This window comes from Pleurodeles waltl, chromosome 6 (assembly GCF_031143425.1).
Source record: "Pleurodeles waltl isolate 20211129_DDA chromosome 6, aPleWal1.hap1.20221129, whole genome shotgun sequence".
In the NCBI taxonomy this organism is placed as follows: Eukaryota; Metazoa; Chordata; class Amphibia; order Caudata; family Salamandridae; genus Pleurodeles; species Pleurodeles waltl.
Window position 1 is genome coordinate 674616998 of NC_090445.1, and position 144179 is coordinate 674761176.

At 47.1% G+C, this 144179-nt stretch overlaps 1 protein-coding gene across 1 annotated transcript; it reads right to left on the reverse strand.

Annotated features, from left to right (window-relative positions):
- Positions 1 to 1178: 1178 nt before the first annotated feature.
- Positions 1179 to 69631, reverse strand: LOC138300147 (zinc finger protein 37A-like). Its single transcript, XM_069239098.1, has 7 exons — positions 69443 to 69631; positions 32781 to 32907; positions 31668 to 31778; positions 11444 to 11557; positions 9929 to 10015; positions 7510 to 7605; positions 1179 to 2555 (listed from the first exon to the last, which is right to left on the reverse strand). The coding sequence occupies exons 1-7, from the start codon at positions 69464 to 69466 to the stop codon at positions 1828 to 1830; spliced, it is 1287 nt and encodes a 428-aa protein (XP_069095199.1). The 5' UTR covers positions 69467 to 69631; the 3' UTR covers positions 1179 to 1827.
- Positions 69632 to 144179: the final 74548 nt, after the last annotated feature.

Consider the following 144179-nt stretch of genomic DNA (forward strand, 5'->3'; position numbering starts at 1 on the left):
TCGTAGCGTACAGTGCTACGCATGTCGCGGTCGAAACCTTCACGGATCCTGTCCTGTACCTAGTGTGCTACCTCAGCACAAGGTAACGTGATTATTGGCCCAAGTGTATTTTTAATATGCCAATACTTCTGAAATAATTAAGACAGTTATCAGGCTTCCCATTCATAATTCAGTCGCTCGCGAGCAGCACCCCACTCTCTAAAAGCTTACCAATAACTTCTGGAACATTTTCTTCACCAGGTACACTGCCTTTTTTAACACTGGGTTGCAAACAATTTCATGTGTACATAGTACTAACAAGGAACACACAAAAAAAGAAAAGGGTAGATGTGTCTGGCCTCTGAAAAACCCTTCTCTGACAGGTCTATTCACCCTCTGTGAATGAATAAGCCTCCAGGAAAAACATATTTTTTGACATTGATGTTATGTGCAAATGACATCTGACCTTTCAACGTGGTGGATTGGAGTTTAGATAATACATGGACGATGAAATTAAGATAAGTTAGAAATACATTTTGCTTGAAACATGAGCTAAAATAGAAGCAACACCTGTTAATGTTTTTAGACCAGTGTGCATCATGGAAAACCACTGAAAAGAAAATATGGAAAGGACTGAATGAATAACAAAACAAACATTTCTAATTAACCTAATGTGGTGCTACTGTGCCCTTTGGAAAAAGTACAATTAAGGCTTGAATCAAAATTGGCTTTGCTGACATACAAGCAGCAGTAACATTACTGATGAAGTTAAATGCGCAACCATCAGGGATAATTGAATTACCAAAGGCTGTCAGGCTATTACCACGAGGTATCCTGTTTACAAATCAATAATCATAACCACTAAAATTAAGAACAATTCTGTGCTCTTCTTACAAAGGGGCACTGTCAACCTCCATCTTTCAACAGGAGGCTAACAGTAGTGGATTACCAATCATGTAATGATTGAAAGTCAATAAAATGTCCATGCAATGAGTATTTTTTTTATAGTCAGTTGCATTTTAGTATCTTGAAAGTTTGCCAGTTGCACCCAAATAATGTACAGCATTTAAGTGTTTGGAATACTCTAAAACTGCAATACAAATGATATTACCAGTTGACAGAGAAGTGTTATAAGTAGAGCAGCAATTTACTACAGCTGTATTTCTTGATTTAAAAAGATGATATTACAGAATAGCTGATGAATTTGCACACTAAATTTAATGTAGTAGACGTGCTGACATTTTATGGGATCCACAAATGGATGGAAGCATAATGAGTGGCAAGGGGAATTTGATAGAAAAAAACTTCAAAACAGAACCTACAGAGTACAGCTTCAGAGAAGAAGGCATAAAGGATAAGACAGGAACAGATTTCTGAGGGGAATACACAAAATTACAGACAATATTGGTAAGGCTGCCAGCCATCCAAGAGGTGTAGGCAAATGAAAGATGGGAGTACAGATGGGAAGGACCTAAACAAGACTTTAACATACTGTGGACAATAGGAAAAGAAGACTCAGAAGGAGAAGCATAGACCTTTTTAAAGCATTAACATTTTAAGAGTAGAAAGTGATGAATTTACAGACCGGATGAATATTGTATAGTTGATATGAACATCTGAAAAATAGAAGACACATAAAAAATATAGGTGCAGGGGTGAAGGTCACACGTGTGCCAGTCTGGTGGGAAAGTTAACCTCTTATCATTTGAACATTCATAATGTATACAGTATTGAAGGTGAAATGAGGAGAGTTCAGCAATACTTCAGTGGTTGCTCTGGCCTATTCACGTTTTCTTGTTCAAAGAAATGTTTATTGTCCAAGAGAAACTTTTAGCATGTTTATCTCTGTCAAAGATAGTGCCTACATGTTTTCTGGTGTGTATTAAGATTATGCTTCAGACTGAAGCTTTTCCCGCATCCAGTACATTGATAAGGCCTCTCTCCAGTGTGTATCCTCCGATGTGCAATCAAAGTCCGCTTCCGAATGAAACTTTTACCACAGTCAGTGCAATGATAGGGTCTTTGTCCTGTGTGAGTTCTCTGGTGCTCAATAAGAGATTCTTTATGTTTAAAGCTTTTGTCACATTCAGTACATTGATACTGTCTTTCTCCCATCTGCACATTTCTTTGTTCAACTTGAGATCCCATCCAACTAACGCTTTTGTCACCATCATTACTGTTGTAATGCTTCTCTGTGGGATGTGTGTGCTCATTTCTTAAATGGTGTTTAACTGATAAGAATTTTTCAGCTTCATGATATTCTCGAGAATGCCAACTTCTCTGTGTCTGTGTGTTTGGTTCACATGTAACAACATTTTCAGTCCTCAGATTATTCTCACATTTGTTATAATCACCAGATCTTTCATCTCGCTGCGTCTCCAAATTTGCATTGGAATACACTGGATTACTGAAACAACTTTCAGGCTGAACAGTTTTCTCTTGTTCCAGGACCGGCCATAACTGAGTTCTGGGTTGTGTTCTCTTGACTTTGGCTTTCCGAGTTAAATGTCTCAATTCTGTTTTCTCAGCACACATTGCCGGGAATTTTATTTCTCTTCTGGTACTGCTTCCATAATCTGTTGGATGAAATGGTTGGAGTCAGTACATGGTGCAGATATCAGATGTCTGGGTCGGTGCCACTAATATAATTTAAGAAACACTGAACCAGTGCACAATTTGCCACATCTTCAGACCACATGAGTGAAAGGGAAAGAGTGTATTCTTGGGCTCATTTATGGAAAAAAGGAAATGTCTTTAAGGGATGAGAATATATGTCTTTAAAATTGTTGCAGTAAATCCAGAGCAAGGAGGTACAGCCAAAAAGACTGGCCTCCACAATATAGTACTAGGAGGCAACAGGAAAGATATATGATAGAAAATTATATTTGATTTAATTCCGGAGACTGATATGGCCTGTAAAGTTTGTGTGTGGATGCCCAGAGGCAGAATTTAATTAAAATGAACTGCATCTATTACTCTATACTGACAAGATTAGTTTTCCTTATGATTCCCCAAGTTAAAATGGTAAAGGCTAAAGAGGATGTTAGGGGCTTTATTTAGAGTTTGGTGGATGGGTACTCCACAAACGTGACCGATATCTTGTCTGCCTTCTTACAACTGCCATTTGATATAATGCACTTGTAATAAGGCAGACCTGGTATCTGTCACATTTATGACATAACAACCCAACTGCCAAACTCCAAATCATGCTCGAGGTCCTGTAATGGATGTCATGGTCTGGCAGGCCTTGTGTCCCCACGGTCTCATCAGTGTCAAGCACTCATTAGATTTCTGGCGCTGGCCCTCAGCGCCCAAACAGAATTTCTGGCAAACAGGAAAAAAAATTAAAAAACAAAAAAAACAACAACTTCACTATTTTAGGCTCTTAACACAAACAGGACCGAACACATGGATACTGCCTTTTGCCCACAACTCCGCAAAGTGGAGAAAACAAACCTCTCTCTTTGGCTGTGGAAATGCAAATAAAACTGTGATTGTCCAAAGATGCATACTCCATCCTGTTACAGGCCGTCCAGTAATGGCTCGTGCCACCAACAGAGGTTCACGCATACAACTACAAATAGAATCAAATATCAAGAAAAGTATGGAAATAATATATTGTTTTCGAATTTATGGACTCTGTGTACCATGCCTATTTTTGTCTTATGTTTTATTTTAGTATTCCTTAGACACTCATGACTGGGAGCCTACTTATAAAAGTTACTCATAGCTGGAGGATTAGGGTATGGAATCAAAACCTTCCATCACCAGGGCCACCCTCTCTTCCACCAGGGTTAGAGGGCTATACAAGATTCTGATGTCTTCCTCCTACCACTCCATGAACTGCACTACTAACAATATGAGACCCAGCTGGAAGTCTATCCATTTCTTCCAACTTCGTTCGGCATCTAAGCCCCAGGACCTAGATTCATAGTGATAATTATAATTTCAGAGCATTTTGGAAGTTAACATTCAAAAGCATTTGGCACATAGGATGGAATGTACTTTGACAGAAAATGTCGACTTTGCATCATATAGGGCTAATTGGGGGAAACAACCTAATTGGGGAAACAACCTGTGTATCATTTAATGGCTGTTAAAAAAATAGTGGTATTATACAATGCCCCTTGACACAGATTCTGGCTGATTGAATAGCAGAATCAACAATGGTCCTACACTGTAAGCACGTTGCTCAGTGGATACAAAGTATGCCTTGTTTTGTGAAAATAAAACAGCGATGTCTGTTTAAAGGAGGCATACCATCCTTTTTAAACGTGCACATTCCTAATTAACCTGCATCTTAGGCTACTAAAATGGTTTAAAAAAAAAAAAGTTCAGAGCCTTAGTCAAAGGCAACAACTTTGAGCTCCCTCTTATTTAGAAACAGTGGTGAGGAGTAATAACCTTCAGTCAGTTGTAAAGTGCCTTTCCTGGTTATCAGATGTTCATCCTGCCCATTTCATAAATTGAGCCAAAGTCCTCATTCAGCATGGTATCGATCAAACACTGAAGAGGAGGTCAGCAGGGCTGCAACAACAGAGGTAAAGACACTGCACATGGAATGCCTAGAAGTCTGATAGTCTCTTCCGGAGAAAGCAAACAGACACAAGCCACACTATAGCACATGCATGATCATAGCGCGTACTTTGAGACATGGGCTTACTCCATCTAGAAAACCTAGATTAACCTGAGATAATTATCTTCTCATCCCTTCGGACTTTTGGCCCTTTAAGATTTTTAAAGCCTTTTCTTTGCGTTTCAATCCCCACTTATCAGGATTAATTCACGACACAGCTTATCTTTGGCATTTAAATTCCTAATGCAGGCATATAAAATGAAAGACTAATTCAGAAATAGCAATTCAGAAAGGAAAGACGTTTGAAACATTATAGGTCACAGCAGCTTTCGTGTCCAGATATCCTTAACTATCATTAAAAGGAATAGCTTTTTTGGGTAATTTTCTGGTGTTTTACAATATTTTCTTAGGGGGGGTGAACCTTTAACATCCCTAGATAGGGTCAAGCTTGCTTGGCACACTATTAAGTATTGTAGCACCCAGCCCCTTTAGAATCAGTGTCTTTTTGGCCATTTATGTAAAAGTGTCCATGCAGCATGTGGCCCAAGTAATTTTTTTCCTTCTTTGGAGGGCACCACGCAAACACCAATAGAAGATGTGAGGCCTACTTACTCTATGCTATTCAGGAAATGTATTTATGTACTTTCTCAGGTTTTAGGCAGACACAGTGTCAGCATCGGTTCAACATGCCATCATAACGTGCATGTACCCAGTGACAATGATCAGCCAGCAGCACTAAGATTCGGTCAAAACACCCACACCCCAAAACATTTCTGTCCCCCTACCCATTCCCTCTTTCCCATGCCTACCCAGGGATGGGGGACTGGCATTCACACGTGCATGAGTGGTATAAATCCAATCCTAGCAGTCTGATACTTAAAATCAGTAGAAACTGTAAAATTGTAGGTGTTTGTTATATTTGCTGTGGTATGGAATTTCACATCAGTGGGTTCCTGACTCAAAAAGTATGGCCACCTGTGTGAATGTCTTGAACAGGTAGATTTGTATCGAAATTCAAATATGCAGAACAGAGAAATGTAATAGTGAAATGTGGCTGTAACTTTTCAACCAGAAAAAATTAGATCAAGGGCTGCTTCTGAAAGTGCACTTCACCCGAACGTTTACACATGGACAAACTAGAAGTCAGTGAAGGTTATTGATACATTTCAACTTTCCATGTCACTAATTAATAATCAATATGCTACTAGACGTGTCTCTGTGGCCCTCCTTCCAAAATATGACAAGTAGTAGTTCCACAACAAAAAAAGGACAGTATCTTTTACGGAGGCATTATGTGCCCACAGAGGATCAGCATTCTCCTTGACCTTTCAATGATCGCACCAACTAACCATGGCTCAGCACTTGCTTTCCCATCCTGTATATGCTTCACACGGTACTTGTCTGCCTCCCAAAAGCTACACATAAGATGGTTGTTAAAGCTCTCATTACCTGCCCATTAGACTTTGGGAATGTGCTTTACATTGGCATCTCCGCTCCTTTAATGCATGGACTACAGGTGATTCAAAATTTGGCAGCCAGCCGGATCCCCTACTTTCTCTCTTCTCAGGGAACTTTGTTGGCTCCTTATACAAAAATTGTCAGTATTCAAGATTTTACGCTTTACTCATAAAATCCTTAACAATGCAGGTCCTTCTTACAAGAACAAAAACGTTTTGCTCTATCATTCTAAGCACATTTTTACCCCTAACCAACCTCGGTCTGACCTTTCCCTCTTCCATCTTTCACTCCAGACTAGGGAACCACTCCTTTTCTTGCTTGGCAGTCAATAAGAGGAGCCTACTCCCATTAATATGTGTCAAATTTCCAGGTTTTTGTTCATCAAAAACAACTCAAAAACATCATTTAGCTAGTGCCTTTTTACTCTCTTGTGTTCAACAAATATTATCTCAGCCCCAGCACACCCTTTTCAGGGTAACCGCTGTGCAAATGTTGTTAATGATAATAATAATAATATTAATAACAAAAACAATGAAGAGTCTTCAATATTGTCCCCATATTCATAAAATCACCCGTCTCTTTTTACCTATGTGTCTGCAATGTGTTGAAAATACAGTGGCCCTCAATATTTGTGAAAAAGGTCCACCATAAAATGGGCATGGTGCTAAATGGTTTTCAAAATAAGCTACCCAGTATGTGTATTCTAGTGTTTCCACATAAAAGCAGTATATTGCTGTCACACAGTGGGATGATGTTCTGCTATTTCTCCAACATCAAATAATATTTTATCTATTTTTCTGCAAGTGTCAGTACTAATTATTAGTCCTCACCACATATTCCAATTTCTTACACTCTTAACACTCTAGAAAAAAATGAGGGGTATAAAAGTAATGAACCCAGGTAAAACCCACTGGCTGTTTATTATCACCCTGAAAGAGGTGTGATTAGCACTGACTGCTGTTTGAAGAATCAGAGGTTATGGCTGTTATCTTCTTTCTCTCTGTGGATAGTTTCTCATTCAATTCATTTTAGTAGGTAGCTTTGTTTATATGTTATTGATTTGCTTTTTTTGACCTATTGTTTTGTCCTATGGGATGAACCAGCTCCTATGTTGAAAGGAAAGAATGAATGCTGTGTGGAAGTGATACATATTTCTTCCTCTTGCTAATGTGAGCCCTTCAAGGAACAACTATTTATGCAACATGGGGATGTAGAGTTATTCCTTTGAGAGATTAACTCACCACTAAGTAGCAATATGTTGCCACAGCTTGCTACAAATAATTTAAATTGTGAGCTTTACTTAAAAATATGAAGTCATTTATCACCCACAGAGGTATGGGACAGAGAATCGTACCTACAGTAAATCAACCTTTTCTGTTCAAGAGTCATAACATTCTATATAGAAAATACTATAGGGATATTTTCTAGGGGGATTAGTGTACCTTAAATATCCTCCTGCTCACCATATTTTCATATTTTAGAGGGGTACCACTCACCTGGTGCTATTTCCTGATGTGTCAGCTCCTCTTGTGGTTGGATTTCTTCTTTAGTTGAAAAGCTTATTGAAAATGCAGATTTTACAACTGGATTTCCTGGGTTATTGAAAAATAGAAATTATCATTAAAAAACTAAAGTAGAGTTGTCAGAATCTCTGTGTAACTAGTTGATTAACATGCTTGTTGTCACCTGCAAAATTTCAAGTATTCAGAGTTGGACAGATGTCCATGTTAGTATATTTCTTCAACCCATTCTCCACAAAAGGAATCCTGTCACTACCTGTTCTAGACTCATCCATATAGTAAATAAACAAGGAGTTTAGTGCCTGATGTGTTACATGATTTTGTAGTCACAAAGCCTGTGATTAGCAAAATTACAGTCTTATCAGCCACAGAATTGCTGATCACAATGTATGAACACCGTTTTGCAAGTAGCTTTTGTGATCCATTCTGGTTCACAATTAGGAGGCACTGTGAAAGGGGCATTAACCAACTACTTGGGAATCAGAATGCAATGTATCACTGTTTTGGAGTCCCAGCTGTGGCCACAAACCAATGATCAGTTACGAGAAAATAACTGTGGGTGGTAACCTTTTTGGAAAGTGGAAGCTGTCCCTTCTAGAAAATCATGGTGAACAGCCCTGCAGGGAGCAGACAGCAGCCCAGGGAACCACTGTCTGCACCCCCAATGTTATTCTCTGTTTTCATGACAGCAGCATGAATTAGGGTTTGTGTAGCCACCTTAACTGTGCAGGAAATACCTTGTGATGCGGGTCATAAATGACCCCGTCACCCTACAACAAAATCTCTCCAGAAGTATAAGTTATTAGCTTTTTGATTTTCAAAAACAAAACCTACTTTGGAATTGTGTTTGAAACCAAAAAATGCTAGAAGTTTGTTGGATGGCAATCAAAACCTACAGCATACGTTAACGAAACTTTTCCTACCTTGAAGGAGGTTCCTTTCAACATTCAGAGATGACTGTGAGTTGGTTGTCATCTCACACCTTGGTGGACTGTGGCCCATCAGGGTAGAGGAGGTGATATCCCTTTCCACTGAACGGACTGCACTCAATCCGTCAAAACCTAAATGAGGCCTTAAGTCTAAACCATAACTACAGTTGCTATTGGCTTTGAGGAGGGGAAGCCTTGAGTGGGTCATGATGCTCCTCCCCTTGTTCATCAGCAGTAATAAATACTGTATTACACTCAGCAGATATGCATGTATGTATGTACAAGTGTTTTTAAAAGTTGCCCACATCCATAGGGACATTTTTGGAACACTAATTTCTCAAAAACTGCTAATTTAATTTACACCAAACAAAAGAAAGGCACATCTTTGAGTATAGTTCTATGTTTATGCCAAGTTTGGTTTAATGTCATTCAGCCGAATTTGTATATGAAAGTTTAAAGTTTTCTATAGGTGTTCAAATGAGAAAATTCACTTTTTTGAACCCAAACTTCTCCAGAAAAAATGTACACTGATACTTCAAACAGCACCATTGAAACAATACTTTTTAATGAAAACTTTGACCCGAAGAGTCTTTTTAGATCGAAAAGATCTACAGGCGTCACAATTCTGTTCTTGATGGTCTGGAGATAGACAGAGATTACAAATGGAATGTTTATCGGTGTACGGAAATTTAGCGTGACACTGAGAACAGAATTGAAACGGAGTTCGTTCCATCAGACTTACATTGAAGTAGGCCCTTAAAGGGCATTGCCCTTGTAAGAGCAAGAAATTTGACCCCGATGGTCTAAATAGGATCGAGTATAGATGGAAACACGATCGAAAACAATACCAACGATATTATAGAAAAGGTAGGATAAGTTCAGAATTACCGAACTGAGATTCACCGGATCGAGAAGAAACACGTCTGAACACAACAGCTGAAAGAAAACAATCTAACAAAGGACTCGATACCCATGCGCACTATCACCGAGGAGGAGTCACTCGATCGCGTGACTTGAAGAGCTCCTTCGAAGCAAAACAACTTGTAACACTCCGAGCCCAACACTAGATGGCGGACTTATACACAGCATGTGTATCTACAGCTACACATGCCACTGAGAAAAAATATATATATATATATATATATATATATATATATATATATATATATATATATATATATATATATATACATACATATATTCTGTTTTTGGACCGTATTTACAGTTTGTGGACAGTATTTCCATTTCCTTGTCCCAGCCATCAGTGTCTTTCAGGGATGAGATCTTTTGGTAGAGTGCATCCAAAGACAGTTATCTGTTAGTCTGCTAGGGTGGGGATCAATAATAATGGTGACACCACTATTATAGTAAGCATTATTACACAGACATAAGGTTGCCTAATCTCTGTTCAGACAGACACCCGAGCATCAACTCAGAAAAATACATGGTATAACTTATTTACACACCTTGTTTGAAGATTTCATTTCCTTGCTCCGTGTGCTTTTTGTCTGTGACATAGTTATCGTTCTCTTCCTTTATCATGAATGAAAGAACTGGTACAATAACAACATGGCATGTTAATAAATGATGCTAATTGGGTGTTATAAACGGTTAAAGTAATTGTAAATTTGTAATGTGTGCAGACAAATACCAGGGGCCCAGCTCCTAGATGGAGCAAACAATAAAATAGGCATATTCGGATAATAAACAGACTATAATGACAGTACAGGAATAAAAAAATAAAAAAAGCAAGATTACATTTGTGCTGAACATGAAAATAAGAATATATGCATCGTTATAATAGACATCCTATCACTGGATGGAAGGTAGTGAGTAAAATCATAAAGAAAACTTTGGAATGGGGGCAGCTAAGTGAGTTCATTATGAAACCATCCTTTATGCAGACCTGTAAAACATTAATCAGTGAAAATCTCTTTGGGAAAAATAGAGAAAGTTGATCACATTATGTGCATGTCATAAAGACTCATAACATGACAGCTGAAGGAAGAATTATAGTATTGTACAGAAGAGGTGTGTATTGAATTCCAACGGATGGGCACAACCCATATATACACTTGTTGAGAAGGTTGTAAGTACAAATGCGGCAGCATACCTGGCTCCTAGGGATTTAGCTGAACATGACTCCACGTTGTTGATGGTTCTTGGCTGACTGCCTGTCATCAGAATATCCTTCATGTGAACTACTGTGCTACATAGTAAAACTTACCAGAATAGAAGGATTCTTCATTCTCAATCCTGCTGTCTCCTAAGATATTAATACATATGATATAGAAAAGGCTCGATGGTTGGATCTGTTTTCTATTAGGTCACATTTTTTGGAAACGGTCTATCTTTGGCTACAAATCCTGAATCAGTTGTATTGTTTTGGGTTTAGGAAGAAATGTAAGTCTAAGCTCATCATCTATATGTAATTCTGTTAGGTTTTAGCTTTTTGTTCTTTGCAGTTCAGTATCAGCCAACCATTCATTAGGAGTGTGGTCAATAATATGACAAATAATAAAAATGTTATATCCTGACATCTTCTATCCCACTTTGAGTGTGTCTGTGATGCAATACTATGGTCCTGTGGAATGTATGATGTTGATTAGTCTTAAATTGAGAGTGGTACACCAGATGTAGTTGATACCTGTGTTGGAGATGGATTATGCAAGGAACACACTGCTTCTGGTGTGGTGTGCTTCATTGATGCAGAAGGTGACAAATACCTGTGAGCCTAATGAATAGAACCTGTTAGTTTTCCCACTCAATAATAACATCTGTAGATATTTGCTCTAAATTCTTCAAAACACTAAGCTCGAACGGTCTATAAAGAAGACAGTTGTTTGTGCAAATGTGCCACACAGTACATCATGCTTCCATTATAAAACTTTAGCAAGACAACCTTGTTAGTACTTGTCTTCACCTTAGTGAAGATCACACACTCTTTATTCAGTAACATGAAAATAATATACATATTTCACCTGAACTGGGTCTACAGTGCTTTTCATCTGTTTCGGCACCCATGTATTCTGTCGAATTTGCAACTGACTTGTCTAACATTGTTGGAAAATTGTTCGCATTAAGAGGGGGGCGTTCTGTAAATCAAATTGAAAGATGTTATTTGAACGGTTTGGGAGAGAACCAAAAAATCAATTTAAATTTAACTTTGTTTATTTCAAATATTGTGCACTACTACTCCCATCATGGATGTGCGCTGGAACTTTGTACTATACATTTAAAAAAATATAAAACTGCATGTTTTAAAGACTAGAAAGCCAATTTTAACATCACTACAAAATAATGTATTTAAACTAGATATTTAAGCATTAAACAAATATGTATTTATTTTCTGAAGAACAAGTATAACATTCTTAAAGGGCAAATCGGTGATTTAAAAAATATAACACTTAAGGCGTCTTTATGCGTTACTGGTTATTTGGTAAGTTATTTGTGTATTTCATCATTATAATTCTTGCCAACCTTCCTGTTGTAAGATGATGCCTTCATTTGTCAACCTTCCTACACAAACATCCTTATGTTACATCTGAGGACTCCTATAACAACAAAGACATGCTCACCTTCTCTTATCTATTTAAACCCCTACATTATGTCAATGTCTCTGTTGTACCTCCTTTCCTGTCCCACTTCCATACTACAATTATAAAGGCATGGGGGATAGTATAGTATCTAACACAATAAACAAGTTAATACCTCTTAACCTGAATTAACGTTTATTTTTCTTGTTTGGTATAAGAGAGTATTTTGACACAAATTTCATTATATCATATTGCACAAAACTTCATAATACACAATTTGTCATAATGGTTCACAACATCTCAGGCTCCATGTTGTCTTTTAACAGCATAAATTCTTGTTTTTCACAGTTCATAACAAAATAGTGCATGTACAGCCAACATGTGTTTCACTGTAAAAACATTGTTAGTTTTTCATATCATCGGGGAAATCGGTCTAGTGGGTGGAGTGCACAGTCCCAAGTGTTCAGTGATCCCCAGATGTGACAAGTAACTACTTCCATACTATACAAGACTTAAGGGGTCAAAACGAGCCTGGCGGTCTCTAGACCGACCGCCATATTATGACCATAGTGGTTGTGCCGCGGTCAGTCACCCAGCCCCGCCAGGATCAGAGATTCTGGCGGTTGTCGCGGTCCTAATCTGCCAGGGCAGTGCTGCAAGCAGGGCTGTCTTGGGGATTACAACCTCGTTTTCCGTCAGCGATTTCATGGCGGCAGCACTGCCATGAAAAGGCCGGCGAAGAACGGGTGCAGGTGATTCCGGGAGCCCCTGCACTGCCCAGGCACTTGGCATGGGCAGTGAAGGGGTCCCCCTGGCCATCACCATCGCAATGTTCGCTGTCTGTCTGTTAGACAGTGAACATTGTGACGGTGCTGGTGCACCCTGCATCCTACAGCATGGCCGCCAGCTCAATTACGAGCCGGAGACAATGCTGTAGGGTGTTTCCTGCCTGGCTAGCAGGGGAAAACTCAGGTTTTCACCTGCTGACCTTGCGGGAAACTCTTAATGGGCCTGGCGGGGACGTAGCCACTATGACAGCAACCCCCCTGGTCGGAAGTTCGGCAGACAGCCTAAACTGTCTGCTGAACTCATAATGAGGCCCTTAGGCCTTTGAATTTCTCTTCAAACAATTTCCTTTGATTGTGTCTTGGCAGATCCCCTTTCTTTCTGAAATCCATTAAGTTCATTTGGAAATACTGAACTAAATCATATAAAGGGAGCACTGGATATACTGATTTATGTTAAGTCTCTGACACCATTTTGGGCAGACTGGTCTCACATAGTGGAAAAGCTGAAGCATTAGTAGTTTACTACTGTAGACAATGGCAAATAGTTGCTTGTGACTGGAATTTTGAAGCACTGTGCTGCTGTTGGCTGTCAATCTACAGATTGTTTGACATCTCTAGGGTGCCAAACACAATTCAATAACATAACAACAAAACTAAACAATAAAAGGACACAGCACAATAAATCAGCCAAATAAAACACAACTACTAAAGTACAAGACAACAACAAAACAATGCAATGATGAAGACCAAAAGACAACAGTCCAAAAATCAACACAAAACATCACAACCTCAACAAAATGCAACACATTCTTGTCACACACTATGATCTCGAGACATCTGCTTTCATATTATGGTGGTTAAAGTTCTTTGCACAAAGTACGGGCTTAGTTACCACTAAGTATATATTATAGTGCAAGTCAAATATGTTGTGTTATCTGGCTCTTGGTCTTCAGAATAAGTCAGTGATGTGAAGGCTCCATAATGATTTCTACACTGTTAACTCAATTTCCAATTTTCAGATGATAAAACCTTTCCACGTGAAACACAGCCCTTTGTCTTTTTATTGTGCCTTGTCACACTGCTTAGAAACACTGAGGACACTGGACTTCATAAACCAAGGCCCATATGACCCTCTGGCTCCCAATGCAAAGCTGCATCCACTCCACGTGTGTGTACTGAGCTTCTCTATATGCAGTAAATTTAATCTTTTGTGTGAACTCATTTACAATTCTACGTTTCACAGAGTGTGGCATCATGTCTATAGTCTTTATTTCAGATATATTTGCAGGTCTAATTATACCTGCATAAGAGGCACTTGTAAAAACTGTTTTGAATGTTTGCAGGGATTACTCCATCCTCCTCGTTATGAAGGCGTCATTACTAGCAATATGCAAAATAATGAGCTTTATGTAGAGTGGGTGGAACCGCTTTGCTTCTGACATCAGAGCCTCATTTGGCTCTGCTGTGGAATCCACTTTCCCATTGAGCAGTCACCGCAGAAGCACCAGCTCTACGATGTTGCAAGGCCTGCTGCTTTTAGATTTTTTTCCTGACTGGGACCGATATGCACCGCGTAATGGTCACAGGCATGAATAAAACACGTAATGTTAACCACACAGTTGTGAAAACTGCCAGTATGCCAGGTACATGTATTTTCTGTTGTTCTAAAATAAAGCCTCACTTCTGGGACTTTTCTTTATGTATCTATTTGATTTCTGTGCCAATCTAATACGAACTTGATAATTGCTTTAAGATATGAAATAAGTTTTCATTACACTGAGCACGTGTCTTGACCGTGTTTAAAACCAGCTTTTATGACCGTGTAGGCAGAAGATTCTTCTTGTCAAATTATGTCATCTAAATTATTATGAAACTGTGCCGTTTTTTAAAATCAACCTTGCACTTTAAACCTTGGGCTGGGCCATCTGTTTTTTATATCGATGATGGTGCTAGTTGGGAAATTTGAATCTGTAACTATCTTTTAACTATTTTGATAATTTTTAAACAATTAAATTATTCTCTCATTTTGATATAGGTGTTTTAGAAATTTTGGAATCTAAATGTTGAATTATGTATTGGGAACATCGGTGGATTACAGCAAGCTACTGCCTATGATTGTTTTTTTTATTGCTAGTATCTGAAGGTTTTAGAAAAGTTATTTTTACTCTAAATCTTAACTTAAGTCACTTTGAGAGCACAATGATAATGAATGCATTTTCTTTTTATTCTATGTGTAACTTTTATGACCTATGGTCGAAATAAAGTATGATTTGATTAGATTTTCTTTAAACAGAAAGGTAGTTGTCCCGCCATGCTGCGGCCAGCCGGTCTGTATTGAACATGGTCACCAAAAGTGTTGGCTCTTTAACAAAGATAACACTGTTCTGGCTATTCAAATAAAAAAGAAAAGTATTATAATAATGTGTGTCTTTATGTCAAATCAAAAGCAACCCCAACATACAAAGCACAGGTGAACAGACTGCAATTGTATAATAATGCTACAAAGAGTGGAACTCAACTCTTCCACTTATCTTCCTGACTTAGCGCTGTCTTTTACTGTACATTCTCATGCAAATCATTGTAATCTGTTTTGAAGTTGCTTTCGTAAAACAGTGTAGCTTCATTGGTTAGCACTATGAATCAGCAATGATGTTAGCTTTTATTTATATTTCAGAAATTGATATTTCATGGCTTTTAATTTGGTGAATACGTACAAGCTGTAGTAGTGCATCAGCGGCAATTAAAAACAAACATGGTATGATCAATACAGTGATCGCATTTCTGTGCTGGACCTGGAGGCCATAGCTATACTTCAAAGGAAATCCACCTCACACTCAACAATCACTTCTTCCCCAAGGCTTGGCTTGCTAACCACAGCTAGATCCCCAATTTATTACTACTACATGGTTCAGAGAACATTTTCTTCATGTCTTCTTTTGGTAACTTACCCATAAAGGCCTGCTGTAAGTTATGCCATTCTTTCCTTTTATGTTGTCCATGTGAACTAACTGATAAATGTTTAGATTACAGCTCCTTACTCATTCTTTAATTCTGTATCATGATTTCATCTTTCCTATCTTCACCTTCAGGATTCACATGATAAGCTCTCACAGTTCTGTCCCAGATTTCAGTTGGGTTTAGCCGTGTCCTTCTTTCAGAAACTATGTACCCAATATCCCTAAGTGGGTTTCCGCTGTGCAGGAAATAATAGGCTCACATTTGCCCTATCGAGATTAGTCTCATCTAATCTTTCCTTCTAACGCACAGGAACAATAGTATTTATAGTTGTTGCAAGGGCAGATGTAAACTCACTTGATCTAACCTATTATCTCTCTATATTCTACATTTTCTAAGTGAATTATTACCGTAGGCTCTTTCCAATAAATGTTCTAATATTTGGTGCCAAGTCTGAAGGATTTATTGAATTTTACTGCCGCAGTGTCTAGATTTAGCAACAGGTGCTTGAAAATACACATATTATGAAAACCAAATGCCATATTCAGCTTTAATTAGAATCCATCTGTCCTCACGATGTAAAACCTTCTCTGATTTGCTAGGATCTAATTTTAACTTTCAGATATGTGGTAATAATTTGCCATGGCTGGATGTAAATCTATCTGAGATCTCCTCAGAGAGGTTTGATTAGTTTATTTGTGTTTGTAGAATATTACTCTCAAATTTTCTGACCCTGGATTCAAGTTTGGGCTTTATATGTAGGTTTTCTTTTGTTTTACATGTTATCTCGTAATTTCTTTGTGGCATGAACAATATTTTGTACTTGGATGTGGAAAACACCTTCGATAGATTACCTAAAGTTGAGTCTCTACCCTCTGCTAGATCCTTTATAATGTTTTTTTGGTACTGAACTTATCCCAATGTCAAATTATGCAACTAGCTCTCTGCAGTTGATAATGCGTTGCAGGTCTGTCTTTTGGACGTTGCCTTTTTAATAAGGCGGTCTCTCCAGCTCCACAGATGTCAAGACAAAGGCCCTCATTACAACCCTGGCACTAAATCCCGCTTACCACTGTGCTGACGGCCATCAAGATACCGTTGCCGCGGCGGAAATCTGCTACAGGTATTACGACCCACATCTCGTAATCTGCCACAATACAGACACCCACACAAGTCCGCCTCACCAAAGGTCAGTGATAAACTGGCGATACCAAAACCTACACCATCACGCCAACAGAACTATGCCCACATTCTCATGGCCCATGAAACAACGCACCTGTCATTCAACCGCGGTAATCCATTGGCGGTACACACCGCCTCCTCAAAATACACACACACTTACAAAACACAACCACATTGGAGTATTCAAAATACACACACCTGACACACATACAAACACCACACCCACAACACTATATAAAACACACACCCACATTACCCACAACCCCTTACAATGACCTGTTTGGAAGAAGCCCAGAGAGAGAGAATAGCAAACATAACACCAGCATCCACAGGCACACAACGCCATCACTCATACAACATCCACGCACCTCAAATAATACACCCCAACACATCCCCGCCCACACATCACAACAGACAGCACCTCACACATCACCCTCACCACATCATGGCACCTGAAAGATACCTGAGGTTTTCTGAGGAAGAGCTCAGGGTCGTGGTGGAGGGAATCATCCGGGTAGAGCCACAGCTATTCGGATCACAGGTGCAGCAGACATCCATTGCAAGGAAGATGGAGCTATGACAGGGTCAACGCAGTGGGACAGCATCCAAGAACACAGGATGACATCAGGAAGAGGTGGAACGACCTACAGGGGAAGGTGCGTTCAGTGGTATCCAGACACCAGATAGCCGTACAGAGGACTGGTGGTGGACCCCCACCTCCTCCCCCACAACTAACAACATGGGAGGAGCAAGTCTTGGCAATCATGAATCGTGAGGGCCTGGCAGGAGTAGCAGGAGGACTGGACTCTGGTAAGGCAAATCTTTACTACTATATCCCCCCACCCTACCTGCATGTCATCACCAACCCTCACACCCATCACCCCAACACTCCACAGATACCCCATTATCACAACCCACACATCCCACTCCCAAGGCCTGCATGTCACACCAATGCATGGACACCTATCACCAAAGCATGTCCAGTACAGATACTCACCAGGAATTAACAATCACACAAGGCCAAAGACAATAAGCCAACCACAGGAGTAGAGGGTAACTCACACATTGGACAAGAGGGCACACACAGATACAATAACTATGAATTTACCCCCCAACAGGACCCCTACCCAACGTCACCGGACAGGAGGTGTCAGCCATATCCAGTCCCCCCACAGAAGAGGCCCACAGTGACGACAGCAGCTCTGCACGCCTGGATCAAGCTGACCAGACCGGCCCATCAGGGACCTCGGGACAGTCGGTTCCCCTGCTACTGTCACAAACAACCACAGAACCTCCTCCCTCAGGAAACACCCCCACAGCACCCACCCAGTGGGACCATGCCACTGTCCCCAGGACATGTCAATCAGCAGTGTGTCCACCACTACAGGGACCCCAGGCAAACCCACTAACCCAAGACAATCAGGGACCTGGGGTCAGTGGGAGTGGGCACACGGTTCAGGGGACAGAGGCACAGGATAACAGAGAAGCTGGGAAGACTGCTGTGCGACGGGGAGGACAGGCCCAGGGAACCCACTCTCCACGAGGCACTCTCCAACATCATGGGAGCAGCATACCATCATTCCCAGGAGACCATGGGTACGGTACTGGCCAAGTTTTTGGAGACCCAGCGGCTGCAGGAGGAACAATACCTGGGGATCAGGGAGGACTTGAAGTCCATTAACAAAACCATGGTCACCATTGCAGGGGTGCTGGCAGACATGGCCAACACCAAGAGGGACACAGTGGCACAACAAAGGGCCCCTGACACTAGCCTGAACGATGAACAGCCTTCCAGCTCTGCCAGAGCTAGTGGACAGGAGGTCCTGCCACAGGACCAACAGGCCACCAGCACCCCACCCCCTGCAGAAGGAGAACCACCCAGCAAACGGTCCCTGAGATCCAGGCACAAGACAGAGAACATTGCCAAGTCCCCCGCCAGGAAATAAGACTCTCCTGATAGTCACCCTTCTGTCCTACTCTTTTACCCTGTGCACCTTCAACTGCCATTACTCCACTTCCTATCCCTCCTTGGAAAATGCACCTGTGATGCCAATAGACTGGACTCCACCATGGACATTCCTCCACCATCACCCCAGCCATTGCACAGCCCCCTCCACTTATTAGCACAGAAATAAACACCCTTGACTCACAAATCAATCTGGAGTCAGCCTTCACAAATGTGTTATTGCAAACTTTCAGAAAAATTGCAATGCCAATGTTCATTTTCACATACCAATGTTAGACAGTTGTTGGGCAGCAGTAAACGTAGCGGAAGGCAGAAAGTGGTACACAGATCTGTAAAATGGAAAGCCAAAGTGAACTGTCAGGGTCCATACACATAGGCAAAAAGGCAGAATCATGCAATGTCCTACAGTAGTCTGATATGAGAGGAGCAGTGTCAGTCTCTTATCAGTGTCTCACTGGAAGTATTGCATGATGATGTTGTTTCGGTTGTCAATATCTTCTTCTTCTGCCTCCTCTTCTTCACAGTCCACAAGCTCCACAGCTGCCACAAGACCAACATCAGGCCCATCCTCCTGCAGAAAAGGCACCTGGCATCTCAAAGCCAGGTTGTGCAGCATACAGCATGCCACGATTATCTGGCACACCTTCTTCGGTGAGTAGTATAGGGAGCCACCTGTCAGATGGAGGCACCGGAACCTGGTCTTCAGGAGGCTGAAAGTACGCTCAGTTATCCTCCTAGTCCACCCATGTGCCTCATTGTAGTGTTCCTCTGCCCTTATCCTGGCATTCCTCACTGGGGTCAGTAGCCATGACAGGTTGGGGTAACCAGAGTCACCTGGAAATATAGAGGGGCAACTGTGAGACATGCACCAACATTAGGTACTCTACCATAGCCAGACACCTGGGACCTTGGGCTCACCTATTAGCCACACACAGTGCCTCTGGAGTTGACCCATCACATAATGGATGCTGCTATTCCTCAAAATGTAAGCGTCATGCACTGAGCCAGGATACTTGGCATTCACAAGGGAGATGTACTGGTCTGCCAAACACACCATCTGCACATTCATAGAATGGTAGCTTTTGCAGTTTCTGTACACCTGTTCATTTCTGCGGGGGGACAAATGCCACATGTGTACCATCAATGGCACCAATGATGTTGGGGATATGTCCCAGGGCATAGAAGTTACCTTTCACTGTGGGCAAATCCTCCACCTAGGGGAATACGATGTAGCTGCGCATGTGTTTCAGCAGGGCAGACTACACTTTGGACAACACGTTAGAGAACATTGGCTGTGACATCCCTGATGCTATGGCCACTGTTGTTTGAAAGGACCCACTGGCCAGGAAATGGAGTACTGACAGGACCTTCACTAGAGGGGGGTGTGGGGGGGGGGGGATTCCTGTGGGATGGCGGATAGCTGACATCAGGTCTGGCTCCAACTGGGCACACAGTTCATGGACTGTGGCACAATCAAGTCTGTAGGTGATGATGATGTGTCTGTCTTCCATTGTCGACAGGTCCACCAGGGGTCTGTATACCGGAGGATGATGCCATCTCACCATCTGCCCCAGTGGACTTGGCCTATGGAGGAGAAGGGTGAGCAGAGGGTCATACACCACATAGCTTGCACAAGGGTGTTTAGAACAAATGTGATGTAATCTGTGTTTAGCGCTGTATGTCTGTATTCCTGCACAAAAGTGCTGTGATGCAGTTAGTTGGCCTGCCAAGTGGCCACCTGAAATGGCGGCTGTCTGACCTGTAAGGAGAGACAAGGGGAAATGAGGTAACTGCGCTGTAGTTGTACACCGTCGCGGTAGGCGGACGAAGACCGCAGCGCAATTCGGCATTGGTTATCATTGGATCCTATGGGTTCCAGGAGCCAATGGCGATGTATGCCGGCGGTGACGGTACGCACTGCCGCGGACGTGACCGCCATTTTCTATCTGTTCACTCACTTGATACCTGACCTTCAACAGGAGAGGACCTACACTGCAAGTGCTGCTGTGACCTGAGTCTGGAAGCGATAATGGCTACAGTGTCTGTGGAAAGGGCCCCTGCCTTCACTGCGGAGGAGTTGGACAAACTGGTGGATGGGGTCCTCCCCCAGTACACGCAACTCTACGGTCCACCAGACAAACAGGTGAGTACACTGTGAGCATGATGGATGTGACATGAATGTATGGAGTGGCGTCAATGGAAGATACAGGTGGGGGGTGGGCAGAGGCAAGCATGTGAGGATGGTCATTGTTGGTGTTTGTGGGCCAGGGTGGGTGGTTGTGGCCAATGAGTAAGAATAATCGGACGGGGGAATAAAATCCATTCCTACTTTACATTTCCTCTAGGTCAGCGCCCACCAGAAGAAGGGTATTTGCCGTGCCATCGCCAAGGAAGTGCGGACCCTGGGGGTCTACCATAGATGGAGCACCCACTACCGCAAAAGATGGGAGGATCTGCGCCGCTGGACGAAGAAGACGGTGGAGGCCCAGCTGGGGATGGCCTCCCAACGTGGAAGGGGTTCCCGTCGCACCATGACCCCCCTGATGTACCAGATCCTGGTGGTGGCATATCCGGAGTTGGATGGGTGCTGGAGGGCATCACGGCAGCCACAAGGGGGTGAGTTCTGTCTCATGCAGCTGACTCTGCGCGCTTCATGAGGTTTCTGGGTGTGGGAAGAGGGCTGTGGGTTCCCCTAGGGCAGGGCAAGCGTGCCAGGGTAGATCCATTGTTAGGCAGGCTCAGTGCCAGTCCAACTCCAAAAGTGGTAGTGGCCCTCTACACCTAATCAGGCTCCTGTGGATTCCAGGTGTGCATCAAATGGGTATAGGCACAGTCCACCATGGGCATGTGATTTTCCCCTGAACTGTAAGTGCATGGCCTAGTGCATAGGGCTGCTCCCTATGTGTTGTGTCCACCAACGGTGGTGTTGTTGCAGGCACTGACCATGTCTCTCCTCTGTCTTCCCCCCTTTTTTGTTTTGTCACCCTGTCCTTGTGTGCATTAGCATCATCTGGTGGAGGAGCAGTGGCACCGGAGCAAGAGGGAGCTACAACCCACATGGCCCTGGAGGGTGAATGTACAGAGTCTGAAGGCGAGGAGACACCAGCGACAGCGGCTCCTCCTCTGGTGGGAACTCTCTTGCGGTGGCAGGCACCTCTGTGTCAACAACAGGTACAGCCGCCACCCCCCCTACCAGCACCGCCCTCCCAGCAGCCCCTCATTGAGTTTCCCGTGCCCGCTCACCCAGGAGGGTGGGCATCTCCTTCGCCCCAGGCACCTCAGGCCCTGCCCCAGTCAGCCCTGCTGCCGTCAGTGAGGAGGCTATTGACTTCCTAAGATCCCTCACTGTTGGGCAATCAACCATTTTGAATGCCATCCAGGGTTTTCGAGAGGCATTTGCAGCAAACAAATGCATACTTGGAGGGCATTCATTCTGGCGTGGCAGCCCAACAGAGAGCATTTGAGGCTCTGGCCTCAGCACTGATGCCAGTCATTGTCCCAGCCTCCCCCCTCCAACTTCCATTACCCAGACACAAACCCCTGTACCTTAGCCTATCCCAAGCACATCATCAGACCAGCATGCACACTCATCAAACACAAGAGTGGACATAGCAAACATAAGCACCACACATCCCGCAGGCACTCACCCAAGCACCATCCCCATGCACACACACCAACATCCACTGCTTCCACTGTGTACCCCTCCTCCATCTCCTCCTCTTCCCTCCCAGTCTCATCTCCACTCACACCTGCATGCACTACATCCTCAGCTACTACCTCCATCACCACACACCGCTCATGTGCAATCACCACCCCCACTACCATTCACACATCCCCTGTGTCCTCTCCCAGTGTGTCTGTGAGCCCTACTCCCAAACTACACAAACGCCGGCACACACCCACTCAACAGCCTCCAGCCCATGCACCCTCACCCAAATTCAGCAGACGTACACCTCCTACTACCATTACCTCTTCCTCCACTCCCAAACCCCCTCCATCTTCCCGTCCCAGTGTGTCTAAAAAACGTTTCCTCGCTAACTTTGATCCCAGCCCAGCATCCCAGCCACGAAATCCTCCAGCACTGTGGTCCCTGCAAGTCCTATAACATCGCGGGCCTCACCCGTCAGGGCTGCCAGTGCGCCACCTAATGAGGCAAGGATCGCCCTATTCCGCCACCTGCCAAGGTGAAGAAGGGGACAACATGCCGTAAGGACAAGCCGTAACTAAGCAAGCAGCAAGGCCTCCTCCAAGACAAAAGAGGACAGTGCCAAGGTCCCAGCAGCAACTTCCAAGGCGGAGAAGGGACACAAGGCTAAACGGAAGTCAGCTCAGGGCAGGGAGCCTCAGGGTGAGGGACTGGTGACACCCCTTCTGCAGGTCAGAACAGCAACCTGTTCTACGGTGGACACTGCCGCAACCACCGCCACCTGCACCGCCACCTGCACGCCCACCTGCATGTCTGCTGCCTCTGCTCCAGTCCCCAGCATCATCCCCAGTGGGCAGCCGTCTGAGGCTGCAGGAGACTTCCTGGTGTCTCTCTCCACAGGTGCTGACACATGCACCACTGCCTGCATGTCCGCCGCTGACACGGCCGTAACCACCATCACCTGCACCTCGACGTACTCAGACTGTGCCACCACAGCCGACATGGACATCACCCCCAGTGGGCAGTCGTCGGAGGCTGCAGGAGAAGTCCGGGACCCTGCACAGCGTACATGAGGCACCACAGCCAGCACTGGCAGTACCAGCAGTTGCCAGGCTGAGTCACCACAGGGTGGACTGTGTCTCTGCCTCCATGGAGTATCATGCTACCTGTTCCCAGGAAATCTTGTGGCTCTGACACCCAGGTGCGGGAATGTGAAGCACTCTGGGCACAAAGCCCCATCCAGAACCAGTGGAGAACAGCATCCACTACCCCAGTCCTTGGCAGGATGAAGCACTCTGGGCACTAAGCCCCCACCAGAACAAGTGGAGAACAGCATCCACTACCCAGGTCCTAGGCAGGATGAAGTACTCTGGGCACTAAGCCCCCTCCAGAACCAGTGGAGAACAGCATTCACTACCCCAGTCCTTGGCAGGATGAAGCACTCTGGGCAAAAAGCCCCCTCCAGAACAAGTGGAGAACTGCATCCACTACCCAAGTCCTTGGCAGGATGAAGCACTCTGGGCACTAAGCCCCCTCCAGAACCAGTGGAGAACAGCATCCACTACCCCAGTCCTTGGCAGGATGAAGCACTCTGGGCACTAAGCCCCCTCCAGAACCAGCGGAGAACAGCATCCACTACCTCAGTCCTTGGCAGGATGAAGCACTTTGGGTACTAAGCCCCCTCCAGAACCAGTGGAGAAAAGGATCCACTAAAGAGACTGTGGCTTTGCACTCCCCAAGACCAAACAGTGGGCACACCACCCACTTGAGAGACTTCTGAGATTGTGCTTTGCACTCCCCAGGACCAAACAGTGGAGAAACCACCCACTTGAGAGACTTGTGAGACTGTGGCTTTGCACTCCCCAGGACCAAACAGTGGGGAAACCACCCATCTGAGAGACTTGTGAGACTGTGGCTTTGCACTCCCCAGGACCAAACAATGGGCATGGAGCCCCCTCATGGAGCAGTGGCGTCGTCCCTTCATCCGTCTGAGGTGTCCCTCTCCCCTTCCCCCTGAGGTGCCTGTTTTTTTTCGACCTGATGCCCCAGTAGTGTTCTTTCCGTTTAGAGGCAGGTATCGTGTGGGCTTTGCCCATGCATTTTGGGACCACTGGTCCACGGACATTGAATGAAACACTATCCGGACTCGTGTAGTTGCTGTACATATCTGTATATACTGATCTGTTACAGACCTGTTTCCATATCTGAATTTTTGATGATTACACTTGTTACAATCATTTCCTTTTGTCTTTGCGTTCTTCCAGAGGGTTACGGGGTGTATATGTAATGATGCGGCATGTATTTGTGTGATTGGTGTTGTGGGTGAGGGTGGGGGTGTTGCGTGTGTGTGTCACTCTCTCCCCCCCCAACCCCTGTGTGCTAGGTGCAGTACTCACTGTGGTCGTTGCCGCTGTCTTTGCTGCTCCTGGTAGAAGAGGAGGTAAACCAACATTGGTAGCACCTGTAACTTGGGCTCCATTGCGTCCTGGTTCCTCGTTGGGTGTCGAGAGGTGAGTGGTTTCCGTTCAAAGTACTGTTTCCGCTGTGCTTTTAATGGCGTTGGTTCTGCCCCGGAAAGGGTGGCAGATTGGTGCCCTGTAATACAGTGGGCGGTACATTGTCTTCCGCCTGTCTGTTGGCGGTTACTGCAGCGTGTTTGTTTCAACCGCCGTGGCGGTCGGAGTGTGTAGGAGGCTGGCCTGGCTTATAGTGGGTGCCTTGTGGTACTTACACCTTCTGCCAGGTCCAGTTATCCCTTATTAGTAGATTAGAAGTGTTCTAGCAGCTTAGGCTGGCAGAGGTAGTTATAGCAGAGCAGCTTAGGCTGAACTAGGAGACATGCAAAGCTCCTACTATACCACTTATATCACTTAGCACTATATCATAAGAAAACGCAATACTCTGAGTTACTGAAAATAAAGGTACTTTATTTCAGTGACAATATGCCAAAAGTATCTCAGAGGATATACTCCCTTAGGAGGTAAGTAATGTACACAAAATATACACACAACCCAAAATCAGGTAAGTAAACAGTTAGAAAAGTAGTGCAAACAGTGTAGAACACAATAGAATGCAATAGGAGACAACAGGCCTAGGGGCAACACAAACCATATACTCCAAAAGTGGAATGTGAACCACAAATGGACCCCAGGCCTAGTGTAGTGTGTAGAGGGTTGCTGGGAGTGTAAGAAAACACTAAGGGTGTCCAAGACACCCCACCCCAAGACCCTGAAAAGTATGAGTAAAGTTACCCTACTACCCCAGACAGACAGTAAAGTCGAGATAGGGGATTCTGCAAGGACAAAAACTGACTGCAAAGCACTGAAGACGGATTCCTTGACCTGAGGACCTGTAAAGGAAGGGGACCAAGTCCAAGAGTCACGCAAGTGTCCAGTGGGGGAAGGTGCCCACTAAACCCCGGATGAAGGTGCAAAAGGGCTGCCTCCGGGTGGAGGAAGCCGAAGATTCTGCAACCACGGAAGGTGCCAGGAACTTCTCCTTTGGTCAGAAGATGTCCCACGACGTGCTGGAGGATGCAGAGTTGTTTCCACGCGGAAAGACCGCAAACAAGCCTTGCTAGCCGCAAGAGTTGCGGTTGAGGATTTTGGGTGTTGCCAGGGCCCAGGAAGGACCAGGAGGTTGCCCCTTGGAGGATGAGACAGAGGGGGTGCTCAGTGACACGGAGAGCCTGCGCAGAAGCAGGCAGCACCCGCAGAAGCACCTGAACAGGCGTTCAGAAGATCTGAGCACAACGGTCGACTCAGCACAACAAAAGAGGGTCCCACGAAGTCAGAGTCCAAATCAGCGAGTTGGGCAATGCAGGACAGAGTGCTGGGGACCTGGGCTAGGCTGTGCACGAAGGAAGTCTTGCAAAAGTGCACAGAAGCCCGAGCAGCTGCAGATCATGCAGTACACAGGATTACTGTCTGGCGTGGGGAGGCAAGGACTTACTCCACCAAATTTGGAAAGAAGGGCCACTGGACTGTCAGGGACACTTGGATCCAGCTCCTGTGTTCCAGGGACCACGCTCGTTAAGATGAGAGGGGACCCAGAGGACCAGTGATGCAGACGTTTGGTGCCTGCGTTGGCAGGGGGAAGATTCCGTCGACCCACGGGAGATTTCTTCTTGGCTTCCAGTGCAGGGTGAAGGCAGACAGCCCTCAGAGCATGCACCACCAGGAAACAGTCGAGAAAGCCGGCAGGATGAGGCGCTACAATGTTGCTGGTAGTCTTCTTGCTACTTTGTTGCAGTTTTGCAGGCGTCCTGGAGCAGTCAGCGGCCGATCCTAGGCAGAAGTCGAAGAGGGAAGTGCAGAGGAACTCTGGTGAGCTCTTACATTCGTTATCTGGTGAGATTCCCACAGGAGAGACCCTAAATAGCCCTCAGAGGAGGATTGGCTATAGAGAAAGGTAAGCACCTATCAGGAGGGGTCTCTGACGTCACCTGCTGGCACTGGCCACTCAGAGCTGTCCATTGTGCCCTCCCTCCTCTGCATCCAAGATGGCAGAGGTCTGGGACACACTGGAGGAGCTCTAGGCACATGGGAGGTGATGGTCAGGGGAGTGGCCACTCCCCTTTCCTTTGTCCAGTTTTGTGCCAGAGCAGGGGTGGGGGGTTCCCTGAACCAGTGTAGACTGGCGTAAGCAAGGAGGGCACCATCTGTGCCCTTCAAAGCATTTCCAGAGGCCAGGAGAGGCTACTCCTCCCAGGCCCTTCACACCTATTTCCAAAGGGAGAGGGTGTAACACCCTCTCTCAGAGGAAATCCTTTGTTCTGCCTTCCTGGGACTGGGCTGCCCAGGCCCCAGGGGGGCAGAAACCTGTCTGAGGGTTGGCAACAGCGGTAGCTGCAGAGAAAACCCCAGAGAGTTAGTTTGGCAGTACCCGGGCTCTATGCTGGAGTCCCGGGATGCATGGAATTGTCCCCCCAAGAACGGTATAGGGGGGACAATTCCATGATCCTAGACATGTTACATGGCCATGTTTGGAGTTACCATTGTGACGCTACATATAGGTATTGACCTATATGTAGTGCACACGTGTAATGGTGTTCCCGCACTCACAAAGTCTGGGGAATTTGCCCTGAACAATGTGGGGGCACCTTGGCTAGTGCCAGGGTGCCCACACACTAAGTAACTTTGCACCTAACCTTCACTAAGTGAAGGTTAGACATATAGGTGACTTATAAGTTACTTAGGTGCAGTGTAAAATGGCTGTGAAATACAGTGGATGTTATTTCACTCAGGCTGCAGTGGCAGTCCTGTGAAAGAAATGTCTGAGCTCCCTATGGGTGGCAAAAGAAATGCTGCAGGCCATAGGGATCTCCTGGAACCCCAATACCCTGGGTACCTAGGTACCATATACTAGGGGATTATAAGGGTGTTCCGGTGTGCCAATAAGAATTGTTAAAATTAGTCACTAGCCTGCAGTGACAATTTTAAAAGCAGAGAGAGTATAAACACTGAGGTTCTGGTTAGCAGAGCCTCAGTGATACAGTTAGGCACCACACAGGGAACACATACAGGGCATACTTTGAGCACTGGGATCCTGGCTAGCAGGATCCCAGTGACACAGGAACAAACAAACATACATTCAGTAAAAATGGGGGTTACATGTGAGGCAAGATCGTACTTTCCTACAGAGTGTTAAAGTAGCTGTATGTGTTGGCGATTTCCACCATGGTCGTGATTCTTTTTTTTTTTAACCGCCGGCCTGTTGACGGTATTACTGCCGATTTAACACCGACCGCAAGGGTTGTAATGAGGGCCAAAGTTCTTAATTTAGTGCATTAGCATCCTGGTCTCTGCCTTAATGTGCCAAAGCACCACTTACTGTGGGGTCACTCACTGTGTGTTTCTGGATACTCTATAAAGTGATTGGGACACCCACTTTCTGGACAGTGCAGCTTGGCAGTTTTAAGCTTCACTTACCTCTGGTGTCCAACAAGCTGTGGGAGCAGTTGTCATACTTCCCCAGCAGATCAGAGGTGGACTTGGGACAAACAAACTGCACTTAATTGAGGCCGGAGGTGAAGGTTGCATCTTTTTATTATCAAGGTTAATTAATGGGTGTGGTTTCCAGTAATCCCTCTTCTTCTCGGACGTGACTTTTTTCCTTCTTGTTCGTGAGGCTCAAATTCCTGGTGGAAAGCCATTTAACCCTGTATGTTTAGTCTTAATGTATTTGAGGTCAAAATTAAAGCCACTCCTTTTGGCGTCTATCAACAAACTCTAAATTGTGCATTTCACATTTTTTCCAACTTTGAAAAATACATACTGGCTTGAGGCCAACAGTTTAAAATACTTGAAGAAGGTTATGAAGGTTTTTATTGGTTTACAAAAAAACAGTGTCAATTAGGTCAAGTTGTAGTGCTTTGTTCTACAAAGAGAGCACAGGTTTTAGTCACCTTAGGGTGTGAGTTTTAGTTACTTAAAAAAACACTTAACTATACAGGGATGTGGAATTCCTATCGCCCGACGCCCGGCACATCTTGTTTGGGGTCAAGGGCAACAAGTTTTTATGTTTACTTTGTCCTTGGGACAAGTAGGCCCAACCCTCGGCAGCACAAACCCTTTGGCTTCCTGTTTACAGAGAGTGGAACTCTCTGCAGTTGAGGTAATGTGTTTCCAAAAGATAATGCTGTTCGAACTTGTATTTATGGTTCATTATTAGGGAGAGTGCTGTAAATAAATGTTTTAAGGCCACACTTCACTACTGACGTTGGTTCCAGTACAAAAAATAAAACGTGTATACACATGTTTGAAAAGTTTAGGCTTTGAGGCTAAGTATAATGCTCCCAGAATGCTCTCTGATTAGATGCAAATGAAGTGTCATTTAGTAAAATGTTTTGATGCATGATAGTATTTCCCAAAAATATTTCTAATGGAAAATCAGTGTAACCATTTTCAACACGATTATGGGAAGCATGAAAATAAACAAACACTGACAAAGCCAACTGATCTGAAATATTTTTATAAGTCTTTTAGTTTCATCAATGAGTGTCTTGTTTTGACATGGCTTTAGTAACACTTTATTTTTGTGGGAGCTACCAGGCCCTCAACATTGTAACAAACACTGGCAAAACCCCCCCCCAAAACGTTTTTGAACTCTAAAAGCACACGTTGCCACCAGTGGCATAACAAAGGCCCCGCAGCCGCCCTCCAGGGGGCCCCTTCAGCACAGCACCTGCCCTGAGTGAGTCTGGAGAGGGGGCTCCTCCATGTTCTTTGCAAAGGGGTACCCTCCAGTTTTGTTACGTCACTGATTGTCACTGTAGTTCCTGACACTGAACAAAACTACTTTGTGTGCCAATATGCTCCTTGTGGAAGAGCAGAATGTGATCACTCACAGTAAAGCCAGCCGAAAGAGAAATAGAAGTTTAATAAAAACAAAATGTCTTTGTTAACACCAGACCTAATTAGGGACCAAGACCCACAGGTAGGTAGCTTTTTGTATGTCGCAAACAGCGACTTTCGCTGTTTGCGACGTGCAAAAAGCACATTGTGATGCACAAACCCAGTTTTGCGATTCGGTAACCTGGTTAATGAATCGCAAAACGGGTTTGCGACTCGCAATTAGGAAGGGGTGTTCCCTTCCTAATTGCGACTCGCAGTGCAATGTAGGATTGTTTTGCGAATGCGGGCAATCCAATCGCAGTTTGCACCCATTTCAAATGGGTGCTAATACTTTCGCAAAAGGGAAGGGGTCCCCAGGGGACCCCTTCCCCATTGTGAATGTCACTGTAAAAACAATTTCAGAGCAGGCAGTGGTCCTGGGGACCACTGCCTGCTCTGAAAAAATGAAACAAAAACATTTAATTTTTTGTTTTTGTAATGCATCTCGTTTTCCTTTAAGGAAAACGGGCTGCATTACAAAAAAAAAAAAACTGCTTTATTGAAAAGCAATCACAGACATGGTGGTCTGCTGTCTCCAGCAGGCCACCATCCCTGTGAGGGCTGCCTTTCACAAGGGGGTCACAAATTGCGACCCACCTCATGATTATTCATGAGGTGGGCATTTGCGAAGCGCTTGCGAATCACAGACGGTGTCAGGGACACCATCCTACATTCGGATTTGCGGGTCGCAAATCTGAACCTACCTACATGTGGCCCCAAATTCTTAAAGAAAGTCACAAAAGTGCACCCATGGTATATGTCGTACCCCTATAAAATATTTGTGAACTGTATTTTAGCATGGGTAAATACGCATGTGTAGATTTGCTCATGTGAAAATCTATTGAGCATTTGCAAGTTCATTTTCCCTCCAGCCACTTTCTTCTCAACCCTGGAAGAAGTTCTAATTCTGCCATTGTCAGGAGTAAATGTCCAACCTTTCTTATTATGGGAAAATATTAGAGAGAAGCTGGTGAAAATCTTTAAAACATGCAGGTTAGTAGGTTAGCAGACTCAAAGGCATTTCAGCACTGGAACTATTGCTTACTGCTTCCTCCAGCCCCATTATGCAGATCTGCAGAAAGGTGGCAAAATAAGGAAATTGCTACAGTAGGGATTGAAACTGCAAGTATTCAAGCCCTACAGTGGTAGTAGTCCTGGCATAATCAGAAAGGCTATTATCAGAGCTCTTACATAATGAGATTGCTGCCATAATTTGGCGCCACACTACATGGCACCAAAGGGACAAGTAGATCTTTTTACAGGACAAGTAGATTTGAGAAGCAACCTGTCCCCTGGACAAGTAGATATTTTAATAAATTCCACACCCCTGAGACTATAACTGCTCAATTTTATGGGTTTACGAGTAAATTCAGTAACAACTATAACATCCCTGTAACCTTTGTTTTTTTCAGGAAATATAAATAGATCATACTTATTTTAAGGCCCTGTTTCAATTGTTTTCTGTGGGGTCGAGGATGTTGCAGTAACAGTGGATGGCTATCTGCAGTGCTGAACGTATTACAAAGGTGTGAGTTACTATAAAAGTGTAAGTTACAACAAAAGTGCAGTTTGCAAATACCAAGTAGTAGTAACTGCACTACTCAAAAAAGTAAACTTACTCAAAAGAGCAGTTTGTGAATCAGCCCCTTAGTGAGCAAAGGCATGAGTTGTGCATGCAGACTTTCTCTTTTTATTATAGTCTGAGCCCCATTTTAGTTAATTTGTATTTCTCACTCACGTGGAGAACAGCCAGAAGCAGATTTTCCATGAGAGAGCTGTTCATCCACAGGGTAAACATCTTCCTTTTCTTTTGCTCTCAGTGAAAAAACAGCTGTAGCAATAGCAGGCCCTGTCGGAAAAATGTAAGTTGAAACCATAATAAATCCTCAACATTTTAGGTAATAGACAGAATTAGCACTGGTTTTATCTTTCAGTTGCACCCAACTCGTTTTCACAGGATCGGCAATAGCAGCTTTAGTATATAACAAACAAACATGGCTCTCAACATTTGATGTCTGATTAACAAAAGGACCACAGTGTGCATGCACATGAAGCTGAACTGTGTGTGGCTGGCTCAGGACATAACTATGAATCTTATTAACAACTAATACCGTTCTAAGGAGAGGCAGTAAATGGAAGAAACTAGGGTATGTGCAAAACACATTTCAGCAGAGGAGCACAGAGCACTGGTTAACTATCACTGTATATACAGGTGACCACAAAAGGTTATACAAGGGGTTGTGCAATAAAAGTCAGGGAGCAAGATACACCTAGGAAAGTAGTCCCTGCCTTATTAGAAGTATATCTGAAAAGCATCCAGTAGCTTACTTCAAAAAGGGGTCCAGGGCCTCCCGTGAGGCATAGCTGTCTGTAACTGCACTTCATTGTCAAGATCCTCAGAGGGCCCAGTGACCCTCTTTGGCTGCACTATAAAGGGCAGGCAGGAGTGAGCCAAATACTTACTGCATCTTCAAAAGTCTTTTATGTGCATGCACATAGACCAGGGCAAAATAATTCCCTCCTTTGAATTAGGCTATGCGCCTATGCAAATGAGGCTTTGCTCATTTGCCATTGCAAGGGCAGCACCGCACACAATCTCTGTTACTGCTGGGCTCCTACAGACTTTCTTGACCTCCTACTTGAAACAAGATTGCTTCAAGAGTAGAATGGCAAAACAGATAGCCTTCTAGTGCCCAGGAAAGAAAAGCTTGATAAGACCCTTTGGATTTCACCACAACTCTCACCATGATTACAATTAACTCCCCTAATTAATTATTAAACCAAACTCAAATGAAGAATCTATATTCTACCATATAAACACAATGTAGACAGGATCTCAAACTCCTCTTACCTAGTGAGAACAAGGCTTGGTGTATTTCTTTCATCACCTTCTTGTAAAGTTCCTCCTGCCATAAGTGCAGAAGCTTCCACTCATCTTCCGAGAAATACGCAGCAACATCACAGAATGAGACCGGTGCCTGGAATAATATAATTCACAGCCCACAGTTAATAGCTGTATAGTAACACAGAATGGCTTGAGAAGGGTTCACAAGAGTCTGACTTTAACAACATGGAGCTACAGCCATGGATGAAACCATGGTTATCAAAAATAAGAAAATTTGCTGCAGAGTATGTTTTATTACCGTAATAACTGAAAATGGCATGGTGGCACTGTAATTTAAATCAATATAGTGAGGAAATTGGTAACTGCGCTATCAGGAACTCCCCTGTGTGGTACGTTACTTGACAGCTATGAGCTGCTTTCCATGCTATCGAAGTAAATACATTCTCCTTATTCTGTCTTTTTTGAGCTATTGCCTTTGATGTCCACTCTATAAAATGCGTCTGATTCACAACCCACTATCCACTCAAATATTAATTTTTGATATCCAAAAATAAGTACTTGTACACACAATTTCCCAACTCAAAGAATCAAACTTTGCGTGTCAAAGTGCATTTACAAATGCTGACATTAACCACATATGGTAGAATGTCTGTATTTCCAGTTATGGGACAGTGTGTTGTCATTTCTGGGCAGAGTTACTGACAAAAGAGAACACCTGCAGAACTGTATGTGGTGTGCCTTCCCAATTCTCTAACAATGAGTAAGTTCACTTTCAGAGAGGAAATGTGAATAAAACACCATCATATTTGTTTGTGTTGCAAGGGAAGTGGGTTCGCCAGTGGAGACACATTTCCCAAGGAAAACTAGGAGTACAGTTAGCTATCTTATTGAGTACCCTCCTGCAGTAGCAATGGTCTCCATCTTCGTGTTGTACATTTGCTGTGCAATTCTTAATTGATGTCTTTGAAGAAAATTGGTCAACCCTTTATGTTGTTGCATTGTCGATCTTCCAAGTCTGATCTCTAAATTATTCAAGGTTCAGAGCTGGGGAAACCACTGGAAGAGTATAGAGAACTTGTCGGACTGAACTGGTCACAACCAAATACAATAACATGTTTTTTTAATTGAAACCACACCTCCTCAAATGGTGTAGCTTTTGACTAGTTTGAACTGCACCTCTTGCCACTCACTACCCAAACTTCTCCTGGTTAGCCAATCGGAAGCTTTTTTATTTTTTAGTAAAGCTGCAATTAGTTCTCCATTGGTTACCCCCGTGGGACATAGACTGCAGACAGATTTGTATCATCAGTTTCTAACTTTCAGACTTACTTTTGTGACTTCTGCACACAGTGATGTAGGCAGCTGTCTTAACAAAAGCCAAACCCTTACTAGGCCCAAGATCCAGTGAAGAAGTAACAGCAGCAGGATTTGTGTTGCAAGGGAAGTGGGTTCTCCAGTGGAGACACATTTCCCAAGGAAACATAGGAGTACAGTTAGCTATCTTCTTGAGTACCCTCCAGGTGTAGCAATGGTCTCCATCTTCGTGTTGTACATTGTTTGTGGGCACTGCTGTCCATTGTCCTATTATGCAATTCGTAATTGATGTCTTTGAAGAAAATTGGTCAACCTTTATATGTGGTTGCATTGCTGATTTTCCAAGTCTTATCTCCATAACTATTCAAGGTTCAGAGCTGGCGAAACCACTTGAAGAGTACAGAGAACTTGCTGAACTGAACTGGCAACAGCCAAATACAATATCATGTTTTTTTACTTGACCCCCCCCCCAAATGGTGTAGCTTTTGATCAGTTTGAACTGCACCTCTTACCACTTCCAAAACTTCTTCTGGTTAGCCAATCAGAAGCTTTTTTATTAAAGCTGCAATTAGTTCTCCATTGGTTACTTGTGGGACATAGACTGCAGATAGATTTGTATCACCGGTTTCTAACTTTCAGACTTTCTTTTTTGACTTCTGCACACAGTGATGCAGGCAACTGTCTAACAAAAGCCAAAACCTTACTAGGGCCAAGATCCAGTGAAGAAGTAACTGCAGCAGGATTTAGCATTTTATTTATTTTTATTTAGAAAGTTTTCTATAGCGCTGGCAAGATCCCAGCACTTTACAACAGTATAGATAATAAACACATGAAAAACGCACGAAAAACATAAGGATCCCATTGCAGACCGGTTATACAGTGGGGTACTCAAGGACAAGAAGAAAGCGATCCGGCAGTGGTGGGGTGGGGGTGAGAGATTCTTTTTGGGGTGTAGGTTGGTTGAGGAGGTATTCTTTAAGTAGCTTCTTGAAGATCAGATGGGAAGGGTTGGATCTGATGTGAATAGGTATGGAGTTCCATATTCTTGGTGCGTTGTTTGAAAAGGAGCATGTCCGAGTTTTTTGCTTCTTGGTTTTTGGCAGGAGGAGGAGGAAGGTCTTTGAGCTTCTTAGTGATCTTGTTTGATCTGCTTTCAAGAGTTTTTTGGCAAGGTATTCTGGTTTCCCGGTGTGAAGGGCTTTGTGTGTTAGGCAGGCAGTACGGAACGAGCAATGGGCTTCAATTGGGAGCCATTTAAGACTCTTCAGGGCCGGGGAGATGTGGTCATAGTTTTTAATTCCCGTCACCAGTCTGGCAGCTGCGTGAAGAGTGGACCTCATAGGGGCAAGTTGGGATTTGGCTGTGCCGGTAAGGATGGAGATCCCATAGTCCAGTCTCGAAAGTACCAGTGCTTGTGTCGCCTGTTTGAGATCATCATGGGGAATTAAGGATTTGATTTTGATTTTGTTCAGAAGTTTGAGGCTGTGGAAAGTGTTGTTAGCGTTTTTCTTGATGGGGTCCTGCATAGTCAGGTTGGAGTCCAGGGTGATTCCCAGAGACTTGACCGTGCTCGAAGGTGTGAGAATAAATTTGAGAGCATCGATGGACTTTAGCCATTCTTGCAACTGAGGAAGCTGGTTCAATTTCGAAAGGAGGAGTATTTCCGTCTTATCGAGGTTTAGTTTGAGATGGTTATGGGATAGCCAACAGTGGACTTCTTTGAGGGTTTTGTTCAGGTGGTGGATATCTTCTAAAGAGGATATTTCAATATAAAGTTGCATGTCGTCAGCATAGAGATGGAAGAGGATGTTAGCTCAAGCAAGAATGGTGGAAAGAGGTTCCATGTAGATGTTAAAGAGTGTGGGAGAGAGGACAGATCCTTGGGGGACTCCTCTGGTGATAAATGAGGTAGGCGAGGTCGAGTTGAGTATTTTTACTTGTTGCATTCGGTTTTGTAGGAAAGAGGAAAACCAGCGGAGGGCTGTACCTTCAATGCCGAGTCTCTTCTGGAGAGAGTCCAGAAGGAGCTTATGGTCGACAGTGTCGAAGGCTGCTGTTAGGTCTAGAAGAATCAGAAGACAGCATCGGTCGGAGTCAAGGGAGTTGCGGAGGTCATCTACTATGTTGAGGATGGCTGATTCTGTGCCACAACCTTTTCGGAAACTGATTGTAGAGGGTTGTGGAGGTTGTTGTTGTCAATGTGATGGGTTAGCTGTCGGAGAACAAATTTCTCTAGAGTTTTGGCAAGGAAGGGAAGGTTGGAGACTGGTCTGTAGTTATGGAGGACGTTAGGGTCAGCTCCTGGTTTCTTTAGAATCAGAGTGATTTGACCTAGTTTGAGGCAGTCAGGGATCACGCCGGTTTGAAGGGAGCTGTTGATGATCTTGGTCCATGTGGTGGAGTTTTTTTGCCAGGGAGGAAAGGAGAGGGTCAGCTAGGTGGGAGGATGTTTTGGAGGTGGACATAAGTCGATGTCCGATGTCAGGAGAGGGTGGAAGGCTATCCAGCTGTGGGGGACGATAGCTGAATCTGGTTGGGGAGATAGAATTCAGTTTTGAGGGAAGGGTTGTCAGAGAGGGTTGGGACAGGGATACGATTGTTGGTGGGGGTGGCTCTGTGATAGGAGGGGTATCCAGTACTAGGGAAAGCTCAATCTCTGTGATTTTATCATTGAAGAAATTAGCCAAATTGACACAGCTGTCTATGGTTGCAGGTAGGAGGTTGAGGGGAGAGTTGGTAGTTTGTTGTTTGATGATGTTGAAGAGCTCCTTAGGTCGGTTTTTGTCTATGTCTAGAGCATTGCGGAAGAAGGAGTTTTTTTTGTTGGATATGCGTTTTTTGTAGCTCCTCTGTACTCTTCTGAGTTGCTCAAGGTGGGTGGTAGAGGGGTCGGATCTCCAGAGTCTTTCGGCTGCTCTCAGTTCTCTCCTTTCTAAATTGAGATCATTGTTGAACCACGCTCTGGATGGTGTGTTTCTCACTCTTATCAGTTTCAAAAGGGCTAATTGATCAAGTATGGTAGTTATAGTCGAGTTGTAATGGGTGGTTAACTCCGTGGTTGAGAGGTTGGTCCCAGGGGGCAGAAGTAGGGAGGAGATTTTTTTTTCAAGATTAGATGAAGGGATTTAGCTAATGTTCCTTTTCCATTTAAATGTCTTTTAGGATTGGGTAGTTTGTTGGGGAGTATAGTTAAGATGGAATAGGATGATGTGATGGTCTGACCAGTCGACAGGAAGGATATCATCAATCGTGAGTGAGTCTTTATGCGCCATTATCGCGTCTAGTGTAGCTCCTCTGATGTGGGTTTGGCATTGCAATGTTGGGAAAGGTCGCTGCTGTGAAGAAGGTCATTTAGGGTTTGGATGAGAGCATTGTTCTCGTCATTCCACAGGAGGTTGAGGTCATCCAAGATGATGGAATTAGGGCAGGAGAGGGAGCAATGCGTTATTAGGTCAACTAGGTGGTCAGCGAAAGGTAAGGTGTTGCCAGGGGGGTGGTAGAGAAGGTGGAAGGTCACCTTGGAATTGTCGTTTGTCTTTATGGAGGCATTAAGGTGTTCACAGGAGTTGTAGTTGAATGAGTCTTTTAACTGAATGATGGCAATGCCTCCCCTGGACAGTCTTTTCTATCTTTGCTGGAGTAGCCGGGAGGGACAAGGATGTCCATGATCGGCTGTGAGAGTTCAGTCAGCCAGGTTTCTGTGATGAAGGTAATGTCAATGTTATGATTTAGGATAGCATCAGCAAGATCTGTAGCGTGTTTGACTGCTGATCTGTAGTTAATGAGCATGCAGTTTGTATGCTGATAGAATTTGGGGTCAGGCATGAGGGGGATCAAGGGGATGTTGACGAGGTGAGCTGGGGGTCTGGGTGAAGAAGGCTGTATGTGATGTCGACCTAGGCCAGTGATGACCTGGATTTTGGAAGGGGGATTCAGGATGGGTAAGAGCGAGTTGTACGATTGAGCAAGTTTAATTGCTTCATTGTGAGACAAAGGGGAGTTTGTTCTTCTTGGTCTAGAGGAGGTTCGGTGGAAAGGCCTGGAGGGCCAGATGGGACTCTGTGGGGTAGTCATGTTCAGTGAAGGCGTGTGTGTCTGGGTCGGGAGAGGTGGATCAGCGGGTTGAGGCTTCTTGCTATCATGCTGATGCCCTGTATGATGAGTTTAAGTTTGTATTCAAGATTGGAGAGCCGTTCATTGTTTTTTGAGTTGGAGGAGGGTTTGGAGGGGGCGGGGTAGGAGACGAGGTTCTTATTAGCCGGGGTCTGAAGCGACTGATTCTGATGGGTTTTAAGATCCCTGGGTAGTATGTGATTGGAGGCAGTGGTGGAGTGTTTGGGACTGGTCTCGGGGGTGGGTTGGAGGTGATAGGGGAGGAGGGCTGAACATGAGTGCCCCAACGATTTGTCAAGTCACGCCTGTTAGTGGGAGGGAGGGGAAGTGGGTTGGGAGGGGGGGCAGTGTTGGGGGAGTCTTGGAGGGGTTCAGAGAGTGAAGAGGTATTGCGTGAGGGGGTAGTGAAGGTGTGGGTTGGGGAGCCTATACAGATGTTGTGATAGAGGGATGTATGGTTAGGGGAGTACGGGGCTTCGTCAAGGGGAGAAGGGTTGAAGGGGATGGGTGGGTCAACCAGGTTATTGCTGGAGACTTTGGGAGCAGAGGTGGAACTGGGGGAGGTGTTGTGGGGGGGTGGATATGGGGGTAGAGTGAAGTTCTGAGGGGCCTGAGGGGGGTTGATGGTGAGGGAGGGCTGACTTTAAAGAAGGGAATATGGATTCAAAAGCTCGGAGGTTAGTGTCGCTAGCTTGAGTCATGATGGTTCCATTTCTCAAAATGGAGATGGTGACATTACCTTGGAACAAGGGAGAGCTGGAGATAGAGAGTTTGCAGCCGTATGGGATGTTGGTAGTTTTGGAGGGGAGGAGGTGGCTAGTGAGGAGGGTGTTCCATCTAACTGGGCGTTTGGTGAAGAAGATAAGGTCTGTTTTTTTAGGGCCTTTATGGGCAGTGGAATAGGTGTTGGCGATAAGTAGCTCTGGGAGTTGCCTGATAAGTTTGCGCTTAAAGTTTTTCAGCGCAGTGGAGGGGAGGTTGTTGGGGGGAGATATGGAGAAAGAGTTGGGCCTGTGGGGTTTGAGGAAGGGGGAAATGGGTGGGATTGCAGGTTCTGAGGGGCTCGACATCATGTGCTAGTGAGGTTAGGGGTAGGGGTAGAAGGTGTGGCAGGGATTGGGGGCTGGGGCTGGAGGAAAGTCAAACAGTCTCAGACAAAGAGAAGGGCAGGAGTTACTCTAGTAAACGTTTGCCTGGATGTGGATCACCGTGAATTAATTTCACCGAAAACAGTGAAGTTCAAAAGGGGGCCAAACAGGGAGCAGGGCAGAGTCAGCACAAATTATCCTGTCAGAAAAAGGGATAAAACTCACCCGGAGGCTCCAGATCCAGGAGTCCGGTTCTTGGTTTCTGCGTCAAGAAGGGCGAGGATTCCAGAGGACTGCAGGCGAGGACTCCTCTATGGAAAAAGAGTCCTCCAGCCCAGAAGGAAACGGGGCATTCGGCACGATTAGTATGGAGGCCGGCACCATGAGTCCGAACCTGTGGCTGGAGTCGGACGTCCAGAACTTGGCGAGGAACAGGGCAAATCCTCTTAGTAGGAGCCAGCCGAAAACGAGGCGGGCTCCTGATCCGGGCGAGATAAGTGAGGCCCTGTGGGGACCGGCGCGGCGGCCCAGAGATTGATGCGTGGCTCAGGCAGGAGTCCCAACTTCAAGAGACAGCCTGCATCCTGCATCAAGAAACGGGGGAGTAACCCCAAGTTAGACTGGCGCAGCAGGCTAGGGCCCGAGGCGAGGCCCGGGCTGTCCTGTCACCTGTAGTCTGCTCGGTTCCGGCTCCGTGAGTCGGAAATGCAGGCAGGCTCAGCGGCGGGCAGGCGACCCGAGCCAGAAGCGGGGCTCCGGTAAAATGGAGGACCAGAGTCTGTGGAGGTCTCGAGCGGGCGAAGAGGCAACCTACGGCGAGACCAAGGAAGCGGCTGATCCCCGGCGGTCACCTCGACGTGGGCTGGGTCGGAGCAGCGACTGTCGGAGGGAGCGGAGGGAAAAAGACCAGGATTTTCACAAAGTGTGATCCCGTCCCTCTGGAGCTCCGAGAGGTGCGTCCGTCTTGGCAGCCATCTTGGCGATATTTCTTTAGGTATTCCAGTCTGCCTAAAATCAGGGCTTCAATGTATTAGGGGATGCTCTCAGATGCTAGTTATGCTCCGAACTGGACATAAGGAATCCCAATGTTCCCCAAACTTTAAGTTGTGTCGGGCCATGATTCCTTGTGGTGCTAGACAGACTGTAGCCCGCTGTCAAAAAGACCCAGGAGCTCCCAGCTGCAAAGTCTCCCCCTTGCGCAACAAAGGGAACCCCAGCTGCCAGAAGGTGTTGTCCCGCTGCAGCCAGAAGTGTCCTGCCGCAGAGTAAGGAGGGTCCTGCTGCGCCCTCGAAGAACCCGGGTGCCCGCAAGGAGGGTCTCTGCCACACAGAACACATCCAGTTTGCCTCAGAGGATGGATGGCCTGTTGGGGAGCGGAGGGTGGCTCATGTCTCCTCACCCCCGGTCGGTGGCCTCCATTGTCGCCGCCCGACCTGCCTCTTGAGTTAGGAATCTAGCATCTTTTCTAGCACCCGGATTAAACAGACAAAGGTGTAGGTCAAATGAATGATTTAAGTATTTACATAAGAGTGGTATAATACTGAACCACATGACTGAGAATAGTGACACCTCATTTTTATAAATTTGAGGAAAAATACGTACTGTAAAAATTATTATGCTCTAAAACTATTTTAATGTGTACAATTTAGGTTTTACGAAAATCTAACCCTTTTTTATGGGCGAGCACAAAGTGCTCCGTCCATTCATTAATCTCTCTTTGGGCTTCAAACCACGCCCATGCCACGTCAGTCACTTACATTGGTTCATGGGCTTGCCTTTTAAAATCCGCTTGCTTTCATTTGTGAAAAGGCATGCATAAGTTTAGTCCACCTACACAGCACCGGTAATGTACCAAAAACATACGAGGCTCGATGTTTTCAGCCCGGAGTCCGGACTACTTTATCTGTTTATTTTCCACACAGTGCGATTGCGCTGCATTTCACATAGCGCAATTGCGCTGCTTTTTTTTGCTTTACAATGCTAATAGCTCTAACTTGAACAAATGCGAGACCAGTTGCATTGAAAATGCTTGTTTAATAAACTTCTGTAGCATTTAGGTCTGTGCTGTCTGATTTGCTAAAGACACCTGGGGGACATTCTGAAAGCTGACTTAAGAATCCATTCCACCCACTCCCTACCACTGGATTTTTGTGGTTTCTAATACATATGTGCTTGATTTTTACTTGCTGGCTTTATTTTAGGCTGTCCAGCATTTCTTTGTCCCTGCGGTGGAGCCTAGTCTGCTTACTGTATCCTTGTCTTGTCACATTTGTTGTGCATTCAGAGACAGAGATAGAATATTAGACTCGGTCTTCCGAGGAAGCTCAGTGTTCACTTTTATTTCCCTGGCTTCAAAGTCAGAGACTTTATCCGACAATCTGGATGTGTGAAATGAAAGGCTTTTTTCTAACACACAACACAATTTAAATGTCTAAAAATTAGCTGTGCAAATATTTCAGAATATATCAGAATTAGGAAAGCACAATTGAAGCACATGTTTTGTAATTATTAAGTGTGCTAGAAACATATATTTTAATACAATGAAATCAATACACTAGGTGATGCCATTTCCACACATTACCATTTGTGCTCTGTATAATTTTATCAATAAACAGTATGGGGGTCATTCTGACCTCGGCGGTAAAAGGCGCCTACCGCCGGTCAGAAATCCTCCATAATCCCGCCGCGGTCGCGGAAACCCGCCACGGTCATTCTGACCCGCAGAAGGCAAACCTCCGAAAATCCGACAGCCACAACAGACCGCCAGACCAGCGGTCGGCGGAAAGGTGGAGGTGACCAAACCTCCACCGCCACGCCAACAGAAATACGCCCATCCCATTACGACCCACGAATCCACGCGGCGGTCATTCAAACGCGGTATTCCATTGGCGGGACACACCGGCGCGGTCAGAATACCCACCAACGAACAAAACTCACCCACATTGGACGATTTGAATCCCACACACCTGATACACATACACACACCACTCCCACACACACAATACAATATAAAACACCCACCCACATCACCCACAAACCCCTACGCTTACAAAATCGTAAAGAAGGCAAGAGAGAGACACCAGCATCCAAAACATAACAGCCACAGCCACTCAACACCATCACCCACACACTATCCACACACAAAACAACACACACCACCACACTCAACTCACTTAAATACACATACTCCACCCCACACATCATACACACCACCCCATGGCACCCCAAAGACAACCCCGCTTCACAGACGAAGAACTCAGGGTTATGGTGGAGGAAATCGTTCGTGTAGAGCCCCAGCTGTTCGGCACACAGGTCCAATACACCAGCATTGCCCGGAGGACGGAGCTATGGCAGAGGATTGTCGACAGGGTGAACGCAGTGGGACAGCACCCCAGAAATCGGGAAGACATCAGGAAGCGATGGAACGACCTACGGGGGAAGGTGCGTTCCATGGTATCCAGGCACAACATCGCCGTGCAGAAGACTGGCGGAGGATCCCCACCTCAACCCCCACAATTCACATCATGGGAGGAGGAAGTCTTGAACATCCTGCATCCTGACGGCCTCGCAGGAGTCGGCGGAGGAATGGATACTGGTAAGTTGAAGCTTCAATACTGCTTCCCCCCCACCTGCATGCCAAATCAGACCCCAACCCTCACCCCCATCCTCGAACCCCACCCTCACCCCCACCCCCATCCTCACCCCCACCCTCACCCCCACCACCATCCTCACCCCCACCCTCACCCCCACCACCATCCTCACCCCCACCACCATCCTCACCCCCACCCCCAGCACACCTATTCCCCGCCAATGTCTCACCATCACAACCCACACATCCCAAAACCTAGGCCTGCATGCGTCCACTAAGCATGGACACCCATCACCAAAGCATGCCCAATGCATATACACATCCCCCCCACAAGCCACCCTCACCAAAGCCCCCACACACGAATGCCAGCACTTGGGGACACGGGAACCCACAGATACACCCATATGCCACACATTGAAACTATAACCATACCTCTATACCCCTGCAGGACCCGACCGTCAACACACCGCGGCGGAGGGGCCAGAATTATCCACACCCCCCACCCAAGAGGCCGTCAGCGATGACAGCAGCTCTGTCGATCTGGACACCGATGACCAGCCCGGACCATCGGGGACCTCTGGACAGTCGGTTCCCCTCACACAGGCACAGGCCACTATAGACCCTAACCCCTCTGGGAACACCAGCACAGCTCCCACCCAGCGGGCCCATGCCTCTGTCTCCAGGGCGCGTCAATCTGCGGTGTGTCTACCACTACAGGGCACCCAGGATAACCCACCACCCCAACAACAACAGGGACCTGGGGGCAGTGGTAGTGGGCACACCGGCCAGGGGGCAGAGGCCCAGGGAAACAGGGCAACTCGGCGGGCAGCTGTGCGACAGGGGGGGGGAGGAGAGGCCCAGGGAACCCACTCTCCACGAGGTCCTCACCACCATCATGGGAGCATACAACCGCTCCCAGGAGACGATGGCGACGGTACTGGCCCGGTTCCAGGAGATCCAGGTGCTGCAGGAGGAACACTATCGGGGGTACAGGGAGGACATCAGAGCCATCAACACCACCCTGGTTACCATGGTAGGGCTGCTGCAGGACCTCGTAAACAGCAGGGCGGACACTGAACAACACCCAAGGGCCCCTGCCACTAGCCGGGACCAAGAACAGCCATCCACCTCCGCCGGCGCTAGTGGACAGGAGGCCCCCGCACAGCAGCAGCCCACCAGACCCCCACCTCCTGCAGGAGAAGAACCACCCCGCAAGAGGGCCCTGAGATCTCGCAAGACAGAGTAGGATGTCAAGACCCCCGCCAGCAATGGATACCACCTGATGTCATCCCACTGTCCCACATTGTCACCCTGTCCATCCTCGAACTGCCCATGCTCCATCTCTCCACAGGCCTCTGGACAATGCACCTGTGTGACTGTTACTCTGGACTCTGCCATGGACATTCCTTCACCATAGCCCCCACCCACTTGAAACCACCCATCCCATTTTGAGCACTTCAATAAACACCTATTTTGCACCAAAATATCAGGAGTCTGGCTGTGATTTCAATAGATTGTAATTGACATGACAGTGCAAATATGTCCTTGTACATGGTGAAGTCAACAAACAGCTGCCACAAAGCTGTAGTCCATGGGGAAACGAAGCACAGGACTCGTAGTGGGGACCCCAGATCTGAAATAGGGAGGGAAAAGCCAAAACTCAGTCATCATACACTGGGGCAAATAGACAGGCAGCAGAGATGCTGCAGAGTAGTTAACTTTTACTAAATTATCTTTGAAATGTTACCTGTGTCCTATTGGAAGTACTGTTCAATGATTCTGTCCCTGTTGTCTGTTTCAGCCCCGTCGTCTTCCTCCTCGTCACTCTCCTCAGGTTCCACCGCTGCCACAACACCACCGTCTCGACCATCCTCCTGCAGGAAAGGCACCTGGCGGCGCAAAGCCAGGTTGTGAAGCATGCAGCAGGCCACGATGATGTGACACACCTTCTTAGGTGAGTACATTAGGGATCCCCCGGTCATATGCAGGCAGCGAAACCTGGCCTTTAGGAGGCCAAAGGTGCGTTCGATCACCCTCCTAGTACGCCCATGGGCCTCATTGTACCGTTCCTCTGCCCTGGTCCGGGGATTCCTTACTGGGGTCAGTAGCCACGACAGGTTGGGGTACCCAGAGTCCCCCACTAGCCATACACGGTGTCTCTGTAGCTGTTCCATCACGTAAGGGATGCTGCTATTCCGCATGATGTAGGCGTCATGCACTGACCCTGGGAATTTGGCATTTACATGCGAGATGTACTGGTCAGCCAAACACACCACCTGGATGTTCATTGAATGGTAACTTTTTCTGTTCCTGTACACCTGCTCCCTGTCTCTTGGGGGAACCAAAGCCACATGGGTCCCATCAATGGCACCAATTACGTTGGGAATATGTCCAAGGGCGTAGAAATCACCCTTCACTGTAGCCAGTTCGCCCACCTCAGGGAAAATGATGTAGTTCCTCACGGATTTCATCAGGGCAGACAACACTCTGGATAACACCTTTGAAAACATGGGCTGAGACATCCCAGAAGCAATTCCCACTGTTGTCTGAAATGACCCACTTGCCAAGAAATGGAGTACTGACATGACCTGCACCAGAGGGGGAATCCCTGTGGGTTGGCGGATGGGGGACATCAGGTCGGGCTCCAGCCGGGCACACAGTTCATGGATAGTGGCACGGTTAAGACGGTAGGTCAGGATAATGTGGCGTTCTTCCATTGTCGACAGGTCCACCAGCGGTCGGTACACGGGAGGATTCATCCGTCTCCTCGCCCAACCCAGCGGACGGTGCCTAGGAAGGACAACATGGAGCACACAGTCAGGCAACCCACAGGTACGTACTCACAGCTAGCACAGTATACGATTCTCTATGCAGTGAATGGCGTGTATGAGTGGCTATGCAAGGCCTAGGCCTGTGTGACGCAGTTGAAATTGAGCCATGTGGGCCCTGGAAATGGCGGCTGCCTGACCTGTGAAGTGTGACAATGGGATGTGAGGTCAATGCGCTGGCGTGGCACACCGCGGCGGGCGGCGGGCCAAGACCGCGGCGCGAAGCCGCATTGGTTAACATTGAAGCCTATGGGTTTCAGGAGCCAATGGCGAAGGGCGCCGGCGGTGGCGGGACGCACCGCCGCGGAACGCACCGCCGCGGACGTGACCGCCATTTTCTATCTACTTATCCACTTGCGACTTGAACTTTCACAGGAGAGGACCTATACTGCAAGTGTTGCTGTGACCTCGGTCTGGAAGGGACAATGGCTGCTGCGACTGGGGAAAGGGCCCCTGCCTTCACTGGAGAGGAGTTGGAGAAACTTGTGGATGGGGTCCTCCCCCAGTATGCGCAACTCTACGGTCCTCCAGACCAACAAGTGAGTTTAATTCTATCTGGATTTGGGGCCACTGGCTGGCTTGGGGGCCTGGCGGGGATGGGGTGCATGTTGGGGCTGGCGGGGGGCCTGGCGGGGGGCCTGGCGGGGATGGGGGGCATGTTGGGCATGGCGGGGGGCCTGGCGGGGGGCCTGGCGGGGATGGGGGGCATGTTGGGCATGGCGGGGGGCCTGGCGGGGATGGGGGGCATGTTGGGGCTGGCGGGGGGCCTGGCGGGGATGGGGTGCATGTTGGGCATGGCGGGGGGCCTGGCGGGGGCCTGGCGGGGATGGGGGGCATGTTGGGCATGGCGGGGGGCCTGGCGGGGGGCCTGGCGGGGATGGGGTGCATGTTGGGCATGGCGGGGGGCCTGGCGGGGATGGGGGGCATGTTGGGGCTGGCGGGGGGCCTGGCGGGGATGGGGTGCATGTTGGGGCTGGCGGGGGGCCTGGCGGGGATGGGGTGCATGTTGGGGCTGGAGGGGGGCCTGGCGGGGATGGGGGGCATGTTGGGGCTGGCGGGGGGCCTGGCGGGGATGGGGTGCATGTTGGGGCTGGCGGGGGGCCTGGCGGGGGCCTGGCGGGGATGGGGGGCATGTTGGGCATGGCGGGGGGCCTGGCGGGGGGCCTGGCGGGGATGGGGGGCATGTTGGGCATGGCGGGGGGCCTGGCGGGGGGCCTGGCGGGGATGGGGGGCATGGCGGGGGGCCTGGCGGGGGGCCTGGCGGGGATGGGGTGCATGTTGGGCATGGCGGGGGGCCTGGCGGGGGCCTGGCGGGGATGGGGGGCATGTTGGGGCTGGCGGGGGGCCTGGCGGGGATGGGGGGCATGTTGGGCATGGCGGGGGGCCTGGCGGGGGGCCTGGCGGGGATGGGGGGCGTTGGGCCACTGGAAAGGAAAATGCTGAGTAACTTGAACGTGGTATTTCTCCCTCCCTGTACGTGTCACATAGGTCCGCGCCCATGAGAAGATTGGGATTTGGCGTGCCATCGCCAAGGAAGTCCGGGGCCTGGGGGTCCACCATCGACGGGGCACCCACTGCCGCAAGAGGTGGGAGGACATCCGCCGCGGGACCAAGAAGACCGCCGAGTCTCTGCTGGGGATGGCCTCCCAACGTAGGCGGGGTGCCTGCCGTCAACTGAGCCCCCTGATGTTCCGGATCCTGGCGGTGGCCTACCCTGATTTGGATGGGCGCGTGAGGGCAGCACAGCAGACACAAGGGGGTGAGTCCAAGCATTATCTACTCTGTTGTCGCGCAGTGGAGGTGTCTGGGTGGGGGAGGAGGGCTGTGGGTCCCCCTAGGCCAGGGCGATATCTGTAGGCTGGGCACCCCCGTAAGCCCCTGTGTCCCCAGCCACCACCCTCAGTAGTGTGTCAGTACAGCCATCCCTGGGCCGTGTCATCCATGGGTGCAGTTGACAACTCTAGGCGTGTAGGGCATGTTCCACGGAATGCGTAGCGGACCCCAAGTGCGCAACTTAGTGCAGGGGGCATCTGTGTCTGTCATGTCCGCTAACTGTACCGGAGATCCATGTACTCAATATCCCTTTATTTCTCTCTCCCCCCCCCTTTTTGTTTGTCTTTCTGTGCTTGTGTGCATCAGCATCATCAGGCGGAGGAGAAGTGGCATCGGGGCAGGAGGGAGCTGCATCTCACATGGCCCAGGAGGGCCATGCCACAGAGTCAGACTGGACCAGTGAGACGGAGGGCGAGGGGAGCTCCACGACGGGGACGACTGGAGCCTGCAGCGACACGGACACGTCCTCGGAAGGGGGCTCCCTTGCGGGGGTGGCACCATCCGTGCCCCCCGCCATTACAGGTACAGCCGCCACCCAGCGCACCATCTCCGCCCTCCCAGCAGCCCCTCCGCGTTCGCCCCGTGCCCGCTCTGCCAGGAAGCCGGGCATCTCCTTCGCCCCAGGCACCTCAGGCCCTGCCCCTGTTACCCCCGCTGCCCTCAGTGAGGAGGTCATTGACCTCCTCCGAACGCTCATTGTTGGGCAGACTACCCTTTTGAATGCCATCCAGGGGGTGGAGAGGGAGGTTCATCGCAGCAATGCGTACCTGGAGGGCATTCATTCGGGTCAGGCTGCCCATCAGCGATCGTTCCAGGCTCTGGCCTCAGCACTGACGGCAGCCATTGTCCCTGTCTCCTGCCTGCCTCTACTAACTCCCTCCTCCCAGTCTCCTGTTCCTCTGCCTGTCCCACCCACACCATCAGACCAGCCTGCACACACCTCAACACCCAAGAGAAGCTCATCCAAACATAAGCACCACAGATCACCCAGACATTCACACACGCAACATTCCGATGCAGACATGCCAACAGTCACTACCACCTCTGTGACCCCCACCTCCTCGTCTCCCTCCTCCCTCCCTGTGACGTCTACACTCACACCTCCATTCACCTCACCATCAGCCAGTGTTTCCATCACCAGCACACCCTCCACTCCAGTCCGCACACGTGCAGTCACCACCCCCACTGCCATTTACACGTCCCCTGTGTCCTCTCCCACTGTGTCTGTCACCCCCTCTTCCACACCACACAAACGCAGCCACCCACCCACCCAACAGCCATCCACCTCACGACAGCCTATCCCTCCTGCACCTGCACCCAAAGACAGCAAACGTGACTCACCTACAACCACATCCTCTCCCTCCACTCCCATTCCCACTGTACCTACCACTCTCCATTGTCCCAAGAAGCTCTTCCTCGCCACTACTAACTTCTTTCCTGACCCTGAGCCCCCCCCTCCTTCTCGTCGGGGTAAGAAGAGCACCTCAGCCACCACCAGCCCTGCAGCCCCCTTGACAAGGGTGCAGGGGTTTTGGAGCCCGCCAGCCCGCATGTCTGGATCTTCACCCAGCAGCAAGGGGACAGCCAGCCCACCCCCTGGGAAGAGGAGCAGAAGGCGGAAGGGGCGCCGCAGGAGCCCGCCTTCTACATCCCCCCCGGACACCACCCAGAGACAGTCACCAGCCACAGCTCCAAAGGGAGGCAAGGGCCACAGGCCGACGACTAAGGAGGGCAAGGGCAGCAAGTTGGAGAGGTCAGGCAGCAGGCCTGCTGCCCAGGAGGAGCCCACAACCCCCATAGCCGCTGCCCCGGGAGAGCCCACCACCCCCATAGCCGCTGCCCAGGGAGGACCCAGCCCAGCTGGCCAGGAGGGCCCCACCACCCACAGCCCAGGTGGGCAGTGAAGGAGCACCATCCCCGCTGCCCAGGAGGGCACCACCATGCAATTAGCAGTTGGCCATAGACCGTCCGCCGTCTCAAGAACCGCTGAACTGGGCCCCGCCGTCTCAAGAACCGCTGAACTGGGCCCCGCCGTCTCAAGAACCGCTGAACTGGGCCCTTCAAGGCAAGAACCGCTGAACTGGGCCCCGCCGTCTCAAGAACCGCTGGACTGGGCCCTTCAAGGCAAGAACCGCTGAACTGGGCCCCGCCGTCTCAAGAACCGCTGAACTGGGCCCCGCCGTCTCAAGAACCGCTGAACTGGGCCCCGCCGTCTCAAGAACCGCTGAACTGGGCCCTTCAAGGCAAGAACCGCTGAACTGGGCCCCGCCGTCTCAAGAACCGCTGGACTGGGCCCTTCAAGGCAAGAACCGCTGAACTGGGCCCCGCCGTCTCAAGAACCGCTGAACTGGGCCCCGCCGTCTCAAGAACCGCTGACCTGGGCCCTTCAAGGCAAGAACCGCTGAACTGGGCCCCGCCGTCTCAAGAACCGCTGAACTGGGCCCCGCCGTCTCAAGAACCGCTGAACTGGGCCCCGCCGTCTCAAGAACCGCTGAACTGGGCCCTTCAAGGCAAGAACCGCTGAACTGGGCCCCGCCGTCTCAAGAACCGCTGGACTGGGCCCTTCAAGGCAAGAACCGCTGAACTGGGCCCCGCCGTCTCAAGAACCGCTGGACTGGGCCCTTCAAGGCAAGAACCGCTGAACTGGGCCCCGCCGTCTCAAGAACCGCTGAACTGGGCCCCGCCGTCTCAAGAACCGCTGAACTGGGCCCCGCCGTCTCAAGAACCGCTGAACTGGGCCCTTCAAGGCAAGAACCGCTGAACTGGGCCCCGCCGTCTCAAGAACCGCTGGACTGGGCCCTTCAAGGCAAGAACCGCTGAACTGGGCCCCGCCGTCTCAAGAACCGCTGGACTGGGCCCTTCAAGGCAAGAACCGCTGAACTGGGCCCCGCCGTCTCAAGAACCGCTGAACTGGGCCCCGCCGTCTCAAGAAGCGCTGAACTGGGCCCCGCCGTCTCAAGAACCGCTGACCTGGGCCCTTCAAGGCAAGAACCGCTGAACTGGGCCCCGCCGTCTCAAGAACCGCTGAACTGGGCCCCGCCGTCTCAAGAACCGCTGAACTGGGCCCCGCCGTCTCAAGAACCGCTGAACTGGGCCCTTCAAGGCAAGAACCGCTGAACTGGGCCCCGCCGTCTCAAGAACCGCTGGACTGGGCCCTTCAAGGCAAGAACCGCTGAACTGGGCCCCGCCGTCTCAAGAACCGCTGAACTGGGCCCCGCCGTCTCAAGAACCGCTGGACTGGGCCCTTCAAGGCAAGAACCGCTGGCCCTTTGGCAGACGTGGCAGGGCAGGATCTATCTCGCGCAGGGCTGCAGGATGTCCTCTGGCCAACTTGCCTCCTCCAGTGGCAGTGGGGTCTGTTATGGACTGTTTGGACTGTGGCTTTGCTCTCCCCAGGATGGCCCAGTGGGCAGGCCACCCACTGTATGGACTGTATGGACTGTGGCTTTGCTCTCCCCAGGATGGCCCAGTGGGCAGGCCACCCACTGTATGGACTGTTTGGACTGTGGCTTTGCTCTCCCCAGGATGGCCCAGTGGGCAGGCCACCCACTGTATGGACTGTATGGACTGTGGCTTTGCTCTCCCCAGGATGGCCCAGTGGGCAGGCCACCCACTGTATGGACTGTATGGACTGTGGCTTTGCTCTCCCCAGGATGGCCCAGTGGGCAGGCCACCCACTGTATGGACTGTATGGACTGTGGCTTTGCTCTCCCCAGGATGGCCCAGTGGGCAGGCCACCCACTGTATGGACTGTATGGACTGTGGCTTTGCTCTCCCCAGGATGGCCCAGTGGGCAGGCCACCCACTGTATGGACTGTATGGACTGTGGCTTTGCTCTCCCCAGGATGGCCCAGTGGTCATGGAGTCCCCTCGTGGATCTGGCGTCGTGTACTCAAGTGGCTGAGGTGCCCCCCCTTCCCTTCCCCCTGAGGTGCCTGTCCTATTTTCTTTCTGATGCCCCTGCAGTGTTCTCTCCGTGGAGTTCTTGTCGTGGGACTGGGCCTTGCCCCTTTGCACAGGACCCCTGTGATCCACGGACAGTGGTTGGACTACATTTAGTAGCTGTATATATTTTGTACATAGTTTATTTCAATATATCTGGCCGTTTATGATCTCTTCTTTTGATCTTTGCATTATTTCGGAGGGGGGTGGTTTGTGGGTTGTGACAGTGATCTGTGGGAATGCATTGATGTGTGTGTTGTAGTGGGTGTGGGTGGGTGGGTGTGTGCCGGTAATCTTTTCCCTCCCCTGTGTCGTAGGTGCAGTACTCACCGATGTCTTCCGCGCCGCCGGGCGTGCTCCTGGTAGATGAGCAGGAATAGGAGTGCGGGGATGACCTGCAACTCTGGCTCCATACTGCCGGAATCTCCCGTGGAGTGCGTAGAGGTGAGCGTTTTCCCGTTCGTAGTCTGTTTCCGCCGTGTTCTTATCGGCGGTGCTCCCGCCCCGGAAAAGGTGGCAGATTGGTGGGTCGTAATAGGGTGGGCGGTACTTTGTCTGCCGCCGGGCTGTTGGCGGGAACCGCCGCGCTGTTTGTTTGTACCGCTGTGGCGGTCGGAGTGTTAAGTTGGCGGGCTGTGTTGGCGGTTCCCGCCAGGGTCAGAATGCCATTTTTAATACCGCCGGTCTGTTCGCGGTCCGACCGCCGCCTCTCCGCCGACCGCCAGGGTCAGAATGAGGGCCTATGTCTGTGCAAATGCAATGGCCATTTCAAGTGAAAATATGTTGTCTGTAATGGCAGTGTACTACCCCACCATGCATACTATACTCAATGCCACTCCACTCTATGACATCCTACTCCACGCCACTCTGTGCCCCTCCACTGCGTGCTACTCTACTGCACTCTATGCCACTCCATTCTGTGCTTAGCCACTCCAATCTACTCCATGGGTCTCCACTCTGACACTCTACAACACTCTCTGCTACTTCCCTCTACGACACTGTACTCCACTAAACGTTACTCCACTCTATGTCACTCTACTCCACTTTGACACTCCATGTCACTCTATGTCACTGTACTCTTTGACACTCTACACCACTTGAATCATCTCTACGACACTCCACTCTGCAACACTTTATGCCACTCAATGACATTCTATGCCACTACACTTTAGTACACTGCACTCTACAACACTCCACTCCACTGACTACTCGACTCCACTGTATGATACTTTACTCCACTATACAATGCCACTCTATGCCGCTCCAGTCCACACCCCTCCACTCTACGTCACTCCACTCTGACACTCTAATCCAGTCCACTGTACGCCACTTATCTCTAGGACACTCTATTCCATGCCACTCCAGTTTAGGACTCTATTCCAGTCTATTTAACTTTATGCCACTCTACTCTATGACACTTCACTCCATGCTCCACTATGCCACTCCACAACACTCAACTCCACTACACTCTGACACCACTTTTCTCCACTCCATGCCCCTCCACTTTACTCCCATCCATCCAATCACATTATACAATACTATGTGGCACTATATTCCGCTCAACACTGCTCTACTACACTCTACTCTACTCTATGCCACACTACTCATTTTCCACTCTAAGCCAACCCACTCTGCTACACACCACAGCACTCCATTCTATCCCACTCCACTCTACATCACTCCATCACACTCCACAACACTCAGTGATACTCCACTCACCGACCCTCTATTCCACTCTACCCTATACCCCTCCACTCTACAACATGCTATGACACTCTATGGTAATCCACAATACTGCATGCCACTTCACAACACCCTACACCACTCTACTTCACTCTTCTCTACTCCAGTCTATGACACGTTACTCCACTGTATGACACTTTAATACACTCTACAGAACTCCACTCAATGCCACTTCACCACAGTCTACTCCATGACACTCCAGTCTATGACACTATATGCCACCCTAATCTACTCCACTGTACGCAACTCTACTTCACTCTTCTCAACTCCTCTATGCCATTCCACTCCATGGCACTCTATGAACCAACCCTCTATGACATTATACAACACTCTATGCCACTCCAAAACATTGTACTCCACTGTACTCTAATCCAGTCTACAACACTTTACTCCACTGTACAACTTTACTCCAATCTACTCAATGTCACTCCAATCTATGCTACTCTGACACTCCATTTGTTGCTACTCCACTCTGACACTATACTCCACTCAAATCCACAACACTCTACTCCACTCTATGACACTTCTATATGCAAAACTGTACTCCGCTGTATGTCATCATACTCTACTCCACTGTATGCAACTCTACGCTACTCTATGTAACTCCACTCTATGCCACTCAACTCCACTCCACCCCATGACATTCTATGACCCTCCACTATATGACCCTCCCCTCCTCTCCACTCCACAACACTCCAGGCAAATCCACTCAGCTCTGAGACGTCCACTCTTCACCATGCCACTCTTCATCCCTCCACTCTGACATTCTGCTCCACTCTATGCCACTCAACAACCCTCCACTCCAAGCAACTCCACACTCCACTCTATAACACTCTACTCCACTCCGCAACACTCCATTTCACACCACTCTCCTCTATGCCACTAACTTTTAGCTATGCTGAATAGCAGCCACGCTGATGTACAACATAGCTAACACACATTGGCAAAGCCAATAGCTCTTGCACATGTAAGTGCTTATGTGGTGAAATTAAATTGAACTAACCACCAAGGGTCAGAACTGCAGCCAAACAGTGAGAGTGGACCTAGATTCTAAACTCCTATGATGTTTCATAAAGCATTTGTCATGAAAGAATCTAACTCTCAGCTGAAGAAAGTACTGGCACAATGCTGGGACTTTATCACACAGCACAACATTTAAGGAACCCAATACCTGGGAATGTGGTGCTTTCCTTGGGTAAACAATTTGAAAAACGGAGAACAATAGCATCATTCAAATGCATAATCTGAACATTGAAGGAATAGGTACTGAATGTGAAACCGCAACATTCAATTGACCTTGATGTTTCATGATAGGCAAATTCCATTAAAAACAGTTTTTTATGTCAAGCGCTCTGGCCTGTTGTAATGTATCTGTAGGGTTTTAACCACAGCCACCGCACGCCCATCACTATCACTCGTTCATGGGCTTGCCTTTCAAAAATCCTATGTTATCATTGGTAAATGCTGTACATTTGTCCCTCCTTGAGGCACTTTTGTTACCGCCTTCGTCATCGACCGTGTTACATGGATAACTGCACACCTGTCCATACGTTTGACTGCAAGCGAACTTCTTTTTCCTTTTGTGTCTCTCCTGTGGCTCTTGGCGGCTGTGGCGCTTTGGATCGATTTGCTTATGTCAACTGTTTTACTAATCATTTTCAATTTAGGTGGCAAGAAAAGTCGAGTTAGGAATTTACAATGATATAATAGCTCTAACTCAAGCAAGCATGACACCCACTGCCTTGAAAATGCTTGTCTTTAATTGTAGCTGGACAGTTGCAGGTGGTCATATATGTGAAAACTCAGATCCCTTAATAACCGAATAAGGCAGATTATCTACATGTTGAAGCATATGGAAGAAAGATAAAGTCCTAAAGGGACTATCAAAATAAATGATGTCAATTACCACGTGCAAATTTAACTTTACCCATTCTAGAAAAATAGGTGGAACATTCCAGCTTTGTGTTAAAGTCTACTGTTGAGGTCTGTAGTCTACAGTAAGGCGTAAAACAGTGCTGAAGGTATCACAAATGTCAATAAAAATTAGCACAGTTTGGAATTTGAGTTACTTGTGACCAGCATGTCGCAATACTGGAACCAGAGTGCTTTCAGTACCATGTCTGGGTCAGTACCTAAACTAGCACTGGCTTTTATGTTGTGGTTTTGAGGGAACATTAGTATGTTTTAAATTGCCTGATCAATGGGGGCGTGGCCTGGCCGTCGGGCAAGATGGCCGTCAGTTCGTGAGGCTCTGCCGGGCCGCAGGCCGTTTATCCGTTAATTACCTCTGACGGGCGATGCGGACTGGAGTGCGGGCCCATGAGACCCTTGGCGCCGCATTGGCTGCAGCGGCGGTCTGTTGTGAGGGCTGGTTATCGGTGTTCCCCGGTCGGGGGAGGAGGCCTGGCCTCGCAGCGCGGCATAGGAGGACGCACGCGCTCTGGCAGTTGGAACTTCCTGCGGTGCGGTGCTCCCGGCTGCTTGTTAGTGCCGGGAGCGGGTGGATTCTGCGGGGGGGGTCTCGCCTCCCCTGGTGGACGGGGCCTCGGCGGCCGGATCGGGCCACGGCCCTGGTGACGCGGGTGAGTGCTGGTGGAGGCGGCGTTGAGCCTGTTGGCCGGGGCGCCTGTGGCAGCTGTCTCCGTGATGGGGCCGGGCCTACCCTTGGTGGGCCGGGAGACTTTGGCTGGGCGCTGGTGCCCGCCATTGGCGCGCCGCTGGCGGAGAAGGAGACTGGAGGAATGGCGCTGGAGTGCACCTCGAGGAGCGAGGTGCTGGTGGATTACTTGGCTTGCCTGGGAGATCTGCTGACGTGTGGGGGGCCGTCCGAGTGAGGCTGGGCATTGTCACAGCGGCGGGACACCAGAGAGAAGGAGGAGGAGGCCTGCCACAAAAGGGGACAAGGCGGGGCCGGCATTGGCGACTGATGGTGGTGGCTGGCGCTGAATGGACTGCCATAGGGGGTGTTAAGATGCCCGACTGGGGCCCCGTGCCTTGTTTGGCTGGCTGGCGAGGTGAGACCTGAGTGGTTGCGGAGGGGCTCCTTGTTAGTGGGAGACTCTTGGATTGGACTTCGCCTCGCTTCATCCCTACGACGCAGGAGTTGGTTGCGGACTGAGCTAAGATCATGGGTAAGACTGATCCGCATCAGGCTAAGCTCACCTTTGATGGTGGGAAAAAGAGAAGTGGGGCTCCTGTCTTGACATCTAGTTGCGACGGAGCTGAGGAAGGAAGCTCGGAGGCGTCAGTGAGGTCCATGTTTTTTAGAGCTCAAGAACAGTCTGGCTGGTATTGACGCGAAGCTGGACCATGTGACTGAACAGCTGGACCGTATTAAAGCCCGGGTTGACGATCACGATTCCAGATTTGAGGTCCTGGAGACGCGGACATCAGAGATGGAGGACGCCCGCCGGGGGGATAGGTACCAGATGCGCAAATGGAGCGTATTCTGGAGGTGATCCGAAATAAAAACGAGAACTTAGAGGCGCGGTCGCGACGTAACAATATTCACATCGTTGGGCTGCCGGAGGCCACTGATATGGGCCGCATGGAGGATTTTGTGGAGAGCATGCTGTCTGACCTGTTTGCGGGTGAGCTCTCCTGAATGGTGGTGGTCGAAAGGGCCCACAGGTCTCTGGGACCTCGCCCGCCGCTGGGTACTCCTCCGCGACCAATCATAGCGCGCCTGTTGAACTATCGAGATCGAGACCGTTCTCCGCTTGGCAAGGGAGAGGAAGAAGGTGATGTATAAAAACTCTGAACTCAGCTTCTTTCCCGATTATACCCCAGGCATGCAGGCGTCACGACGTGCCTTCTTGCCGATCAAGCGCTTGTTGAACCAGGCGGGCGTCAGATTCGCCCTGCTGTACCCTGCTAAGCTGAGGGTGCGCATGAAGGAAAGGTACTGTACTTTACGGACCCAAAAAAAGCTGCCAAGTTTGCTAGACGTCTGCCTAAGCGGCCGGAGGTTGCGGGCCCAGGCGGCTCTGGATCTGAGAGAGCTGCCTTGAGTGACAACGCGCTGCCGAGCTGAAGGTGCTCGCTGAAGCTGTCGGAATATGATGGTCCGCTTCTGTCCTTAGGATCGCTCTGTTGTTTAACCTGCTGTTAGGCCCCTGTGCCCCTCTCCCCTAGTTCTCGCTGGGTGGAGAGCTGATAGGCCCATTATCGCCCCTAGGATGAGTCCTGATTATTGTGTTTATGCTCTAATGGGGTGGTTTTGGGGCTTCGGAGGGTGGGTTTCTGCTATGACCCAATTGGGGGGTCTGCGTGGGAGGGGGTGGGGTGGGCTCAGTTGTGTTGCATATTCTCTGTCCTCTACTGTCTTCTTTCAAGCGTCTGGCAGGCGGGGCTGTGCTCTACGGTGGTGTACAGTATGTATGTGGCGGGAGAGATGGGAATGAAAAGTGTGACAACGGTTCGATGTTTGACGTGGACTGTGCGCGGGCTAAATGATAAACAGATGGCGCGTCTGGTGGCAGCGTATATTAAACAACATGAAATAGATATTTGTATGTTGCAGGAGACCCACCTGGTGGCGTCAACGCTGTGCAGGTTGAAGGCCGGATGGGTTGGTGAGTCTCACTGTTCGACCTATTCGAGTTATGCACGCGGATTGGCGATTTTGCTGCGCAAGGGTTTACAGTGGCGCACCTGCAGGGTGGTTGTGGACCCGAAGGGCAGATATGTTTTGTTATGTGGCACGCTGTCGGACAGAGCCTGCTGGCTTGTCGCTGTTTACAGTCCCAATGTGGACGACCCGAGTTTTTCCGAGAGTTGTGGCACTCGGTGGAGTCGCTGGGAGCTGGAAAAGTGATCTCGGGTGGCGATTTTAACGTTGTCCTGGATTTGAGGATGGACTGCGTGAGTGTGGCTAGGGTGCAGCATTTCGCAGCAGCGAAGGCATTGGCAGCAGTGATGCAGGGGGGTGCTTTAGTGGATCTGTGGAGGCAGAGGCATGGTGATGTTAGAGAGGGCACGTGTGTTAATTACGCCCACTGCAGCTGGTCCCGTGTTGACCGTTGGTTGGGCACTAGAGACGTGGAGGTTTGGATGAGTTCTGTGGATCATCTGCCTCGCACATTGTCTGACCACTCGCCGGTTAGGTTAGTGCTGCAGATACCCTGCGAGCTGGAACATTCGTTCATGTGGAGGTTACCTTGCAGGGCGCTTCGGGATGCGGCCTTTCGTGCAGAGGTGCGCAAGGCTATTGTGCTCTTCTTTGCTGAAAATGGTGGCTCTGTGGGGGCAGCGGGCACATTGTGGGAGGCATTCAAGGTGGTCATTCGGGGGATATGCCTCTCGAAACAGCATGGAATGTTGAGGACCCTGCGGCGGGAACTGGCTGATCTGGAGGGGAGGATTGCAGAGCTGGAGCGGCATCTGGTGGTGAGCTGGCGGCGCTCCGAAGAGAGGTGTCTTCATATGAGGAGGCCTCCCTTAGAGAAGTCTGCTTTATGGGGAGGCACGCCCGAGCCCGTCGCTATGGTGGTGGGGAGCTGGCTGGGCGCACGCTTGCTGATATGCTGCGTAGGCCGTGGGCAAGCAACTACGTCACTGAGATTGTGGGTGCTGAGGATGAGTGTATGTCTGGGACAAGTGGCGTCATGCAAGTTTTTACAGAATATTTTGCACAGCTATATGCTGATCCGGTGGGACTGGACGTGGCGGTGGCGCAGGCTTACTTCTCTGATATTGCGCTGGTGTGGTTTGACGAGGCTCACCGGTCGTATTTGGATGTTCCATTCTCTGTGGAGGAGGAATATGACTGCGGTGATTCGCGGCTTGCCTGGCGACAAATCTCCTGGTACTGACTGTCTGACCCCCGCGTATTATAAAGAATATGCGGATGTTCTTGCCCCACACCTCTTGGAGGTATACGCGGAGTCGTTGGAGGCTGGGATCCTCCCTGCCTCGCTCCGGGAAGCACCAATAGTCACGATCCTTAAACCCGGGAAGGATCCGGCTTGCTGTGACTCGTATCGCCCACTCTCTATGATCAATACTGACAACAAAATCCTGGACAAAATGATTGCGGCGCGTCTGCAGCCGCTGCTTCCTCGACTGGTGCTGCCAGACCAGTCGGGTTTTGTACCTGGGAGATCCACTTGTCACAACTTACGTAGGTTTTTTGGGGTTGCTGGTTCGATGAGGCAGACAACAGCGCTGCGGCGGTGATTCTAGATGCCACCACAGCTTTCGATTCTTTAGCATGGGAGTATATGTTTGCCCTCCTTGCCCGGGTGGGCCTCAGTACGCGCTTTGTGAAGCTGATTAGGTTACTGTATACTCAGCCCACTGCCCGGCTGCGGTTAAATGGGAGTGTGTCGCCCCATATTCTGTTGCTCACGCAAGGGATGCCCATTGTCCCCGCTACTTTTCGCGGGGGCGATGGAGCCTCTTGTGGCAGGGTTACGGCAGAGACATAACGACAGAGGTTTGCAGTTCCGGCAGAGACCCGTTTTGGTATCTATGTATGCAGATGACATTGCGCTATATGTGCTGAACCCTTGGCGGAATTTAGATATTTTGTTGGATGAGATTGTACACTTGGGTACTTTTTCGGGTATTGCGATCAACTGGTCCAATTCGTGGTCCTGCCTTTATCTCCGGGGGTGGCGACGTTCTCCTCCTGGTATCCTATAGCATGGGCAGAGGGCCCGGCTCGCTATATGGGGATCCAGTTGAGTTGCGATGTTGACACTCTTTGGCTGGCCAATTACGGTGCAGCAATGTCGTGGTTGGAGGAGAAGATTGAGGCTTGGCGTACCTTCCCGCTCTCGCTTATTGGGTGTATTGCTATTGTGAAGGGCCCGATGGGAGAGGGACGTGGGTGAACCTATTACGGAGGAAACGTGGCGGAGTTGATGTGTGCATATGAGAGCGCTGTCCCCGAATTATAGGCTGCGGCTGCTGCATTTTAAGTTTCTACATCGCGTATATCACACGCCTAGTGGGCTTTATTCCATGGGTCTGCGTGCGGATGCGTGCTGCAAGCTCTGTCGTGCTCCGGACGCTGGTTTTCTGCATCTTGAATGGGAATGCGCTGAGGTCTATGCCTTCTGGGTGGAGGTTTTGCATATAATTGCTGAGGTAACTGGATCAGAGATACCCATTTCCCCCAAGGTTGCGCTGTTTGGGTGCATGAATGAGATCAGTGGGCCTCATAGAAGGTTGGTAGGCCTGCTTCTGTTGCTAGCTAAGCACAGAGATGCTATGTGCTGGGGTAGGAGGCGAGCGCCACGTGGGTCTGAATGGTTGCGGGCCGCCGCCTTCTGCCAGGATCAGCTGATGATTTTTTGGGAGCTTATGCCCGAAGGCTCTCGACTGAAGGATATCTGGGCTCCTCTGCGTGAATACCTGGCGACCTTGAACGGGCAGGTAGAATGATGTGCGTTTGCTTGCGTTTTGATGCCCTTCTTCATTCCCCGATTGTGCCATGGTCTGTGCATAGCTGAAGCTGGTTGGTGCACTTCTGTTTGCGCGCTTTGCCTGCCTTTTGCTATTTTCTTTGTTATTCTCTTTCTGTTGTTACTCTTGGTCTCGATATTTGGTTATGACATCCCTCCTGGACTTTACATGGGGACTGTACTGATCTTGACGGCTGATGATCTGGGCCAGTGCTGATAATACAGAACTTGACGTACATTGCGGCTGAACTTTGGGCCCTGTTGAACAGGATAGAATTTGAGGCAGAGGAGGGCTGTCCTCTGCTATAATTTGTTTCTATAAACAAGGGGCCATTTGTGTTGTTCTTTGTTCTGTACTTATGCAATAATCAATAAATAAAACATTTAAAAAAAATTGCCTGATCAATGATTTTTAATCTTTTTGTATGTTTTTCTGTACATATGCAAAAAAATAAATTTCAGAGTATTTTTACCAACCGAAGCATTATATTGACCTTCACAGTCTGTGTGAGAGTAATTAGTTGCATGGTCATTCACTTTCTTTAAGAAATTGGGTTATTTGTTTAAAACTACAATCTTTGTTAGGGTGAACCACAACAGTCACTAAATTAACCTATGCTTAACCCTCTGGTAGCTTGGAAGAAAGCAGTCCGGCTTAACTTAGAGGCACTGTGTAAAGTATTTATGCAGAACACAAACAGTGATAAAATAAAAACTCAACCCACGAAACTTACCAAACCAATTTTAAAAAATAAGAGTAAATTTTAATAAATGAAATGACACCAAAATGAATTCAACCCAATCAGAGTTGTGCAATTTCAAAGATTTAAGTAAAAATATCTGGTTGCATTGGACCGAAACAAAGTCACAAATGCTGTCCATGATGGGACACTGGCTGTGTACAGGACTGAGTTTATTCCACTGAAGACAGTACCTTGTGGTCTTGGGTGTCCAGAAGCAAGGTCCACATCGGCCTGTACCATGCTGTGTCGATGTCTTTTAGAGCTGTTGAACAGGAGCTGCAATGCGAGGGTGAGCATTGAGGTGTATTGTGTTGGGGCAGGGCTAAAGTACACCCCCTCAGCCCCCCCAATTAGGTGCTGCAATGCAGGATTTGGTGCCCTGATGCATTGAGCAGTGCTTGGACGATAAGCCACAGGTCAGTGCAGTGAGGCATTGACTTGTGTCGAGATGCAGTGGGCTGCGTTGGTGCTCAAGTAGCCACTGCTCAGAAGCTGCAATGTGGAGTCCCGCAGTGAGCTGCATTGGTTCCAAAGAACCTTCAGTTGGACCATGAGGAGTACTCAGTGATATCAGCCAAGTGTCCAAGACCCGGGCAGGCACCTCTTAGGGAGCAGATACTCACTCCAGCAGGCGCCAGCAGAGCTCAGGCAGTTCCAGATAAGCTAGGCAGTTGCAGGGAGGCCTCTGGAGCTTGTTGCATCCCTGTAGCTCTGACAGGTCAGCGACTGATCCTTGATTCACTTAGGTAGCCTGGGATGAAGGAAGCAGTTCCAGTCTTCCTTGTCGGACAGCAAAGCAGGCCTCAAGTAGAAGGACAGTCCTCTGGGGAACAAGTCAGGCTTCAAGCATTAGGACAGTTCTCTGGTAGCAGCAGAAGGGTCCTCTGGAGAACAAGCAGGCCTCAGGAAGCAGGGCATTCCTCTGGGGATCAAGGTAGTCCTCCTTCTGCAATGTCCACAGGTCCAGGGGCGTACTCTAGAGTTGTTCTGAGGGTCCAGTATTTATTCCTGGTGCCAGACTTGGTGTGGCGGGAAACACTCTGGCTTACCCCCCATCTGGTTCTTGAAAGTTTTCCCTTTCCCCTGTCAAGGCTCCAAGAAGTCCGTGATGTCGAAAGACTGGTGTCAGGGTCCTTTGTGTGTGCTGGGAGCAAGCCTCTGAAGTGCAAACCTTCCTGGCAGAATGGCCCATGCAGCCCACACTTATTCCCTTTTATCACACCGTCTGGGACGAATACACAAAACCCAACAGCAGAGCCATTCATAGTCATGTTACCCAGGACCCTGACAACAGGTACCAAACAGTAAGGGCAAGAAAATGACAGCCTTCTAAAAATCAAATTTTACCATTAAAGAAGAATTAATTTAAAATGTTAGTCCAAACATGACATTTCTACTGGCTTCCAATCAAAGAGCACTTACTAAATATGATAATGCAGCCCAATGTTAGACAGTGGGAGAGCTAGGCCTTACAGTAGTGAAGAAAACATTTAGGAGTGTTTCTCAACCAGGACATGCAACACGTAAACCCACATGTCCTATTTTTTTTTTTTAATTATGCCCCCCTACCTTACAAATATTAACAAGCATTTGCACTGCAATGGGTCTCGGGTTTGCTTGAGTAGGAGCTATTAAGTTTGTAAATGCCTAACTGGACTTTTCTTGCCACATACATTGAAACTGAAAAGTAAACCAGTTGACATAAGTGAGCAGATTCAAAGTGCCACCGCCACCATCAGCATGAGCACGAAGGAGAGACACAAAAGGAAAAAGAAGTTCACTTGCAGTCAAATGTACAGGCAAATATGCAATTATCTATGTAACAGGGTCGGTGGCAAAGGCAGTAACAAAACTGCCTCAAGGAGGAACAAACATAAAGCGTTTAGCAATGATAACAAACGATTTTTGAAAGGCAAACCAATGTATGAATGATAGCGATGGGCATGTGATGGGTGAGGTTAAAAGCCGACAAATAAATTTCACAGGCCAGAGCGCTTGCACGCTCAACCTAAAAAGGGAGGTTTAGGCCTAGCAAAAGGTTTATTTTACCAGGTCAAAATGTCAATTCAAAAGTGCACTACCGGCTACAATGGCAGGTCTAAGACATATTTAAAAGTGCCACTTTAGTAGGTGGCACAATAAGGCCCATTAGTAGCATTTAATTTACAGGCCATGGGTACATGTGTTACCATACACTAGGATGTACAAGTACATTAAATGTGCCAGTGAGGTGTAGGCTAATTTTAACATGTTTTAGTAAGACAGTACAAGCACTATAGCACTGGTTGACAGTGGTAAAGTGCACAGAGTCCGAAAGGACAACAAAACGGGTTCAGCAAATAAAGGGAGTGCAAGCTAAAAGACTAAGGTGACCCTACAGAGAAGCCAAGCCCAACTCATTCATTTTGTGCAGAGAACAAGGTATTTCCCCACTTCAGCCCTGTTTCCCCAAAGCACATCTCTCACTCAGTCGTAGGGCAGTAGGTGAGCTGTAGTTGCACAGTCCTGTGGGGTTTCGAGGCGTTCCTTTTTAGAGGGGAGGATGGAGTGAGAATATGTTTTTTGGATGATGTGTGCTAGAATTGAGGGTGTTCGCTCCTCTTTTTTCTGTGCAAGAACACTAAAACATTAGATATGAAGGTTATATTAACAAATACGCAAAGGATTTGTTACAGATAATTCACTATCACTCAAAAACAAAAACTACTCTATCTTAAAAATGGCTGTTATCCACAGGACTCATCACTTTCTTCCACAATGTTTGAACCATAACAAAAAGTATAATGTAATACTTATATGTGACACTAATGATGTTGCCTCAATTCACAAAGCCCTGACTTTAATGTTGTAAATATGCAGGTGTTAGGTTACTTATAAATGTGTAGCAAATTTGCAACTGTTTTGTGTTTCACAAAGGATTCCATGAGTATGTAAGCAAATCAACAACAGTTACAGATTTCATTCAATGTTGAAATGTGTAAATCTTGTACTTGTAGGTTTACTATCTTGTAAAATATTCTGCAAGTGTAATTGTGATGCAAAATGTGTATTTGCATACTTACTGTTTTTTGTTTTTTTTAGGAAATGCTTTCCTCATGAAGAATCTACCTTCTCAGCAGCACAATTAAATATGAGGGGTCCCATCCCCATCTTCACATCCACAAGTCAGACTACATGTTGCAGACAGCAATGTTAATCATGCTCAAAAAGACAATATATTGCTAAGGGCAGATCCTCTGGGCCAGAAAATTAACCTACAAATACAACTAAACAGGCCACACAAAAAATAGACAGTACTATCCCAGAGGAAACCTAAGCTTATAAAGGAAGGTAGATAATAATCATGAATCAGTACACGTGATCAGATGTGACTTCATTAAAGCATGCCTAGAAAGCTTATCAGACCCTGTTGGCTACTCAAGCCTTAGCATGACAGAATCATAAACCATGGCTAAAGACATTCAGAAGGCTCATTCAAGTCAGTAGCAGAATTAATGTCCAGATGGAGATAATTGGGTGTCGCTTAAACAGTGAATATCAGCATTTGAAATTATTTTAAAATATGTCACAGTTTCTTATTTATGCTCTTACCCACATACTGAAAGGTTAAGTGCTTGCTACAATCTAATACCTCCAGATAAAAATCAAAGAAATACAAAAGCGTGCCTTTGGAGACTGGAGAATTAGGGCCTCATTAAGAGTCTGGCAGGATGATCAGACTGCTACATTACAACCCTTACAGTGGGTCAGCCAGGGGACTGCTGGGAACATGGTTCCTGACAAGCTGACGGCAGGCGGACTTGTGGTCAGCCAAAGAGCCACTGTGCTGATCAGGACTCCTGTTTTTGTCTGCCTTTTCCTGGCAGGGACCACGCCATTAAAAAGCTGGCGGAAACACAGTGCTAGAGGTCTCAGGGGGCAGTGCAGCTCCCCAACTCAGTACCCTCAGAATACGCACTGTCTACAACAGCAGACACTGTGTATACCGAGGGTCACTGTGCGACGGCTGCTGCGCGGTTTCCACTGGGCTGAGCATGGGAAACCTCAGTTTTCTGAGATTTCCAACAGTCAGCCCAGTGGAAATCTCATAATGGGCCAGGGGGTTAGGGGGGCCGCCAGCTCCACAGCAGTCTCCTCTCCATGGGACTGGCGAGCCAATGGTCGGCCTGCAAGCCTCATAATGAGGCCATTTACTCTAACAGCCTACAGTTTGTATGCGACTACAGCTTTCAATATTCCAACCTAAAATGCCACTGGCATAAGCACACCAATCAATTACAATTCTGTAACAAATGGCAATTAGGGTCATAAAAAACTAAATCAGCAATTTGATTGCAGGGTAAGTCTGGAAACAAAACTGCTGATTAGGGTCCTGATGTACTGTACAAGGCTGGCTCTCTCTAAAGTGTACGAAAGACGGGCACAGCACAGAGAGGCCAAGCAACAGCCACCTTGGTATCCATAGGTAAAAAGCAGACCACCTAATGCTCTGTTTTTGTGGTAGTGTAGGCAAGCAGTTAGGCTTGTCTTCGAGATGTGCTAAGCATTTGTTGTACTCACAGTATCAATAACTGTGGACACACAGTTAAAAGAATAACTTGAGACCAATTTACAAAAATACTTTAGGTTTTTATAAAATTTTTAAGACCAAGCTCATCAAAATCGGATAAGTGCTTTTTATGTTATGATATTTCAAAGTTCAACAAAAATAGTCTTTTTGTGCATAATTACGCACCATAGGAAGCAAATGGAGAAATCTTTAAAAAAGTCAGGCAATGCTTTCACAAGTGTCACCTTCTATTTTTAAGTTGAGGTTGTCGAGATGTCCTGTGGGTTAGCCGGAGAAGTTTGGGTAGTTCCCGGTTCAAGCGGGAGCAGCAGCTGAAAGTCTTGGAGCTGGTGCAGAATGGAGAAAGGGACCAATTGGAAACGCACTGCACAGGTGGACTTATAAGTAAGTCTGGTGGGTCCCCTTAGAGTCAAGAGGTCTAAGAGGTTAGGGTTAGAGCACAGCTGGTTTTGTGATGCACGGGCCAGGGAGGTCAAGTGCAGTGCAGATAGGCCAGCCAAGGGTCGTGCGTCAAGGAGTCATTGGAGCCAGGTGCAGGTCACTTTGATGGTGGTCTGCAGGTCAGCAGGGCCACTCTGGGGAGTGGTTCTTGGGGGTCCTCAAGTATATTGACTGGTGCTTGCTTCTGGTTCTCGGAGAGTCAGAAGTGGACTTTTCTTCTGGGTGTCCGACTTTGGGGGTCCAGCACCCCGGGCTATGGCACATCTCAGGTACCAGTGGTCACATTGTTACCAAACTTGGCACACTGGCAGGGTTTGTCCTCCGGGTCGGTCGGGTGGAATTTGGTCAGGCTGCATCCGGTTTGTTGGTCAGCGGCCGGTCAATGAACTAGTCTTCCCTGGTTTCTTGCCTACAGGGCGCAGGGGGGATGCCTTCACTCAGAGGAAGGTTCTTGGTGATTTTCAGAAGCCTGGAGGTCCTCTGGGGTTTCTTAGAGTCCGTCTGAAGTCTAGTCAACCCCACAGTGGCGATTGTCTAGTCCTGTCTAGTCCTGGGTGCAGCAGGTAGGGTTTGGCGTCTTTTCCTTCTTGCAGCAGGACTTCTGTTCTCAGGCCTTGTGCATTCTTTGTCGCTGGTCTACTTGTGTCTGTCGAATTTGATCTGCAGGTCTAGGGATGCCCACTAAATACTGCATTTAGGGGGCGTTAAGGGAAGTACCTGGTAGGGGCCAATGGGCCACCTTCTTTAGGGTGGCTACACCCACTATGTGACCACTTCCTGTGGGAGGAGGTCGCATCCTTAACCCTGGTTGGCTATTTTCTTCCCATCCAAGATGGAGATGGAGGAAAATGAAATAGAGTGGTGCCCTCGCCTGCCACACCTGGGTGTGGTACAGGCTGAGGGGTCCACTCCAGACTACTCTAAGTTTACCACTAGTTTTTCCGCCCAAAGTGGTGGTGGTAGGGGGGGAACATTGTTAGAGGTCAGATTTCAAAGGCGGTAAAGCCTTTGAAGCTGACCGCTGGGCCTGGGCACCTGCCTGGGGAAGCTGGTGTAATACCTCCACCCAGGAAAGGTTTTGTGTTCTGGCTCCTGAGAGCAGAGGTGCTTACCCCAGGAGTCCATATTTGTGCCTGGTGGAAACAAGCTTGTAAAAACAGCCCGCAACCATGCCAGGGCTGTTAGGTTTTGCAGGGGGCACCTCCGAGGTGTCCTCTGTGTACTGTTATAATAAATCCAACACTGGCTTTAGTGTGGGTTTATTATTCTGAGTTGTCTGATGCCAAACAAGCCAGTGTTCAGAGACGTCATCGTGTAGCTGGGGAACTCATAATGACCAGTGTCCATCACATGTGTTTGCTATGGCTTACACTTACTATTTCTTAAGGTTTTGTAAAGACACAGTAGGGGCATATTTGCTCCTGCACACATATGCCCTCACATGCATTATAGTGCACCCTGCCTTAGGGCTATGAGGCCTGCCAGAGGGTGGACTAACCTTTAGTGCATGCAGTGTTAGTGGACAGAGCACTCTTGGTGAGTGCCATGTTGAGTTTGCAACTTTACACACACCTTGTCATGCACTTGCAATGGCATTCTGCATGAGGGTGGTGTGTGGGCCTCTCAGAGTGGCACAACTGGTGCTGCAGCTCTGGTGGGCCCTCCAGTACCCATGCCCTGGGTACCAGGGGCACCATTTACTAGAGACTTAGAAGGGTGGCTTAAGGACCAATACATAGTACAGTTTTTGAGAACAGATATGGCCCTGGCAACCTGTTTAGCAGGGGCCCAGGACACTTACAGTTCGAAACCACATCATTTTCCAGGCAAAAAGTGGGGCATTACTATGTCAAAGGAGGCCCTTTCTCACATGTACTACTTCCTTTCCATACCAATCTTAATTTACAAAGTAGCTTACATGCTGTCAACACTAGAAAATAACTGTGATTCTCTGTACGTCATCTCCTTACTTCTTTGAAATTAGAAAGTCTTAGGAGTTAGCTAAGTGTTTGTAGTACAAGCTATTTGAAACAGACATTGTTGCCTAGACTTGAACGTTCACCTCTGATATTAACACAGGTGCTTCTGCTTCTTTAAGTCTAAGGAATTAGAGAAGATACCCGGATAGGTCAGTGTCAAGAATTTGAATAGAATGTCCCCTTCATCTGTGTGCTTCCCTTCATTGAATTTGGTAAAAGGGAACATAGATTTACGGCCACTTCGTTTATGTGTTTTTTGGCCCCATAGTGGATTAACAGGTAGCAGAATATTTAGGCAATTGAGAAATGCTTTCATTTTGGGCAAAGAGGCTTTTGGCTCTTGAGAAAGTTACGACTCGAGAGTGAAGACTGAAGAAATTAGGGAAAAGTGGAACGAGATGCACGGGTCCAGCCTGGTAAACTTAAAGTACAATCTCACACAGAAGTATTTTTCATTGTAATGCTGTTCCCAAGTGTGGTATTCTTCCTGCCCATCCTTACAAAACGACATTTTTTTTTAAACAACATATAATGATGCATCAGGTATCAAATGTGAAGGCCAAGGGAAGTTGTGATTGTAGTTTAGGATGTATGGGGTTGCCAAAGAAGCCGCAGTAAGATTTTGCTCAAGAGACTCATAGAATTTGTTGCGTAACACGATTTGACTACCCTAAGCAACAATCTCACATGGATAATCAATATAGCATCCTATAGACCCTTCCTTACGGCATCATATCCCGCCTGCTTTGTAGAGATCAGGCAGAAAAGACTTAAGCAGATCTGGAGACTCTCGACAGTATTCACATAACTAAACGAATGGTTTATGTGCTCTTAAACCTGTTAAGCAGACGACAGTTTGGCATCTAAATGAAAATTCTAGACAAGCATCTCTCAAGATGTAAGGCTGAAAATGTGCAGAATTCCTTCAATATGAAAAGGAAAAAGTCGGTTATTAGGGTCACTATTAGAGAAAAAAGATGAAGGAAAGCAAATTAAGAGCGGTACCGTTACACGGCATAACGGCAAAAACAATCAGTGGACAACATTTCGGAACTAGCCCAAAGGTGTGACTCACCTTATGTAAATAGCAATGGGCCATCTTCTGGTGTATGTTGCAGTTAAAAAGTCCGGCGTCCCACCTCTGCTCAATAGTTGGGCTGACGTAATGAATGTACGCAAAGGGTTCTTTTCCAAAATAAAATACGAAATTACAGACCACCCTCCGATTGCACACGTACGTAACATGAGACACTAATCCCCATGCTCTCTCTTTTACACGCTTAAATGACGAGAGACACTAATCTCGATGTTTTCTTCAAATACGCATGTACTGGCGAGAGACACAGGTCTCGAAGTCTCTGTTTTATTACGCGTGTTTACCAGTAGATACTAATCCACAGCTTCCTGCTATTATAAACGTGTGGAAAATGAGACACTAATCTCGCTGCGAGCGACACAACCTGTCCAAGTCACAGATGCCGATCAATAGCACGCCACGCAGTGGCAAAAAAGGAGATTTTGGTGAATTTTGAAACGCGTCATCTTATATTACTTTATTATTTTACTAGTACATAAAGTTTACATTTAAATCGTTTAGATGGTCCGGTCAACTCTCATGGCTCTAGCGGGCCCGAACAAATTCAATCAGTCAGTGCTTGTAAAGCGCAGCTACTCACTCGTTAGGGTCTCAAGGCGCTTGGGTGGGAGAGTGCCGCGTATACCAGTGAGGTGGTTTAAAAAAGCCATGTCTTGAGTTCCTTCGTGAAGCTGGTGAGGGAGGTGGTTTGTGTGATGTGGATGGGTAGGGCGTTCCAGGCAGTGGCTGCAAGGTAGGAGAAGGAGCGTCTTCCTGTTCTGGTTTTCCTAATGCAGGATACTTCTGCGAGAAAGAGCTGGGCTGAGCGTAGGGCCCTGTGGGGTACGTGGAACTTTAGTTGCTGGTTCAGGTAGGCTGGTCCTATGTTGTGGAGGGCTTTGTGTGCGTGGGTGAGGATCTTGAAAGTGATTCTTACCTCTATGGGGAGCCAATGCAGTGTACATAGGAGTTGCGAGATGTGACAGTGTTGAGGTAGGTCGAGGACCAGCCTGGCGGCGGCGTTCTCAATGTTTTGCAATTTGCCGGTGAGTTTTTTGTTGATTCCGGCATAGAATGCGTTGCCCTAGTCCAGTCTGCTGGTGATGAGGGCATTTGTGACGGTCTTTCTATGTTCGAGCGGGATCCATTTGAAGGGCTTGTTTAGGAGGCGGAGGGTGAGGAAGCAGGTGGAGATGACTGAGTTGATTTGATGGTTCATGCTGAGGTCGGGGTCCAGGATTATTCCGAGGTTGCAGGCTTGGCTGGCAGGGGTGGGCGGGTTTCCGAGGGTGGGTGGCCACCAGGAGTCGCTCCATGCGTTGGATTGAAGGCCCATGATGAGTATTTCTGTCTTGTTTGTGTTGAGTTGAAGGCAACTGTTTCTCATCCAGTTTGCAAATTATTTCATGCCTTCGTGGAAGTTGTGTCTGGCCTTGTCGGGTTCGTTGGAGAGGGAGAGGATGAGTTGGGTGCCGTCGACATAGGAGATGATGTGTATTCTGTAGCTTCTGACAAGGGTGGCTAGCGGGGCCATATAGGAGTTGGACAGTGTGGGGCTGAGGGAGGATCCCTGGGGAACTCCGCAGGTGGTGGGTGTGGGATCTGTGAGGAAGGGGGTGAGTCTCACTTGTTGCGTCCTGCCAGAGAGGAAGTCGGAGGCCTTGTCTCTGATGCCAGCTTCGTGGAGTCTTCTTATCAGGGTGTGATGGGAGACTGTGGCGAAAGCCGCAGAAAGTTCTAGTAAGATGAGTGCCGTTGTCTCTCCCTTGGTGCTGTCGAGGAGGTCCCAGATTTCGGTGGCATGTTTATGGAGGGAGGGTATGTTGATGAGCATGCACTTCATGGGTTTCGGGGAGTTGTTGAGGGTGGGTTGAGCTTGGTCTAGGGTCTTTGTGGTGGTGCAGGTTGGCAGCAGCGGAGGCATCTGAGGGGACCGTGTGTGTTGTCTGGAGATGCTTGCTTGCAGTTGTTGTTGCGTCCTGGGTTAAGTGCAATGGGTTTTGCTGATGTGTAGAGGTGGCGGGTGGCAAGGGCCAGGGTTCCTGGTGCTGGTCGCGTTCGGGTTGCGGACGGGCGCAGACGGGCTTGCTTTAGGCGCGCCTTCGGGATCACTTGAACTGGAAGTGTCCATCTGGGGTAGAAAATGCTGACCTCTCCTTGGCCTTCTTAGTTAGGGCAATCTGCCAATACCCAGACGTCAGATCAAATGTGCTGAGGTATTTGGCAGCTCCCAACTGAACAATGAGCTCATCAGCTTGGGGGATGGGGTGCGCGTCAGTTTTAGTGACCACCTCCTCCCAAGGGGAATCCTCCAGGTCATTGCCAAGCAAACAATCCACAGGCATGGTTGGACTCACAGCTACCCTCAGGGCTCCTGAGACTCCCATTCAAAGAGGAACCTGCGCCACTCTGCACAGGCACTCTGAGCTGTCCAATGCAACTACTTGGTGAAGTACACAGGGATCTATCTGCTCTTCAGACACCAGGTGACTCCTCACTGTAGTCACACTGGCTCTTGTGTCTCTCAGAGCCTTTACCCTCTGTCCATTAATGGTCACCCACTGCCTGTACTTTTTAGTGTTCTCAGGCACTAGGGTCATCTGGACCATCTCACTGTCCCCTAGTGCTAATGAGAAAAGGATCATCTCAGCTGGCTCCCACCCACCTGGAACCAACTCCTCCCAAAGCGCTACACTAGCCAAACCCTGGGACTGAGCACCAGTGGGTGCCGGTGTACTCTTGGGGCATTTGGGGTCCCCTCTCACATGACCTACCTGGTCACATGTGATAGAGCGGTCCGTAGTAATAATTTTACCTGTTTTCGGACGCTCTTTAGGCCGATGAATCTTTTGACTAAGTGGGACTCTTTGTACTCTTAATCGATCGATTGCATCAAATCAATAATCAATAACGAACATAAGCAATACCTTGATCGACATAACACTTAACAATTAATCCAGAATACATTTCGGCGAACCCTGACCTTTCAGTCAGGAATAACCACACCAGTTTATTCAAAGTTAGTGAATTTTATTTCCCTATATTAGCAAAGCTAGCACAATGTAGATGTGTCTCAACACTAAATGATAAACATATATGAACATTAATAGCTGTCCATAACGGCGAAACAAGTGCAATCTATGTAGCATTTGAATCACAAGGCATTCGATAATAGCAATGCAAATCACTAATACGATAATCTGTAATGAACTAATTACATACATTTAGTCAGCATAACAAGATCTCAAATTGCATCGTGCGACATATGGAATCCTCGTCTAACCTCAAATTAGCATCGGCATGTGGGACTTCATGCAAAAACAATTTAACAACATTAATTTAGAAAAACTCCTAACTAGGGTTCTTATCAAAAATCAGCAGTTGGTTACCTAAAGGAAACACAATGCAATTTTACAATTTCCTTTCATATTTACCAATTACGATCAGCAATCAAGGAAGTCTTCGTCTCACAGGTACCGCTCTTCGGTCAGCATGGGTACCGTTTCGATCAGCATGGGACGGGGCAAAGGGGCAGGGGTGGACGGGGCAGTTGCCTCACGGCGGCAAGGTAAAACTACTACTTCATGCAAGGGATCAAATCAAATGTTAAAGTCTCTAGGGCCAGAATCATCTAAGTCTCTTTCTCTCGATTAGAGAAAGCATCAAAGTCTCTTTCAAAATGGCGTCGCAGCAAAGTGGGCCATAATAGCTACGAAGTCTGCAAAATGGCGGGTATCGAGCTGGTAATGGCTACTTTCTTCTCGTGCACCTGTGTTTTATAGACAACAGTTCAAATCCAGTAGGGTCTTCCATTGGAGGGTTCATAGGTTAGCTTCAAATTGTCCAATCAAAAACGACAGTTCTCAAGCTTTTACTTAAGCATACATTATCCTTGGAGATGGGTACGCAAGTTGCAACATTGTATACCAATTAGCTCACTTTCAGAGCCTCCATTGTCCGCACCTGCAGATCGACCTTGAAGTAAAGAGAAAATATGCCAGGCTGGCACGAAACCTTAAGATAAGCCTGTGAACGGTTTCTGTGGAAAAGTACAGCTTCAAGCAAAAATACACGTTTATTAGCACAGTGGAAAAATACGAGCATCTAAACCGTGAGACCAGGCAGCTAGGCCAAAGCCTCCGCTAAAGTAATGCTAAGCTAAAACATTTCAACGAGCAAATCATAGCACACGTTTACGATTATGTCGGATTAGTGCAATTCTAATACACCACGTTATATAAAGCACGCTTATAAATGATGGCAAACTACTCTGAGGGCACATTTTGTCCCCGTACAATCTTTATTAGTTCGGTTAAAGTCACACATGATTATTTCACACTATGTTTACGCGTTAATAAATGTAAAACCTTCATTTTCCGCTTCATCAATCCCTCCTCTGATGACTATTAGTCATCACACCAAACCATGCCCACAAATTTTATTCCATTAAAATTCTGTCAGTTCCCTTTTCCTTTTAATTCCCCTAGTTTGCGCCTTGTATTCTTCTGCCATTCTTTTCATAATTTTCTCTTCTTTTCTTCTTTTAATTCTTTCCATAATCATTATTATTCCCCTTTTTATTCCCCAAATTCCAAATATACAAATTATAACTATTAATATTCCTTCTAATATTTTCAGTAATATTCCATTCCAAATTCCCCCAATCCAATGTCCCACTGAGGCAAGTCCTTTTCCAACCTTCTCCCACACTCCTGGTTCTTTCAATTCCTTCAAATCTGCACTTTCTTTTGTTAGATTAGCAAGCATAGTTTTAATTTTCACACTATTGTCAGGAATATAAGTACAACAGTGTCGTGCACCAAGCATTTTGCAAACGCCACCATCCTTTGCTAAAAGAATGTCTAAAGCAAGCCTATTTTGAAGAGTCATAGCTCTTTCCGCTGCAAGTTCAGCATCTATCAGGATTATAGCACCTGAAAACTTTGTCAACATGTTATCCACTATAGTAGACAACTTTCTTATTTTGATGGAATTCAGCACAACTCCCAACGAAGGAATCATGGCTCCAAATATATCTCCTACCACAGCAGCTGCGGTCTCTCTTTTCTGGATACGATGGGATCCAGATGTCTTTTGAATCATCGATAGGTCATCCAGTTGATAAACCTTTGGGAACACTATACCCAAATAACATCTCCCCCACCATCCCTTTGGAAGACGATAATAGGCATTATACCCACAAATGTAATATACACCTGGAATGACAGGGTCAAGTCCGTTCATCATGAATGTCCATTTGGCCTTAAAGATAAACGTATGTTTACACTCACTCGCTCCTACAAAAATGTTATCATAATAGGATTCACCTCGATATATACAAAATTTCCCTACATGCCAAGCATCTAAAGCTATTTTCCCTTGTGTCTTTATTGCAGCAAAATCATAATTATCTACTGAAGTCCTCTTATGTAGCTCCTTTTCTAATTTCGCCTTCATTTGTGCCCTTCTATCATCTGTGCGATCTAAAAAGCTTATTTCTACTGCAGAGAGTGAGCAGGTAAGGTTTTCCCTATGAGTGTGAGCCGTTTCAAAAGGTTGCATTGGCTCGAAAAATTCCCTCATTATTTTAGCATCCCAATCTTTGGCAATCTGACTTAGCTGCGCTATTATAGGAACATATGCAAAGGTAACATCATAATTCGAATAAAAATACTGTATGTTAGTTTGACCATAAAACCTAGACATTACTATACTACACGTAATCCCGTATGTAAGTGGCATGTGGTGATAAGTCACCCCTTCCTTTACTGATGTCGGTATCTGTGTACACACATAACAATCTTTCGCATCCATAGTCTCAACATACTCTGTTAGCAAGCAATAGAAAACGTTATACGAAAGCTCTTTCTTATCGTGCAAGAGCCTCTCATCCAATGCTAGTCTTTTCAATGCGGTTAGTTCAGTGACAGTAACAGGAGCAAAAGTAGAAGCCTCAATATTCTCATTCTCACCCTTTCCATGCATTCCAAGCACAATTGCCATTATTATTAGTACACATGTAATTACCAAGCCTATACACACATATTTACAATATTTCTTTCTATTGTTTTGCGTCATGATCTATATAGAATCAGAGAGCTGGAAGCACCTATAAAATAAAACTATTTAGCAATTCAGTTACAAAGCTGAACGAGTGCAATGTTCACACAGTCTTCTTCAAGAGGCCAGTCACTTATCGGTTAGCAGCATTTGTCTCAATTCGTCAATAACTCAGTCTTTATCAGTTCAGCAAATGTCTTATCCGGTTTAGCAATATCTCAGCTGGTTTTATCACTTTAGATTGTAGCAGGCAATATCATTTATCACCCTTTCAATCGACAGAGTCCATGAAACTTTTCTTTTCTATTGGTATCTCTTCTTCTTCTTCTTCGTTCTCGATGCTTAGAGATACAAACTCGTCAGTCCAATCGTCATTGACTGCATATGCCCATTCAGGACCGGAATATCTCCTGTTTGGTATCCTTTTCCTTTTCAATTTTGCTTCTCTTTTCGATTCTGCTTCGCTGGTACTTTCCTCTTTTGTCAAGTCTTTTTCTTCACTTGAGGTTGGTACCACGACAGACACTTCCTTTCTTTTCTCTTTCACTTTTGGCCTTTCTCCGTCGTTCAAACTTTCTTCAGTCCTTTGTTTTATTGGTGATATGCTTAGTCTCCTCTTTGCACCGTGTCCATTTGATGGACCTGCGATCTTTTCTGAGGAGTCTTGAACCTTTTCGTTCAGTTCTGACTTGTCCCCTCCTTCTGGGGAATCAATCACGTTCTCTTTTTCTTTTTCTGTATCGTCTGCTTCTGGGAAAGCCCTCCTCTGATCAGGCTCTCCTGCTTTTTCACCTTTTTTTCGAGCCCTTCGTCACCGTTACTTTCGTCAGGCTCTTTATCACTTTCAGCTGCTTCAGGTTCCTTGTCACCCTCAGCTGCTTCAGGTTTTCTGTCACCTTCAACTGCTTCGTCGCTGTCTGAACTTTCTCCTTGGTCTCCCCCAAGCAAGTTGGTCTCTTCGTCCTCAGAGAATATCTCTCTCTCTCCCGTTTCTGCCTGTTCGCTTTCAGTTCGGTTTTGCTCTGTCTCAGCACTCAGCACTGTTTTGTCAGACATTGGCAGTTTCAGCGCTTCAACTTCCTCCTCTGTGGGACACAACACTTTCTTTGTGTGACTGGCGTGAATCCAGTTGGGAACCCCCGCACACTTCACAGCGGTAGTTGTCGTCAGGATCACTTGGAAAGGGCCTTTCCAACGGGGTTCCAGACACGACTTTCTCACGTGCTTCTTTACCACGACCCAGTCACCTGCTTTCAGTGCGTGTCCTGGACCTTGGATCGGTGGTAAGGTGGTTGCTTCCACCTGGTGAGAGAAAGAGCGAACCACGTCAGCCAGTCCTTTGCAGTAGTCTAACACCATATCATCTGTAATATTCAAAAGCGCGTTTGCGGGAACTGCAGGAAGTCTCATAGCCCTGCCCATGAGGATTTCGTGCGGAGACAATCCAGTCTTTCTATCAGGGGTGTTTCTCATTGACATTAGCACTAAGGGCAATGCGTCAGGCCATTTCAAATTTGTCGATGCACATATTTTCGCCATTCTTGATTTCAGTGTAGCATTCATCTGCTCCACCAGTCCTGAGGCTTCAGGGCGATAGCTACAGTGCAGCTTTTGCTCAATGTTCAGCGCTTCGCAAAGTAACTTTATCACCTCGTTATTGAAGTGACTTCCCCTATCTGATTCTAAAGAGATCGGGAATCCGAAACGTGGTATTAACTCTCTCAACAATAGCTTTGCAACTGTAAGGCTGTCATTTCTACGTGTGGGGTATGCCTCAATCCAGTGACTAAAAATGCACACAATCACCAACACATACTTTAGACCTCCATGCACAGGCATCTCAATGAAGTCCATCTGCATTCGACTAAAAGGCCCGCTTGCCCTACCAATGTGGCTCGCGTTCACAACTGTTCCCTTTCCTGGGTTCATCTGCTGGCAAGTGACACATCGATGGCAAACTGCTTCTGCAGCTTGACGAAATCTGGGGTTAAACCAATCAGTTTTGAACAATCTTATCATGGCATCTCTCCCTAGGTGAGCTTGCCCATGATAGAACCGCGCAAGCTGTGATAAGAGACTGTTTGGCAAAACAAATTTTCCCTCATTTGAAACCCATAACTCATCTGGTCTTTTTATACATTGTGATTTAATCCAGGAATCTCTTTCATCCTCTCTGACGCTATTCTGTAATGTTTTTAATTCATCTATTGTATCTACGACCTTCAAGGCAAATGCTTCAGCTGGTTCTAGTTCTGGCTCACTTATCGAATTCCATTCATCTCTGAGTAATATACAATTCAAGGCACAAAATCTTGCGACTTGATCCGCATATGCATTTCCCAGAGAAACATAGTCCTGTCCTTTTGTATGAGCACTGCACTTTACCACTGCAACTTCGGCTGGCACTTGAATGGCGTGTAACAATTCCCTTATCCTCTCCCCGTTCTTCACTGGGGATCCTGAAGAAGTCAGGAACCCTCTCTGTGACCATAGTTGTCCAAAGTCATGCACAATCCCAAACCCTTACTGACTATCAGTGTAAATGGTGACTTTCATCAAGGCAGACAGTTGACATGCTCTGGTAAGGGCTACGAGTTCTGCTACTTGTGCTGAATAGACTCCTTGAAGCCATCCCGCTTCCAAGACACCTGTTACAGTACATAGAGCGTATCCTGCTTTTAAAATCCCCATCCCGTCTCTTAGACATGAACCATCAACAAAAAGAATTTGATCATTTTCATCAAGCTTAGTATCCTTAATGTCCGGTCGGGGTTTTGTGCAAAATTCAGTCACCTGAAGGCAGTCGTGCTCGACGTCTTCAGCGTTCTCAATTTCAGCATTTTCTCCAGGGAGCAAGGTTGCTGGATTTAACGTAGTGCACCTTTTCAGCTGCACATTCGGTGAGCCCAAAATTATCGTTTCATACCTTGTGAGTCTTGCTCCAGTCATGTGCTGCGTTCGGGAGCGGGTCAAAAGTATCTCAACTGAGTGAGGGACCATGACTGTTACTGGGTGTCCCATCACTATTCCTTCACTCTGGGTGAGGCTGATACCAACTGCTGCTACGGCGCGCAAACACCCTGGGAGTGCTGCTGCGACCGGATCCAAAGTAGCTGAAAAATACGCTACTGGTCTGTTTACGCCACCATGGGCTTGAGTCAAGACAGACAAAGAACATGCATCACGTTCATGGCAAAACAATGTGAAAGGCTTTGTGTAATCAGGCATACCTAAAGCTGGAGCCCTGCACATGCATTCTTTCAGTTCAACAAAAGCATCCATCTCATCTCCTTTCAACTCAATTTGATCCAAAGCATCCTTCTGGGTCAGTTTCAGTAGAGGCTTTGCTAGAGTCGAGAAGTTGGGAATCCACTGGCGACAGTAGCCCACCATTCCCAAAAACTTCCTCACCTCCCTCCTTGTCTTTGGTGGACTCATTTGAAGTACGCTTGTTATTCTTTCCTTCATTATTTTCCGTGACCCTTTCTCTATCTGGTGACCCAAGTATTTCACTTTCTTCTGACAGAACTGCAATTTGGAAGGAGACACCTTATGTCCATTCCTTCCCAAATGATTCAACAGAGCAATGGTATCGGCTGTGCAGCCACTTTCTGTCTTTGATGCAACCAGTAAGTCATCAATGTACTGTACTAGGGTTGACTCGAATGGCAATTCTAATGCTTCCAAGTCTTTCTTTAGAATCTGATTGAAGATTGACGGTGACTCAGAAAACCCTTGAGGAATTCGACACCAACTGTATACTCTGTCTAGGAATTTGAAACAAAAAAGGAATTGGCTGTCCTCATGAAGAGGCACAGAAAAGAATGCTTGTGACAAATCGATGACTGAGAACCATTCGGCATCGCAAGGGATCTGGAACATTATCACAGCTGGATTTGGTACGACAGGGCAACATTTGACTATGATGTCATTTATTTTCCTCAAGTCCTGCACGAGTCGGACCTTTCCACTTGGCTTTATTAGTCCCATTATTGGTGAATTACATGGGCTGCTTAACACTTCTTTCAGTACTCCCTGTTTTACAAATTCGTCAATAAGTTGGGCAACTTTCATGAGGGTGTCTTGTGGCATGTGGTATTGTGGGGTCTGGGGAAAGATTGCATTGGGCTTTACAGTCACTTTCACTGGTTCCACTCCTTTCATCAATCCCACCTCTTTCCCTGTCATATCCCACACTTCCTTTCCGACTGTTTCCCGTAATTCGGCTGGAATATCTTCTTCAGTTATCATCGGGAAAAGACAAATCAGAGGATATTCTTCATCTACAGTTTCCATCTCGTCCCCCTCTACACTGTCCTCTTCTTCCCCATCACTGCTCGTCTGTATTGTTATTCCTTCGTTCGAACACATGATCGAACAACCCAATTTGCACAATAGGTCTCTTCCTAACAGTGCTATCGGGCTTGAGTCACATACCACAAACTGATGTACCCCTTGATAGTTACCGATGCTGACTGGTACCGGATCTGTTATTGGGTTCGTCAGGTGCCTGTTTGCTACTCCCACCACTTGAACTGTCCTCCCTGAGAGTGGCAAATTTGGTACTTCACTGCTCTTAACAGTTGAACGTGTGGCTCCCGTGTCAACCAAGAATGAGACACGATGACCCATTACTCTTCCCTCTACGTACGGACCCCTTTGATCAACTTCCAAGGATGCTGCAAGCACACAATCTCCTTCTTCTTCTGAACTTTCACTCTCCCATACATTGTTTATTCCACTCTCACTGTGTAGTGGGAACTGTTGTACGGTGCCATTTGTACTCATTACCTGACCCGAGACCTGTGGAGGAACCATCACTTGCTGCTGACTCATTGGTGCCAAGGGTATTTGCATTTGCTGATTAGGTACCATAGGTAACTGCTGTTGCATTGGCTGCATTTGCGTCATCTGCATACGGGGCATCTGCATCTGCTGCGGCTGCATAGGTTGTAATCCCTGCAATTGATTTACGGTCTGGAAATTTGGGTTTGGACCTCTCATTTTCGGTCCCTTCATTGTCTGAAATGCATTGACATCATTGTTTTGCTGACCAACACCTACACCTGCACCTTCCTGCACCACCATCGGGCACTCGCGTTTCCAATGACCGACAATTCCGCACACGTGACACGGCATCACCTTCTTCATTGCCTGCACACCCGTCACAACAGTGTTCAAATCCGGACCATTATTCACAAAACCTCCTCTGCCTCTGCCTCTGGCCTGTGGCTGAAACGCCATGTTTCCCTGCAACTGCGGCTGCGGTTGCGGTACCTGCTGTTGGAACCCTTGCATCCCTTGCAACCCTTGCAGACCTGTCTGAGCTGCCTTAAGCTGCATCATATTCACCTTCTCTTTCAACCTTTTCTGTTTCACTTCAATTTCGTCGCTACAGTATTTCGCATAATTCAACACCTCATCAATCGGTTTCGACTGCCAGCAAATCAAATGCGACTTTATCATTTGACTTATCTCCGGTCTCAGCCCTTCCACGAATCGAAACACGAAATGAAGCATGTCCTTCGCCTCTATTGTTTCCGTGCCACTGTAGTTCTTAAACGCCTTCAACAACCTCTCATAGTAACTATGAATCGACTCTTTAGCCTCTTGGGCAGTTCGATCGATCTTCTGCCAATCCACATTTTTCGCGGGTACCTTCGTCTTCAAATGCTCAATCACCTTATAGTACAAGCTCATCACCATAGGTGATGGTGCACCCGTCTCCCTGTCTCTCTCTTGTTCACTTGTCGGCCAACCTACCGCTCTTTTGCAATCTTCCCACAAATCTGCCGGAACCACAATCTCAAAGAGAGTATTCAGGTCTTCCCAGAGACATTTTGCAAGCTTCACAAACCTATCAGTCTGTTGATACCATTCAATCGGCTTCTCTCTCAGTTTGGGAAAATCGTCCGTAAAAGACTGAATGTCACTCCTGTGCCATGGTACATGTATTAATTTTCCCCCTGCTGTCTCCCTCATTGGTAACATGGTTACTGTCTCGCTGCTTTGTGGTCTTTTCTCATTGTGCTCTGTAGCACTGTCCCTCCTCTTTTCCTTTCTCTTTACCCACCTGCTTTCCCACTTGTCTAAGCACCTCCACACTTGTGCACTCTGCAACAATTCTCTAAGGTGCGCCTTCATGCCTGCTGACCTCATGTGTTCAAAATCTGTGGCCCCAAAATCCAGCCTGTAGCTCCTGCTCAGATGTTTTGTCTTGTTTATGTCAACCCCATTTTTGTCAGCTATTTCCTGCAAGCTTTTATGTACCTTGTTCACTTCCTTCGTAATCTTTGGACATAGATACCTCAGCTCCTCTTCCGAGTAGGACTCTAATCTATTCACACCCATAGTCCCTTCCACCAATTCTTGTGCTTCCATGTTCAGCCTCATCCTGTTCATATAATCTTCACCCTTCCCACTGGCTGAGCTTTGTGTGGAATTCAGACTGTTGAACCACTGCGTCAGCTGTTGCGCATTCAACCCCATAAGTGTCGCATTCACATCGACTGCCATTGATGGTTGCGGCAACTTTTCAGTGTTCGATGTTAGAGGTATTATCAGTGGGGGGCTTGACCTCACCAGCGTTGACTGAGCACACATGGGACTAAACTCCATCAAGGATCCAGATCCATTTGACTGAGCCACTATCGGAGTTATCCCTGGAGTGTTTTCTATGCACCTCCTTTCTGTCCCGTTCTGCAGCATTGATCCCTGACCGCTCATACCTAAGTTAGGCTGACTATACAAAGGTACCGGTGGACCTACAGTAATGGGTAGTGATATCGCATCTGGGTTTTGTCCATTTCCCATGTTCTGTGGCATATTCATGCCCACACCATGGGTCATCATTGCCGGCATGCCCATCTGGCTCCCCGTCATCTGAGCATGTGCGTTTCCCCCCTGCATCTGCTTCTGGGGCATCAAAAACTGAGTTGATTCAGCTTGTCCCATTGTTGGGTTGTAACCATTCTGTCCTCCCATTGCGGCTGGGTCTAAAATCATTCCCGTACTATTGTCGCTGCTGTAATACCTTGGGACCTGCGACTGATAATTTTCTGCTGGTTTCAACATGGGCACATCTGGATATATTCTCCTAACCTGCGGTATCTGCGGGGTCAACAATAAACTCGGGTCCTTAGATCCCGATGACGCTCCTGAACTCTGGGTTTCACTGTTCTGTACCGGTGCCGGAGGGGCAGAACTGGTACTTGGACCTTGTCCATTCTCCGCATAAGGTGGTGGACGGTCGTTCAGCAATTGCATTATTAACTCCTCATCCTCTAACTCCTCTTCTCTTCTCAACTTTTCCTCTTCCTCTCTATCCTTGGAACACTTCCTGTCTGTCTTACAGGTGGCTTTCTTACCTGTCTCCTCTTCTTCCTTAGTAATTGCGGGGAACAATTTTATCCCCTGCAATACATCTGACCTCCACACCTTCTGTGCATTATCCCACCTAGCATCCGCTAGTGTCTTTTCTACCTTTCTCATCCTGGTCTCAAACTTCTTCTGCTGTTGCTGTCTGGCCATTAGTTCCCAAATCGCTAGAGCCTCAAACTGGGCTGGCCTTGGAGGCACCTTCATGTCGTACATCGTGAATCTCAAATTCTCTAGAATCCTTATATTGAATGTCCCATGTATCGGGAACGCTACACTCCCATGTTTCTCTGTCAGTTTGTGCCATTGCTTTAGCCAAAGACACGGAGCTACCCCCTTCTCTTCCATTACAATGTAAGCTGGTGTACCCTCAGGTGGCGTCTCCTCTCCTACGCTCGCTTTAATGTAAGACTCCCCCTTCATCGCGCTCCTGAATGCTTTAAAGAATTTCATTTTCTCGTCTTTTATTTCACAAAGTTTGTAATCAATAGGTGACTTTAATTCCCGGAATACTCTTCGCTTGCCTTTCCCCTTCCAATCGAGCCCCACGGACTGCGTCCAATCCGTGCGCGACCCTTCTCTGCAACCAACCTATCCCAGCGCGGCTCCTAGGGACGTCACACTCACATACACTGCGGCTGACAAAGCCTCGCGGCTAGTCTTCCTTCACTCACCTCCTCTCGTAACAACTTCTTGCGTGTATCGCGAGCTACCAAAAAAAATAAAACAGATCTGTCGGTTTACTACAGGAAGGGTAACACAATCGCTTCAGGACCTTAGGGACTTTTCACTAGCCTCGGCCGCTATTCCGTCTTTCTCGGTCCCCACGTTCGCAAGCAAATCTGACCCGCAGACCTACTCTCAACTTGTCAGTGATCTATTCTAGTGCACTTAGAATCTTGTCAAAGCCCGAAGTCGAAGTTTCTTTCACTCCCTAACACACGTACCGACTCGTTGACCACGCCCGATCAACCTACTAAACCGCCCAGACCACAACATGGATCAACATACTCCGGAGTCTCTTGACCTCGCAGGGCCCGTCTCAACAACAACAACCACGTGGACCTTTTTATGCACAAAGCGCCACACGCACATGAAGTTCGACGACTTCCCTACTCTCACACTCGGAGCCGCACCTCCGCTATTTCTATGAAGTTCGACGACTTCACTATTTCTACACTCGGAGTCGCACCTCCGATATCCTCTAAAAAGAAAAAAATCCTCACAACCTTCTCACACAATCTGCGGCAATAAGCTGTGCAAGCGCAAAACCCTAATTTCTCTCATACCATCACTAGTACCGCCAACGCTGTTTCCACACCTCCGTTCTCTCCATTCGCAAGCTCCGAGATCCCGGGAAAGTCGCGGTGGACCTAGCCCATCATCATTCTGTCAATCTATTTTACCCAAGAAAAATCTAATTCAACTTCTCGAGTGGGGTCTCAAAATGCGTAACCGTTAATTCAACACCATGTACTCTATGAGTACAGGGTCCCAAAAGACGTAACCGTCCTCTGCTACCATCTACTGATAGAGCGGTCCGTAGTAATAATTTTACCTGTTTTCGGACGCTCTTTAGGCCGATGAATCTTTTGACTAAGTGGGACTCTTTGTACTCTTAATCGATCGATTGCATCAAATCAATAATCAATAACGAACATAAGCAATACCTTGATCGACATAACACTTAACAATTAATCCAGAATACATTTCGGCGAACCCTGACCTTTGAGTCAGGAATAACCACACCAGTTTATTCAAAGTTAGTGAATTTTATTTCCCTATATTAGCAAAGCTAGCACAATGTAGATGTGTCTCAACACTAAATGATAAACATATATGAACATTAATAGCTGTCCATAACGGCGAAACAAGTGCAATCTATGTAGCATTTGAATCACAAGGCATTCGATAATAGCAATGCAAATCACTAATACGATAATCTGTAATGAACTAATTACATACATTTAGTCAGCATAACAAGATCTCAAATTGCATCGTGCGACATATGGAATCCTCGTCTAACCTCAAATTAGCATCGGCATGTGGGACTTCATGCAAAAACAATTTAACAACATTAATTTAGAAAAACTCCTAACTAGGGCTCTTATCAAAAATCAGCAGTTGGTTACCTAAAGGAAACACAATGCAATTTTACAATTTCCTTTCATATTTACCAATTACGATCAGCAATCAAGGAAGTCTTCGTCTCACAGGTACCGCTCTTCGGTCAGCATGGGTACCGTTTCGATCAGCATGGGACGGGGCAAAGGGGCAGGGGTGGACGGGGCAGTTGCCTCACGGCGGCAAGGTAAAACTACTACTTCATGCAAGGGATCAAATCAAATGTTAAAGTCTCTAGGGCCAGAATCATCTAAGTCTCTTTCTCTCGATTAGAGAAAGCATCAAAGTCTCTTTCAAAATGGCGTCGCAGCAAAGTGGGCCATAATAGCTACGAAGTCTGCAAAATGGCGGGTATCGAGCTGGTAATGGCTACTTTCTTCTCGTGCACCTGGGTTTTATAGACAACAGTTCAAATCCAGTAGGGTCTTCCATTGGAGGGTTCATAGGTTAGCTTCAAATTGTCCAATCAAAAACGACAGTTCTCAAGCTTTTACTTGAGCATACATTATCCTTGGAGATGGGTACGCAAGTTGCAACATTGTATACCAATTAGCTCACTTTCAGAGCCTCCATTGTCCGCACCTGCAGATCGACCTTGAAGTAAAGAGAAAATATGCCAGGCTGGCACGAAACCTTAAGATAAGCCTGTGAACGGTTTCTGTGGAAAAGTACAGCTTCAAGCAAAAATACACGTTTATTAGCACAGTGGAAAAATACGAGCATCTAAACCGTGAGACCAGGCAGCTAGGCCAAAGCCTCCGCTAAAGTAATGCTAAGCTAAAACATTTCAACGAGCAAATCATAGCACACGTTTACGATTATGTCGGATTAGTGCAATTCTAATACACCACGTTATATAAAGCACGCTTATAAATGATGGCAAACTACTCTGAGGGCACATTTTGTCCCCGTACAATCTTTATTAGTTCGGTTAAAGTCACACATGATTATTTCACACTACGTTTACGCGTTAATAAATGTAAAACCTTCATTTTTCGTTTAGATGGTCCGGTCAACTCTCATGGCTCTAGCGGGCCCGAACAAATTCAATCAATCAGTCAGTGCTTGTAAAGCGCAGCTACTCACTCGTTAGGGTCTCAAGGCGCTTGGGTGGGAGAGTGCCGCGTATACCAGTGAGGTGGTTTAAAAAAGCCAAGTCTTCAGTTCCTTCGTGAAGCTGGTGAGGGAGGTGGTTTGTGTGATGTGGATGGGTAGGGCGTTCCAGGCAGTGGCTGCAAGGTAGGAGAAGGAGCGTCTTCCTGTTCTGGTTTTCCTAATGCGGGATACTTCTGCGAGAAAGAGCTGGGCTGAGCGTAGGGCCTTGTGGGGTACGTGGAACTTTAGTTGCTGGTTCAGGTAGGCTGGTCCTATGTTGTGGAGGGCTTTGTGTGCGTGGGTGAGGATCTTGAAAGTGATTCTTACCTCTATGGGGAGCCAATGCAGTGCACATAGGAGTTGCGAGATGTGACAGTGTTGAGGTAGGTCGAGGACCAGCCTGGCGGCGGCGTTCTCAATGTTTTGCAATTTGCCGGTGAGTTTTTTGTTGATTCCGGCATAGAATGCGTTGCCCTAGTCCAGTCTGCTGGTGATGAGGGCATTTGTGACGGTCTTTCTATGTTCGAGCGGGATCCATTTGAAGGGCTTGTTTAGGAGGCGGAGGGTGAGGAAGCAGGTGGAGATGACTGAGTTGATTTGATGGTTCATGCTGAGGTCGGGGTCCAGGATTATTCCGAGGTTGCAGGCTTGGCTGGCAGGGGTGGGCGGGTTTCCGAGGGTGGGTGGCCACCAGGAGTCGCTCCATGCGTTGGATTGAAGGCCCATGATGAGTATTTCTGTCTTGTTTGTGTTGAGTTGAAGGCAACTGTTTCTCATCCAGTTTGCAAATTATTTCATGCCTTCGTGGAAGTTGTGTCTGGCCTTGTCGGGTTCGTTGGAGAGGGAGAGGATGAGTTGGGTGCCGTCGACATAGGAGATGATGTGTATTCTGTAGCTTCTGACAAGGGTGGCTAGCGGGGCCATATAGGAGTTGGACAGTGTGGGGCTGAGGGAGGATCCCTGGGGAACTCCGCAGGTGGTGGGTGTGGGATCTGTGAGGAAGGGGGTGAGTCTCACTTGTTGCGTCCTGCCAGAGAGGAAGTCGGAGGCCTTGTCTCTGATGCCAGCTTCGTGGAGTCTTCTTATCAGGGTGTGATGGGAGACTGTGGCGAAAGCCGCAGAAAGTTCTAGTAAGATGAGTGCCGTTGTCTCTCCCTTGGTGCTGTCAAGGAGGTCCCAGATTTCGGTGGCATGTTTATGGAGGGAGGGTATGTTGATGAGCATGCACTTCATGGGTTTCGGGGAGTTGTTGAGGGTGGGTTGAGCTTGGTCTAGGGTCTTTGTGGTGGTGCAGGTTGGCAGCAGCGGAGGCTTCTGAGGGGACCGTGTGTGTTGTCTGGAGATGCTTGCTTGCAGTTGTTGTTGCGTCCTGGGTTAAGTGCAATGGGTTTTGCTGATGTGTAGAGGTGGCGGGTGGCAAGGGCCAGGGTTCCTGGTGCTGGTCGCGTTCGGGTTGCGGACGGGCGCAGACAGGCTTGCTTTAGGCGCGCCTTCGGGATCACTTGAACTGGAAGTGTCCATCTGGGGTAGAAAATGCTGACCTCTCCTTGGCCTTCTTAGTTAGGGCAATCTGCCAATACCCAGACGTCAGATCAAATGTGCTGAGGTATTTGGCAGCTCCCAACTGAACAATGAGCTCATCAGCTTGGGGGATGGGGTGCGCGTCAGTTTTAGTGACCACCTCCTCCCAAGGGGAATCCTCCAGGTCATTGCCAAGCAAACAATCCACAGGCATGGTTGGACTCACAGCTACCCTCAGGGCTCCTGAGACTCCCATTCAAAGAGGAACCTGTGCCACTCTGCACAGGCACTCTGAGCTGTCCAATGTAACTACTTGGTGAAGTACACAGGGATCTATCTGCTCTTCAGACACCAGGTGACTCCTCACTGTAGTCACACTGGCTCTTGTGTCTCTCAGAGCCTTTACCCTCTGTCCATTAATGGTCACCCACTGCCTGTACTTTTTAGTGTTCTCAGGCACTAGGGTCATCTGGACCATCTCACTGTCCCCTAGTGCTAATGAGAAAAGGATCATCTCAGCTGGCTCCCACCCACCTGGAACCAACTCCTCCCAAAGCGCTACACTAGCCAAACCCTGGGACTGAGCACCAGTGGGTGCCGGTGTACTCTTGGGGCACTTGGGGTCCCCTCTCACATGACCTACCTGGTCACATGCATAACACTTACGGGGGCAACCCCCTCTCCAGGTTTCCCTTTGGAGAACCATGGTTTTTTATCACTGGGGGGCTGGGAATCTCTACCCTGGGAACTAGGTTGGGGCCCTTTTGAGAACTCCCCTTGTTTACCCTTATCCCCCCTTTCTTCTGAGAGGGACCCTGCCGACTCTTAGCGTGGTCTCCCCTATTCCTCTTCTGGACCCTGGTGCTCTCCCAGGGGTCCGATTCCTGGGATCAGTCAGCTTGCTGTCAATTAGGTGATGGCGCAGCTCCGGAAAACATAAACTATGCAAGTGCTCCCAAGCACTTAAATTGTAAGCCCCCTCATGCATTGTCACCTTACTGCCCTTCAATCAACCGTCCTGCAAAAAGAATCAACACATTCCAACCGTGTTTGGGATTCCTTCTTCTTATAGGACCTAAACTTGTCCTTATACTGCTCATGGGTGTGACCATACCTTGTGATTAGAGCGTCCTTTATGATAGAGTAAGTGAGCCCCTGAGGATACCATAAGGATGTCAGAGTATCCCTCTCCTCTACCTCAAAGTACTTCCACAGACCTGCCCCCAATGAGCTTCAGGGACCAGACTCATACGGAGAGCAGACTCATACCCCTTGGACCACATAAATATGCCATCCTCCTTTTTGTAATCCTTCACAAGGTCCTTAGGAATGTGCACCCTCCTCTCAGGCTGCACTGTGATATTGCTGCCACCGCCCCTACTGGTCTGGATCCTCTGATCCAGCTCCCTGAAGCTGAGCTCATGAGCCAGCAGTATCTTATTTTCATCTATGGCGATCCTCCTTTCTTCCATCTCTCTTTGCATCCTAAACATTTCCACCTCCAGCAGGTGAGCCCCCTCTGCCTGTCTGTCCTGTAACTCTTCAGGAGTCAGACCCTTGGACGACACACTGCTACCTGCCCTGGAGACTCTCTTCCTGAACATAACAGGTCCACCCACTATACCATTATGTATGGATTGGCCCTCGTCACCCTCCTCTTCCTCTGTGTAACCCTCAGCTTCCTTGGTTGTCACCTAGGCCCTCATTATCTTCTGAAGCTCCTCCTTCCTGGTGGAGCCCTTAATGGAACAGGCAAACATTTTGCAGAACTGCCTCAACTGAGCAACTATGTAGCTCTCCAGTTTCCCTAAGTCAAAAGCAGCTCCAACTGATGCATCTTCAGATTGAGACATGATGAGGAATTAACAAAAGTGCAAAATTCCAAGGCAAAAAAAGAGTTCCTACTGAAATTCAAAAGTTAGTAAAAGATCAGCAAAAATATGGAAGAAGGGAAAAAACAAGCTGTATGTGGTCACGTAATGGTCTGCACTGAAAACAGTAGTGTACGCTTAATCACTGTGGGGGTCATTCCGACCCTGGTGGTCCATGACCGCCAGGGCCGGGGACCACGGAAGCACCGCCAACAGGCTGGCGGTGCTTCCAGGGCCATTCTGACCGCGGCGGTAAAGCCGCGGTCAGAAAAGGGGAACCGGCGGTTTCCTGCCGGTTTACCCCTGGCCCAGGGAATCCTCCATGGCGGTGCTGCTTGCAGCGCCGCCATGGGGATTCCGACCCCCTTCCCGCCATCCTGTTCCTGGCGGTTTTTACCGCCAGGAACAGGATGGCGGGAACGGGTGTCGTGGGGCTCCTGGGGGCCCCATAAAGATTTTCAGTGTCTGCTTTGCAGACACTGAAAATCGCGACGGGTGCCACTGCACCCGTCGCACCCCTGCAACTCCACCGGCTCCATTCGGAGCCAGCTTCCTCGTTGCAGGGTCTTTCCCGCTGGGCTGGCGGGCGGCCTTTTGGCAGTCGCCCGCCGGCCCAGCGGGAAAGCCAGAATGGCCGCCGCGGTCTTTTGACCGCGGTGCGGTCATTCGGCGGTGACCGCATGGCGGGCGGCGACCGCCGCTCGCCGCGGTCAGAATGACCGCCTGTATGTCAAGTACAAATACAAGTCCAATCCTTACCGCTGACACCAATGTTAGAAATGGGGTCTTTGGTTGGCAGTCAGGTTACCCCCTGTCCAAGCAAGGACTCTCACTCTAGTCAGGGTAAAGGAGAATCACCCTCAGTTAACCCCCACTTACCTCTGTGGTATCTTGGCAAGAGTAGGCAGGCTTAACTTCAGAAGCAATGTGTAAAGCATTTGTACCAACACAGAGTAATACAGTGAAACAACTACAAAATGGACACCACACTGGTTTAGAAAAATAGGTAATATTTATCTAAACAAAACAAGACCAAAATGACAAAAATCCAACATACACAAGTCAAGATATGAATTTTCAAAAGAATAAGAGTCTTAGGGGGTCACTATGACCCTGGTGGTCGGTGGTAAAGCGGTGGTAAGACCGCAAACAGGCCGGCGGAAAAAATATAATTATGGCCACTTCACCATTCTGACCGCTATGGCGGTGAAGACCGCTGGGCTGGAGATTGCGGTCTCCAGCCCAGCGGTGGTCACTAGACCGCCGACGGTATCAGGACCTTGCATACCGCCATGGATCTCGGGTGGTTGGGAACCGCCATGAGATCCATAGCGGTAGGCACTATCAGTGCCAGGGAATTCCTTCCCTGGCACTGATAGGGGTCTCCCCCACCCCGCTACCCCCCACGAATCCACCCCCCCACACCCCCTGCCCCACTGCTGCCCCCCAAAGGTGGCACAACCCCCCTCCCCACCCGACCCCGAACATGCATATATACACACCCCTACACACACACCCCCAACATGCACATATACACACCCCTACACGCACACACCCCCAACATGCACATACACACACCCCTACACGCACACAACCCCAACATGCACATATACACACTCCTACACGCACACATACACCCCGACAACACATACCCGCACACATACAGACATGCACACCGTCCGACCCGCACACATTTCCCATACACACAACACCCCCGCACGCATACACTCACTCACTCACCCCCTCTACACTCTCACACGCACACCCCCATGCATGCACAAAACACACAACACCACCCCACCCCCTCCCCTAACGGCCGATCAACTTACCTTGTCCGTTGATCCTCCGGGAGGGGACGGGATCCATGGAGGCAGCTCCGCCACCCGAACACCACCACACCGAATCATGGGACGTGATTCAGTGGGCGGCGTTCTGTTGACATGGCGGCGGAGGTTGAGCAACCTCCACTTTCCTGCCGTCCGCCAGTATGGCTGCTGGCGGCTTTCTGTACGAAAATGGACAGCGGGCTGCCAGCGGTCATAATACGCGGTGCGGAAGACCGCCATCACTGGCGGTCTTCAGCACGGCGGTTCCTCGGCGGTCTTGCGAAAAGACCGCCGATGTCATAATGACCCACTTAATCCTTAGAAAACAGTGAGAATGCAGGTGTTACACAAAGTACTTGGTTTGCGTTGTTGTGTAGCCATTTTAGTTATAGCTCCATGCACGTTATTTTAACACACTAGACTGCTGTGCACTTTAACCTAGATATATTTTATTCAGCTTCATCTTATTATTGTTACATTAACCATTTTTACGGTCTTGTTTTATTCCCGTCTATCTAACTGTTTTTGCCTAGGCCAGCACTCTGTTCTCAAACAAGACATTCTTCATCACTCTGTGCTTTTTTCAAGGCTACAGCACGGTACATTGCCGGTGAACGTGTTAGAAGTTTAGGGCCAGATGTAGCAAACGTTTGCGACTCGCAAACGGGCAGAATCGCAATTTGCGACAGTGCAAAATCGGAAATGGGATGCAAAAAGCCCATTTCCGACTCGCAAAAAACGATGGGACCCGTTTGCGAGTCGCATCTGTTGCGACCCCATTGTGCGACCCGCAAATTGCGAGTCGCAATTTGCGAGTCGCAACCCATATGCAATTGCAACTCGCAAATTGCGACTAGTCGCAAAAAGCCCAGTTTGCATGTCCCATTTACCACTAACTCAGAGCAGGTGGTAACCATTACCAAAGTATAAAAGGAGACCCAGAAGCCATCTGTTTTACTCAAGATGGCGGAGATATACCTGATAGCCGTGAGGAGGAGAGTCTACGCAGCCCAGCAGAGGAGGAGGAGGGGCCACAGACAGGAGAAGATATATAGAACAAGGCAGACCCTTTTCCAGCAAACTGAAGAGGAGATCTATGATAAATACCGCCTTAGCAGCGCAGCCATTCTAGAATTAATAGATTTACTAAAACCACAGCTAGAACACAAGACTCTGCGTGGCTGCGCCATCCCTACGCATGTGCAAGTACTATGCGCACTGCACCTCTTGGCCTCAGGGAGCTATCAGGGGGTCATTGCCGTGGCAGGTGGGGTATCCCAAAGTGCAGTGTCAAGGTTCCTCAGGGCATTCCTAGATGCCTTAGTCACGCACAGGTCTCACTTCATATACTTACCAAGGAATGAGGCAGAAATTAACAGCACCAAGCTGGACTTTTACTGCATTGCCCACTTTCCCCATGTCATTGGATGTGTAGATGGGACACACATTCAAATATGCCCCCCTGCTAATCTGGAACACATTTTCCGCAACAGAAAGTGTACCCACTCACTCAACATACAGGTTGTTTGTGATGCCCATTACGTCATCACGGATATCGTAGCTAAGTTTCCAGGCAGTACCCATGACTCATACATTTTTAGGCATAGTGGGATACATCAACGCCTGGAACGTGGGGAATTTGGAGACGGATACCTCCTAGGTAGAGCCACAGACACTTTCAGACATACACACAGGTCACTGTGCATGACTATCTGGACTTCCTAACAGTGTACTTTTGTGCCCAACAGGTGACAGTGCATATGCTCTAAGGCCTTGGATCATGACTCCGTTTTTAACACCAAGAAATGAATCTGAGAGGCAATACAAAAGTGCGCATAAGAGGACCAGGAACCTGATCGAGCGCACCTTCGGACTCCTGAAGGCAAGATTCAGATGCCTCCACCGCAGTGGAGGCGCCCTCCAATACACCCCCATTACCGCATTCAAAATTGTGGTCGCATGTGCCATCCTCCACAACATAGCCACCCGACGTGGGCTACCTCTCACCCCTGCAGACCCAGATCCTGATGATGAAGAGCAAGAACAACCACATCGCCATCATGGGGATAGGAGTCTAGCTAATCAAGGCAGACTGAGACGGGACCACATTGCAACGCAATATTTTGGACGGTACGTGTAAACTCCCACCATACTCACCCATTAACCAAACACTCCTTTTGTTAAGTGGAAGAAAAATAACTGTTTTAATAATCTAAGGAATGTACTATATACAAGATGAAATTGTCCATGGGCAGGGAAATGCCAACCAGTCATGTGGCACATTAACGCCATGTGCCACATTTATTTCTCCTGGCTGTTCTCTAAGATCTCCTGCCCCTCCTGCCAGCCTGGCTGGTCCCTGCTGCGTCCATGGTGCTCTGCCTACCACTCCTTAGCACCCTACTGTCAGTGGCAGATACACTGCTCACTGTGGAGCCCTCCTCACTGTCTTGGGGTGTTTCCCCGGTGGCCCTCGACATCTCCCGTGTCTCCATTAGTTCTATTATGTGTGTGAGACGTCCCAGGCCCCTGGCAACATCCCCAGCAAAATGGCCCATCTCTATTTGCAGGCCAACTGTCCTCCTCGACAGGCCTGTTGTGTTGATGGCTAGCCTGCCGATCGATGTGGCCATCCTGTCCAGTCTTAGCATTATCTGGCGATCTCTGCGCTGCCCAGCCTCTGCCTGGCCCAGCAGTCCGCCCGCCAGTTCCCTGATGGCAAAGGCAATGTCCCCAGTGTTCTGGCACATCAGGTCCATGCGTCTGTTGAGGTGCTGCATGCTTGTTTCTTACAAAGCGGTGCAGCACCCCACTAATCCTGCCCAATATTCTGTTCTGCAGGCGCTGACCCCGCAGCAGATGTGCCTCACTGCTGGTTGGAGGAAGTATCCGGGATCCAGATGCTCTTGCCCTGCGACGCCTGCGCAGTGGTGGCTGCCCTGTGCTCCCACCTGTATCCTCCCTGGCTGTTGCTGGGGCAGCTCCTGGCGTTGTTGTTGCAGCACGCGTTACCACTGCAGGAATGCTGCTGACTGTGCAGGTGGGGGTGCTGGAGGGTCCTGGGGTGTCCTCCTGGGCCTGGGTGCTTGGGGTGTCTTGCTGGAGACCTGTGGGACATGGGGAACACACTGTCAGTGTCTAGTATCTATTGTACAATTCATAATAAACATTTGCCTATGAACTGCCTATTTGACTACATTTCCCATAATGCATCATTCTGGCTTTTTCTACCCTGAAATGGAGCTAATTTGGTTGTGCATGCACCTGTGTACATGGTGGGTGGGGTATGACATTGATAGGGGTACAGGCTTATCACATGGTACTCACCGGTTGATGTGCTGGGCTCTGAGGTGTCCAGGTCCCCAAATCCACACACTGCCTCCGGCTCAAATGTTTCCTCAATCCTTTCTTCAAGGGGTGTGGGTGGTGGCACAGATGATGGTCCCCCTCCAGTGCCTCTCATCTCCCGGAGCCTTTCTGCCACCCTCTCTTTGGTCCGGGAGCGGAGGTCATACCACCTCTTCCTTATGTCCTCAATTGTCCTGTGGCTCACACCCAGGGAATTATTTTTTTCTTGCATTTCCTGCCAGATTTTCTTTTTGGTGGCCTCAGGAACAGTGAGGGCTGCTCTCCCAAAGAGCTCATCATGGTGCTGACAACATTCCTCGGTCAGCACCTCAAGCTCCCTCTCAGAAAATTTGATTTTCCTTTTTCGTGGGGTTCCCTCCATGGCTCCTGCTGCTTGTTCAGTGTGAAGACTGGCAGTTATAAAAGGGTGTGGTCCAGCCTCCTCCCAGGTGTATTTGTTAACTTCCTGGCTGTGATGTCATCATCATGTGCCAGGAAGTGTTTCCAGAGTGTTCTGGTGTGCTTTCTGGAGTGTTCTGCTGCACCTGCAAGCAATTTTGAAGGTACTCGCAATTTGCGACACCCACTCGCTAATTGCGAGTTCGTTTTTTGCACACTCGCAAACAGCGACCTCGCAATCTGCGGACTCGCACACAGCGTTGCGAGTCCGGCTGCGAGTCGCTAAATCAGATCGGTTTATTTCCTGGCATACCAAATTGCGACTCGCATTTTGCGAGTCGCATCGACTCGCAAAATGCGAGTCGCAATTTTTATTTTTGCTACATCTGGCCCTTAGTCTCCAAAATTCATAGAAAATACACATCTTTACATAGGGACACTTTCTCAGAATATCAGCTGTGTTATTATAAAAACACTTCCTTGTCCCTTACATGTTGAGAGGGAGATTCCAGCCAGGGAACCACGACTGTATGCTGATTGCTGAATGCTTCGCTACAGATGCTAACGCAGGCCGCAGGCCTTTGCTTAGGTATGGGGTTTGATGTCTTCCCAGAAGAACCTGAAGGGCAGACTTAGAGCTTAACATGCTGTGCTCTATCCTAGCCTAGGTAGGGATTGGTCCATTGACAATAGTGACAATATGATAGCGTTGTTTTTATGCTTCTCTTTTCTCGCCACAATTTTAATACTGTCATGTTGTGTCGTCCTGGTTATTGTAGCTCACTCCTTGCTATTTAAGATGCACTTGTTTTATTAAACTCATTATTGAAACATATACTGCTTCTGTTTGTCATTTATATATAAGACTGAATTGTAAAAAAGAGAACCAGATGAGACCTGAGTGACCAGGACTTCCCTGAGAAGCCAAATATATCATGCGCGCGGCTGCCCAGTCATCCCTATCCTTGGGTAGAGATGAGGCACTGCTAGTTAGCCGGAGCAAAACCCGGATTGGAGCGACAGGTGTCACCAGCGGTGGGTTAGACTAAGTCTCCCACACCGCAGGCGATTTTGCCGCTCAAAATCCAGTAGTCTCATTAGAATAATGAGAGCCTACGCGACAGCATCAAAAATAAAGCTGCACAGGTGAGCATGTGTCAGAAAAGTCAGCGATGCGACGATTCCTTACTCGCAAGTGAGGCTGTGTGTCATTTCCTTCTCCGATCGGCAATGCGTTGTTTTTCTCCCTCGCAAGAGAGCGATGCGTTGATTTCTGGACGGGGCACCTCAGATCCGCCCAGAGTCGGGTTGACTTGGGCGCCCAAGGACGATGCGTGGAAAAGCCGGTTGCACAGTCTTAGACAACCGAGCTGTATGGGGTTTGAGTCGTTATCAGCTTCCATAAGCGGGTGTTGAGCGTCGTTTCTCCAGCCGCATTGCGTCGATCTCCCAGCCATGGAGCAGGTGAAGCGTTGATTTCAGCCGCAAAGCCGGCAGCACGTCATTTATCAGCTGCATCATGGAAGGTGCGTCATAAATTTCCCCGCACAGCATTCTGTGCGTGGATTTTCAATTCTTGTCTACCAGCTTCACCTTTCAAGGGCCAATTAATGCGATAGGGCACCACCTGGCAGGGCAGGAGTCTCAGCAGAGAGTCCAGGTGCTGGCATGAGAATCCTTTGATGGCCCTGAGATTTCAACAACAGTGGGCAAGCTCAGTTCAAGACCTTGGAGATTCTTCTCAAGCAGGAATGCACAACAAAGTCCAGTCATTGTTCCCTTTCACAGACACAATCAGCAACTGCAGGATAGCCCAACAAAGCAAAGTCACAGGCAGTGGCAGCACTTCGCTCCAACTCTTCAGCTCTTCTCCTTGGTAGAGGTTCCTCTCGATTCCAGAAGTGATCTAATTTTCTGGGGTTTTAGGTCCACTACTTATACTCCTTTCTGCCTTTGAAGTAGGCAAACTTGAAAGGAAAGTTTCTCTTGTTAGTAAGATCCTGCCTTGCCCAGGGCAGGCCCAGACACACACCAAGGGGTTGGAGACTGCATTGTGTGAGGGCAGGCACAGCGCTTTCAGGTGTGAGTGACCTCTCCTCTCCTCCCTCCCAGCACAGATGGCTCATCAGGATATGCAGGCTACACCCTAGCTCCCTTTGTGTCACTGTCTAGAGGGGAGGTGCAAACAGCCCAACTGTCAAACTGACCCAGACAGGGAATCCACAAACAGGCAGAGTCACAGAATGGTTTAAGCAAGAAAATGCATACTTTCTAAAAGTGGTATTTTCAAACATACAATCTAAAAACAAACTTTACTAAAAGATGTATTTTTAAATTGTGAGTTCAGAGACCCTAAACTCCACATTTCAATCTGCTCCCAAAGGGAATCTCCACTTTAATATTATTTAAAGGCAACCCCCATGTTAACCTGTGAGAGAGAGGGGCATTGCACAGTGAAAACCAATTTTGCCAGTATTTCACTGCCATGACATATAAAACACATTAGTATATGTCCTACCATAAACATACATTGCACCCTGCCCATGGGGCTACCCAGGCCATACCTTATGGGTATCTTACATGTAAGAAAAAGGAATGTTTAGGCCTGGCAAGTGGATACACGTGCCAAGTCGAATTGTCAGTTTAAAAACTGCACACACAGACACTGAAGTGGCAGGTCTGAGCCATGTTTACAGGCTTCTAATGTGGGTGGTACAACCAGTGCTGCAGGCCCACTAGTAGAATTTGGTTTACAGGCCCTGGGCACCTCTAGTACACTGTACTTGGGACATACTAATAAATCAAAAATGCCAATCATAGAAGCCAAATACACATATATTTTACATATGAGCACTTGCACTTTAATACTGGATAGCAGTGGTAAAGTGTCCAGAGTAACAAAAACAGCAAAAACAGAGTCCAGCACACATCAACAACCTGGGAAACAGAGGCAAAAAGTTAGGGGAGACCACACCAAGGATGCCAAGTCTAACAGGCTTCAAACCTCCCTGTGCCTCTCTCCTTTAGCTCTATGTTGACTAGATCTACTATTTCTCCTGCCCTGCACTACCTTACTAGGGAGTGTGCACATCTATTTCCTTTCCTCCCACCCAAACCTCACCTTATAGCCATTTTCCCACTGTCTGATTTTGTTTGCTGAATTTGTTTTGTTGGCTCTCCACACTTTATCACTGCTAACCAGTATTAAAGTGTTATCTCCCTAAAACATGATGAAGTTGGCCTAGACCTGATTGGCACATTTAATTTACTTGTAAGTGTGGCATTGTATAGTTAGCCATGTTTTGTGTTTTTATTATTGTTGTAAATACTTAGGAATCAACTTAGCTGGACTTTGGACTTTTCCATCTTTACCTTCTACGATATTTCATTTGGCGATGAGGAATTCTTATCTACGCTGTGCTACTTGTGCTACACGAAGGGGAACTCAAACACATGTACCAACTAATGGACTTCCATTTACTTCAAAGGTACTTTTCTTTTTTTTTTCTTTTTCTTTTTCCTTTCCTTTCATCCCAATATCTGTTTTTTTCCCCGAACTGAACGATTTCCAGGTGAGCGTTACTCTGTTGCCTCGCGCTTTCGCTCGCTCCGACTGTCACGTTGTTGCATTGCTTAGCAACATGCTCTCGTGACTTCAGCTCCATTTTGAAGTCTCTGTGTTTTTTTTGGCTGCCAGCCACGTGTATGCGTTACCTGGATACAGTGACGGCAACCGCATTATCACTTCCTTGTTCTTTTCTTGCATAGTTACAGGCACACGCTACTGCGGCTGCATCGCTATCTCATTTAATTCCAAGCACAAGCTGCAGTGGCTCGATAACTCCATCATCGCATTGCCTGGTTACAGGCACATGCTACCTCGACTGTATTGCTGTATTACTTACTTTCAGACACACGTGTCACAGGCCTTAACCCGGCTGCTTCTGCTTCAACACTGTATACTCCATTTTTAGCACATTCCCTGGAGGTTCTTCACTGGCTTATTGGAGCTTCTTTTGTTTATTGACTTTGGCCTGAAATTACATTGTGCTGTTTTCTACTGTGCTACACATCTTGGGAAGTTCTACAACCATGCAAAATATTTCTCCGACACCCTTTTTCTTAACAGTGCCAGGTGAACCTTTCATTCCTTGGATAAGTGGAAGAAAGTTTTTTTAACGTACTTAAGGGTTTGCAGCAGCAACTTCTTCGCTGAAAGAAAGACATCGGTGCTTCAGTATTGCTTAGGTGCAGAAGGCCAAGAAGTGTTGGAGATTTCACCTGCCATTTCTGTCTCTGAGGGAGCAGAGGGAGATGCTCCTTTGAACGAATTTGAGGAAACATTACTCAGACTTGATAGACACTACTTACCCAAAATTTCCATTATTCTTCAGAGGTTCTACTTTGGAAAGTGCAAACAAAACGATGAGGAATCGATTGAGGACTTTGTAACGAACCTTCGGAAATTAGCTGCTCTTTGCAACTTTGGAGGCAGTGTTGATGAACGCATTTGCGATCAGTTTATGCTGGAATGCAAGAGTGACAAGATTAGGGAAGCTTTATGGTCCAAAGGTGATCTTTCCTTAGATGAAGTTCTACGGACTGCGAAACAAATTGAGCATTCTGAATCTTGTATTAATCACTTGAAGCAATCTAAGTGTTCCACATCTGTTCAAAAAGTTGATTCAAAATAAAAAAAGAATCCTAATTTAAGAATGAAGACTAAATTGTTATGTTTCAGGTGCGGTTTGCCCTCACATTTGGCAAACTGTAAAGAATGTCCTGTTTTTTCTGTAAATTGCAACAAGTGTGGTAAGAAGGGGCACTTTGCTAAGTACTGCAGGTCTTACAACAAGGGTGATGTAAAACTCAATGAAGTTGTGTGTGATGGTGAAGAGAAAGATTTTATTTTACAGGTCCTCTGTGATGTCAACAGTGACATCTCTGTAGTGGGTTGTGACTATCCAACAGATTTTGTTGACGTCAATAGGGCTCTGATTTCCATGATGATGGACTCAGGTGCTAATCTGTCTCTTGTTTCTGAAGGGGATTACAAAAAGCATTTTGATGGAATGGTAATGCTTCAAGACCCTGATGTAATGCCGTACTGTTATGGTGGTAAACCAATTCAACTGAAAGGTTACTTCAATGCATGCATCCAGTTTAAAGGTAATAAGATTTTTGGCAAAGTTTGTGTTCCAGTTGTTGGTGACACCATATTGAGTTGGCCCCATCAGAAACAATTGGGCATTATCCTGAATCCCAATGCTACCCCTCAAGTACAAGTACAAAAGGTATCTGACCTTGAACATGATTTTTGGGTTGAGTTTCCTGATGTCTTTACTTCCAGAGTGGGGTGCATCAAAGGGTATAAACATCACATTGTATTAAATAAAAATGCTCAACCTGTTGCTTCAAAATCAAGGCATGTTCCCATTAGCTTGCGTGACAAAGTAAAGTTGGAGCTACTCAGACTGAAGGAGGACAGGATTATAGAGGACGTTGAGGCAGCTCAATGGATTGCTCATTATCGTTGTTGCTACCAAATGTTCTGGTGATGTGAGACTTTGCATTGACCTTCGTAATCTCAATAAGGGAGTGGTGGAGGATAAATTTCCGTTACCCAATATTTCTGAAATGATTAGTTATTTGGGTAATGCAAAGTTTTTTTCAATTCTCGATCTTACCTCTGCATATCATCAGGTGCAATTAACAGAAGATTCAAAGTTACTGACTTATTTCATCACACCTTTTGGCGTCTATAAATTCAACAGGATGCCCTTTGGGCTATGCTCAGCAGCTGCAGTGTTTCAAAAACTAATGAGTAAGATGTTGGGTAGCATTGAAGGAGTTTGTTTCTTTCAGGATGATGTTCTCATTTTTACCGAGACACAAGATCAGCATGGGAATGGCTGAATTCTATGCTAAGTATATCCATGATTTTGCCAAAAGGTCTAGTTCCATAAGGAGTCTACTGAAGAAAAATTCTGTGTTTGATTGGTCGAGTGAGTGTGAACTGGAATTTCAAGATTTAAAGAGTGCTTTGTCTTCAGCTCAATCCCTCAGTAGTTTTCAACCTGTATTGCCCTGTTACCTCATAACTGATGCTTCAGACAAAGGTTTAGGGTGTGTTTTGAAACAGGTGATAGATGGGCCAATCGTAACTGTGGCGTTTGCTTCCCGTACGTTAAGGGGCGCTGAATTAAGGTACTCAACAATAGAGAAGGAGGCGCTAGCTATATTTTGGGCAATTAACAAGTTCAAGCAGTTTTTTTGGGGTGTGCATTTTGAAGTATGTTCGGATCACAAGCCTTTACATGAAATCTTTGAGAAAAAGGGACTTGATAATGTTTCCTCTCGCATCTGTAAGTGGGTCATAGCGCTACAGGATTTTCAATTTACAGTTAGATATGTTCCAGGATGTGAAAACAAAACTGCGGATTGTTTGTCTAGAATGAGTTCTGATACAGGAGTTGAGAATACCAATAGCACTTCTTGGTGGATTGATGATGATGTTAAGGTATGTGCAGTAACAGATGGATGTATCTTAGAACAGGAGGGGTTAGAGGCGATGTCTAAAGATTAGGAGTTATTGAAGGTTAGTGATTTGCTGCTATCAGGTAAATTGGGAGATAGCAGAGATCCAGCTGTTTTACCTTTTAAAAAAGTGCGGGAGCGTCTTCTCAACCTTGCTCATTCTGGTCATCATGGGATTAGCAAAACCAAGGAAAAGATGAGAAGTATATATTGGTGGCCTGGCATGGATTTAGCTTTGGAGAGGAGAGTTAGAGAATGTGTGGCGTGTAGGTTGGCTGACAAAACTTTGAAAGTCAAGACTCAACCTTTGGTACTTAAGGACATTTCTAAAGAGGTCTGGGAGGAATTGTCCATTGACATTATGGGGCCCATTTCATGTGGATTTGTCTCCAAGTATGTTGTGGTACTGATGGACATGTTGTCTCATTGGCCAGAAGTGTTAATCACACTTCTAGGACGGTTGTAGATTTTCTTACTGAGGTTTTCAGCAGAGACGGCAATCCCAAATTCATCTTATCTGACAATGGTGTTCAGTTTACCTCAAAACTTATGTGTGACTTTCTTGCTTCAAGAGGTATTGTTCATAAAAAATGTTCATTGTATCATCCAGAGACTAATGGGATGGTAGAACGCTTCAACAGGACTTTGAAGGAGTCTATTCAGTTAGGGAAGGTAGTTGGGGTTAATTGGGAAGAACTGGTTAGATCCAAGGTTGAAGATTACAGATTTACCCCACATTCTAGTACAAACCAGTCTCCTTTTGTTTTGTTCAGGAAGCGTGTACCTCATACCAAAGTTAGTCCACCATGGGTCAAAAAGTATCTTAAGGCTGATTTGGACCAAGAAGGTATTAAGAGGGAGGCTATTAGGAAAGACATGCTTCGTCACTGTAAGAGAAAGGTGGTGTATGATGCTAGGAAATCAGTAATAGAGAAAATTGTGCAAGTAGGTGATGAGGTTAAGATAAAGTTGCCCATGAAAACCAAGTCTGGAGTTTCACAGTTTAGCAGGGTGCACAGAGTGGTAAAAGTGTTTAAAGGAGCTGTAAAGCTTGATGACGGTCGCATCTGGAATCTTAATAGAATTGTTGTTTTGTAACCTGTAACCTATCTTTATCCTTTTGTTTAGAGGAGGGGGGTAGTGTGGCATTGTATAGTTAGCCATGTTTTGTATTTTTATTATTGTTGTATTTTCTCTGTTGACTTTGTTTGTGTCACTTGGTTTATTCCTTTTCTCCCCCTGGCTTGCTCTCTCTTTTCCTGTCTGGAATGTTGAAGTGATTCCGACTAAGACAGTTGAGATGTGAGCAAGTCTGGTTTGGAGTGGTTGGAGTTCTTCTTTTCTCTATGACTTAATTGAGAATAAATACTTAGGAATCAACCTAGATGGACTTTGGACTTTTCCTTCTTTACCTTCTACGATACTTCAGTAAGTTTCTAGTATATGGTACTACATGTACCCAGGGACTATAAATTAAATGCTACTAGTGGATAGTAGCACTCACGCCACTCACTAAATTAGCACTTTAAAACATGTCTCCGGCCTGCCACTCAAGCCTGTAGTGCAGTTGTCAAATTGCTGTTTTGACCAGGCAAAATAAAAATTTTGCCAGACCTAAAATTTCCTTTTTACTACTTGCTCGTCACCCCTAAAGTTGGTGCTAAAAGCCCATAGTACAAGGTGTATGATATTTAAAAAGACTGACATGTAGGTTTAGGTTTTACATGTCCTGGCAGTGAAAAACTCCTAAATTTGTTTTTCACTTCTGTAAGGCCTATCTCTACCATTGGCTAATACTGGGTTACCTTATTACATTTAATAAGTGCTAACTTTTGATTGGCAGCAGACAGAAATATGCTGTTTGGCCTCAAATTAATTGTAATTTAACATCCTCTTTAATGGTGATATTGGTTTTTAAGTCACAATTCTGAAAATGTCACTTTTAAAGATTTGGCATTTCTATGTCTTAACCATTTTGTGGCTTCTGACAGTGCCCTGGGTCACATCACTTTAAATGGCTTGCTGTTGGGCTTTGTATATTCCCGCCAGGCAGTGACACAAAATGGTATTAGGTCTGGGCAAGATGGGCCATCCTGCCAGGATTGCTGTGGGTAAAACTGTTCCCTGCCCCACTTAGATTTCAAAGGGCTTGCCTTACGCACACACAAAGGCACCTGACACTCGCCTTTTATCATCTCAAAGTTCTTTGAACCTTATCAAGGAAAGGGAAGAAATTTCAAAACTAGATGTGAGGGTAGGACAGGGTGTTCGAAGACAAATATAGGCTGGCAGCAGGTCTCCTGAGCCACTCTTCAGTACACTCCTCGACTTATGGACACTACCGAAGGGCTGCCCTGCCACCAGAGGACAGGTCTGCTGCTGCCAGAGGACTGCCCTGCTGCTTGAGGATTGCCCCACTCTGAGAGGAGAAGACTGGACCTGTTCTCTTCATCCCAGGCTAATTTGAGTGACTCCAAGGGACTTTTGGCTGACTCCTGTCTGAGCTACAGGGTCACAACAAAAAGTCTCCCTGCACCTGCCCAGCTGACCTGCTGCACTGAACCTGTAACTGGACCTTGCTGAACGACTTCATCAGGGCTCTAAATAATATACATACATAGTATTTACATTTCTACTTTCATATCAATAGCATAACCAAATACAATAGCCCTCTCCTGTGTGAAGCAAGCAGGAACCTATAGTCAGTCTGGACTATATTACATTCTAATCACTGTGTATTAGTTATACACAAAAAAATGATTATCTCATTCTAAACCCCCTTAGAAGTGAGTCATATATTTAGTTTTAAAGGCATTACATTCAGTTCATGCATACTCAAGTGGAACCTTTCCTTAATAGCCCACCTCTGTGTGTTTGCCCTTTGTAAATGGCGATGCTGCCTACCACACAATGTACCTGTGCACTAGAACTTCTGTACAGATTGAAATTAGATAATTCCCGTCCCTACTTTTTTAGACTTGTCAGATAGCTCTATATCGTAATGGAAAATCAATAAAAGGCATTTTGTATTTTAGAACTGAAAATGTTATCCGACCGTAATAATCCAAACAGATAACAAGTGCATTCAAATAAGCTTACCTTTCAAGACCCTCCTAATCCATACCTTCAATCTCCTCAATATATCTTTCTCGCTTCATATCTGGGCAAATTACCTATGGGAGAAATCATATAACAGCTTCATCCTCTATTTAAATTTTATTGGCTCCAAAATCAAGTATCCTCCTACCTCTATCACATCTGACTGGCGTGGCGTCCCCACATATAACTGTAACCCCTTCTATTCTTTGTTATTAAGCTCTCTTCCATGTATCACCACACAAGAATACATTATCCAAATCGCTTCACCCTTTCTGAACTGCAAGTCACTGTATTCATCCTCAATATTAGTATTTACGTGATCTACCCACATTTCCTACAATATCTCAATCTCTCTACTCCACATGTTGGTTTAACAAGCCCCAAACATTTTCCCGCCATCTCACGATAAGCTTCTGTTTCTACTACGCTGTGAGTACGCTTCCTATAGTCAGACTAGTCAGTTCTACTCCCTTCTTGTATCCTCCAATGCATCGCTATAGAAAGAGGACTATATTCCAGCACTCACCGTGACCCCAATGGCCTGCTAAAAATAAAAATAAGACTATTTCCAAATGTCTATACTTTTCAAAGCAAACCATAACTACCTTGTTGAAATATATCATATTGCTCATAGAGCCTCCCAATTCTTCTACTTTATTTTTACATTCCTTGGACCCTAAGCTTTCACACCACCAATCCACCTGTGCCTAATTGATCGATCACCAACCTGCAAGTAAACTCCCGATTAGCAGACTTGTCCGTTTCTAAGGAGGACTATATTCATACACTAGTAGACACAACACCGTAATAGCCCCTCATAAAAGTACATGATATATGAAAATATAGACATAAGAAGTACAGTGTAATTTTAAAATCAGCACCGTAAGTTGCCAATTGTTCAGGCAAAGCGCAGCTACCAAAATTCTATACACCATGTCAATTTCTAAGGCAACATATTTACCCTGAGGAAGTCAATCTTTAATGGATCCCTAACTAATTTATATGCAATCCAGTGAAGTTCAATACATCCGACCTTACATTAAGCCCATTTGCCCCCGACCCATATAAATATTTATAACTCCAATAATCTTGCTTTCATTCCTGTATATCCATTAGTATTCGTTTCAGATGTGTGTGCATTCCACTCCATTATTTACACAATAATCATTCATACTCCACATTGTATATACTGATCACCCAATTATCATTAACAGTCTAACATGCTGATTCAATAACGAGACTCCATAGTTTCATCATAATATTACATGAGTAAAGACATTTTAAGTCCCCAAAAAATATTTCAATTCCTGTATTTAGTATTTAGTCCATCTTCCACCATCCTCAACCACATAATCCATAATGATTCTGTTCTCCCAAGATGCAATTCTCTATTACCACCCGAGGGTCTTGGGTACATGCTCTATCCCAAAACATTTGAACTCCTTGTGTGTTGTCTGTTTGTCACATATCATCATGTGTTGTGCAATTGAATATCTCTTATCACCCTGCTGATTCTGGCTTTAAAAGGGCAAATTGTGCTTCCAATGTAAATACGTTCACATTTACATGATATTACGTATATCACAAAGGTTGTGCCACAATTAATATTTGTTTGAATTAGAAAATTCCAATTCCCACAACCTCCAAAATCCTTTTACCCATGCCATGCCCACCTACAAACCCAACATTGACCACATTTGAAAAAACCTCAATTTTGTTCCGATAGCTAGCGATCCTGTACTTGATATATTGGGTAACTAGGACAGAGAAGACTTTTCAGAGATCTCCCCCTCCGGTAAGTAATCTCAGGTCTGTTTGCGATGGAACCCTCTAATGTCCAATCCTGTCTTAAGATATTCCAATGATTTCTCATTATTTTTCTCAGAACACTTGAAGTCCCTGTATAGTCTGTTACCAATCCAATTATATCCATGACATTATCACCCCTTGTAGCAATATGGGACCTTAGAGTGTCTCTTCTGGAGGTCAGAGTGGCTCTCTGTTGTGCTTTCTTTATGTCCTGTGCTTGGTAGCCCCTTAATCTAAAAATCTGACCCATATCCTGTATTCACTGTTGAAAAACCTCATACTGGCTTCAATTCCGTATACGTATAAAGAAAGGGAGTACACTGTTCCAATATATATATATAAATATATATGTGCAGGGTGGAGAGAGTTAGTAATTTCAGGAGAGCCCTCAACCATCCACTAGGATGCCAAGTTTCATCACTGGGCAATCTCCTCGTCAGACTGGTGCTGCAATGTCTGGCTGACCACCCCTGAAATCGGTGGCGGTACTCTACCGAAATTTGTGTTGCAAGATAGGGTCTGAAGTAGATACTGACTGTGAGAAAACAAAAAGGAGAGACAAGTGGGTTAAAATTGGCTTTGAACCTCAAACATCATAATTTTAATGAATCAGGAAAAAGTTCAAGTCAAGATTAAAAAGAAAATGGAGGGAGTGAAATACGGGGGATAATGTCCCACTACACTCCGTACAAAGGAAAAAGGTAGTGTACCTAGTCCTAACGTATTCTGGTCAACATGTTTAGCGTCTCGATGGTCATAAAAACGATCCAATGACGCTTCATCAGGACCCTAAAACCACTTCTCCTATTTAATTATGTATTTATAAGTGCCGGGAAGTCACTTACTGCACGAGGACTATTCGTCAACGTCGATTTGGTCAATCAGTCACCCTGCATGGAAGCGAAAACATAGACAATCATCAGAGTTTGAGTAGTGCAAACGGTGATATATTCATTAGAACCCCGGTCCAAAAGTGTGGCACAAACTGACATAATACACAAAAAGGCTTACCATCCCATAGTGAAGGATAGACATCATAGGAATGTGCAAGCCTCAAACCACAGTAGAATTACTAGGTATGAAAAAATTAAGATGCAATGCATAGATTAAATACACATAAATAGGTGAGTTCGCAGTCAAAAGAACAGTGTGTGCCAGTTGTAGCCCAGCTTATCTGGTAGTCGTGTCCTGCACACACTCATGCTTATAAAAATGGCAGTTGTGTCATACACATACTAATACTAATGCAAGCAGAAAATAAAAAACCATCATGACCCATCCAAAACGGGTTGGTCTCGTTGAGACTGACCTGTACAACGAATGGTTAGTATTAGTACACATCGCTGGATAAAAGAATACTGGCAACTCAGAGAAGTTAATTATTGATCACCGGTTCCCCGAGGGTAATAAAACATTCAGGGGGACCGGGGATATCACAAGGACTTACTTCAGTCTTCCGCTGGTCCCTCGTATTAACCTGCCCTGATGTGCGCGCCTGGAGGACACCACAATGCGCGTCTTCGGGCTAAAAATAGTCGATGTTCATGGCGCGAAAAAACGCACCTGAGCCGGAAACACCCCGTGTTGGGACCTGTCCGCTCCAGATGATGAAGATCGATGATGGACAAAAGTCCGATATAGCGGCGGCCATCTTACTAGTATTCCTGGCCTTCGAAAAGTGTCTACAGGGAAATACAGCAGCCATATTGGTAGTAGGGACACTAAGAGGTGAATCCTAATATAAGCAAAATATTGATAGCCATAATGGAAGTCCGGAGCTAAAAGAAACCACAAAAAAGTTGATGTGGTCAATATATAGAAAAAGAAGAGGAAAGCAATCTGCCCTCATATGTAAGTTTGAAGTCCCTAAAAGGTTTAAGGGAACAGGTAGTAAATAGAAAAACATATTACTACAAACTAATATAAATAGTGTAGGAGTGACAATCAGTGCAGGAGAGGTACAAAGTCAAGGATTGTCAAGACAGTAGAGGAGCTATATGTCACAGCTCAATTAAGAGGACAAGGTGCACCACTGGATGTCTTGAGTCGAAAGACCCAACGTTGTTCTGCCTTAAACAGATACTTAGGGTCATTGTTATTATATCTGGGGACCTGTAATTTGCCTCCAAGAAGTGCGAGCTCAGTTTGGTGGTAATCCGAGAGCACCTGATGTTGCTCCGATGTTCATTAATTCTCTGCTTCACAGGTCTGGTAGTCATACCAATATACTGTAAATTGCAAGGACAAGTGATCATGTAGATACACTGTCGTGTGTTGCAATTAGTATGTTTATTGAGATGCCAAGTACCAAAATGTTTTAAGTCCAAATGGTCAACCCGTTTGGTCAAAGGGCAGACATTACAGGAACCACAAGGAAAATGCCTGGTAACCGGAGGTAGATTCCATAAGGTGGTCTGTTTTGGCATATCCTCTTGTTGGCGGGGCCGTGTGTGGACAACCAGATCTTTAAAGTTGGGTGACCTTTTGAAGGCAAAGAGGGGCCGAGGAATAAGAGTTCTGCCACTCTGTAGGATGTTCCAACGTTTGTTAATAAGCTTTTTCACAATGTTGGACAAGGGGGTGTATGTAGATACACAAGTCATACGAGCTTCTTTTTCCTTCACCATAGGTACCAGTAATGCCTCCCTGTGGTTGTTCTGAGCTCTCTTGTAGGCCGGGTTAATGATGTTCTGAGGGTAGTGACGATTGCGTAATTTACGTTTCAAATCGAGGGCCTAGATGTCAAATGATTCGACCGTGCTGCAATTGCGACGTAGCCTCAGAAATTGGCCTACAGGAAGATTATCACGTAGGGCCTTCGGATGATGGCTGTCGTATAATAACAAACTACGGTCGGTGCTCTTGTGATATGTGTCGGTTACAAGTTTACCATTGACAATCCTGATCACCAAGTCTAAAAAGGAGACTTGCGTGGCCGAAGTGTGAGCTGTAAATCTCAAAAAGGGGTCCAAAGTATTGACCCAATTCGTGAACGGCTCAACGTCCTGAAGCGGACCTTGCCAAATAATGAGAATGTCATCTATGTATCTTCGCCACAATTTGATGTTATCAAAGAACGGATTGGATGTGGGTAAGATGAATACATTTCTCAAAATGGTACATGTAAAGACAGGCCATGCTCGGCACGAATGTGCTGCCCATAGAAGTACCTCGAATCTGGTGAAAGAGTGAATCCTCATACTGAAAGAAATTCTTCGTCATGGCTAATTCAGCACATTGCATCACCAATTGGACTGGGGTAGGTGAAGACCAGGAACTCTGGAGTAGGGCAGTCTCCACAACTTGTAGAGTTGCCTCCTGGGGGATATTAGTATAGAAGGCCTCTACATCCAAGGTGATTAAGGCCTGGACTTGAAAAGTAGAATTAACAGTCTCAATCAGATTGAGGACATCCTTGGTGTCTTTAAGGTAAGTACTAGAATTTCTCACCAGAGGTTGGAGAAAGAAATCACAAAAGGTGGACAAAGGTTCTAAAACCAAGCCAATCCCTGATACAATAGGGAGGCCAGGTGGAGGTGAGATACCCTTGTGGATCTTAGGTAGACAAAAGAAGTATGGAATACGAGGATAAGTAGTATCAAGGAATTCCGCTTCTTTAGGGGAAATCCAGGAGTTGTTACGGGCCTCTTCAATCATACTTCTGATCTGGGTCTGTAACTCACTAGTAGGATCATGAGTTAATGGTGCATAATATGTTGTGTCACTTAAGAGGCAGAGACATTCATGCCTGTAATCAGAAGTATCCATAATGACTATAGCCCCTCCCTTGTCCGCTGGTTTTATCACTATAGATTGGTCGGTAGACAGCGTTCTCAAAGCCTCCCTTTCAGGAGTGGGTAAGTTATCAAATGGTTGTTTAGGATGGATATTCTCAAGGTCTGATAGGACGGCTTTTTCAAAAGCCAGAACTTCATATGGGAGAGAATTTGATGGAGGCACAAAAGAGGAAGGCTTTCTTAAACCTGTATCCTCAACTGTGGGAGGTTCCGTTTGATCCTTAAAAAAGAAATGAAGGCGGATCTTTCTAAAAAAATTGAGAGAGTTCGCAATGCAAGTGAAAGAAATCCCCAGACGGTGTAGGTACAAAACCTAACCCCCTGTTGAGGGTTTTTGATTCGTGTGCCGAAAGTTGCCTGTTAAATAGGTTGACCACTAGGTAATCGGTGTGGGAATCTTGCCCTGGCTCCAGGTCACCATTTGTGGTTCCTCTCTGCCCCAGTGCACTCTCCTGCCTCTTCCTCTCCTTCTGCCTCTTCCTCTGCCCTGGGCGCAGCCTAAAAAAGGCCCATAAGGTAACATGGGGCGAGGTTGAAAAAATGGATACGGAGGTTGCCAGAGGAAAGGCTGGTTGGTAGGGTATTGAGGGTGGTTAAAAAAGGGTTGTGGCATACTATCATCAGTGCTCCATCCATCGGATGAGGAGCTACTGCTGTAGTTACGTGTTTTCTTGTTAGATATTATGGACTCATCTGATGAGCGAAATTGTGTATCTGCCTCAAAGTCTTCCCTAATATAGGGATAGACCTTCTCCCGTTCAAACCTCTTGATATCCTTTTGTAGTTTGGATATTTCTTGCTGGGTCAAGAACACTTTGGTGTCGTTGAGTTCCGAGTTAAGTTCAAGTAGGCGGCTTTTGAATGCCGCCAGAGTGACTAGTTTTGATCGTACTCTCTACACAATTGATTTGTACAATTCCGTATAGCCCAAATGATCTCACCAAAGGGCATTGCCTGGATCTGGTGCCTCGGGTGTGTACTCGATGCATGTAAAATAGAATTGCAGGATGTTGGTTTCTGATATAATTTACTTTGAGTCTTATTTTCCTCAATAAAAAGTTCCACATCCAGAAATTCTATATTATTTGAGCTATATTGTTAGTAAATCTGATATTCACATCATTTGCATTTCCATAGTTATAGAACTCGATAAGCAAAAGGAGGATGAGAATAAGAGGAAGGGGAGGAGGAGGAAATAGAGGGGAGGATGACAACCTTCTGATCAAGACCTCCAACGAGAGAGAGGGTCCTGAAGGAATGAGGTCTCCTGCTCGATCCAAGGTAGGATGCAGTGGATCAACCTGACTCTTGAGGACAGGAGGGCTGAAAGGGAGTTTAGGCTACAACTGGCTAAACTCAAAATGGAGGATGCAGCTGCAATAGGAGGCAGCAGCAAAAAAATTGGGGAGGGGAGAGGCAGAGGTGGATCTAAAAACAAAACAGGCCTCAGGGTCCAGCAGCATATTTTAGCAGCGAAACCCCAGTGTCCAGTGGAGAAAGAAGGGTTCACATTCCCCAGGATCAGGTGCATAACTTTGTTGAGGGTGATGGCATAGACAAGTGGTTTGAGGCTTATGAGGTTGCCCTAGAGATGCACAGGGTCCCTAAGGAGGATTGGGGAGCCAATCCCTAGAGGCACATACCAAATGAGGGGAGGGATTCACTACTGGCTCTAGGAAGGGGTACAGGGTGAGGTACCCCGTCATGAAGGAAGCACTTGTCCATAAATATGGTCTTACCCCTGAAAAGTAGCTGATGATGTTTAGGGACAGGCAATAGCTGTCAAATCAGTCCTGGGTTGATTTCATAGATTACTCCAAGATGGCATTTCACACTTGGGTGAAGGGCAGCAACGTGGATAATTATGATGAGCTGTTCAACTTTATTCTAAGAGAGCCCATGCTCACCAACTCTTTTGCAGAGCTCTGTCAACACTTTGTTGATTCTAAGCTCACTGACTACAGTTAGCTTTCTAAGGAAGCAGATCTATGGCTCAGCACTAGGGTCTACAAGAAGGATCACCAAAAGGTTGGACAGGGTCCCCACACAAAGAAAGAGGAAGGAGACAAAAATAAAAACAAGGGGTTCTGAAAAGGCCTCCAAAACAATTCCCGGGGTAGGATTCCCAGTCTCAGTCTGACCAAAAGAAGAATGTTTTTTCTGAGAAGAAATCCTCAGTGAAGTTCTCCCAATGCTACGAGTTCTACAGGCCTGGGCACACCAAGGGGGACTCCAAATTCCTGAAGATGATGTAGCCACGCACTGGTGGGTAAACGCCGAAGTTGGCTAGTGTACTGGTTGGGGAGGAGGTTGTCCCAATTAGCATGGATGTGGGGGGATGTGCAAAGGTTACCCTAGTGTCCCTAGGTGAGAGAGACAGGATACCTCAGGCTTAAATGCCTTCTTGTAGCACTAAAAAGTCCAGGCAGTAGATCACTGTCAATTAGCAGTGGATGGAGGCTCTGAGACACACATGAGGTAGTATGACTACTGTCAGGTATCATCCGGTGTCCTCAGAGCAGGCAATCTCTAATGTATTCCACCAGGTTGTAGTAGCAGACAACTATGAGTCACTAACCCTTGACTCTGGTTCCCTTTCAGTGAAGCAGGGTATCTCAGGTTATGTAAGGGTAGCTGTGAGAACAGCCATTCCTATGGATTATATGCTCGGTAACGGCATAGAGCACACCTTCTGGATAAAGGTGGAGCTCTGGTCCCATTTGGAGATATTAAGGTTACCTGAGTGGGTGTGCCTGACCGCACGGTTCATGGCTGCCCAAGTAGGAGCACGGACAAATGGCACACGTTGCTGCCAAAAGGATAATTGGAGACCCACACATAAGACTCCCACGGTCCAGGAGCCTGAGGATGTCACCTCTGCCATCTCTGCCATCTCTGCCATGGGGTACCTACCTGAGCTGGCTGGCTGGCATGCTAAAGGGGGGCCCACCAGGAAGGAATTCTGCAAAACCCAGCAAGAGTTGCCCTAGTCTTGAGGGTTGATGGTGGCAGGCTGAGGATAGGGGAACCTGACTTTAAAAGCCAAAAACCAGGACATTTTGCAAACAAATAGAAAAGGGACTAATTCAACATGATCCATGAGACACAGAGTGACAGTGCTCATCAGTATACCAATACAGACGAGGAACTAAGGTAATAAATAAAACGTCAGTTTTAATACCCAGTAGCACACAATTTATTTAAATAGCTCTCTAATAACAGCTGTTAGCTAGTACGGCTTTCTAACACATAAAAATGTGCCTTCTCTGTTTGAAGTCGACTGTTCCTGAAAACCTGGACCTAACCTAAAATTGCAGAAATCTACCAGGACAGCCGGAAATATGTAAAATAGTCTGAAATCTACCAGGACAGCTGGTGAAAAAACTGGACTGTCCTGGCAAATCCAGGAAGCCTAGTCATCCCAGCTGAGGCTCAATCATCAGCTTGCAGCATCTCTGGTTTACTGGGAGAATGATCTCCTGTTTAGTAAACCTAAGATTCCTGATCCTGATTAAACCCATGTATTGATGGTCCCCTAGTGCCACATGGCCTTCCTACTGGATCTGGCTCATGATGAACCCCTAGCAGGACATCTGGGGCAAGACAAGACAGTTGCCAGGCTTGACATCCTCTTTTGTCTCGAGATGAGAGTGTCCTCAGATATAGTCTGCTGGTCTTGTCCTACCTGCCAGGCCAGTGGGAAATCAGGGAGAAAGTGGAAGGCTCCTCTGGTTCCCCTTTCAGTCATAGGCACCCCTTTTCAGAGGCTGGGCATCATAGTTGTTGGGCCCCATAGTTGTTGGACCCCAAGACTGCCTTAGGCAACAGGCTCATCCTGTTCTTGGTGGACAATGCCACCTGGAACTTGTAGGCCAAACCCCAGAGGACAATGACAGCACCTGCAGTGGTCAGGTCACTGATGCGGATATTTACGCAAGTGGGTCCCCAAATGGTAGCAGGTGGGTGGGGTAGAAACTTCATATCAGCGTACATGAAGTCCATGAGGGACAAGTGTGTAGTAACTTATATGTTTCCACACCCTATCATCCCTAGACCAATGGGCATGTTGAGAGATTCCTCAAGACTCTTAAAGGCATGATTAAAGGCCTAACAAAGCCCTTGAGATCAAGGTGGGATGTCGTCTTCACATGTCTGTTGTTCGCCAGGGAGCTGCCACAGAAAGGAGTAGGGTTCAGCCCTTCCCATGTCCACCCTGCCAGAGGCCCTCAGCTTTGTGAAGGAGGAGTGGGAGCCCGCTTCTACGAAACCCCACAGGATGTAGTTACCTGCATGTTTGCTCTCCAGACTCATGTGACGTGCTTCTGGAAGAAGGTCACCGAGAACCTGAAAGCCAGCCAGGAGACTATGAAACTTTGTGTGACCAGAAGACCACTTTGTTCGAGGTTTAGCCTGGCCACAAAGTGTGGATGATAGAGCCAGTGGGGCACAAGGCCCTGCAGGATCAATGATCTGGAGTCTATGAAGCGAAAGAGCACAAGGGCAAGTCACTCACCTGGTCACCCCAAGACCCCCATGAATCCCTTCATTTGAGCAATTCGAGGTAGCCACACTCCAGGTGACAGTTGAAGGGATCGAAGAGAAGAGTGAACCTCTCCCCTCCCTTTGATCTTCCAAGGACCAGGATGGGTTAGTGGAAAGTGGTGTCCTCTTCCCTACCCTGACCCCAGAGCAACAGAGAGACTGTCAGCACTTGGAGGGACAGTTTGCCTCTCTTTTCTCACTGACCCCAGGACTCACCACTTGGTGCACCTATGATATCGACACTGGAGACAGGATACTTGTTAAGAATAAAATGTACAGAGAATTTGACAAGGTGAGGGACAGCATCAAGAGGGAGGTACTCAAGATGGCAGAGCTAAGGGGGTATGACCACTCCAAATGTCCTTGGCCTAATTCATTGGTTCTGGGACCCAAGGGTGCCCCACCACGTGCCAGACCAGATCTGAGGTTCTGTGTGGATTATCAAGGTCCCAATGTAGTCACCAAGACTAACACTCACCTCATCCCCTGAGCTGATGAGCTCATTGATCGGTTAGGAGCTGCTGAGTTCCTGAGTGCATTTAGCTTAATGCCTGGATACTTGCAGATTGCCTTAGTAAGGTGGCTAAGGAGAGGTCTGTATTCAGTACCCCAGAGGGCCACTTTCAATTTAGGGTGTTTCCCCTTGGATAGAAGACTGCTCTGATCGCCTTCCAGAGGCTGGTTAATAATGCCATGGCTAGGGTGGAGGCTTTCAGTGCAGCCTACTAGGACGCCATTGAGGTACACCCTGCAAAGGTTTGCAGTGGTCGCTTGTGCGGGGCTTCCACCACTAGTCTCATTTCTTACAACCACCGAAGCCCACCTCACCCATATTGATTTTGAAGTCCTATCACCACTGTTCTGAGCCATGGAACTTCTTAATCTAGGCATCATTTTAAACAAATAGATCCTCATACAAGAGAAATGGAGCATGTAATTTTGGGAAGCTTTTTTCCCCCTTCAGCTGAGACACTTTCTCACAATTCCTACTAGCACTGCACTACATTTTTGTAGTCTTGTTTCCTTTTAGGGAGTACTTTACAAATTATTCTCTGTTTGAAGAGATACTTTGTTTCTATGTCTGCACTTCTACGTACTTACAGATTATTGAACTCTCATGCAGAACCTTCAAGCCCAGCAGGAAGGTGAGTTTTTTCAGAATGTTTTGTATGCACTAATAGACAATCCTGTCAAGGAACCAGAACAAAGAGCTGTTGCTTCCTTCATGCAGTTGATTGAGCAGTGCATTAATAAGTTATTTAGTGATGTTTTAAGCTCCCAGTCCATACCTGCTGATGGTAAAAGGCGTATTTCTGGTCATTCTAATGGTGTGAATATTAGAACAGAAATATCTATCTCATCCCAACGAAAACCCTAAAAATGTGCACAATAAAAGACACACATTATTCTCAATGTAAATGAAACTGCAGTCTCCTCTGCTTCTGGATTAGCCAACCTCATTGGATTCTTGTCAGACTGTATAGATCTGGAAAACGTTTCTGTCTTCCGGCATGATTTTGTCTCATAGGCTCTCATTATTCTAATGAGACTACTGGATTTTGAGCGGCAGAATTGCAAGCGGTGTGGGAGACTAAGTCTAACCCACTGTGGGTGTCTTCTGTCGCTCCATCCGGGTTTTGCTCCGGCAGACTAGCAGTGCCTCATCCCTACCAAAGGATAGTGATGACTGGGTAGCCGAGTGCATGACATACTTGGCTTCTCAGGGAAGTCGTGGTCACTGAGTCTCATTCGGTTCTTTCACTTACAATTCAGTCTCATATATAAATGACAAACAGAAGCAGTATGTGTTTTAATAATGAATTTAATAAAAAACTGCATCTTAGATAGCAAAGCATGAGCTGCAATAACCAGGATGCCACAACATGACAGTATTAAACTTTTGACGAGAAGAGTGAAGCATAAAAACAACGCTATCATATTGTCACTTCAATCGATGGACTAATCCCTACCTAGGCTGGGATAGAGCACAGCATGTTAAGCTCTAATTCTGCCCTTTAGGTCCCCCTGGGAAGACATCAACCCCCATACCTGAGCAAAGGCCTGCGATCTGCATTAGCATCTGTAGCGAAGCATTCAGCAATCAGCATACAGTTGTGGTTCCCTGGCTCAAATCTCCCTCTAACGTGTAAGGGACAAGGAAGTGCTTTTATAATAACACAGCTGATATTTTGAGAAAATGTCCCTACGGAAGGATGTGTATTTTCTACGAATGTTGGAGACTAAACTTCTACCACTTTCACCGGCAATATAACATGCTGGAGCCTTGGAAGAAGCACAGAGTGATCAAGAATGTCTTGTTTGAGAACAGAGTGCTAGCCTAGGCAAAAACAGTTAGATAGACGGAAATAAAACAAGACCGTAAAAATGGTTATTGTAACAATAATAAGACAAAGCTGAATAAAATATATCTAGGTTAAATTGCACAGCGGCCTAGTGTGTTAAAATAATGTGCATGGAGCTATAACTAAAATGGCTACACAACACCCTCCCCTTGAAAGTGGTTCAAAGCCAAAGATATATAAATTAATTGCTAAAAAGCTCAACATAAGATATGTATATATAAAAAGCAATGTCAATGATGACAAGCCGAAGGGACACATGAGCATCCAACGTGACAATTTAAAACATGAGCATGTGGCATAAGACCTAATTCAAAGGGCAAGTTAATTTTGAAACGTTCCAATTGATTCTTGAGTCATGGAGAATAGGAGATCTTCCACTTCGGCTGGTGTTAAAGTCTTAAAGTCATCGCCAAGAATGATCAAGGAGCAGTTGTGTTCAGTAGCCTCAGCCTCAGCCAAGGCGGCATTCCGTGGTGTGCCCAGTGATGAGTCGTGAGCTACATTTTCCAAGAAGGGTAACTCATAAGTAGCTTCTTGTAGCAAACACAACCTCAATGTGCCTGTCCGGTAATGAACCCTCAGTGAGAACATCAACAGATCAGCGTCCACTGTAGGCAAGCACTGCATCAAAAAACAGACTTCTAGTGTGTGTTCAAAAGAACACCAGAGACACCGAAACACGGGCTGCACACAATGCAAGACCGGTCTGAATGACAAAGACCTGCCACACTCCAATTGCTCCAGGAGTGTTGCTCCAAAATACTGCATCATGCGTTCATGACACAGTTGTGCTGATGGAAGCGCCTTCATTCCTCCTTGTTGCGGCGGGACAGCCATTGCGCATAAACAATAGCAACAGCAAAATGCCACCCAATAAAGCCAAAGTTATCGGAAATACCCCTAAAATACTAGAGAAAATTGAGTGGATTGCTGATGGTATGAAACCGAATACTGAGAAGGTGTGAATGAAACCAGAACCAACGGCTTTGAAAAAATGTGCGATTCCAGTTGTACTGGACACATTAAATATTTGTTCCACGAGTTCACCAAAGTGCCTTGGAAAGTTTGTATTTTATAGGGATTGTATTTCTGCCGACGACCTTGCCACCTGAAGTGCGTAGGTCTCGAGCGCAGATGTAAGGGCCACAAGCTTTTGAAACAGTAAAGCCTTGAGTCTTCTCAACTTGTCGAAATTCACTTTTGAAGTAGCAATGTGAGGCCAAATGTCAGCTACCTCTTTAATTTTAGTGGGGAGACAAAGTATGTTCCCGCAGCATGTAACGACCTTAGAGACCGAAACAATGTAAACTATTCCAGCTCGCATGCCACAACAGTCTTCACCATTGAGGAGGACGTAGCTGCCGTTTGAAAGCACCTGGAACGTAGGTCTAATCAAGGGGACTGGAACTCCCTTCAGATAACAAGCCAAGTTCGTAGCAGAGGCGTTACACGCCCCGTGCAAGGACAGCTGTTTACAAACCATCAAATGCTGACTGAAGTCTCGCATTCACTATTGCTAAGAAAGACTTCTTTCATGCCACTGAAGCATTTGTATGAGAAGGGAAGCTCCCACACCTCATGGATGTAACTATCTCCCAGCTTTTCATATCTGCCTACCAGAATGTGTTATAACAGCAGGTGAATTGAAGTGCTGAAATAGGCTGATTAATGACCCTGTGTATTAGCCCCTCAGCAGATGGTATTTCAGCTACAGTAAAAGGCAACTTTTCGAATTTCTTGATGTTAAGCATGACATAAGTTGCTTCCTTCTTAGCCATCAGTTGTTGTTGTCACATTAAATTAAAGGAAGAAAATATCTCCCTCGCACTGACATGCTGCCAGGTAACGCGACCCGCCTTCAATGTTTGAAGTGTCCAACCCAACTGCATAATGGACCTTAGCTGACTCTGTCCGTGGTGTAAAGAAGACATATCTGTTTGTATAATGTCTATAGCAGAAGAGACAATATTATTTATAGTATATGTCCGGTCGGACAAAGTATTAATCCCTTTATCCACAACAGCTAATACCTTTTTTAGATTTTCCTGGTCTATTTGCCTTAATCAGTCAGCTGCTTCTTGTTGGGAAAATTTCCAAATTTCATTATATACTTCATATAAGAAACGCTTCCTATGGTGTTTTCTGGGGCCTAACAGGAAGTCCTGTAAGTCAGTGTTATTAGACAGGAGACTGAGGTGTTCTCCAACCGCATCTAGTGAGGATGATTTTAACCATTGCTGGCACAATTTTCCTACACTATATGTCGTAACTATACCCGCATGTTCGGATGATATATAGCAAGGGTCCGGCCTACTAGTTCAAAACCCCCCCGAGGAGTTGATAAAACGTTGATGACACCCATTGGTATCTATTGGCCACAATAACCACCTGCCAGGACGTGTCAGTGAAACATTAAATGTACCATTCTGGACCCACTCGTCGAGCTGATCTTCAGATGTATTTGTATATTTTTGCCATTTGCAGGGGCAGGTATACTGGGCATGTTTAGGCCCATATTTATACTTTTTGACGCTAAACTGCGCTAACGCAGTTTAGCGTCAACAAATTTAGCGCCGTCTAACGCCATTCTGAAGCGCCATGCGGGCGCCGTATTTATGGAATGGCGTTAGCCGGCGCAAGCAGACCGGCGCTGCCTAGTGTGCGTGGAAAAAAAACACGTAGACCAGGCAGCGCCGGCGTAGGGGGAAAATGGCGTTAGGGCGTCTTAAAATGGGGCAAGTCAGGTTGAGGCAAAAAAATCGCCTCAACCCGATTTGCGCCATTATTTTCGACGCCCAGACGCCATTTAAATGACTCCTGTCTTAGTAAAGACAGGAGTCATGCCCCCTTGCCCAATGGCCATGCCCAGGGGACTTATGTCCCCTGGGCATGGTCATTGGGCATAGTGGCATGTAGGGGGGCACAAATAAGGCCCCCCTATGCCACACAAAAAAAATTAAAAAATATAAAAAATTATACTTACCTGAACTTACCTGAATGTCCCTGGGGTGGGTCCCTCCATCCTTGGGTGTCCTCCTGGGGTGGGCAGGGGTGGCCGGGGGGGTCCCTGGGGGCAGGGGAGGGCACCTGTGGGCTCATTTTGAGCCCACAGGCCCCTTAACGCCTACCCTGACCCAGGCGTTAAATAGTGGCGCAAATGCGGGGTTTTTTGACCCGCCACCTCCCGGGCGTGATTTTTGCCCGGGAGTATAAATACGACGCATTTGCGTCGCCGTCATTTTTTTTAGACGGGAACGCCTTCCTTGCATCTCATTAACGCAAGGAAGGCGTTCACGCAAAAAAATGACGCTCTTTACTCATACTTTGGCGCTAGACGCGTCTAACGCCAAAGTATAAATATGGCGTTAGTTTTGCGCCAAATTTGCGTTAAAAAAAACGACGCTAATTCGGCGCAAACGGAGTATAAATATGCCCCTTAATTCCTTAATTTTAGCTATGCCTAAACAACTTGTTTGCTGTACAGTTTCATTTAAAAATATAATTTGTACAGGAATGAGGCATGCTCTAAGTAAAGCTTCCTTTCCCCTAATTTTCAAATTTTTTGTTCCCCATACACTTTTCAGATCGATCGACTTCAGCCAATATTCATAGCCTTCTATAGACAACCGGGAACAAAGGATTCTGAATATCCAAATTTCGTATTCGTCATTAATATATGTATTTCTTTAGTAGGTGGTACCTTAAAATAATATGACTCAGCATTTTTTACATTGTGCCCAGAAAAATATGTAAACTTTTCAGAATATGTTTTGGAACTCCCCTGTGGTGGAGTCAGACAATGTTCCCATTGTGTATAATTAAAAACAGTTTTGGGGCTGCTCGCTCTATGTATGAAATGGTGCCCATAATAATTATAGCAAAACATATCACCATAATTCTCTTTAGATTGATAAACATCATCGTTTTCAGACAGTATGATACTGCAATTCAGTCATCATAGAATCAACTGTTTTCACATCCCAATCATCAGAAACAATGCCTTTTATTGTAAGATCATTATACGATAATTTGAACACATATGGTATTTGAATTACTTCCGTGGGACCTTATATATCAAATATTACTTTGTCCCAAACAATCCCATCAGGAATTGGTACTGCAGAAATGTTCACAAATAATAAGTCTCTTTGGACCTTATGTGATGAAAAATGTGGTTTTAATACCTCCTCCACCAATTCAACTGTTGATTTTTCAGGAAGAAAATGACCATGTACTAATAAGAAAAAGGTAATAACAAAACCAATCCAAAGTAGAAAAGCTAGGACAGTCAAAGAGAGCCATAGATAGTTCCATGGAAAAACAAAATATGTTTCTATAAGCCAGTTCGTTAGCTTACGTGCTCTTGACAAGTCAGGTGTCGAAGAGGCGAATGAGTCTGAGAAGTCATTATCGAAGTCGGCAAAATATCCAGAAGCAATTTGTGCAAATGGTGGAGCTGTGGTCAGTGGTGGAGTTGGTGTTTCCTGTGGTGGCACACTATAGATAGCACCATCCATCTGTGTAGGAGTTGAGTCAACTCGGTCAACCGTTTCTATATTGTGTGATGTTAGTGGAACCAATGCAAGATCATCTTCCACCCTCCCCAAGCTCGGAGAGGTGTCGGTCTTGGTATAAACGGCTTGTAGAGGAACTTCTTGACAAGTAGTGAGAGGGATTCGGGAACTACTGGATGTTCCTCTTGATCGGCTGTGCAGGATCAGCCACATGGTGTAATTTGACATTGTCGATGGAGACAAAACGATTTTCTTTGGCACCTGCCAATGGTGGTAGAATTACAGTTCTGGTACCGTGTATTCCTAATACTGGGACTGGTGCTCGATAAGAAGGGCCAAATTCCTTTTTCACAGCGGCTTTCTCACGTACAAGTCCCCAACTCTGGGAATCCAGCCGGTAGATGTTACAGGCACATCCTTGATTCCTGTGGAGGCAGCACTGATAGAAGAATTATCGTCATAGAACTGTTGAAATTCCTGTAAGACAGTGACACGTTCATTTATGTCAAAAGGTGTTTCTGCTGCCTCCACGCCAGGACCATCAAGATCCGGAACATATATTTGAGTTCCAAACAGGCACTCATATGAAGTATGACCCCCCAGGGACCTTCTAGGCAGATTATTAAGTGCTCTCTGGACTCCATATACGTGGTTAAACCAACTACGACCCGTACCTAAGACTCTGGCTGTTAAGGATTGCTTCAAATCACGGTTTAATCGCTCCACTACACTATTTCCCTCCGGATCAAATGGAGACGAGTACTGGAGTTGGACCCCCAATGAAGCCATGGCGTCCCTGAATGCCCTTGAGGCGAAAGCAGGGCTCTGGTCCGACTGGAAAGCTGCAACCGCATATGTACCGATAAAGACTCGCAAATCTTTAATAATAGTCCGAGCGTCAGCTGAGCATTGTGGCCACACCCATAAAAATCTGGAGCATGAATCAACAGCGACTAAAATATACTTGTATGCACTATCCAGTGTTAGGGGACCACAGTGATCCAAGTAAACACAATGTAATGGTTTGTTTGAAATCAAGAGGGGTGTCTGCGGCAGGCATTTGGCAGTAAACACTTTGATTTGTTGGCAGATGTCACAACAAAGGACATACTGCTTAGTCTCTTTATAAAGGCCTGGCCACCAATAACGGGTTTGCAAGATCGAAATTGTGGCTGCCACACCAGCATGAGTAGATGCCACTCCTTCATGCACTGCTTTAATCAACCCTGGTCTTAAGTCTTTATTGGGTATATCTCTCACGCCTGCACCTGGTATTCTAACCTCAGCGTTCAGGCGATCTCCCATTCGGTAGGAATATTTGTTCGGAAATGTTTTAGGATAGGGTGTACCATCAGCCGTAGCTTTCACGGCAGCCCCTATGTCTGCGTCTGGCTTCGTACTTGAACAAGTTACTGCAGCTCCAGCGGCCACAGCCACTGCTGACTTTGCGGCTTCATCAGCCTATGTATTTCAAGCAATGTGTATCCCAACGCGCTGGTGTCCAAGTGTATGCACAACATGGACATTTGGTAGCATCTCTTTGAGATCTGCTACTTTCCCCCACAGAAGTCTGTGTTTGATGGTGTTGCCTTTGGAATCTCTGAACCCATTCTGGCACCAATAATGTAGGTATTCACTAAAGGACTGGACACAATAATATGAATCACAAACAATCAGCATAGGCTGTGCAGGATCCGTGTGCTCCAGTGCCATCAGCAGAGCCTTTAGTTCTGTCAACTGTGCTGTGCAATCCCCTAGGGTTTGCGTAAAGGTATGTAGAGGACAAAATTTATCGCCCTCCATGTAGCCACTTACGACTGCGCAAGCAGCAAAATATTGGTGTTTTGTGCCAATTGCAGGTTGTGCTGAGCAATCAGTGTACATGACTCTATGATATTGTTCAATAGGCAATGTATTTGCTGGAATTGGGTATTCTATTTCATACTGTAAAAATTCTTGAGTTTGTAATGTTGAGTCAAAAATGTAGTCTACATCAGTGGCTGTCAATGACGTAGCCCATTGTATCCAACGTGGATGTAACGCTTTTGCATTCGGAACGCTGGCTTTCGTAACAGCCTCTAGGGCTGGGATCGGAGAAACACCAATAATACGTTTTCAAGAGATTTTTCTTTAATGACCGCCATCTGTACAGCTGCAAGAGTTTTCTCAGTGGGAGAAAAGCGCTGTTCTGCCACTGAATATTAGTGTGATTTGTACACAATCAGGACTGTCTCACCTTCATTAAATGTCACATAGGTGAAAGTGATGGCACCAGCTATTAATTTGATGACCAAATGTGTTTTGTTGTCCCTCGTAAGTGTTGTGCTGCAAGCATGTCTGTTTGCAAACCCCGAAGAATGTGTGTATGTTCAATTGTCCAGAATTTACTTGAAAAATCGGGACGTATCAGATCACATAAAGGTTTTATGCGTGTAGCATAATCTGGAATGTAAATTCTGCCAAAATTTAGGAAACCCACTAGAGATTGGAGTTTTTTAATCGTATTGATGGTTGTAACTGTGCGCATTTCTCTAAGAATTGTGGCGCTAGACTCTTTCCTTCACTTGATAGCTCATATCCCAAAAACAGGACGCTGAGGAAAGCAATTTTAGTTTTTTTTAAATTGAATTTTTAGCCAAATTCAGCAAATCCTACAACAATGCGGGCTACCCGTCTTAGATGTTGTAGTAGTTCATCATCCGTAAGATAGATATAATCTTCATAGGACAATGCTTCAGGATCAATCTTGTGCAAAATTGCTGTCACACGAGCTGTGAACAGTCCTGGACTGTTCTTAAACCCCTGAGGTAATCAAAAAACAGATTTTTTTCTGGGAGCCTAATGTGCTGAAACTTGTTAAGTCTCTACTCTCAGGCGCTATATTCTGGCAGAAAAAACCATCGGAAATGTCCAGTGTTGTTTTGTATTTTTTACGCACTATATTGTTCATTAGTGCTGTGCTATGTGAGTTTTGTATGGCATACATAAGGGCATATGGCATACATAAGGGCCCAACTAGGCTTTTCAGTGTCTGCGATGCAGACACTGAAAAGCGCGACGGGTGCTGCTGCACCCGTCGCACGCCTTCCACTCCGCCGGCTCGATTCCGAGCCGGCTTCCTTGTGGAAGGCGCTTTCCCGCTGGGCCGGCGGGCAATCTGAATCAGATCGCCCGCCGGCCCAGCGGGAAAGTCAGAATACCCCTCGCGGTCTATTGACCGCGGGGCGGTATTCAGGCGGCTTCCGACGGGCGGGCGGCAACCGCCGCCCGCCTAGGTCGGAATGACCACCTAAGTCTAACCCACTACAGGTGACATCTGTTGCTCCAATCCGGGTTTTGCTCCGGCTAACTAGAAGTGCCTCCTCCCTGCCAAAGGATAGTGACGACTTGGCAGGCCAGCGCAAGACATACTTGGCTTCTCAGGGAAGTCGTGGTCACTCAGGTATCATCCGGTTCTCCCACTTACAATTCAGTCTCATATATAAATGACAAACAGAAGCAATATGTGTTTTAATAATTAATTGAATAAAATGACTGCATCTTAGATAGCAAAGCATCAGCTGCAATAACCAGGATGACACAACATGACAGTATTAAAATTGTGACGAGAAGAGTGAACCATAAAAACAACGCTATCATATTGTCACTATAATCGATGGACTAATCCCTACCTAGGCTAGGATTGAGCACAGCATGTTAAACTCTAATTCTGCCCTTCAGGTTCCCCCGGGGAAGACATCAACCCCCATACCTGAGCAAAGGCCTGCGGTCTGCGTTAGCATCCATAGTGAAGCATTCGGCAATCAGCATACAGTCGTGGTTCCCTGGCTGGAATCTCCCTCTAACATGTAAGGGACAAGGAAGTGTTTTTATAATAACACAGCTGATATTCTGAGAAAATGTCCCTACGTAAGGGTGTGTATTTTCTACGAATGTTGGAGACTAAACTTCTACCACGTTTACCGTCAATATACCGTGCTGTAGCCTTGGAAGAAGCACAGAGTGATCAAGAATGCCTTGTTTGAGAACAGAGTGCTGGCCTAGGCAAAAACAGTTAGATAGACGGAAATAAAACAAGACTGTAAAAATGGTTATTGTAAGAATAATACGACAAAGCTGAATAAAATATATTTAGGTTAAAGTGCACAGCGGCCTAGTGTGTTAAAATAACGTGCATGGAGCTATAACTCAAATGGCTACACAACAATTTCATACCCTATACAATAAGCGTACAAAAAATGTGAATGGATTATGGTCATACAAATCATAGATAATGAGTCTGACTCCAATTATATTTCTTAACTCCCAGCTGATTTGACTGACCAGATGTTGAAGACCTTGACTAGTTAGGTCAAAAGAACAACCAAGCTAAATACTCCTCAAAATGTATGAATGAAACTGTATTCCTACAAACAAATTAATACATTCTGGACTTGGGGCCTGATTTAGAACTCAATGGAACTGAGATTTCTGTGGACAGGATATCCATCAACACTGTGATGCAGTAACCTGTCCGCTGAGTTCTAAATCAGGCTCTCAGTTAGCAAACTAACGTTTGATATCTACTTCTTTAAACACCTGTCATGAAAATAGCCTCCCAAATATATGGTTCTGAGTATGTTTGCAACTCCATCTCTCTTTGATAAGCCATTACATAACAAAATAAAGACTGAGGCCCTCATTACAACATCGGCGGTAAATGCCGCCTACCGCCGTGCTGACGGCTGCCAACATACCGTGACTGCGGTGGTATGCCGCTATGGGTATTATGTCCCACACAGAGAAATCTGCCACTATACAGACACCCACACAAGTCTGCCAGACCAAAGGTCAGTGATAAACTGGGGGTAGCAAAACCCACACCGTTACGCCAACAGAAATACACCCACAGTATCAGGGCCCATGAATCACTGTGGCTGCCTTTCAACCGCGGTAAACCATTGGTGGTACACACTACCGCCCTCAAAACACACACACACTAACAAAACTACACCACGTTGGACAATTCAAACTACACACACCTGACACACATACACACACCACACCCACACACTCAGACCACTATAAAACAAACACCCACATTAACCACAACCCTTTCAATGAAAAAATAGATTGCTAACTGAGAGAGACAAGCCAGAGAGCCTGAGCCATAGAACACCATCACCCACACACCATCCATGCAACCTCACAGCACACACCATAACACATCACCTCACACACCCTCACACATACCACTCACACCACATCCATGGCACCCCAAAGACACCCCAGGTTTTCAGAGGTGGAGCTAAGGGTCATGGTGGAGGAAATCATCCGGGTAGAGCCACAGCTATCCGGATCACAGGTGCAGCAGACGTCCATTGCTAGAAAGATGGAGCTATGGCAGAGAGTTGTGGACAGGGTCAACGCCACGGGACAGCACCTCAGAACAAGGGATGACATCAGGAAGAGGTGGAACGACCTACGGGGGGAAAGTGTGTTCCGTGGTTGCAAGACACCAGGTAGCCATACAGAGGACTGGCAGTGGACCCCCACCTCCTCCCCCACAACTAACAATATGGAAGGAGCAAGTCTTGGCAATAATGCATCCTGAGGGCCTCGCAGGAGTAGCAGGAGGACAGGACTCTGGAAAGTCATATCTATACTATTATATCCCCTACCCTACCAGCATGCCATCACAAACTCCTAACCCTACCCTCACCCCCATCACTCCACCACCTCACATATACCCCACTATCACATCCCACCCATCGCAAAACCAGGCCCTGCATGCCGCACCAATGCATAGACACCCATCACAGACCTGCTTGGACACCCATCACTAAAACATGCACATTAGAGAGAATCACCTAGCCCACAAACTCACCACTCACAAAAGGCAAAGCTGACAGGCCAATCACACCCATACAGGGAAACACGCTCATGCACAAGACGGCACACGCAGGTACAATAACACTGCATTTACATCCCCACAGGACCCCCACTCAACGTCACCGGAGAGGAGGCGCCACCAACATCAAGTCCCCCCCCCAGAAGACGCCCACAGTGATAGCAGCAGATCTGCATGCCTGGATCACGATGACCAACCTGGCTCATCAGGGACATCTGGACAGCTGGTTACGCTGCCACAGCCCCATACCACCACAGACCCTCCCCCTCAGGAAACACCAGCACAGCACCCACCCAGGGGGCCCATACCACTGTCCCCAGGACAAGTCAATCCGCAGTGTGTCCACCACTACAGGGACCCCAGGCAACCCCACAAACACAGCATGATCAGGGACCTGGGGCAATGGCAGTGGGCACACAGTTTAGGGGACAAAGGCACAGGACAACAGGGAAGCTGGGAGGACTGCTGTGAGACAGTGGGAGGACAGGCCCAGGGAACCCACTCTCCACAAGGCACTTACAGGGATCCTGGGAGCATACCACCATTCCCAGGAGACCTTGGGCGTGGTACTGGGCAGGTTGCAGGAGACCCAGCGGCTGCAGGAGGGACAGTACCTGGGGATCAGGGAGGACCTCAAACACATCCACACCATCCTGGTCACCATTGCAGGGGTGCTGGCTGACATGGCCAACACCATGAGGGAGGCAGTGGCACACCAACGGGCCCTTGACACTAGCCACATCGAAGATCATCCCTCCACCTCCGTCTGCGCTAGTGGACAGGAAGCCCCGCCACAGGACCAACAGGCCACCAGCACCCCATCCCCTGCAGAAGGAGAACCACCCCACAAACAGTCCCTGCGATCCAGGCAGAAGACAGAGAGCATTGCCAAGACCCCCTCCTGGGAAATAAGACTCTCCTGAATGTCACCCTTGTATCCCACTATGTCACCCTGTCCGCCTTGAACTGCCATTGCACCCCTTCCTATGTCCCCTTGGACAATGCACCTATGATACAAAGAGACTGGACTCTATCTGGACATTCCTCCACCATCACCCCGGCCCATTGCACTTCCCCCTCCACCTCTTAGCACTTAAATAAACACCCTTGGTATGGAGTCTGTCAATTGATTGAAATATGTATTAGTTTAACAAGCTGTAAACATTTCAGTCCATATGTACAGTTATATTTACATTGGTATGACTTGTAGTGGGCAGCAGTAAACACCCCAGGAGCCAGAGTGGGGCACAGAGATCTGAAAATAGAGATGTCTAAGGGTACAGTAAGTGGCAATAGACATAGGGAAATCAGGCTGCCATGTTCAATGTCTAACACAAAACTGCAATGTAAAGTGAAGTTACAGTGTCTTACCTGTGTCACTGGAAGTACTGTTGATTGAGAGAACATCTGTTGTCCACATCTTCATCCTCTGCCTCCTCTTCGTCACTGTCCACAGGCTCCACCGCTGCCACAAGACCATCTCCAGGCCCATCCTCCTGCAGAAAAGGCACCTGGAGTCTCAAGGCCAGGTTGTGCAACATGCAACGATGATCTGGCAGACCTTCTTGGGTAAGTAGTACAGGGATCCACCTGTCAGATGGGGGCACCTTAACCTGGCCCTCAGGAGGCCAAAGGATCTTTCAATTATCCTCCTTGTTCACCCATGTGCCTCATTGTAACGTTCCTCTGCCCTTGTCCTGGCATTCCTCACTGGGGTCAGTAGCCATGAGAGGTTGGGATAACCAGAGTCACCTGCAAATATCGAGGGATACCTCTTAGCCACACACTCACCCTTAGGGACAACCCCATACCCATACACCAACATATACTGGGTGGGGACCATGGACTCACCTATTAGCCATAACCGGTGCCTCTGGAGTTGAGACAACACATATGGAATGCTGCTATTCCTCAAGATAAAGGCATCACGCACAGAGCCAGGATACTTGGCATTCACTTGGGAGATGTACTGGTCCGCCAAACACACCATCTGCACATTCAAGGAGTGAAAGCATTTTCTATTCCTGAACACTAGTTCATTTCTCCGGGGTGGGACAAATGCTACATGTGTGCCATCAATGGCACCAATGATGTTGGGGATATGTCCCAGGGCATAAAAGTCAGCCTTCGGGGGAATACGATGTAGCTGCGCATGTGTTTCAGCAGGGCAGACAACACTCTGGTCAACACGTTGGAGAACATTGGCTGAGACATCCCTGATGCCATGGCCACTGTTGTTTGGAAGGAACCACTTGCCAGGAAATGGAGCACTGACAGGACCTGCACTAGAGGGAGATTACCTGTGGGCTGGCAGATAGCTGAAATCAGGTCCGGCTCCAATTGGGCACACAGTTCTTGGATTGTGGCCCGATCAAGTAAGTAGGTAAGGATAATGTGCCTGTCCTCCATAGTCACCAGGTCCACCAGGGCTCTGTACACGGCGTGATGTCTTCATCTCCTATTTTTCCTCAGCGGTTGAACACTAGGGTGGAAAACGGTGAGCAGAGGGTCATATTCACACATATGTGACAATAAAAATGTTTTTCTTCCTTTACAGAAACAGTATGTGAAATCAAAAGTCAGTTGATGGGCCAATGTCTGCTGTGACGCAGTTAGGTGCCATGCCCTGTGCCCCCCTCAAATGGCGGCTGCCTGACCTGTGAAGAGAGACAAGTGGAAATGAGGTTATTCTGCTGGCGTTGTGCGCCGTTGCGGTTGGCGGTCGATGACCAATGACCGCTGCACAACTTCGCATTGGTTATCATTGGGACCTTGGGTTCCAGGAGCCAATGGCGATCTATGCCGATGGTGACGGTACGCACAGCGCGGACGTGACCACCATTTTCTATCTGTTCAATCACTTGCTACCAGATTTTCAACAGGAGAGGACCTATACTGCAAGTGCTGCTGTGACCTTTTCTGGAAGCAACAATGGCTCAAGTGTCTGGGGAAAAGGCCCCCGCCTTCACCTCGGAGGAGTTGGAGAGACTGGTGGATGGAGTCCTACCACATTATACTTTACTCTATCGTCCTTCAGACAAACAGGTGAATACACTGTGAGCATGATGTGTGGGCCATGAATGCATGGATTGCTGCGTGTGTAAGCCTTGTGTGGGGGGGCTGAGGGGTCCTGGGCAGAGTGCTACATGTCTCGTGGTCAATGTCTGTGCGTAAGGGGATGGGAGGGATATTGTGGGACATGAGTGTAACAGTCTAGAAGGTATAACTAATACCTTTTTTCTATGCATATTTTCCTGCAGGTCAGCGCCCATCAGAAAAAGGGTATTTGGGGTGCCATCGCCAAGGAGGTGCGGACCCTGGGGGTCTTTGACAGGCGGAGCACCCACTGCCGCAAATGGTGGGAGGACTTCCGCCGCTGGGCAAGGAAGATGGCGGAGGCCCAGCTGGGGCTGGCCTCCCAACGAGGAAGGGGTGCCCGTCGTACCCTTACCCCCTGATGTTCCACATCCTGGCAGTGGCCTATCCGGAGTTGGATGGGCGCTTAAAGGCATCACAGCAGCCACAAGAGGGTGAGTACAGATTCAGATTCATTACTTTGCGCCCGTTAAGGTTGTACCTGGGTTGGGGATGTGAGCTGTGGGTGCCCCTAGGCCAGGGTGAGCTGGCAGGGTTAGGTCCCTTGTTGGTCTGGCTCTGAAGCACTCCAACCCCAATAGTGTTAGTGGGCATCTACTACTGGGCAGGATCCTGTTGGTTTCAGGTGTGCAGCTAATGGCATTGGGCATTGTACCCCATGGGCTGGTGACTAGCATTGTAACTGGTAGTGCATGGCCTAGTGCATAGGGCTGGTGTCTGTGTGTTGTGTACGCCAACTGTAGTGTTGTTGCTGGCATTGACCAAGTGTATCCTCTGTCTCTCCCCCCCTTTTTGTTTTGTCACCCTGTCCTTGTGTGCATTAGCATCATCTGGCAGAGGAGCAGAGGCACCGGCGATGGAGGGAGCTGCATCCCACATGGGCCTAGAGGCCAAATCCATTGACGGTGAAGGCACCAGTGGGACAGAGTGCGAGGGGAGCACCACGACAGAAACAGGAACGAACACTACAGACAGCGACGCCTCCCCCGATGGAAGCTCCCTGGCGATGGTGGACACCTCTGTTCCCACCCCAACAACAGGTACAGCCACCACCCCCGTACCAGCACTGCCCTCCCAGCAGCCTCTCACCGTGTTTCCTGTGCCCACTCACCCAGGAGGTTGGGCATCTCCTTCATCCCAGGCACCTCAGGCCCTGCCCCAGTCAGCCCTGCTGCCCTCAGTGAGGAGGCTATTGGCCTCCTGAGATCCCTTACTGTTGGGAAGCCAACCATACTGAATGCCATCCAGGGTGTCATGAGGCATTTGCAACAAACAAATTCATACCTGGAGGGCATTCACTCTGGTGTGGCGGCCCAACAGAGAGCATTTCAGGCTCTGGCCTCCGCACTGATGGCAGCCATTGTCCCTGTCTCCAGCCTCCCCCTCCAACGTCCTATACTCAGTCCCAATCCCCTCAACCCCAACCTATCCCAAGCACACCTTCAGAAGAGCATTCACCCAATTCAACACACAGAAGTGGCTCAGGCAAACACAAGCACCACACATCATCCCACAGGCACTCACACAAACACCATAGAGAAGCAGACACACCAACGTCCACTGCCTCTACTGTTTCCCCCTCCTCCTCCTCGTCCACCTCCCTCCCAGTAGCGTCTCCACTCACACCTGCATGCACTACATCCTCATCCACTATCTCCATCACCATCACGCCTATCACTACACACCCCTCACTGGCAGTCACCATCCCCACATCCATGCACATGTCCCCTGTGTCCTTTCCCACTGTGTCTGTGACCCCTCCTCCCATAGTACACAAATGCAAGCACACACCCATCCAACAGACATCCACCTCACAACAGCATCCAGCTCATGCACCTGCACCCAAACACAGCAGACTGACCCCTCCTACAACCACTCCCTCTTCCTCCACTCCCAAACCTTCACCCTCTTCCCGCCCCAGTGTCCCTAAGAAGCTTTTCCTCACCACCCTTGACCTCTTCCCTACCCCTACCCCCGTCCTTCACCTCAGGCTAGGGTGGCCAGAACCCAGCCCAGCACCTCAGCCACCAAGTCCATGTCCGCTGTAGGTTCTGCAGCTCTGAGAGGCTCTAAGGAGGCACTCGTCAGCCCAGCCAGTGTGCCACCAACACCTGCCAAGGCCAAGAAGGGTTCGTCACCAGGAAAGGGCAAAAGGGGGAGAGCATCCAGCGAGGAAAAGGAGGCACAACCAGCCAGCAAGGCCAAGGCAAAGACTCCAGCTGGCAGAAGCAAGGAGGCACCACCATCTGCCAAGGGCAGGAAGGGGCACAGAACTCCAGCCAGGGCACTTCAGCCGTCCGAGGCTGCAGGGAAAGGGCTGGAGCCTCCCCCCTCCACTGGCATCCCCACCACCTGCACCGCGGCCAGCACTGCCACCTACACTGCGGCCAGCAGCGCGGCAAGCACCGCCACAAGCAGCACTGCCACCAGCAGCAGCAGCCCCAGTGGGCAGTCGTCCGAGGCTGCAGGGGAAGGGCTGGAGCCTCCACTGGCACCACCGACACCTGCACTGGCACTGCAACCACTGTACAGCCGTCCCCGGCGGCGGCTGGACTGTAGTTCTGCATCCATGGTGGGTCATGCATCCTGCCCACAGAAAATTGTGTGGATCTGACACCCAGGTGAGTGGCTGTCACCTTGCACACCCCAGGTGCTGCATCACAGGGCACAAAGCCCTCTCCAGAGCCAGTGGAAGAAGGCATCCGCTCAGCCTATCCTTGGCAAGATGAAGCACACTGGGCACAAAGCCCCTCCAGAACCAGTGGAGAAGCCATCCACTTGAGAGACTGTGGCTTTGCGCTCCCCAGGACCAAGCAGTGGGCAAACCACCCACTTCAGAGACTGTGGCTTTGGACTCCCCATGACTAAGCAGTGGGCAAACCACCCACTTGAGAGACCTGAGAGACTGGCTTTGCACTCCCCAGGACCAAGCAGTGGGCAAACCAGCCACTTGAGTTACTGTGGCTTTGCACTCCCCAGGACCAAGCAGTGGGCAAACCACCCACTTGAGAGAATGTGGCTTTGCACTCCCCAGGGCCAAGCAGTCGGCAAACCACCCACTTGAGAGACAGTGGCTTTGCACTCCCCAGGACCAAGCAGTGGACAAGCCACCCACTTGAGAGACTTGAGAGACAATGGCTTTGCACTCCCCAGGACCAAGCAGTGGGCATGGAGACCCCTCCAGGAGCAGTGGCATTGTACCATCTTCTGGCTGAGGTGCCCCCCCTTTCCCGTCCCCCTGAGGTGCTGTGTGTTTTCGACCTGATGCCCCTGCAGTGTTCTCTCCATATTGAGGCAGGAGTCAAGTGTGGCCTATGTGTTTTGGCCCAGTGGGCCACGGACATTTTGAGTAGACATTGTCCCGCCTTTTGTAAATATTGTATATTTTGTAAATACTGTTTTTGAATTCTAAACGTACTTATAACTATTTCTAATATAACACTAATTTGACTCCATTCCTTTTGTCCTTGCGTTATTCCTGAGGGTTACGGGGTGTACATGTAATGTTGTTGCATGTGTTTGTGTGTATGGTGTTGGAGGTGGGGGTGTTGCGTGTTGTGTGTGTGTGTCACTCTCTTATTCCTCCCCCCTCCTCTGTGTGCTAGGTGCAGTACTCACCGTGGTCGTCGTTGCCGGCGTTGGTACTCCTGGTATATGAGCAGATACACCAGCATGGGAAAGACGTGCAGCTCGGGCTCCATGGCGTCATGGTTCTTCCTTGAGTGTCGAGAGGTAAGTCGTTTCCCTTCAGAACACTGTTTCCACTGTGCTTTTGATGGCGTTGGTACTGCCCTGGAAAAGGTGGCCGATAGGCCTCTTGTAATACAGTAGGCGGAACCTTGTCTTCTGCCTGACTGTTGGCAGTTACCGCCATGGTGTTTGTTGCTACCACCGTGGCGGTCGGAGTGTTAAAGTGGCTGAATGTGTTGGAGGTTTCCGCCTAGGTCATTTTCTTTACCATCGGCCTGTTGGCGGTGTTACCGTTGCTTTACTACCGACCGCCAGGGATGTAATGAGGGCCTGAATGTCTCAGATCCTTTATGGGGCTTTCCTCTCCTCTATGTGTCCTAAACTTGTTATATTTCCCTACAAATACAGTAAAGGTTCAAAAAGGGGATTAGTAAAACCTAGTCAGCATGCCAGGACAAATCCTTAGACACACTTGGCCCTATTGCTAAACTTTTTGATGTGCAGGAAAATCCAAAATCGAGTTTCCTTCAGAAATTATATAGGTATGTTGCTGCCTCCACAGCAGTTTGAAAGACTCAGTTAGCCCTAAAACATGTCTTTGGAAGTGTTTCTCTCATAGGTCTCACCTGCCAGACAGCGGCCAAATATTCTCCATATATAATGTGCAGCAACCTGCAGTTTAGGGACGTAAGGTCTACTTCAGACTCCTCTTCTGTTTTATCAGGAACCCACTACTGATTTATACATCAACGATCTGCCGGAAGGACAATGAAGCATCCTCAGATAATGCAAACCATAAAGTAAAGGAGTAGACATGTTGTAACTTCCAGCTCAGCGCAACTATCCGGATGTTATGTTTCATAAGAAGCCCTGTGAAGCTGGATATGACACAGATAGCCTCAAGGTGAAATCCTGAAAGTTACTTGTTCAAGTTATTTGTTATTTTTACCTTGAAGGTCTAGTTTTATTTTGCAAGGTATCCTATTAATGGTACCCACGGAAATCTTTTCCTTTCTCCCCCTATCATTGCTACCTAATCTTTCACTTGTGCATTCTCCCTACTGTCAATTGCGACCCAGTTTTTAAATATTGCAACCTACAACTGAGACACGTGACATGAATGAATTGCACGGACATGAATAGTTACATATTTTTATAATAATGTCTTTGTTCTCATTTAAAAATAATTTCAGTAAAAAAAAAGAATCAGTCTCCACCAACCACATTTGAGAGACACAGTTCTTATTGGCATAGAAGAGTTGTCATACCTGAACCCAGAATTATAGCTCGACATTTTTATTTGACCTTGAATTGCGGTGCATGGATATTCCATGACAAAGGGGAGCCTAAGGCATATTCCATGACAAATTGCGGTTGTCTCCTTAACCTGAGGCTGGATAGAATGCCCTCTATCTAGGCAGCAATGTGGTGGAACCAGCTTTTCATCATCCATGTTCCATGTTCTCATGGAAGCCAGGCTCCCTCAGATGACGTCTGTAGGTAGACATCACCATGATCCAAGTAACGTTGACTCACTAAACCATATGCCTCAATGATCGGAAGCAGTGTTATTGCATAATGTAAATACTGCAGAAGCACGAGGTGACCCTCGTCCGTTTCTGCAAGATACAAATTATATTTTAGATTGGAATGCGCCCAGTCTTCCAAGCCATCTTAGACCAGAAGGGTAGAAATGACTAGTACCCACTAGCTGCAGGAACAGAATGATGGTTTCACACCATTTTGACCCTCTTTGCACATCCCCCGCTGCAATCTTCCTGTTATAGCTATATTAACAAATTAGATGCAGTGTTGTCTTTTCACCATAAACTCTTATGAAAGCCAGGAATTCGAATGAGAATGAAACTATTTAATTCCGTTTCAAGATAGTCCATTAAAATTAGTCTATCATACGCATTAAAAATACAGTAAATATTTTGACCGTTTAATATTCTCTACATACCCCAGACATTAATTTTTAAAAGGAATTTTACTAAGGCAAAAAAGTTATGCACCAACCGAAAAAAATATAGTATCAACAATAAACATTTGGAATGTGCAAATATAAACAGGTTTACTGTTTAAAAAATCTATATAAATCTATGTATTTTTATTCAAAATGTAAAAGTTATCTGGGAAAAAAACATGAACCAAAGCCCCAATATAAAATACAATATAAAACCAGTCTTGCTGTATATATATCTGATCCATCACTTTTGAATTTGATAACATTAAATCTGGAATCAGCCATAATTGCAAACATGACGCTGTTTCAAGGATGTGACCCAAATAATAGTTTGGCTACCATATTTAGTGTCAGCCCGTTGTAGCGAATAACTGCTCTTTGCCTTTTCCTCAGATGGGTTAGAAAGTTATGCAATCATTGTCTTCTGAAAAGGTGTTAAAATTAAACCAATAAATAAGAAAGGAGGAGGAGATACACCTTCTATCGTTTGATCTCCTTTTTGTACACTGTTTCAAAATGTTGTGCCAAGACAGCACTTAAAATGGTGGAGACAGATCTATTGAGCTATTGGTTAAGTATGCCGTTGTTCTGAGTTTATGAGCATCTTCCAATCTCATTGACCTTAATCATTTGTGGGCAAATTCTATATGGCATGTTAGCTGTGCTTCAGACCATCATATTGGAAATTTGGCTCAGGAGGAAAGCAAATCCAGGGGCATAATTTCCTTCTGGATCCCCCATTGGAAATATGTGCCGTGGCCCCAATAGTTTCTGGCCTGCTTTGACTGAATTATCAGATGATTTAGCGCAAACCCAGTCTTTCTCTTCCAAAATGGATAAATCTCAAATTCCATGTGTGTTGTTTGATGAAGATCTTGTGGTAACGGACTACAAACCATGAGGACTCCAACTTAAACTGTCAACTCTCAGAAAATACTGTGAAGGATGCACTTACAATATTGATAAAACAAAACCAATAATATTCTCAAACAAACTAAATAAATATTTGTGAAGGTTAGCAATGTTAAATTGAAGCAAGTGAATTTGTCTAAATATGTAGGCCTTACATTTATTTACTTCTAAATTGAGTAGGGATTTTAATGTTCTGCTATAAATACCAAACTCTTCGCTATAATAAATGTGCTCCAACAACTTGATAACTGTTGTGAGAGACCTGCCCACTGATCCCTTAATCAAGGCTTAAGAGTGATAAAGCAATACCATAGCAATACCACTTTATTGATTCGAATTGCCAGTCTTTGACATCAGAGTTCATTGCTTTAAAGTAGAAAGTTGTTTAACAAATCTATTCCAACTGCTACCTTGGGTAATGATGCAAGTACTAAGTAAAAAAAAATAGCTGAGAGTTGTTTGTTTGTAGTTTGAGATTTTTTTTTAACTTGTGCAGTAGCCATAACCAAGTCATCTGTTGTCTGCTGGGATTCATTGAGAGATTGCTTAAGATTATTTTCTCATTACTTGAGTAATGATAGTAATAAAGCATATATAAGATTAGTCTGCTCAAAGAATGATTTTAACTCTGTAGCAGTTATGTAATATAATGAAATCTGACACACTTAGCATATTGAATCATTTGCTTTATTTGCTTGGAAAAAGATTATCACTTTTTCTCTGCTCTCTGCTTCCCTCTACTTTGGACTCTGAGCACATGTTCTATGTGGACTCCAAACCACTCAGACTGCAGCTGCCAGACTCATCCTGAACATCCATGAAATAACCACATCTCACCACATATCAACAATCTCAACTGGCTCCCAGTCTAGGAAAATTGTAAGTTCAAGCTACTCACCCACACCTACAAAGCTCTCCACAGCACCAGTCCAGCGTACTTCAACCATCACCTCAACTTTTACCAACCCACCAGATACCTTTGATCTGTGTCCTAGGCAATAGCACACCTCCCTCACATCAAGAAAACAAGAAGCTGAGGATGCTCCTTCTGATACCATCCAGCCTGCCGAATCTAAGAGTTACTGATAACTAAAGCCAAGGCTGGTTGCCGGGTTTCTAACCTATCAGTCAACTTTGATACTACCAACTTCTCTGCTATTACTACCACAGCGTAAACAATTATCTGGGCTTATATTTAAGAAATACAGTATTTTTTAATTAATTGTATTGATACGTCTTTGTCGATCACTCTAATGCCTTTTTTGGATGCAATATTTGCAATTGCACTATTTGTGATTCATATTCAATAAACAACATTAGGCTTTACATAAGGCAAAAGTATTTAATTGGTTTTGTGTGGTTTAATTTATGTTGTGATTAGTAACTAGAAACATTTAGTAAGCTTTTATCTTGATAAACGAATAAAGAATTTTGATGTAAAATGTTTATAACTAAATAGTTGGTGAGACACTGCTCTTGTGTGGGTGTGCCTTTTTATGTCGCGCGCGCAAGCGCTTTGACCTGTTCTAAGTATTGTGGGCTTTTAAGCACGCCCGCCTCACACCCGTCACTTTCACTCGTTCGTGGGCTTGCTTTTCAAAAATCCCTTAATGCCAATGATAATTTCTTTACATTTGTCCCGCATTGGGGTGATTTTGTTAGCGCCTTGCAGACTGACTCTGTTACATGGATAATTGCACAATTGCCGATGTACTTCAGCGTGGGTGAACTATTTTTTTCTTTTGTTTCTCCCGTTCATGCTCCATGGCAGCTATGGCCCTCACAGAATGAACAATGCCAACAGCGCAAACAACATCAGTGGTATTAGAACGCTGGTTACATAGATCATACTGTTTCCTAATCAGAGTAATTTCTGTTGGCTCCCCACTTCACGCTCCATTGCTTTCTCAAAAACACAAAAAATTGATAAATGCATTACCAAAAAAAAAAACTCAAATCCGTAACACAGCTCTCCCGGCACAGCGGGAGAGCTGATACTACAATATTCACTGAACCTGGGAAATGTCACCCCATAATGCTTTGTAAGCATTCTTTTTCAAAACATCTTTGTCCATAACTCAGCCTGTAGTGGTCCTAGGACAATGGGACCACTACCAAAACATTCAGCATGGCGCACTCTTTCTGTTTAGTAGTTTGCGGTCTAAGGGGCTTGGTATTGCAGGCTTGGTATTGCAGTAGGCCTGCTAGGCCAGAAAATATGTAAGGCACTATGGCCCTCATTACAACCCTGGTGGTCGCTGATAAAGCAGCGGTAATACTGCCAACAGGCCGGCGGTAAAAAAAATGGGATCACGACCACGGTGGAAACTGCCAACACAGACAGCCACTTTAACACACCAACCGCCACGGCAGTAGCAACTAAGACCGCAGCGGTAACCGCCAACAGACAGGCGGAAGACAATGTACCGCCCACTCTATTACAAGGCACCAATCCGGCAGCTTTTCCTGGGCGGTATCAATGACACCAAAAGCACGGCGGAAACAGTACTCTGAAGGGGAACCACTTGCCTTTCGACACTCAACGAAGAACCAGGACGCCATGGAGCCCGAATTACAGGTCCTGCTGATGCTGGTGTATCTGCTAATACACCAGGAGTTTCAAAGAAGGCGGTGGTGACGACCACAGTGAGTACTGCACCTAGCACACAGGGAGGGGGGAGGAAAAAGAGAGTGACACACACACACAACATGCAACACCCCCATCCCCACCCTCACCCACAACACCATGCACACAAAAACATGCAGCAACATTAAATTTACACCCCGTAACCCCCTTGAAGAACGCAAGGACAAAAGGAATTAAGTGGAATAAATGATATTTTAAAATATGCAGATAAAGTTAACGATTGTAAACAACAGCATATACAAATATTTACAATATGTACAGAATGCCGTACACTGTCCTTTGCAAATGTCCGTGGCTCAGTGGGCCAAAAAAACATAGGCGAAGCCTATACTTGACTCCTGCCTCAAAACGGAGAGAACACTGCATGGCCATCAGGTCAAAAACACACAGGCACCTCAGGGGGAAGGGGAGAGGGGGTACCTCAGCCGGAAGATGGTACTACACCACTGACCCTGGAGGAGTGCAAAGCCACAGTTTTTCAAGTCTCTCAAGTGGGTGCTCTGCCCACTGTTTTGTCCTGGGGAGTGCAAAGCCACAGTCTCTCAAGTCTCTCAAGTGGGTGCTCTGCCCACTGCTTGGCCCTCGGGAGTGCAAAGCCACAGTCTCTCAAGTGGGTGACATGTTCCACTGGTTCTGGAGGGGGCCTTGTGCCCAGTCTGCTTCATCCTGCCAAGGATAGTGATAGTGGATGCATTTCTCCACTAATTCTAGAGGTGGCCTTGTGCCCAGTCTGCCTTATCCTGCCATGGATAGGGTGAGTAGATGCATTTCTCCACTGGTTCTGAAGGGGGCCTTGTGCCCAGTCTGCTTCATCCTGCCAAGGATAGGGTGAGTGGATGCATTTCTCCACTGGTTCTGGAGGGGGCCTTGTGCCCAGTCTGCTTCATCCTGCCAAGGATAGGGGGAGTGTATGCTTTTCTCCACTGGTTTTGAAGGGGGCCTTGTGCCCAGTCTGCTTCATCCTGCCAAGGATGGGGTGAGTGGATGGCTTCTTCAACTGGTTCTGGAGGGGGCCTGATGCTCAGTAATGCTGCACCTGGGGTGTGGCAGTTCCCATTCCCTCACCTGAGTGTCTGAGGCATGAGATGTGCAGGGAACAGGTAGCATGATACTCCATGGAGGCAGACCCCGACTCCATCCTGCGGCGACTTAGGCTGCAAACTGCTGGTAGTGGCGGTGCTGGTGATTCAAGTGGTGGGTGGAGGGTCCAGGCCTTCTCCTGCAGCCTCGGATGGCTGCCCACTGGGGATGATGCTGATGACAGATGTAGTGGCACTGGCTGGGCATGTGGCAGTGCATATGGCGGTGCAGGTGGCGGTGCCTGCGGCGATGTCTGTGGCGGAGATGCTGCTGGTGCTGGCCGTGGTGCAGGTGCTCGTAGTAGTGGAGGGAGACCCCAGGCCATCTCCTGCAGCCTTGGACGGCTGCCCACTGGGGATGATGCTGCTGACTGTTGTTGTGGCAGCGGCGGTGAAGGTGGCAGTGCAGGTGGCGGTGCCTGCGGCGGTGCTTTCCGCTGTACAGGTTGCTGGGCTGTCAGGACTAATGGTGGGCACAAGTCTCTCACCTGGAGACTCCGAGACCTGAAGTGGCTTGCCTTGGGGTTTCTTGCCCTTCCCAACCTTGGCAGACGCTGCTGGTACCTTGGCACTGGCAGATGCAGTTTTGGAGGAGGCCTTGCTGGGTGGGTCGTGCTTCTTGGCCGTGCTGCATGCTGGCCTCTTCTCCACATTGGCAGGTGGCGGAGTCGGTTGGTCCTTTGTATTGGTCGGTGGCGCACTGCCAACCCTGACGGGTGCCCCCTTTGATTCCCTGGGACTTGCAGGTACCACAGCGGATGCCGAGTTGGTGGCTGATGTGCTGGCCTGGGATCTTGACACCCTGGCCCTAGGGGAAGGACGGGGGGGGCATAGGGAAGAGGTCAATGTTAGCCAGGAAAATCCTTTTAGACACACTGGGATGGGAAGATGGAGGGGGTTTGGGAGTAGAGGAAGAGGGAGTGGTTGTAGGAGGTGTACGTCTGCTGAGTTTGGGTGAAGGTGCATGGACTGGATGCTGTTGTGAGATGGATGGCTGTTGGGTGGGTGTGTGCTTGCGTTTGTGTACTCACAGACACACTGAGAGAGGACACATGGGACGTGTGCATTGTTCTGGGGGTGGTGACTGCCCATGAGGGGTGTGTAGTGATGGGCGTGCTGGTGATGGACGTAGTGTATGAGGATGTAGTGCATGCAGGTGTGAGTGGAGACGCTACTGGGAGGGAGGTGGACGAAGAGGAGGAGGAGGGAGACACAGTGGAGGCAGTGGATGTTGGTATGTTTGCATGGGTATGGTGCTTGTGGGAGTGCCTGTGAGATGATGTGTGGAGCCACTTTTGTGTGTTGATTTGTTTGTATGCTGGTCTGAAGGGGTGCTTGGTATAGGGTGAGGTAGAGGGAATTGGCTCTGGGTAGTGGAAGTTGGAGGGGGGAGGCTGGACACTGGGACAATGGCTGCCATCAGTGCTGAGGCCAGAGCCTGAAATGCTATCTGTTGGGCCACCACGCCAGAATGAATGCCCTCCTGGTATGCATTTGTTTGTTGCAAATGCCTCTCGACACCCTGGATGGCATTCAGAATGGTTGACCCAACAGTGAGGGATCTCAGGAGGTCAATAGCCTCCTCACTGAGGGCAGCAGGGCTGACTGGGGCAGGGCCTGAGGTGCCTGGGGCAAAGGAGATGCCCACCCTCCTGGATGAGCGAGCATGGGAAACACGCTGAGGGGCTGCTGGGAGGGCAGTGCTGGTAGGGGGGGTGGCAGCTGTACCTGTTGTTGGGGTGGGCACAGAGGTGTCCGCCACTGCCAGGGAGCTTCCATCGGAGGAGGAATCGCTGTCACTGGTCTCCCCTCCTGTTGTCGTCATGGAGCTACCCTTGCCCTCCGTCCCACTGGTGCCTTCACCCTCGGTGGATTCAGCCCATGTGGGATGCAGCTCCCTACGTTGCCAGTGCCTCTGCTCCTCCTCTAGATGATGCTAATGCACACAAGGACAGGGTGACAAAACAAAAAGGGGGGGAGAGACAGAGGATTCACTTAGTCAATGCCAGCAACACCACTACCGTTGGCGTACACAACACACAGGGAGCAGCCCTATGCACTAGCCCATGCCCAGCCAGTCACTAAGATAGTCACCAGCCCATGGGGTTTAATGCCTAACACCATCATCTGCACACCTGACACCCACAGGACCAGTAGTAGTTGGCCACTTGTAAAATTGGGGTAGGAGTACTTCAGAGCCTGCACACAAGGGACCTTCCCAGCCATGATCACCCTGGCCTAGGGGCACCCACCGACCCCATCCGCAACCCTGCTAGCTCCTAAAGCGCGCAAAGTCAGCTTTCAGAATCTGTACTCACCCCCTTGTGGCTGCTGTGATGCCCTCAAGCGCCCATCCAACTCCGGATAGGCCGACGCCAGGATGCGGAACATCAGGGGGGGTCATGGTGCGACAGGTCCCCCCTTCCACGTTGGGAGGCCAGCCCTAGCTGGGCTTCCGCCGTTTTCTTGGTCCAGCAGCGCAGGTCCTCCCATCTCTTGCGGCAGTGGGTGCTCTGCCTGTGATAGACCCCCAGAGTCCGCACCTCCTTGGCAATGGAACGCCAAATACCCTTTTTCTGGTGGGCGCTGACTTAGAGGAAAAAACAGCGGAAAAGGAAGTTACTCACCTGTCCGGACCATCATACTCATTGTCCAACAGTTCCCACCCATGCCCTGACGCACATACACTGACCACCTCTCATGCAGCACTCAGGCCAGGACACCTTAGCACCCCCCAACATGTGCCTTACATCCACACCACTGCAAAAATGCTTTGCCCACACATCATGCTCACAGTGTACTCACCTGTTTGTCTGGAGGACCGTAGAGTAACGTGTACTGGGGTAGGACCCCATCCACCAGTTTCTCCAACTCCTCCGCAGTGAAGGCAGGGGCCCTTTCCCCAGACACTCTAGCCATTGTCGCTTCCAGACTCAGGTCACAGCAGCACATGCAGTGTAGGTCCTCTCCTGTTGATGGCCAGGCAGCAAGTGAGTGAATAGCTAGAAAATGCGGTGACGTCCAGAGCGTACAGTCACTGCCGGTTTACATCGCCATTGGCTCCTGGGACCCATAGGGCCCAATGATAACCAATACAAAGTTGAGTGGTGGTCATCGACCACCTACCGAGATGCAGCACAATGCCAGCACACTTACCTCATTTCCCCTTGTCCCT

What these genes read in the sequence shown, in the direction of transcription:
- LOC138300147 (XM_069239098.1), bottom strand. Translation starts at nt 69,466, where the DNA reads ATGGCCCATTGCTATTTACATAAG. An exon ending in AAATGAAATCTTCAAACAAG is followed by an intron (nt 7,606 to 9,928) that starts GTGTGTAAATAA and finishes TCAATAACCCAG; the next exon opens with GAAATCCAGTTGTAAAATCT. An exon ending in ACATCAGGAAATAGCACCAG is followed by an intron (nt 2,556 to 7,509) that starts GTGAGTGGTACC and finishes TTCATCCAACAG; the next exon opens with ATTATGGAAGCAGTACCAGA.